General features: G+C 39.0%; 4 protein-coding genes across 5 annotated transcripts; 3 read left to right on the forward strand and 1 right to left on the reverse strand.

Moving 5' to 3' along the window:
* Window positions 1–29,496: 29,496 nt before the first annotated feature.
* LOC149011324 (lysM domain receptor-like kinase 3) lies at window positions 29,497–45,418 on the forward strand. Of its 2 annotated transcripts, none has more exons than XM_089160746.1 (11): window positions 29,497–30,522; window positions 32,925–32,999; window positions 35,716–36,015; window positions 36,472–36,617; window positions 36,704–36,793; window positions 36,908–37,013; window positions 40,837–40,988; window positions 41,074–41,171; window positions 41,264–41,411; window positions 44,321–44,428; window positions 44,984–45,418. In XM_089160746.1, exons 1-11 carry the CDS (start codon window positions 29,934–29,936, stop codon window positions 45,146–45,148), a joined length of 1,977 nt encoding a protein of 658 aa, XP_089016872.1. In that variant the 5' UTR covers window positions 29,497–29,933; the 3' UTR covers window positions 45,149–45,418. The 2 variants fall into 2 exon arrangements, with proteins under 2 accessions (XP_089016872.1, XP_089016873.1); XM_089160747.1 differs by lacking the exon at window positions 44,984–45,418 and adding an exon at window positions 44,549–44,953.
* Window positions 45,419–52,947: 7,529 nt separating this feature from the next.
* On the forward strand, window positions 52,948–80,245 carry LOC149011325 (uncharacterized). Its single transcript, XM_089162623.1, has 8 exons — window positions 52,948–53,127; window positions 53,255–53,786; window positions 56,746–56,776; window positions 58,023–58,314; window positions 78,347–78,441; window positions 78,550–78,677; window positions 78,924–79,028; window positions 79,512–80,245. The coding sequence occupies exons 1-8, from the start codon at window positions 52,948–52,950 to the stop codon at window positions 80,243–80,245; spliced, it is 2,097 nt and encodes a 698-aa protein (XP_089018749.1).
* A 3,067-nt stretch (window positions 80,246–83,312) lies between these two features.
* Window positions 83,313–85,857, forward strand: LOC149011326 (senescence/dehydration-associated protein At4g35985, chloroplastic-like). Its single transcript, XM_089163167.1, has 5 exons — window positions 83,313–84,045; window positions 84,274–84,407; window positions 84,576–84,742; window positions 84,903–84,987; window positions 85,448–85,857. The coding sequence occupies exons 1-5, from the start codon at window positions 83,473–83,475 to the stop codon at window positions 85,608–85,610; spliced, it is 1,122 nt and encodes a 373-aa protein (XP_089019293.1). The 5' UTR covers window positions 83,313–83,472; the 3' UTR covers window positions 85,611–85,857.
* Window positions 85,858–85,892: 35 nt separating this feature from the next.
* On the reverse strand, window positions 85,893–88,504 carry LOC149011327 (clavaminate synthase-like protein At3g21360). Its single transcript, XM_089163168.1, has 3 exons — window positions 88,007–88,504; window positions 87,667–87,920; window positions 85,893–86,425 (listed from the first exon to the last, which is right to left on the reverse strand). The coding sequence occupies exons 1-3, from the start codon at window positions 88,358–88,360 to the stop codon at window positions 86,065–86,067; spliced, it is 969 nt and encodes a 322-aa protein (XP_089019294.1). The 5' UTR covers window positions 88,361–88,504; the 3' UTR covers window positions 85,893–86,064.
* Between the last annotated feature and the right edge of the window lie 55,675 nt (window positions 88,505–144,179).

Raw genomic sequence — 144,179 nt, forward strand, 5'->3', positions numbered from 1 at the left:
TCCAAGATATCTTAAATGGTTGAGGATGTGAGTGGACTTTCCTAAAGAAGTACGGTGCTATGACTTAAAGCATGTCCGCTAATAGAGACCAGCATACTTAGAGTTAGATTCATTCATTCATTGTTTGTCTCATATCATATTGCATTTATGATTGTTCGGAATCCCGCCATTTATGTTATTATGGATTTTAATCGCCTTTACCGAGTTTCTTTGAAACTCATTCCTTTATTGTACAATGTTGTTAGACTATCCTGCAGGTACGGAATACTATGACGGTCCCTATGAGGAAGCGCAAGGCGAAGAGACATATCTCCAGGAAGGTGATTGCGGTTACCACAATTACTCTAAAGATCCCACGGGTGGTTATGCTCCGTACGATGTTTAGTCCGACCATTGAGTGGAAGCGTCCTTGTGCTATTTATGAGATCTACACCTACAAGGATGTCGTCTACAAAGTGGAGAATAATTTAGTTACCCAATGTACTGCTCTCGGGATTAGCTTTTATCTAGTTTATTCTTTAGAGCTACTTTTCCCCTGGATGTAAAGTGGGATTTTTGCTTCACTTTACTTATCTGTTTGACACTCTGATTATATCTATTATTCCGTTTCGTTTATGATTCATTCTTTCATTATTGGATCTATGATTTATCTTCCGCACTCTTGTTATGGTTGTTCATGATTATGTTATTGTTTATGTGGGAGGTTGATCACTCGATACCTGATCTTCGGGCTGTGGATCACACTCTCGGGTATGCCAGATAGGGTACCGGCTGGGAGGGCGTGACATCTACTTAGTCATATCAACTCAATTCCAGATATGTCCATTCCTCGCCCCTGGCGATCCTTTTCGGTATCCTTCACACTAGAGTCAGCATAGTCCCTAATTACGGACTCGTTAACCCTATTGATCATCCACACATAATAGACAGGAAGCTCTCATGTCCCCTCATGGGTTGGTTACCAGTCTTGAGCGCCCATGAACCCAAGTCTACTATATGCAACCCTACCAACAAATGGCCCCCACAATGTGATTCATGTCCTCTCACGGGTTAGTTACCGGTCTTGAGCGCCCATGAATCCCCATTGCTGCCACGGGTCGTTCGGTCTCAATACCCTTCCGAATCGAGTATTATATAACGGGGACATCCTAGCCAAACATTGCTATACAGCCCTAGGTATGACATCCAATAATCCGGGAAAGCGTCGATGGGCATCTTCGGGGAACATCCCATACTATTCCCTCCGATGTCCAAGGACAGAAGTGTCAAAAGGACACCTCCCAATCCCAAATCATACCTAATCAATCATATTCTCAGATCATTCACATCATACATAACCGACATCTCATCATATAAGAGAATATGTAAAAGCATGATCAATTCATTAAACAACATACATGAGTAAGCATGCATATATACTTGAATAATTAGAAAGAATACACAAGTAAAGTACTACTGTACTTACAACAGTGCATCATAAGTAGAAAGTACAATATGAGTAGCGTATCTAAAAGTTTCCGAAATCAGAAACTAACATACACGCAATCTATGTCATTATGTAGATAACTGTCCTTACCTTAATTATCGTTGATGATTATCCAAAGATCAAAGAGAGAGGTTCCAAACCTAGCAAATAAACCCCTAACAATCATAGATACAACATTAGGAAAGAAGCCTAAAAGATTGGAGAGCAAACGAAACTGAGCGAAAAACAGAGCTTCTAACTTGATTGGTCGATTGGTTGGTCTACTGACCCAGTTGACCAACCAGTCGACCAACTGAGTCAGTACGAAGCAAATACGAAAATTTTGATCCGAAACTCAATCTACAAGATTCGAAACTTCACGAAACTTGGAGGAAACCTTTAGAACAGTATTCTAACACTAAAGGAGTATAGAATAGGCCTTAATAATGATTAAAAACACTACCTTCCAATTTGAAATCATGGTTTCCCCAATTGGGTGAAAACCCTAGAATTCAATGAAAAATATACTATAAAATCACGGAAAAAGACTAGGGATGATCAGATCTCATCCTAGAAGAAGGTAATTAAAATCAAACACAAGTACGTCATGAGAATTGGATTCAATCATGTTAAGAAAGTGAATCAAAAAGGGAGTTTTAGGGTTTCAAAAGGGTCTTACAAGGATTACGGTTGAGATCCTTATGTTGATCATAAACCCTTAAGAAAAGAATGAGATCATGGAAGAGATGGTTGCAAGGATGCAGCATCTTCTTCCCAATCTCAACCAAGAATAAGATCGTAAAGGAATAAATCACAACACAGAAGACATTACTAACCTTAGACTGACAGATCAGAGATAAGAGACTTCAGATCTTGCGAAAATCCTTCAAAATCACCGAAGAGAGCTTCGAAAGAGTCTTCCCACGTTCTTTGAGTTTTTTGGAGGCAGAGGATACTGAGAAACACGAAGTTTGCTTAAATAGAAAGTGAAAAACCCTAAAATTGCATTTTCTCGGATTTGACACACTGTTGGTCGGCTGCTTGGTCGATTGGCCTAGTCGACCAACAAATCGACCAAGCTGGTCAGCAAGGCCCAAGTAGGGAATTGGAGGCCCAACTCAAGTCCAAACCTCATGGGCTTCTCCCAACACAACATAAGACTTATCTAGTATAGAAAAATGCCTTCAAATCATATCTAACTATACTTCAAGTCCATCAATTAGACTCACCTTTGCCAAGCTGCAACTTTCTTTCCAGATTTGCATAGACTTCCAAGTATGGAACTCCATCATCAATCTCCATGGGTTTTGGGTCAAACACCATGTCTTCTACTGAGATGGCCCATAGTTGGCTACTTCCTTTACTCCGAGTCTTCAGACCGACAAACAACCGGGTTTCCGGGTCAAGGTTAGGGTTAGGATAGGGCTGGATTTCACATCCCCCCCCCCTTAAAAAAAATTTCGTCCACAAAATTGAAAACGTACCTGTGCTTCCAAAAAGATGAGGAAACTTCTCCTTCATGTCTTCTTCCTTCTCCCAAGAAGCTTCTTCAAGGGTGTGGTTCTTCCACCGAATCTTCACCAAAGGAATGGAGCGATTCCGCAATTGTTTGTCCTTCTTATCTAGGATTTCGGCTGGCTCTTCATCATAGGTAAGATCAGCACTAAGTCCTTCGGAAGCTTGTTGTAGTATGTGTTCCGGATTCTCTACGTACTTTTGAAGCATCGAAACATGAAACACATTATGAACTCCAGCAAGAGATGGAGGCAAGGCCAAACGATATGCGACAGGTCCAACCTTCTCAAGAATCTCGAAAGGTCTAATGAAACGAGGGCTAAGCTTTCCCTTAACATTGAATCTCATCACACCTTTCATAGGTGAAACCTTCAAGAAAACTTTCTCTTCAACTTGGAATTCCAAATCAGTCCTTCTCTTATCAGCATAAGATTTACGTCTTGAGTGAGCAGACTTGATCCTTTCTCTAATCATATCAACCATCGTGCTTGTAGCTTCAATCATTTCCGGACCTAAGACTTTTCTTTCACCGGTCTTAGTCCAGTACATGGGCACTCTACAAGTATTACCATACAAAGCCTTGAATGGAGCCATGCCTATTGTTGCTTGATAACTGTTGTTATAGGCAAACTCAACCAAAACTAGGTGTTCATCCCAATTGCCCCCCATATCAACAACACAATATCTGAGCATATCTTCCAAAATTTGAATTGTCCGCTCAGATTGTCCATCAGACTATGGGTGACGAGCAGTACTCAAATTCAATTGGGTTCCCAAGGCTTTCTGCAAACTGTTCCAAAACCTTGAGGTGAACCTAGGATCACGATCAAAAACAATACTCACTGGCACTCCGTGTAGACGAACTACTTTGTCCACATAAAGCCTACCTATCTTATCCAAAATGAGTGATCTTTATAGGAATGAAATGGGCTGATTTGGTCAACCTATCAACAATTACCCATACAGTGTCATTACCTTTACCTGTCCGAGGCAAGCTAGTCACGAAGTCCATAGAGATATCTTTCCACTTCCAACTAGGAATAGGAAGGGGTTGAAGTAATCCAGATGGGGGTTGACGAACGGCTTTCACATGCTGACAAGTCTCACACTTGGCCACAAAATCTTCTACATCAACTTTCAAACCAATCCACCAAAAATGTTCTCTTAAGTCTTTGTACATCTTGGTGCTTCCAGGGTGTACTGTGAAAATAGATTGGTGTGTTTCCTTCAAAATCTCCTTCTTGATTTCAACATCCGAAGGCACACAAAGTCTACCTTTAAACAGTAGGGCACCATCCATAGATATACTAGTCAGGATCCGAATCAGGATTCAAAGAAATCTTCTCAATCTTCTCTTTCAATTCCCTGATCGAAGCTTGCAGAGCAACAATTCTATCTCTGAGGGTGGATCTTGCCGTCATAGCAGACATAAAAACTTCAGAACCTTCAGGGACAACTTGCAAACCAAGATTCGAAATTGAAGACAACAATGGTTGACTCAAAGCATTCAAATCAAATTCTTTTCTTTTACTTTTCTTGCTAAGAGCATCAACAACCACATTCGCCTTACCAGGGTGATATTGAATGTCACAGTCATATAGAATACAAAATTAGCATTGCTTTGAGTAAGCCCCACAGACATGAACACCTATTAGTACATCATAGAAGAATTTCACTCCATCTCTGTTCAATCCTCTAATATCACCTCTCCACATGCCTTAATTATGAAGAACTCGACAACACTGTAATTACAATTCCTATTAATTCAAACTCTATAAACTAGTTGTTACAAAGATAGAGTTTAAAATAAGATCGATCAAACTCTCTATCAATGAGAGAACCATACGGTTAGACGGTGATCAGTGTTTTTAAAATTCAAGTGGATTATGGAGAATGTGAATAAATTAACTTTTTTTTTTAAAAAAAACCAATAGATTAACTTTTCTATCATAATAAGGAGTGTGACTTTGTTGGTTTTGGGGAAACTAATAGCTTTACATTAAGGGGTGGGACTATTATATTGTTATGTGCCTAATGGGGTCCATTCCGGTGTATAGGAACTATAAAAGGCCAACCTAGCATAATCATCCACAACAAGTGCATAAATTATGAAATCCCTCAAAACCCTAACTCGAAAATCCATATTGTAGGTTTGAAAATCCGGAGTGTCAGAAGAAGGCAACTGTGGGCCATCTGAATTGAAACCATTGGATTTGACTTTGAACCAATGGAAGTAGATGGAGATAATGTTAAGTTGGGAACTTTGTCAGATTATGGAAGAAAAACTAACTCGAACGTTGATGGACTTGGTAGATGGATCAAGAGTACAGTAATGACACAAGTAGAAGGTCCCGAAAGACCAGGTAAGACCCTTCTATAACCTAGAAAGGACCCAAGAAGAAAGTAGGGCTTTCGGAGCACCAAAAACCCTTTTTGATCAAAGGTACCCTGTGTTGGTAGCTTGCCTTGGTCGCCTGGGGCGACCAACCTATTTTGGGGCAAAAAGGGCATTTTGGGAAAATTAAGTTTTTGAAGGCCTAATTAATTATTTTCGTTCTAAAACGTGTCATTATGTTCTAAAGCCATTAGAGAACGTCAGAGACTCTCTTGAGAACACTTTCCAAGGTGAAGGAAGGTGTGGGAACATCCGTCAAGGTTTTCGTTATCATTTTTCTTTCTAAAAAGGTTAGCATTCATTCCCTTCATCCTAGTTCTTCTCTTTAGCTTGTTTCTACCTAATGTATAAACCTTCTACATGATCTATGCTTGTTGTTATGACCTATCTCTACTATTCTCTATGTTCTAGAGTAAACCTCCATTCACTTTAGCTCTTCTGTGAACTTCACGGAAAGATTTCGAAGAAGACATAGTATAAGATCTATTAGATTTTTATCCTCTTTGATTAGTCTAATCTCCAAACTATGTTAGACCATGATCTATGATGATTTCAGACCTTTATCTTCAACTCTCTTTACTCTAGGGTGAATCTCCATTCACTCTAGTCTATCCGTGTGTCACACCCCACCCGCCGGTATTGGTCCCGCCCGACAGTCACAAGATCCACAATTTACCCGTCAATGACAATAAATGCATGCAATAATAATCAAGAGCAAGAATAATTCAAATAATTAAATAAAAAGAATTATATGAGTCCAATACTCAAAAGGAATGAATCAATGAAAAATGAATAAAGTAATTATGTCTAAATATGATAGAGTTTTAGCAAAAGCAAAATAAATTAAGTTTGATTGTTTCTTTGAGCTCTTCATAAGCGGCGGTCTTTTCTTCTGGCTTTTCAATGAAAGAGGTCATCCAACCCTCCTTCATCGACCTCTCAAAATGTTGGGCCACCTGTACCCTCCTGCCATCAATGGGAGTTGTAAGCGCACTCCATGCATCCGCAGGTGGCTTCATAGTATACATCGCCACTTCCCACTGATGCCTCCACAACTTATTCACAGGAGTTATCCTAGTCCTGCGGAAGTTCTCTAGATCCAAAATACCTATCTGTATAGTATAACACAATCCACAAAAGGAATGAGTTCTTACGAACTCAATAAGGAAACACATCTCATATACATGTCAAGATCATATCATGGTAAACAATATATGTAAAAGATGGTTTGTAAATGTGTAGGTGCATCTAGAATCTAACTATGCAAGTCTCTAATACGGTAGACATGTTTTAAGATATAACACCAGCCCTCTTCTAGGTAGGTCTAGTCACTCTGATCCCTCACGAACTAGTTACCTCTATTGGGATCCTAAGCAAGAGATTTAGTCCTTGTCAATCAACCATGGCTAGGGTTTAGGTCCACATGCTCTCACCATGACCATTGGCATGAGTACTGGCGCATGTCGGGGTTTCTAATCCAATGCGAGGTCATACGGTAACATACTAGATGTAGTCCAAATACTTCCCCTATGGCACCAACCAACTCGGTTCAGTATCCTTCTCTACCTAGGAATGAGAATCCTCATAGACTAGCTACCTCTGTTGGATTCCATTCCCTAATCCTATGGTCATCCACATATTGTTGGAGTGGATGCTCTCATGTCCCCTCACGACTCCCAGTTGCTCCTTGGATGCCCATGAGCCCAACCCTAACATATGCAACCCTACCAATACATGATTAATAGTGGACCACTGAATCTTCGCACGGACTAGCCACCGCTGTAGGATGAGACATAATCACATCACCGTCATCACGGGTCATTCGGCTTCAATACCCTTACCGAAAGGGTAGTAGCATGTATGGGTACCTAGCCATGCAATCTAGGCCTCCTAGGTTTGTCATCCAGCAACCATGATAGTGCTAGGGGCATCAGAAAGTAGTGTCCCATACCACTGCCCCTGATATCCCAAGCAATGTATACCTAATAAGGATACCCTCAATCATAGTTACATCACATCATCATCCAGTATTACATAACTAAGCATTCAACATCACATAATAATAATAATTTACATCTAATCACCATTCACAACATATAACTATCAATGAATCATTTAAACTACTGTTACAACAAGTTATAAGAATAGTAATGCATACAGAGTTATAAACAACTCATCATAGATCATATCACTACATATATACAAGGATGTAACTTTACCTGTAGAAGTGTAAAAGCTATTACAATTTTAATCAAACCTCATAAATAGAAAGTCAAGAGAACTTCACTAATTACCTAGAATAGGGTTATAAAGATGCATTAAGGACATGAGTCAAAACAGAGCAACATTCAGATTGATTGGGCTTTTGTGACCTAGCTGGTCGCTTATGGCGGTTGGTTGGCCCAATCAACTGCCCTGAGCGACCACCCCTATTTCAGGCAGAAACTCAAGTCTGAAATTTAGACTTTTGATCTCCCAATTTTAACCCAATTTTGAGATGATCTAAATCCAAATTTCATCATTACTAAGTTAACAAGTCATACACAATCCAAAACCTAGGAGAGTTAATGGTTTAGTAATCACATCATCTCCTTCAATTAAACCAATCCTTCATTCAAATATGAGAATCCATTTTCAGATATGATCTATTCGAGATCATTGATGGAATGATAATAACCATCACAATTAACCATCTACAGAAATAAGGAAGAAAGGATTCACACTATTTAAAGAGAAGAAATAGGTAAAAAGAGTGTGAGATCATCTTACCTCCAATTGACTCGCTAAACGGATCAAGGATTGAAGCTTCTTCAAGAATCAAGCGTCCTTCACCTTCAGACACGTGCTCTCTACTTCCTAACCGTCCACAGCAACCTCCACAAATATAATAATACGAAAATAAGACGTGGTTGGCTATTTATAGAGGTCTAGAGCAAAATAGGGTTTAATTCCTATAAGCAGACTTGGCTAGTCGTTTGGGGTTGTTGGCTGGGTCAATCAACCGCCTTAAGCAACCACCCCCTAGTACTTTTTAGTAGTTGGGTGCTTTGCTCATCCGGTCGATCCCCAACACTAAGCTAACCCTAATTAACATGAGGGTTTCTATTGGATCTCCTTCAGGTTCCCAGTATGGCAGGTTCTTCATCGGCGGAATCCAGATCCATGGGCTCAGGGAATGGATCTTGCTCTTCAATCTGGATAGTCCACAGCTTATTTCGGCTGGAACTCTGGGTACTCGGACTTGCAATACGGATCCCAGGTTAGAATTACGGGGGTTGTTACACCGTGAATCTTGCAGTTTGATTTTGGAGGAAACCTAATATGGGATTTGTTAGGTTTTCATTCCTTTTACTATGATTGATCCTTAAACCATGCTAGATAATGTCCTACCATGATTTCAGAATTTCTAATTAATTTCAGAGTTGTTTGGAACCCAAACGATGAGTTTTTTTTTTTTAATCAATTTAGGCATTTTCTATCTGTACACAGTAACCTTGGTCGCTTGCCTTGGCAGCCTTGGGCGACCAAGCCTGCTGCTGACAGACTAATGGCTGGATTTTGTCCTCTTTTCAACTCTAAACCATTAGGGTTTGTTTCTAACAATCATCATGTTGTTAGGACTCTTTGACAAAGTTAGAACTCATACTTTGACCTATTCTTCAAAGGTTTCGAATCGATAACAAGGTGAGGACGTTCACTTACATATAACCCTAGTTACAATCTATTTGTAATAGGACTTGAATGCATGTTCTATATTATTGTTATATGATTTAGACATGATTACTATAATTTCAGAATATAGTTTACTGATGATGTTATTAATATATGATCTATATGTGACTGCTTTGAATTTGGAATGAATTATGATATGATAATGTGATTAGAATCATATTGTACTGCGTATGTTAAGTTAAGGTTGTGAATTGGGGAATGCCATTTGGGTGTTTCTGTCTTAGGACATCAGTGGAAGTGGTATGAGACACAATCCTATGATGCTCCTTGGCACTTTTTATGATCATTAGATGTCATAACTAGGAAGTCTAAAAGTGTTTGGTTAAAAACCCCCCATCATATCACACCCTATAGGCGTGGGAATTGATTCCGAGTGACCCATGGCAGCAATGTGGATTGTGGGCACTCAAGACCGATAGCCAAACCAAGAGAAGACACAATCACATTGTGGGGGCCATTCATTAGTAGGGTCGCATCATAATAGACTTGGGCTCATGGGCACTCAAGACTAGTAGACAACCTGTGAGAGGACATGAGAGCTTCCCGTCTATTATATGTGGATAATAGGGTTAAGAGTTCGTAGTTTGAGCTGGTTGGTGCCATAGGATACGATGAATCCAGTGGGAAAGAATATCGAACCAATTGTGAGAGGCATGAGGGGAAGTATCTGACCTTAGGTTAATGTGACTCAGTAGATGACTTGCACTAGGCTAGGTATAACCCTGACTGTCACATCCCGCAAAATCCACCCAGGGGGTACCCTATCTGGAATACCCAGAGGAGTGAACCACGGCCCCGACGATCCAGTTTAGGAACAATCATATCCACTTAGCACAATAATATAATCAAAAGCAAGAACAAATCATTGTTTTCAAGAAATTTTAATAATAGAAGTCAAGAAAGGATCTCAGAAGGATCACAAAGAGCATCAGAGTGCGGAAAAAGATACCAATAAGATAAATAGTCAAAATGCGGAATGAGGCGGAAACCCACTCTACAATAACAACGGAAAGTAGATCTAATAAGTAAAGGTTACAACCGGTTCCCAAATGAAGGGGAACAAACTAAACTACAGTCTCGATGAATCAAATAAAAGGTCAAAAAGAGAATGGGATGATATCCCATTGCTAGCCCACAAGTGCAAATGCCGAACTGCTCCTAATAAGTATCAATCTCGTACTGATAGTCTTCACCGGCGTAGTCGCCGTAACCAGTATTGTATGAGTCACCAACTTGGTCTTTAAAGTGTTGACCATTATAGTCAATAGTAGTAGTACCTGCAGTAAAGTCTAACAAAAGATGTTGCAAAAAATGAGTGAGTTCAAAAGAACTCAACAAGGTAGTTATTCCATAATAACACATAATAGTTGCATCATTTGTTTCATATCATCTTACATAACCATTTGATAACTCTATGTATGCTAGTCTCTATGGTAGACATGCTTTAAGTCATAACACCATACTTTTCTTGGGTAGGGCAGGTCACTCGACTCCGGTAGGCTGTGGGTCCTGCATCCATCTCGGACAATCCATGGCTGGGGTTTAAGTCACCACTCTCTTACATAACCATTTGGTGTAAGTATTGGCGCATGTCACAGTAAAGCCTAGCCCAATGCACGTCATCTACTCAGTCGTATCAAGTCAGATCCGGAAATGTCCATTCCTCCCCTCTCGGGATCCTTTCCGGTATCCTTCACGCTAGAGTTAGCGTATTCGACTCTCTCAAATACGGACTCACCAACCCTATTGGTCATCCACAAATAGTAGACAGGAAGCTCTCACATCCTCTCACAAATATAACTCACCGGTCTCGAGCGCCCGTGAGCCCAAGTCTAGCTATTTGCAACCCTACCAATAAATGGCCTCTAACGAGTATTCGCAATGTGATTTATGTCCTCTCACGGGTTGGTTACCGGTCTTGAGCGCCCATCAAACCACACTACTACCACGGGTCGTTCGGTTTCAATACCCTTCCGATTCGGGTATGATACAACAAGGACATCCTAGCCAACACCACTAGACAAGTCCTATATATGACATCCAATAATCTTGGAAAGCGTCCTTGGGCACCATCGAAAACATCCCATACTATTCCCTCCGATGTCCAAGGACAAAAATGTCAATAAGACATTCCCCAATCCCAAATCATACCTATTCAACCACATTCTCAATTTCATCATATCATACACCAATAATAATTCATCATATAGAAGGATATATAACATAACATGATCAATCATATATGTAATTAACAAAAATGAATAGTCATGATAATCAAAGAACATATAAACATGGTACTACTGTTTTAAAGTACATATAGCAGTCATGTGATACTAGAAATACCATAAAGAAGGTGATTCTTCCAAGTTCTAACATATAAGCATAATTCACATAATCCATGTAATTATGGTAATAATCGTCCTTACCTTAATTCGAATCGAAGATTGTCCAAAGATCAAAAGGGAATGGTCCTAAGGATAGTACTTGAACCCTAGGCAATCATAGATGCAATATTAGAAAAGAAATAAAGAAAATCAAAGGTCGAATGGATCAAATCAGACAATACGTCAATGCTGTAATCAATTGGTTGACTGACTTGGTTGACTGGCTCTGTCGACCAAGCTAGTCGACCAAGTGAACTGTGATATGGCTGAATAATGATTTTTTATCCGAAACCTAACTTCTAGGACTCGGATCACTCCGAAATTTTGAGGGATTGTTAGGAATAGTAAATGAACACTATCTAGCAAAGAATTAACATCAAACAATGGTCTAATTAGGAATCCCCAATTTGGAACCCTAGGTTCTAAATCCTAGAATCATAGTTTTCAATGAAATCAAATGCAAATGCAAAGAGAATTTAGGGATTCAGTTAGGGGAATGATAAGTACTAGATTAGAATCAAAGGCTAGCATAGAATCAGACTTAGCATACTTTACAAGTCAGTTTAGGACAAGAAAACAAGTTGCTATGAAGAGAATCATGGGAATGTATAGCTAATAATCAAAATGGGAGCATAGCATAGGTAGAAATGAAGGGGGCTTAAGCATTAGCAAAGAAAGAACACATGAAGTGGTGGTTGCAAGGTTGTAGCACCATCTTCATGGTTTCAACAACAAGTAAGAGAAGGGATTAGAGTATAATAGAGAGGGAGAGAGAGAATACATACCTTGGGGATGATCTTGGGAATGAGAGATAAGGATTTTTGAAGAAGATCTTCACCAACACCAAGGAATGGCCTAAGAGGAGCCTCTCCACTTTCCAAGAGAGTCCCAGCAATAGAATAGGGTTTAAGCTACGAAGACCACTTAAATAGAGCTAAAAAAGACTCAAAAATCAGATTTTCTTGGGCTTATTAATCCTTTGGTCTACTGGGTTGGTTGACTGGCTCAGTCGACCAAGCTAGTCGACCAAGCAATGACAGCAACTTGGGGGAGGGAATTGGAGGCCGAGATCAACTCGAATTCACTTGAGCTTTCTCCTACAAGTCAATCAACAAGTCTAGGTCAGAGAATTACCTTCAAATCATGTCCGGGAGTGCCTTAGGTATGTCAACTAAACTCCCCTTCTTCAAGGTGCAGCTTCTTAACAAACACTAACAATGTTTCCAAGTATGGAGCACCATCATCAAACTCCATGGGTTTCGCGTCAAACACCATGTCTTCTACAGAGAGGGCCCACAGAGACATCTTCCTTCACTTCAGGACATTGGATCTACCCCAAGGGAAATGTCTGACATGACTTCCTAAGACTTACAAAGATAGCAACACTAAAATCAAGGTCCAACATCAAGGTCTAACATTAAACAAGCCCTACTTCACCCAAAACAGATAGGGTGTCCTGGCTAGGTTTGGGCTGGATTTCACACTGACACACACCAGTACTGAGCGGTGACCTAAACCCCAGCCATGGTGATAGTCCGAGAGGGACGCCTTGACCCCCTACTTGGGATCTCAAGACTGGTAACCGACCCGTGAGTGATCAGAGTGACGATACCTTCCCAGAGGAGGCTGGTGTTCCTTCTTAATGCGTGTCCGCCATTAGAGACTAGCATCTGTTAGAGTTTAGTTGCATTACTACATATCATCTCATATTATATTGCATCATGCTATGTTCTTGAATTGGATTGTAATTGTTACTTGTATGTGAACTACTCGTTGAGTTCTTTTGAGCTCACCCTTCAGGGACATTGTTTGCTTTAGATGATTTTGCAAGTGAAGAAAGATCCCGAGCTCCTGTTTGGAGATCCTTCCCTTGTACCATACAGCTGAGGAACCAGTGGGAGTGGACGGTAGCTTGTGGTACGATCCATGTACCCTTGTGGAACACTATTACGGCTCCGATCAGCCATAATAGAAGACGCATTGCCACCGATGGGGCTACAAGCTGGACATTGATCCCAAGTTACAAGAGTACAAGCCATTGGAGACGAAGGCGAAATTAGAAGAGAGCGAACCTCTAGAAGACATAGATTAGTTTGATTGCTTTCTTTATTCATTCAGTTGTATAACTTAGAATTGACTACTCTTCCGCACTCAGTTTCTCTCGTTATTTGACATCACTTCTGCACTTTGATATTTGTTTTGAGATCCTTACTTTTGATTTAACTATTTAATTACATTAGTACATTGATTGATTCTTGCTCATGAGTGTACTATTGTGTGGAATTGTTGGATGATTGTCTGAAACTTGATCTTCGGGATTGTGGATCACACCTCCGGGTATTTAGGTAGGATACCAGCTGGGGGATGTAATAGTAATAGCAAAAATGCTAAATACTGGCAATAGGAACCTTCCCGCTAATTTTGTAAAGAATACCAGCTAGAGGTGCCAGAGAACAAGTGAATGAACTTATATGGGGGAGGTGGGTGCTCTTGCTCAGTTGACATCTTGACCGGAGATTTTTATTCTTACATGTTACAATAATGGAGCCATTAGCTTTTAGAAATTGTGGTATTCTAAAGTAAGGGCGCCCAAGCCTATGATGCGAGTCATCCTTTGGTACAACAGTAAATCAAGAGGCAAACGAACCCTCATCGATAGCAGGACATGAAGCTCCTTCGAAAACCTACACGCCACCTTGTCTACTCGATGCTAGTGCCTACTTCATTTGAACATCCTTGACAACAAAACTGCTGCTATAAATTCAATTAAACAGTTAATATCACTGGTAACTTGAGAATCTGAAAACAGATTGCACTTAAAACTTGTAAGCTTTTAACATTAAAAAGGAAAATGGAATTCTACAAGCTAGCGTTAGTGGGGTAGATGTCTTTGCACATATTTAAGTGCCTTCCATTTGCACATGTGATGTTGTTGATTTTCTCTCTCTAGTTTTCACTCTAAAATTGTATTTTCGTTTTATTAAACAATTGTTTTAATTTAAAAACAACAATCGAAAGCTTCACCGTTTTTAAGTTGTCATATTGTTATTTGTCACTTTTAATTTTCTCACTTAATTCAACAAGGCAGTGTCTTTTTCAGAGAAGAAAAAATATTGGAACATTTAGAAATACGGACGTAACTCCAACTATCACATTTTGCTACCGTTACCGAGGAAGGTTCTTTTTCTTAGCTACCAGTGCACAACCTATTATAAATAGCGTTCTCCGTTCCATCTCATTTTTCTAGTATCTCAACTAGTCTTGAAAGAATGAGTAGAGTGTGATTTGTAGAAATGGTTCTTCTTCTGATGAAACCCTTCATTTATCTTCAAAGCTATAATAGAATTCAATGGAGAATTGTAAATAGGATCTCATTGGTTGGGAAGAAAAATCCTCTTGGTGCAATTGTTTGTCTCTCCAGCTGAGTAACACCATCCACTACAACCAGAATCTTGTGTATTCTTGAATCTGTTTTTTTGTCTCTCCAGCGGAGTAGCACCGTCTACAACCACCAGAATCTTGTATCCAAGAACCATTCTTCGTCTCTCAAGCCGAGTAACACCGTCTACGACAACCAGAATCTCGTACATTGGGGCCATTCTTTGTCTCTCAAGCCAAGTAGCACCATGGACGACGACTAGATAATCTTGATTCATGGGGCCATTCTTTATCTCTTAAGCAGGGTAGAATAGTCGACACGACAAGAATCTCGTATCCTGGGGCCATTCTTTAGCAACAGTAAGAAAGTTTATAAAGTTTTAGGGAGATGAATAGATTCTGACAAAAAAAAAAAAATGAATATAGAAATCGAGATATTCAAATTTAGAAAAAGATTTTAAATAATAATAATAATAATAATAATAATAATTATTATTATTATTATTATTATTATAATAATAATTATTATTATTATTATTATTATTATTATTATTATTATTATTATTATTATTATTATTATTATTATTATTATTATTATTATTATTATTATTATTATTATTATTATTATTATTATTATTATTATTATTATTATTATTTTTATTATTATTATTATTAATATTATTATTATTATTATTATTATTATTAATAAAAAAAAAAAAAAAAAAAAAAAAAAAAAATATAAATAAAAAAAAAAAATAAAAAAAAAAAAAAAAAAAAAAAAAAAAAAAAAAAAAAAAAAAAAAAAAAAATAAAAAAAAAAAAAAATAAAAAAAAAAAAATAAAAAAAAAAAAAAATTTTATTATTTATTTTTTTTTTTTATTAATTTAAAAAAAATTAAAATATATTTTTATATTTTATTATTTATTTTTTTAATTTTTTAATATTTAAATAAAAATTAAAAAATATTTTATTTTTTTTTTTTTTTTTTTATTTATTAAAAATAAAAAATATTAAAAAATTCCTATCTCAAACTATATTCAAATAGTATGATATGATAGAATTTGATTTTTTTTTTATAGAATATTAGAGATTGGATGGATTGATAAAAAAAGATGGTGGAATTTAATCAAAAGTTTTTTTATTAGGGATTAAATTGCATTGGATTTAAAATAACAATATTTATGAGTTATTTTGTATAATATTTAATTTGAATAAAAAAATTTATTATATTTTTGTTACGAAATTAAAAAACTTCATTCATGAATTTGAAAGGAAATACAAACACATCAAAAGAAAGACAGAAATACAAAAGATAAATGCATAAAAACACAAAGTTCTATTTGAACCAAGGAATGGAAATTGACCAAATGTCATACATGCAATAGACAAGGTCATCCTTAGCAATTAAGCACAAGGAATATGACATACATATCTTAATTAAGGATTGATATAAGAGAACGAAATCAATAGGAGGAAATTATTTTTCCTAATTTTAATTTAATTTAATTTATAAATGAAAATAAATGAAGAATTACAAAGGGTACCAACAATTTGTTATATATATATATAAAGTCCTCTTATCAAATTAACTTTATACCACAAGAATTTCAATATAACTTTACTCCACAATTGCAAATTTGTAACTTTATTCAGCTAATTCATATAATAATACTAAAAAATATAGTTATTTTTTCTATTTTAGTTAAACTTCAAAGTTATAATTCATAATAAAAGAATATGCTAGATGCACCTAATATATATTGAAATACGTTACATTTTGTAATTGAAGAATTTGGAAAATCATTCAACTAATTAAAAATAAATAATATATTTAATCATATTGTTATGACATTAGAAATAAAAAATTTACCTAAAATTTTCTTCTTATTGGTTAGTAGTATTTCAATTTCCTTCCGTATGTCAATCATATTCTTCAAAAAAAGATAAATTGAAAATCATTGTGTTGAATTATGACTAAATACATAGAATAACTAAACATAATAGCCGCAAACATTTTGATTATTAATGTGACTTTTGTATGATTATTTATTACCCTCAATCATGCATAATCTATTTCTTAAATTTTTTTTTTTTAAAGAGACACCTCAAAACATTTCACAAAAATGATGGACACCCCAAAAAGATATAAACTTGACAAAGACAACCAAAGATGTCTCTTAAATTTGTACAATTATACACTCCCATTAGCAAATTTCGTTAAGTCATCTTTAAATAAATTCATAATTCATACATTACTATTAATCTCTTGTTACTTTACAATGTTACCCCTAAAAAGATTGAATCCTTAATTCCGTCTTGTTGATTTATCTTTAATTTTTCATTTTATATTATAAGATCTAGAACAATACAACTAAGGTATATTTGTCATAAAAAGGAAGTAATTGTCAATTTGGCATAGTTTTGAGGTATTATGTTTTTTGCCAATTATATCAGAGTGTACCTAAAGTTTTTCCAATAAATATCATGCATAATGTATGAACAAAGTAGTTCAAAATTACTAAGAGATAATAAAAAAGAAATGATATACTCTTAAAACGTCTCACGTGATTAGCATTATAATAAACACCACAATTTTAAACATTTTATTGTGTTCATTTAATTCACTATTTCACATTACATAGTTCAAAATATTATTTGCATTCATAATACATCCAACAACCTTATAACTAATATCATATATTACTATTTCTTGTAATTGATTTATTTGGTAGAGAGCTCATCCAATTTAGTTTTGACAAGTTTTATCGAATGTTTGAACTCTGTAGGCAGAGTATTATGAGATCAATTAGAAATTCTTTACATAATTACCATATATATATATATATATATAGACAGTTTTATAAAAATGAAATAAAAAAATTTGGTTACACTTTGCCCCCTCAAGAACAATAATTATCTAGAATGAGCCATGTTGTTTGTATCAGGGTGTAGGAAGGCTGCTTGCTATTATTTTGCATTAACTGTTGAATCTGTGAGGCAATTTGGCTAAGAGATGCTGGAAGTCAGACGCAATGTCTTGATTGAAAATTGTTGCAGTTCTAGCATTAGCAGTGTCCTTGTTGGAAATTGCACAAGTGAGGCTGCAATGCCCAACAACGCTCCTTGGAGTGACCATCCTTATCACAATGGTCACAGTGATTTTTATTTGTACAATTCTTTCATTTTCCTTTTCCTGCAAATAACCGATTAGCTTGGGCATTGTTGGCAACAACTTCAGTTAATTCTCTTGTGGGTTAAGAGTCAGGATTCATGGAAGGATGACGAGTTTCTTCCCTCTAAATGGTGGCACAAACAATAGAAGATGAGGGAAGAAGGCTGCTCATGAGAAACTGGCATTTGAGATCCTCATACTATGGTCGGATATTTGCCAAAAGTTGGAACATCCTACTTTGTTATTCATGCTGAATATAGGTCTCAATAGTTTCAGCAATAGGACAATATTGTCTTAATTTATCCCACTTCTTTCTTAATACTTCGAGATGATTAGAAAAGGATTTTAGCTTGAGAACAACGGTAAATGTTTTTTTGTAATTCAAAAATTCTAGAGGAATTATTTTCATTGCCATACATGGTCTTCAACAAATCATAAAGATCTTTCATCGTCTTTGAGTAAGCAAAAATCTCATAGATCGATGCATCCATGGAATTAAAAATCCAAGACATAACTTGATTATCAGTAGTCAATCAGTCAGCATATTGTGGCTGGAGCTTTGGTGGTGCCATCAATATGGCCTTGCTTAGAGTGCCTACGAAGCGCAATAAGAATTGCTCTAGACCAAGGCATATAATTTTGAGCATTCAACAAAGTGATATCAGCCAATTACTCCAATGATGAGTGTGATATGATGAGTGCATGTGCCGTATAGTTAAGGTTATGCTTTGCTCAAGGAATCATACGAACTGCAAGCAACTAAAACAATAATATGATAAAAAGGAAAAATCAGAAGAAAGGGAAAGAGAGGTAAAGAAATAAGAATAAAACAAACAAAGGAATCTATTAAGCAAGGGAAACAAAGTTCAATATCTCAACTAAAAAATAATGAAGTCAAATGTATTCAATATCAACGGTATTATGGTTTCAACAATCTAGCCCCATATACTTCATGCAAGATTTTCAAGCTAGTATTAACATAAAAACTGCATAAAACAGAACGGTATTAATAGTACCTTAGATATGATGAGTGTTTGTGCCGTATAATTAAGGTTACACTTTGCCCAAAGAATCATACAAACTGCGAGCAACTAAAACAATAATATGAAAGGGAAAGAGAGGCAAAGAAATAAGAACAAAACAAACAAAGGAATCTATTAAGCAAGGGAAACAAAGTTCAATATCAGAACTAAAAAAGAATGAAGTCAAAGGTATTCAATATCAATGGTATTAATAGTTGATAATTAGAAAAGAAAAAAAGGCTCACCATAAATTATAAAATTTAAGCTTTCATCACTCAAACTATTATTAGTCTCCTTCTCGTTTGACATGTAAACTAATCTCTATTAACCAAAAAACAAGAACCAAAAGATAAATAAAAAATTATAAAACTAATCTTATTTGTAGGCAGAACAAATCATCCATGAAAATCAGAATCAAATCTCATTAACAAATTATCTACCTGTTTGGCATCAGCTGCTTCATTAACATATTATAAAACCTTACATTTACTTTGGCTTCAGCTGCTTCAATATTCTCCACTACACAATAGAGTTGTAAGTTCTATTCAATGTGGGTAGGGACAACGACGTTTAATTTGATATATATTATCCATAAGAACCCAAATCTACAAATGGAGTAACACATATGATTAAGAACATTGCAATGCAAAATTCAATGAATCAAATCGAATCAAATAAAATTAGATGCAACAACAAAAATTTTATATATTAACTGTGTAAAAATCTAATGAAGACCTTCATAATGAAGGGGGGGGGATATAAAAAAGCATACCACATACTTGTACTGATTTTTTGTTTTAGTGAGTGCAGACTCTCCACATAGAAATAGAACTGTGGATATGGCATTTCTCTACTACTATGCATAAATTCCTTGAACCTTTTTCTTTGGAGACAGTAGTAGCCTACACCTATCATATGTGTCTCAATTAGTACCTTTGTGTCATCTATGTCTCTAGGTTCATAGTAGTGAAAAGGGCATGCCCCCAAATTATACCTAGGGGAGATCCACAAATTACCTTTATTTACAAATCAAAGGTAATTTTCATGCCTAAGCATATGTCTCATAAGATACACATCTCCATTACAGATCCACCATTTAGTTCTGGACAGGTCGCTTCACTTTCTCTTACCTTTTTCCCTAACTCCCTCTATTGTGAGACATTGAAATTATGAAGAAAACTGTCTATACACACTTCACTGGGGTAGGCTAATTCTCATTTAGTTTTTTTTCATTTTTCTTTTTGGGTAAAGAGGGTAGGTATAATTTACAACCAGCAAACATATCTACAGACCAGGTTCCCACTTAATCGAACTATAATCTCAATGCAAAATACTAAATTAAGCACCCAATTGAGTCAATTTTCACCACACGCTTGACCCAACCAACCCAAAGTGATCCTCTGCTGGTTGGTTGGGGAATTCAAACCCACTATCATGGTCGAGGTGACCTCAGGTCCTCAACCAATCAGCAAACCATCCAAATGATGTCATAAAGTCTAATTGAAATGGTTTCAAGGTTACTTACCATCTTCATTCAACTTTTTCAAGAGCTGCGCCTTTGTGGGCAGAGCATACATCCCAACAGCAACGGCTTTTCTGATGACCCAACCATGATGGGGAGAAAAAACCTGGGCATAAGCAATGGAGGCTGGATCATTCAGGGAGCTCCCCCTAGCAATGAATTATCCATTTTTAGTAAGTTCTAGGCAATTTGAATCAAAATATCTCAGCCTGTAAACATAGATCTTATCTACCATATGTCTTAGAGATATAAAATGAGGACATGCAGTCAACTTGTATTAGTTGAACTCTAAAAGCAGCTACCTATTTATAGCAATTAATCACAACTTTTAGGTATGTATGAAAGAAAACTCAACCAATCTGACCAAGTTCAGCCAAGTTATGATGACAATATCCACATCAATAGAACTAATTAGGGAATTGAAGACAGGAGCAAATTTAGAAACAGAGGAGAGACAGATTTTGTGTCTTAACACAGTGAAGGGAAAACATTGTAAATGGCATAAACAACCCTTAAATTATCAACACGGATGATGCATCGTTGGTTCAAATCTTTTGAGGACTCGAGTGTGAAAATTAAATCTCTATTGTGAGGGGCAGAATTTCAACAAAAAGCCTGGAACCATATGTTTAATTGCCGAATATCTCTTCCGTTATTACTTTGTTCTGAACCGCCAGTGAACATGCGCTAACAATAATATACCACAAGAAAAACTTGAATTGTGCAAGGGTTTACTTCAAGAAGCTCTTAACTTTGATTCAGCGGAAGGTGCAAAATATCTCTTCAGTTATTGCTTTGTTCTGAACCTCCGCAGAGGTAAATTCTACAATAATTGAAACTGGGAATTTGGAAAAATCAGATGAAAGAGAAAAATCAGATGAGAGAGATTTAGAGAGATCGAGAGATTGGGGGCATCGAGAGATCGAGAGACCGAGAGACTTTGAGAGAGATTGAGGGGATCGAGAGGTTCAAGAGAGATTGAGCGAGAGATTCAGAGAGATTTAGAGATAGTGCTGATTTAGAGAGAGATTCAGAGAGAGTTCGAGAGGGAGAGGGATATAGAGAGCGACAGACTTTGAGAGAGATTGAGAAAGGTCGAGAGATAAATCGAGAGAGAAATTAAGAGAGGGATTAAAGTTAATGATAAATTAAAAGTATTTATGACTCAAATGTCTAAATTGTCCTTGCAAAAATAAGTACAGAAATAGAAAATAGTACAACATTATCGGTATTTGGAACAATGATAAGGATAGAAAAGGTCAGAAAAAGATTTGCGAAAAAGGTAGAGTACATGCTTTTATATATATATACATACTATTATAAAAAGCATGTACTCTAGTTTCATCGCAAACCTTTTACTTGACTATTGTATCATTTGTTTTTGTTTTTACAACTAAAGAAAAGGAAAGTGACCGAGAAAAAGGGAAGCGCACCTCACATGAATGTAGAAGAACATTCGTGAAGATTTCTCCACTCCATCGTGTTGTCCTTTCTCCGCTTCGACGTGTTGTCTCCGTTCTAGGGTGTGATTTCTTCTCCTGTTTGGTGATCTAAAAACCAATTTCCTTGTGTGATTTGTTTGTCTACTAGTACTCTTGGTTCTTCTCATTCTTGAGAATGTCTTCACCTGGAAATCAACCAAATATTTAAGGAACTCTTATTTCGGTTGAGTCTCAGGGGGTAAGACCTGACTTTGCTCCATCCCCTTCTCCAAACATTGGTACGCCAAGACCTGATTATAGCTTTGAGGAGTCAGATGACGAGATTACACTTGATGCTGCAGATGAGTAAGAGTCGCTAAGTCCTAGGAAAATACTATAGTAGGGTATGTGTTGGAAGGCAAGGCTTTCAGGAAACAAGCTGTTGCGGAAGGGCTCCTGGGTGCCTGGAATACTTGTCATAAAGTAGAAATCACAGATTTGGATAATAGAAAATTCCTCTTTCTATTCCAACATCCATTAGACAAGGATAACGTGATTAAGGAAGGGCCATGGATAGTTGCAGGAAACTTGCTCATACTAGAACCTTGGAATGAAAGGAAATTTGGGAATTCAAATTCTATGAGTTTTGGGTCCAGATATGCTCGCTCCCTGCTGAACTTTTAGACCCGATTATCATTATGAAGCTGGTTAGAAAGATGGGGGAAACTAGCTCAATCATGCTGATAGAGGGTTTCTAGTTTGGTTCCAAAATTTCCTATCTCAGAGCTAGAGCTCAGATCAACATAACCAAACCCCTTCGTGTCTACATTAAAGTTAACAATTCTAAAGGACTTTTAGTCGATGCTCTAGTCAAATATGAGAGGCTGCCGTTGTATTGTGTATTTTGCGAAAGAATCGGACACGAGGAAGATCGATGTATTAAGAAATTCAAAGAGTTCCAATTTCACCGCATCAATCATGGTTGCAGTGAGTTTAGTCTTTGTAGGGAAAGGCCGAAACCAAAATGTGAAAAGGATATAAGAGGCATGATTACTGATTCTAGACTTCTCAAATCGGCTAAGATCATTTTCATAAAGAAATATTCGGTGGAGAACGAAGGATCTAACTATGAGGTGTCACCTCAAAGAGGGATTCTGGCATCCGGTGACTGTAGAGATGATCGTTTCCCAAGGGACAATTGTGAAGAATTAGAGAGAGAAGATCAAGGTACGACAGGTAACTGTCTGGTGTTCTCCTCGTCCAATGAAGGTAACCAGATGGCTGTAAGTGCGACCTCAAGGACGATTTCATAGTCTCTTTTCCACTTTGATGATAAAGTTGAAAAGGCAACCCCGGAAAGCTTCTCCTGTTCCTTACCTAATCCAGGTAATTCTGCACTAAGTCAACCTTCCCATGAGCCAAAAGCTGCCGTGATGTTGGCTGATAACTAGAATCAGCTCCCCTTACCCATTCAAAGTTACCTTCGCAGCTGTCCGAATCATTCTCCAGCGATCTTATCTCTTCTCAACCACCTGGCTAGTTGCAACCTAACCTAGCATAAAGATCTACCTCCTCAAATACCAACTTTACCCCCTAATGACGTGGCCCATCAGCTCCTTGATCCACTTCAAGTTACGATTCCCACTGCCCATTCCCGTATTATATCCCAAGCCCCTACCTTGTTTTGTGATGGGCCAGCCCTTCTCCAACCTATCTTAAGCCCATTTGTCCCCATAACTAATGAATTTAATCAGGCCAAGCCCATTAGCCCAGCAACTTTGGAATTATCCAAGCCTATGCCAAGCAATATAAACCTGCCTCCCCATTCTATTTCTAGAACCTCGGAGGTTCTTCCCATCTCTAAAAAACGGAATCAGCTGCACATTGTTGAACCATCCAGGGGGGTTTCTAAGGGTAGAAGAGGTCATCCAAGGAAGAAGTTGGTGGATGCTTCTAACCAGTCCATTATTCAGTTGGAGGAGAACTTGCATTTTTTAGAGTCTGGACCAGTGCCGACTGGGGTTTATCAGTCCCACGGGCCCAGATGAGGATCATCAGCTGGAATTGCCAAGGTCTGGGGAGTACCAGGGCAATTTGGGCTCTTAAAAACCTCTCCAACTCTGAGCATCCAGATATATTGTTCTTGGCTGAAACTAAGAGCCAACATAATAGATTGTTGATTGTGAAAAGGAAGTTCAAGTTTGATGAATGTATTTGTATCAATGCTATGGGCTCCTCAGGTGGGCTTGCTGTTTTTTGGAGGAATGGTATTCAAATGAAGTTAATTTCTGCAAACAACCATATTCTGGATTTGGAGGTGATGGCTGAAGGTAAATCCTTTTTTCTCTCTTATGTGTATGGAAATTCGATTAAACATCGTAGGCAAGAAGTGTGGGATCAATTGATAGATATTAGTACCCAAAGAATTGGTGCTTGGATATGCTTGGGGGAATTTAATAGTTATTTAAGCTGGCAAGAGAAATCAGGGGGTAATTTAAAAGTTGGTAGGGATTCAAAATAGTTTCAAGAGATGGTGTCTCGATGTGGTTTGTTGGATCTGGGATCAAATGGGCATTATTTTACTTGGAACAATAGGCGTAGAGGAATTGAGAATATTCGTATTAAATTGGATCGGGTATTGGCAAATGTTAGTTGGAATTTGTTATTTGAAGATGCGGCAGTTATCATCAATCCAGCTTTTTGTTCAGATCACAATCCAATTTTGCTAGATTCGGAGGGTGGTAAATCTAGGGGATCCAGACCCTTTTGATTTGAGGCGATGTGGTTGAGACATCCTCGGTGTAAGGATGTGGCTAAAAAAGGATGGAATTCTGTTGAAGGTAGGGACACTTCTCATCCTTTAGTCTAGAAAGCTGAAAATTGCAAGAAGGAATTCAAAAGTTGGAGCAAAAAGGACTTTGGAATTGTTCAGGAAAATATTATGAATTTAAAATTTCCAAATAGGGTTGATTCAAAAGAGAGCAGATTATGTGGATCACATGGAAGAAGAGAGTAAATTGAAGGAGCTCCTTGATGAGAAATTGGCTAGAGAAGAAATACTTTGGCATAAAAAATTGAGAATTGAATGGATTAAAGCCAGAGATAAGAATTCAGGTTTCTTTCATGCATCTACTATGCATAGGAGAAAGAAGAACAGAATCTCGAAACTCAAAAAAGCGGATGGGTCGTGGACTTCTAATGAGAGGCAGCTGGATGATCTATCGATGGACCACTTTAGAGATGCTGTTTCCTTTGAGGGTTATTCTCTAAATGCCCTTGACCAAGCTTTGGTTGGTGTGCATCCGGTGGTTGGAGATGAGGTGAATACGGAATTATGTAGGATTCCAAGTGATGATGAGTTTCTTATTACATTAAAGTCAATGGGGCCTTTGAAATCTCCTAGACCTAACGGGTTTCCTCCCATCTTTTACCAGAAATTTTGGGATATTACTAAAGAAGAGGTTTGTAGCTGTGTGAAGGAGTTCTTCATTATTGGAGTCATGCCAAAAGAACTCAACAGAACTTTCATCTGTCCTATCCCCAAGTGCCCTAATCCAGAGGTGCCTGAACAGTTTAGGCCGATCAGTCTTTGTGGAGTGGTAGTCAAGCTCATTTGAAAGATTTTTGCAGATAGGCTTATGGATTCTCTTGCAGGTCATCTCTCCCTCCCAATCGGCTTTTGTTCCTGATAGACTTATTTCAGATAATATCTTTATGGCTCATGAGATATTTCATTATGTGAAACATCGAAAAAAAAGGAAAGAAGAAGTTTCTCGCCATGAAATTGGATATGCGGAAAGCCTATGATAGACTCGAATGGCCTTTCATCAAAGCGTCCCTATTAAAATTGGGCTTTTCTTTGAGGTGGGTGAATGTGGTCATGGAATGTACCGCTTCGGTCTCATACACACACTTGGTTAATGGGGTGGAGAAAGGCTCTTTTTGCCCCTCTCGTGGTATTCGTCAAGGTGATCCTCTCTCCCCTTTCATTTTTATTCTTGGATCCTATATATTAAGTTCTATCCTGAATGAAGCAGAAGGTCAAGGATTAATCAAGGGTATCAGTGTTAAGAATAGGGCTCCTCGTATTTCCCATCTCTTGTTTGTTGACGACTGCCTAATGTTTTCAGAAGTGAATCTACATCATATCAGTCATCTTAAAGCCTGCATGGACCTTTATTGTCAAGCCAGTGGTCAAGCAATAAATGATAGCAAGTCTTCTTTTACATTCAGCCCGAATACTCCCATTCGGTTTCGAAGATGGTTTGCCAGGGTTCTTAAAATCAAATATGGTGAGGGTCCTTCTAAGTACTTGGGTTTGCCATCCGACTTTGGGGTCAAAAAGTCTATCATCTTTAAAGATGTGGGTGAGAAAGTTGGGAAGAGAACTCAAGGTTGGAAAGCCAAGCTACTCTCCCAGGCTGGGCGGGAAGTCCTTATCAAATCAGTTGCCTTTGCCATTCCCTCCTATGCAGGGTCTCACTTTCTTTTACTAGTGGATCTACATAATGATATAAGGAAATCAATCTCAAATTTTTATTGGAGACAAAAGGAAGATGAACACAAAGTTCACTGAATGTCATGGTCCAGGTTATGTAGATCAAAGGATAAAGGGGGACTGAGATTCCATGATCCTATTTTGCACAATAGGGCTTTGCTTGCCAAGGTGGCTTGATGTCTTTGGTCCTCTCCTCATTCTAATTGGGCTAATTTTATCAAAGCTGTTTATTTTCCTGATTGCAGCTTCATGGAAGCAAGGAAAGGCTCATCTTCCTCTTGGGCGTGGAAAAGTATAATTAAAGGTAGGGAAGTTCTCGAGATGGGGCTTATCTCTTTGATTGGTAATGGAGTTAACACTTTGATCTAGAACTGGATCCCATATCTTCCCTGCTTTAGAATTTCTTCAGAGAAACCACACGGTTGCTCACTTCAATGGGTCTCCGATCTTATTGAGCCCATTTCAAGATCATGGAACCGTAGTTTATTACAACAGTTATTTACAAATCAAGAGATGAATGCTATATTAAAAATTCAGCTTGGCCGAGTAGCAGGTGAAGACTCTGTAATATGGGGTGGAGCTGTTACTGGAGTGTTCTCTGTAAAAAGTGCTTACCACTTGCAATGTAATCACAGAGATTCCCTAGCCTTGCTCATTCCATCATCTTCTCGCTGCCACAGATGGGAGGAAGTATCTATGAAGTCATGGAAAAAGATCTAGAAGGCTCACTGTTATCCCAAAATTCGAACTTTCTTGTAGAAAGCTTTGAACCAAGCCTTGGCTACAAGGGAGAACCTTCAAATCAGGCAAATTAGAAGTGATCCTACCTGCAACAGGTGTGGGAAAGAAGTGGAATCGATTGATCACATTCTTTTCAGCTGCAATTTATCCCGCACGATCAGGTTTGGTACAGGGTTGTCCAGTTTGGTGGAAATGCAAAATCAGAAATCTTTAATTAATATCATCAACGATTGGGGCAAGCTTCGATTTCCAGATGCCAAGTCTAGCAGAGAGGCTTTCAGTCTTTTCTCCTTTACCTACTGGTTTGTTTGTTAGCAAGGAACGACCCGTGTTTTAATGGGGTGAAGTGGAATCTAGATCTAGTGGTGGAGAAAGCAGGGCATGCTTACCGTGAATTTTGGGAAATTTCTGCATCTGCGGCCAATGAAGCGATTGGCGATGTGAGATCTTGGATGCCTCCGATTGGCGATGAAACAAAGATCAACTCTGACTTCTCCTTGTCTGAACCTGATAATACTGCAAGCTTGGGGTTCATCCATAGAGATTCCAACGGCTCAGCTCTATTTGCAGTGTCAGTTCTGAGCTCAATTTCTTCCATTTTCACTGGCAAAGCTCTTGCCCTCTAGATGGGCAGAGGAAGAAGGGTTAAAAAACGTGATTTTTGAGAGTGATTCTAGCAACCTTATCCACTGCTTTAATGACCCTTTTTCCCTTATTGAATTAGGTGCCCTGCATGTGGTGGATGATATCTGGCATTTGCTTGATATTGAACCGTCTTGGTCTGTTCATTATGTCTCTAGGTGGGCTAATTGTATAGCCGATTCCCTAGCTAGGAAGGCCCAGTCCGTGGCAAGTAGGACTGTATGGCCTAGTTCCACTCCTTGGCTTCTTGAACTTTGTATTCAGGATGTCTTGGGCTTTTCTTGCCCTTCTTCTAATTAAATATCCGTCTACCCAAAATAAAAAGAACTAGAGGGCTTTGTGTCCTCTAGAAAATTTCCCCCCTTCGAAGAAAATGAGCTTCTACGAAATCCTGAAGTAGACCTACAACAAGTATCTTTCTTGCTTGATTGAGGCGCATAGAATGCTATACAAGGTTTTGAGGAATCAGAAGGACCACCTCTACTTTGCAGATCGTGACTCTATAGAAGTGGAACAAGCTCTCCATAGCTAGGTACAAGGGGTTTCAACATTGTGGTGGCAAAAGACTCATAAGCGGTGCCAAGATCCTTCAAGAGCAAGAACACCTTTCTTTGGTCAGGGACCGACTCCTCAATAGAAGCTAACAAAATCACAAATGGTTTTGAATTTTATCAAAAAATTGGAGACTGACCATCCTTCTTTTGGAGAAAGTGAGAATGAGAGAGGAGCTCGAATTCATACACTTCAGAATTTTGAGAAAAAGAATATGAAAGAATGCACCATAAATCTGCAACATACCAAGAACAGATTATGATAAGGTGCCAATGACATAGCTCGACTTTATTGACTCCTCTCATGCAACAGATTTGAAGAGATGATCTGGCGCATGCACTTGCCGATGATGAGACCTTCTAGATTCTAACTCTCAATGAGAGAAATGATTTGTCTCCCATAATAGATAATTGTTTGGAGTGACTCGAATAGCAACAAAATTATTCACATTTAGAGTATTAGGATAATTAAACAGTCACAAAGGTTGCAAAAGCCATCATGATCCAAGAAGCAAGAACTTCGCCCACGAGAAATCAACCGTGGAACAGTGGAAGAGGCCAGATAATCAAATATTACACACAATACATCCGGCCCTATATATAGGTTACATGAAACATTTACTTACAAGACACATGTTTCTTTATCATCGACACAATCTACAGGGGTAGAAGATTGTGTGCCTTTACACCCCCCTCAAACACATATTTAAGAAAAGACCCATGTGAGAGGAACAAATCCTCAGAAATTGCTTCAGTCTTATGCATTGTCAAGCAAAATTCTGGATCGTCGAATTTGAAATTTCAGTTGAGATGAAATCTCGATAGTTGAATATCAATGATCGATATCGACCAAGATTTCAATCTTGACACTCAAGAATATTTTGCTTTACTTTTAATCCGCACAATTGAAGTAAGGTGAAGTAAGGTCCAAAGTCCTCTTCCTGGCACATAGAAAATCCCAGCTCATACACTACACATGTCTAATGGGTAAAGGTAAAGGACATCCATTAGAGCAGGTGAAGAGGAGTGGGGGCGTTCATCAGCTTTAATAGCTGGGTTTGGTACTTCCCCATAAAAAAAGATTCATGGTCTTTCAACTCTTTTTCAGCCCGTCACTTTCTGTTTCCACTGTTCACTGTTCAGTGATAGGTTCTTTATAGGGATAAATTGGGGATAAAATGGAGAGTTTACAGTTCTCTCATGTCCTTCCTGCTCTTTTAGTAGCTGTTAGTGCTTCCACAACACACACTCATTACTCCCATTTTCACTGTAAAGCTTGTAAAGTCTCTTCTTTGAGTCTTTTCTACGCCCTTCTGCAAGCTTCACTCTGCAACTTCAGGGATTCTCTGTTCTCGCTTTACTTTGTTCTTAGTTTTTCCTCTGCAAGTTGATTTCTTCAATGCGATTCGCTGCAATGCTTTCCGTGCAGTTCAGTCTCAATTCTGCTAGCAGTTCTCCACTTCCACGCAAATTCCATCACTGAGAGAAGCTTCAATGAAGCTCTTAGAGATCCATCTCATGGCTATGCTGATGTTGCTTAACATGCAATGCTCGTTTTCAGATCCGACGCCTTTGAACTGCTCGGATTCCACTCGCATCTGCACTTCTTTTCTCGCTTTCAAGCCAAAGAGGAATCAGACCCTTGCTGTTATTCAGAGCATGTTTGATGTTTTGCCGAATGATATTACGGTCGAGGGGAACGATTTCGGGTACCTTTTCATCGAGAAAAACTGTTCGTGTAGTGGTTTGATCCTTAAGTATTTGACCGGCACAACTTTTACAGTGAGGCAAGACGACGGGTTGGTGTACGAAATGGTGAGTGAGGCGTACGGTGGTCTGGCCTTCATGCCCAATTCAACACGGCGGGCGCATTACGGTTCCGTGGTTCCCTTGCAGCTCTTGTGTGGATGTTCGAATGGGTTTTGGAATTACTTGATGAGCTATGTGATGCAAGATGGGGACACGGTTGAATCATTGGCGAGCAGGTTCGGGGTGAGCATGGATAACATTGAGACTGTAAATGGAATTGCAAACCCAGATAATGTTTCAGTTGGGGCCGTTTATTACATTCCACTGAATTCAGGTTATTTTGTTTTTCATTTCTTGTTTTCGCATTATGCTGTATCTTGTTAAGTTAGCTCTCATGAGTAGTAGGAATGATTTGGATCCCCCAGAATATGTTGCCGCTGCACTACTGTAGCAATCCTGCAAGTTGCTGACTAGTAACCAAGATAGCAGATTAGGCTGTTCCGTTTCATTTAATAAAAGTGGTAGTCGTGAACCAGTTGGATCAAATCGAACCGTGAATTGGATAACATAGTTCAACAGTCCCCAAGTAAACAAATTTTACAAACAACTGAAATTTCATGACAAATCCTAGAGCCATATGTCTGATTCATATTTCATCGACCTAGTATAACTAGTTCTTGTGGAACAAATATCAAACAAGGACATGTCTTGTATGCATGTTATAGAAGTTCCCAAGGACAATTTTGAAAAATTGTGTTGTGGCATTCCATGATCACGATTGTTGTTGAAACAATTCTTTGTTCCCATCAACTAATAGAGTTTCTCATCAGGGATGTATCATTTTCAAATGTTTCCCTCCTTGGGTCATCTACAATAGATTGAGGCTTGTGGGCGAGCTAAACTTGCAGAATCACTTAAAATATCTTGGAGTAGATTCTTCTCTCTGTTGCATGAATTCTTTAGTATTCTGTAGTGCTTGATGATCATGAAAAATAGCCTTAGGCTGGTTGGAAGTTGAAAATCTTTAAGGTTCATTATATACTGTTTTCGTTGGGACTAGCCTTCATCTTTTGTTAGTTTAGTTGGAAAGTCCTGAATTACCCACTAATTTATAATACTGAGAACTTATAGGAAATTATTATTCCCGACTGCTTGTGGATTTAGTTCTAAGTTAAAGCAGGTAATTGTTTAATTTTTTTTTCAATCTTTTTCTGGATGACAGCAGTAAAAGAGTTCAGGAAATTGAAATTGGGAAAAGTTCCAAATACTTGCTATTGTTGGGTTGAATGGTGGATGAAGAGAAGCATCTGATAACAGAAAGTGTGGTGATTATAAGTCAAAACTAGAGATATGTGAAGTATTGAAATGAAGATCCTGAGTAGCATCTAGAAGTGAAATATTATAGGTTGATGAATGTTAACAGTGATATCCAGTCACGTAGTTTGACAAGGTGCAGAATCTTCTGGCGTATATGAGTCAAGATTCTATTTTACTACTGTATGCCAACAAGGTACACTTACTTTCTATTTGAGAGGAAGACTAGGGAACTGAGGGCTTAGGATGAGAAATGGACGTTTGATTTCGTCGACTGAGTCAGATCATTTGTCATAGTAGGGTTTGATAAAGAAGAAGGGAAAGGTATTTATGTTTCTTATTTGAGAAATGACACTTTTAACCTCTGTTATGGGACTTATGAGCATATGAGTACATGCTCATTGAAGCTACTACAGAAATCATCTAAATGATTATGGGTTTCGAGGTTTTTTATTTCCCCCATTCTTTTAAACAAAAATAAGTTCCAATATGGATACCAAACACACGCACACACAGAATAAATAAAAAAATAATCGCAGAAATTATCAGAAAATGAGAATGAAAAATGACACCAAAAAGAGGCTAAATAGTCGTATTCCAAAATAATCAGATGAGACAGAAAAGGAAACTCTCACTTTGCCACAGATTTTCCAAAGGATAAAAGTATAGGCTTGTCCTTGGAAGGGGGTTTCCAAAGTAAATTCCTAACAGACTCATCGTCGAAGTGGAGGGAAAGGCCTGTTGCAGAGGATTCCTCTCTGTATAGCTGTATTTATGAATGACGAATCAGAACAAGATATGAAGCATCTTTTGTGAATCTTGAATATGTAAGAGCTAAGCCAAATTCCAGGTCTCCTCTGCAGTGGTATGAGGAAGCTATTGAACTAGGCCCATTTTAAACTCTTAGGATGTTTTAGTATTGCATTATTAGGGAGGTGAACATGACAAAACTCGCTTGTGGGCCCTGAAATATATGCTTACTTTTGATTCGGTGCCTGTGTATAAGGTAAACAAAGAGAGCCAAAAATTAGAGTTCAAGGAGAGAAAGAACAAAAATAACTTAGGCCAGCTTTGAGTGCCTTTTTGGCGTGAGGGGCGTATACTTTTCCTTATGTTTGATCTTATTTTAGCATTTTCTCAGAGTTGAATGACTCCTGATCCTGGGGTTGAGTCCCCTGGTTGGTTGATTTTTCACCCCCACCAAATATTATGCTGATTATCAGTCGGATTTGGTTTCTATTTGTTCTTGGAAATTTACTTTGATGATGCTACAAGGATGGAAAATTCAAAGTAATTACTTGATTCTGTATGGTATGACTTCTGTATTGTTCTTTTTGGTTTGTCAATTGTAAGCTGTGTGGTCTTCCCATTGCCTATCTATGCTTTGGGCCTTTATTTATTGTAAAATGTTGTCTTTTGTAGTTCCTGGTGAGCCATATCATCTGGAGGGAATTCCTCCTGCTCCTGTTCCAGCACCATCTGTCTACACTTTCTCAGGTATCTGTGATGTATATTTGTATGTGGTTTCTGTATGATTCTCTTGAAATATCTGTGGAACATTCTGTGATCATATAAAGTATGAAGAGGTAAGAATAAAGAAGACAATGATGTACTGACTCATGAGAATGAAGAGGATTGGATAGAGGAGCGTAATGTCCCACGGAGTTATATAAGGTTTGAAGGAGCAGAATGCCCTCTCCCCTCAGAGTTGTATAGAATGATTCAGTAGAACAAGATACCAATCTAAGAAGACAACAATGTCCTGAGAAAGAATAGGATTGGATAGAGAAGTGCAACCCCCTTCCCCTCAGAGTTATATGAAGTGGCTAGAATGAACAGAATACCCCTCTCCCATCAGAGTTATTTAGAGTAGTTAGATGGAACAAAATATCACTCTTCAAACAAAGGAAGCTACCCGAACACGGAGATCTTAATAGAGAGAAGTAGGCAAAACAGGGAAAAGATACTGGAGCCTTAACTGCCCAGGAAGACTTGTTAGTGTTGCAATGTCAAGCTGCTCCTCTTTCCCTCTTCAAAAGAAAATTGCAAGCTCCAAAATAGCAACCAGGAGCCCAAAGACTTACTGCATCTTACTGCATCTCCCTAACAGCGGAAAGGGAAGTCTAGAGACTAACTGAAAACAATGACCAGAAGTGAGGTATTGCCTCACTTGGAAAAGGAACTTGTCCCCTGGCAACATTCTAATTAATAGCCTGTTGCTTCACAAGCATAATTCATCGCCATCTGTTAACTTTGAGTAGAGATTACCAAGAGTTTGCTCATATTATATGACAAACTGGTTATGCCTTACATCTGTATAACAAACATTTATCCATGATGAGTGAAAATTCTTCACCTCCTTTTAATCCTTCTTACTTACATATTTTATATACCTCCTTTTTGTAGGAGATCATTGGTCAACCAACCTGACTTTGTGCAATCATGCTTCTAACTGTGATGTGGATGATTCCAGGTCAATCACTAGTCCAGTTGTAAAAATCTAAACTTTTGGGAAGAGGGTGACATACAATACATGAATCAAAATTACGGAATTGGGTCCATTCAAATTTTCTTTCACATCTCCAATATCATCAATTCAGTAATATAAAGCATGAATTTAAGAGTTCACATACCTAGAGAGCTCCAAGCATAGCTCCTCCTCCAGATATGTTCTTCCTCCAGTGAACATTACTGGTAGGACAAACAAAAACTTTTCTGGTGCAGTCCTTCTCCTGGGAAACTTTGGATCTTTGATCATTCTTAATCTCAAAACTGGATTTGTAATAATCCAAAGCACTAGCATGCTTGAGCACTCAAGAGAAGAGAGAAAGAAAGAGAAAATCACGCGATGGGGATAGCTCCAAAAATCTCAGAGCATTTTTACTCCCTACTTCCTGCCATTTTAACTCATAAGTGAGCCTATTCTTTTCTTACCTCACAAGTCTTAGTAAGAGTCTGACTTTCACTCTTTCATCGTTGGCTTTCTTTGTTCATGCTCTGTTCAAACTGGTGAAGAAGCAAAATCTTAAAGAGAAGGTAATTAGTTATTAATTATTTATTACTTTGCACTTATTTATCCACCAATCAATTATTTAATAAGAATTGGCAAATTCCTAGAGCACCCTTGTGACAAGTAGCGAATCAATAAACCAGCAACCAGAAAAGTAGAAGAAGAAGAAGATGAGGGAGAGTTGCGTAGCGTGCATTAAACTCTCCCCCCTCACAGAGGAATATATTCATACTATTATGCAGTTTGTAATAAAAATAAGAAGGAAATAATGTAAAATAGAAAAGCCAATGAGCCTATGGTAGACGGCTTGTAAGCCAAGAAACAGGGGCATAGATGGAATTATATAACTCCCATGTGTATGGAACTGTATATGACTCAATTATTACCCTTACATAGACATGGTGAACAACCCTTACATAATGACACTTATTATGTACCGGCACTCCACTAATCAACTTTGTTGTTATGAAATATAGGGCATGTATAATTAATACTGCCTAACCCCACCCAGTAGTAAATGCTCTTAATTAAATGTTCGTCTGCTTGATCAGTTTTGCAAACCATTTTCAAACATAAGTAACGCGATTCATGTGACAATAAGTTTGTAAACCTGTTGAACAGTTGGAGAACTTCCGACTTGTGTCAGCAAGACATAGTCAAAAAGAGTACAAAAATGACAGATATTCTCCATGTGAATATTACATATTGGGTGACTCACTCACGAAGTGTTTACACTTCCCTGGAGCACTGGCTTTGGTTCCCTTGAACCTTGGTTGCTAGTGGTCTAAAGAATGTGATTGCATAATGCAGTGACAACTCTTCAGTACTGTGCCCTGGTGACATATGGCATTCCCTTGAACTACATCTGGCGTTTGGTAAAGTAGCGTTTGGACAGGAATAGATTCTTTGCCAATATCAGATAGTATGTGTTGTTGCATTTGTACCTTGCTATCGTGATGTCTAGGCATACCGAATGCAACAACAGTGATAACAGAGTCCAGCCCAAGCCTTTATCATGACTAACATTTTAAGAGTATACTTATGGACTAACTCTGCTCAGAAGTTTCTATGACATGTGAGCATGTTATACCAAAATTTATTTAGAGTTCAATTACAAATAAACCAGGTTTGATGGAGACACCAATCCAACATTTTTTTTCCTTAATTGGGAATTATATGACTTATACACTTCCTGTTTTGCAGCAAATCAACCAAATAAGAAGACACATCTGTCACATGGATGGATTATAGGGAGCTTAGGAGGTGGGTTTGTTCTGATACTTGCAGCCATACTTATCTATGTCGCATTCAAGTCGCCCACCTGGTGTGCCTCTATCCCACAAAGTCGTGCAAATGATCCTGATGGAAAGACCTCCCATAAATTCCTCATTTTTCGACCTACAAGTTTCTGTTGTGCTTCAGGACAGTCCTTCAGCAGCGAATCAGATAACTGGAAGCCAACTAATGAGGAATCTAGTGATCGCCAAATAAATATTCCGAAAGGTGTAATTTCTAAAGCAAATGAGCTTACTACTTCTAAACACATTCTTATTAGTTGCTTTGAAGGGCAATCACATATTGTGTCTTGTGCATTCTCTTAAGGCCTTGAAGTTTCCTGCAATTTTTTTTTTCCCACTATCCTGAGTTATGTTTCTTGATGTTCTCTATTTTTTTCCGTAGATAATAAATTATTGTTTTTGGAGTTTGTATGTTGCAATCAGACGTAATATTTCAGTTCATCTACTATTACGATATCGATTTTAAGATGTACTGGATTTTCACAATAATTTAATTTGGTCACTGCCAGTTCTTTGCTGCAAGAAAACCTTTTTGTGCTACTTACAAGTTCTTTTGGTTTATATTGACTGCATTTTGCAGTTGTCTTGATTTTTAAAATGTTTTTCAAAGAATTTATGCTTAATTGTCCTGCATCTAATGCTAATTCCTTACTTCTTACAGCTGTGGAGACTGATGTATTCAACATGGAGAAACCTGCTGTTTTCACATATGAACAAATTTTTTCCTCAACTGATGGTTTCTCTGATTCAAATCTGCTTGGGCATGGAACCTATGGTTCTGTGTATTTTGGCGTTCTTCAAGACCAGGTATCCTGCAATAATCTTTTCAGAATTATGTGTTGTGATGTTCTTTATCAGGTTAATTACTAATATAAATTTTGGTATCCTTTCAGGAGGTTGCGGTCAAAAGGATGACAGCAACAAAGACTAAAGAATTCATTGCTGAAGTGAAAGTTTTATGCAAAGTCCATCATGCAAATTTGGTAGTTCTCCCGGTCCTTTTTAAGTTCTCCTATTTCTGACTTTATTTTCAGTTCTTTTTTTAGGCTGCTTTCACTTCAGGCTTTGACTTTGAGTTTGACTTCAATTCTGTCAAGGTAGAATTAATTGGATATGCAACTACTGAGGATGAGCTCTTCCTTATATATGAGTATGCACAAAAAGGCTCTCTAAGAAGCCATCTACATGATCCTCAGAACAAGGGTAGGTATACATTTACATGTTGGAGCAAACAAATTAATCAATTACTGCAGGAATTTCATTATTTGCTGCTTCAATAAATCGGAAAGTCCTTGTACCATAAAATTTGGCATCTTCTTTGTTACCTGATGGAATTATGGGTTAGAAAACTTAAGGATTGGAATAACAACTAAATTCAAGAGAAAGTCAATAACAGCCTGGAAAAACAGGTGCTTATATATAAACATGTTTGTCAAAGCATCTGCCTTGGTGCCTAGGCCCATTTTTGGGTCCAGGCCATTTGGTGTCTCCTTTGTTTCGATGCCTTCTATCACCTAGCCTCGCCTTGTCGCCTTCACAACCATAAATGGTTGAAAGGTCTCTTTGTCATGGTCAGCAACCCACTGAAGTTTGGTTGAAAATAGGTGGTCAGATCAGAGATAGGCACCTTTTTTGTTTCACTGAACACCAACCCAATCGGAAGGCAAGGTCCAGCCAGCTACCAACATTTCACAAGGAAGCCTAGTAAGAGGGGGGGGGGGTGCAGACTTGATCGACTGAGAGACAGGTGAGTCAATCAGTTAATTGGTGTTTTCAGTTCCAGGAAGCAGTGAATTGTGGTGGATGGGAACGAGGCATACAATATAGAGGCATGGTACATAGATAAGCTCAATCCAGTTGGTTCCTATCATTCATCTTATGGAGGAAGCAGGTAAACGGGATGTCAGATCAGTTGGACTATTCTTGAACTGACCTGGGTTAGGATCCAAATACTGAAAATATAATGGGGAGTAGAAATGTGAAAGAGGAGGAAAGGAAAAGATGAATGGGACTAGAGGGAAGCCTTGAAGAAGCAAAGTTTCAGGGGAAGAGAGAAGAAACTGCATAAGAAGAAACTGGGGAGAAGATCGCTCACCTACATGGCATCAAGCGTTTATTCCTTTTGTTCCATATTCAAGATGTGGTTACATAGTATACACATGCATACACATACACCCACCAACAAAAATAATCCTTGAATGGAATAATGATTCTCAGATTCTTAACTCGGTAAAACTATCCCAACATATCTTACTAACCACATACAAGATGAGATATCTTGGTGTATGCTATTCACTGATGATATTGTTTTGATCAGTGAGATAATTGAAGGGATTAATGCATGGTTGGAGTTATGGAGATCAACTTTGGAATCATGATGGTTTAAGATCAGTAGAATTAAGGCATAATATATGATGTGTAACTTCAGTCATAATGTGAGAAGCAATGAAGTAGTGAACTTTGAAGAGCAAGAGATATTGCAAAGTATATGTTTTAGATACCTGGGCTCTACCATTCATAGTGAAGGTGATATAGAAGATGACATTTCTTATAGAATTAAGGTTGGATGGATGAAGTGGAGAGGTGCTTGGGTGTTTTATGTGACAAACGTACGCTTATTAGCTTCAATAGGAAGATTGTATAAGATAGTTATCAGACCGACTATGATCTATGGGTAGAATGTTGAGCAACCAAGAGGAGTCAAACAAATGAGTGTAGCAACGATGAGGATGTGTTGCAAGATGAGAAGAGATAGAGCAAGGAATGATTGTATTACATCCGAATTAGGAATTGCACCAATTCAGGACATGCTAAGAGAAGCCAGTTGAGGTTAATGTGGTACTGTAATTGATTGATCAAAATAGTAGTCAAATAGGACCTTTCACAGGGAATAAAGTTCAGATTTGATAAACTTAAGATGAAACAGAATTAGATGTGAAAGAGGGCTGAAACTAGAGTGGTATTATAAGGATAATAACATAACAATATGGGTTGAATAGATCTTCAAAACAGGGGTAGAACTATGATGAAGAAATTGAAAGAACAATATGAGGGAATTGAGAATAACAATGTGACACCCGGGCTTCACACTGCAAGGTGGATCGATTGGATTGAACACCAACCTATCTTGATCAAACACAAGAAGTCTCCATAGAGAAGGAATGCTAACAAAGCAATTTGATTTCAATAGATGAATTGTGTCCTCACCCTCATACATAAGTCTGTTTATATAGCATTCTAAATAAACATAAACATTAATGGTAACATCCAACCACTAGCTAACACCACCTACCTATTAATAACTCAACTACTACCTAACTCTTTGACAAAGGAAAACTTCTTTGACAATGAGTTTTTTTTTTTCCAAACCACAGCCCCTTTTATTGACTTTTCAAAAACTAGACTCAAGCTTAGGTCTAGACTATGAAGTTCAACATATGTGGGCTGATCTTCTCCCACCAAAGTAATCCAAGCCTATGAAACCATGGGTTCATTTTAACCCATTAAAATAGTCCTAGCCCATGCAAACCATGGGTTGTTTTGGATAATATCCTTAGGCTTTGATGGGCTTGACCATTGGGCTTTTCTCTTCCTTATATATGCTATTGATTCTGAATCAGAGGTGATCCAACGGAGACCTTTAGAGGCACTTGTAAGGAAGAGTGATTGAATTCGGCTAGACAGAGTTAAAAGAGGTAGGAGCAGAGGCCTAAAATGACTACTGAAGCAGTAAGAAAATATATGCATGTGCTAGGACAAGATTCTATTATGACTGCTGATAGAGTTGTCTGGAAATCTAGGAATCGTGTAGTTGAGCCATGCAAAGGGACGTTACTGGGATGCTACTTTGACTCATCTCTTACTTATCTTCTTTTATGCTTAAATTTTCCCACTTGTTTCTTTGTTTAACCTTATAGGATCCATGTAGTCAATCCCATTGAGTTGGGATAACATAATTATCCCCATTAATTTATTAAATCATAAATATCTACTAGCATAGAATTGGTTATAAAAGAGTGAAGAAGAGGAAATGGTTAAGAGGGGAAGCCTGAGAAGAATTAGAGTTACAAGGCGAGAGAGAAGAAATAATATTAGCAGGATGGGAGAGGAAGAAGAATAAACATGCACAATAGCTCAAGCTTCAATTCATTCTGTTCCGTACTCAATACATGGTTACAAACATGTCTAGAAAAATAAAGTACTTCAAGAAAGAAAGAAATATTCTTGGACTCAATGACTTGATAAAACTAAACCTATCTATCCTACCTTAATTGAAGCTCCCCTTACATAATTATCCATGAATATAATAAAATCCTAAATATTTATTAGAATAAAATCCATATATGCATCCGGTTCTTTGTCTGGGTTCCCCAAATGTTTTTGGCATGGGCAAGATTCTTGCGTCAGTTTTTATTTTTTATTTTTTTATTACAGGATATTAATTTTATTCACCTTAACTGGTGGTTCATGTCCCCAAGGCAATTTTCATTTCCCATTATGTGTAGAAATGAGCTACTGAGCCATTGATCTGAGAAATATTCACTGAAGAATCAAAACAAGTCGAGTTACAGGAGTTATACCAGCAGTTTATAAATCAGATTTTAAATGTTGCATTTAGGAAGTTGGCCTCAGAAACCCATTCCAAATGTCTGTTCGAGTCAGTTTTGCTGTGACTAAACTTAATTCTTGAAGCCCTTATTTCAAGTCCCCATCATTAGATTGGGATCATGAAAAAGGCTCTATCCATATTGCAAGCAGTTTTGTTCAAGCTTAAGTTGATAAGAAGTTTCCTGTTGTGAAAACTACGACTGAAAAATTCATTCACTTTTCCAGATTATTTCTTTTCTTATTAATGCTAAACTCATCTGATTATTTTGTATCTATTATCACCCAACTGGTTGTTGGGGGGGTGGGGGTGGGGGGATGCAGGTGCTGGATTATTTATGCATGTTTGGTTGTGTAATTAATTAATAATATTTCATTTGTTTCTAACATAAATCAGCACTTCTTGTTCCTTGTTCTTCAGGTCATACATCTCTTTCATGGATTGTGCGGGTTCAGATTGCTCTGGATGCTGCTAGAGGTCTTGAATACATTCATGAGCATACTAAGACCCATTATGTACATCGTGATATCAAGACAAGTAACATCTTGCTTGATAGTGCTTTGAGGGCAAAGGTGCTGACCTATTTGGGGTCCTGGGTTTTCCAATTCCATTCTGATGTTTATTGGTGCATCCAATTGACTTTGTTCTTACATGTAGATTTCTGATTTTGGACTGGCAAAACTTGTTGGAAAATCTGTTGATGGAGAAGCTACTACAACTAGGGTTGTGGGAACATTTGGTTATTTGGCTCCAGAGTAAGCAAATCTAATCTTTGTCGGTGTATGTAACTGAGATTTCCTAGAGCTGCATTTCTATTTACCATTTCACTATTGTTTCTTTTTGCTAGGTACTTGAGGGACGGCCTTGCTACAGTCAAAAGTGATATTTTTGCATTTGGTGTTGTTCTTTTTGAGCTAATTTCTGGAAAAGAAGCAATCACAAGAACAGAAGGATTGGGTATGAAAAATCCTGAAAGGCGTTCATTGGCATCCATTGTAAGTTTGGTGCTGCACATTCTAATGCTCCCTACTGGTTGTTCAATTGATATGGGAATTAATATTTTTTTTTGAGTTCTCTACTCGTGACTCCCTTAAATGGGGTTGAAATTGATGTTGCCTCCCTTTAAGTGGGAAAAATTACTTGTGACTTACTCCAACATTACTAGTCACTCATACAAAATAGAGTCAGTCAGATTCTGTTAAGTCCCATAATGAAATGATCAAAATACCCTCCTAAATATCAATTTACTAAACTACTCTTGTGTCTTATCCCATACCCAACAATCCCTTCACCCATTTTTTTCCTACACCTTACTAACTATATGCTGCTTTAAAACTTAAATCAGTTTGTGATGGGAAGAAAAAGGAAATAGAAGATAGGGGAAAGAAGTGAAACCTGAGAAGAATCAGACTTGTAGCAGGGGAAGAGGGAGAAGGAGACTCATAAGAAGAAGAGAAAAGAAGGGGGGGGGGGTACAAACGCATGCACCAATACTTAATATTTAATTTATCTCTTCAAATAAATTTTTTATTAAGCTGAATGCAACCATTTAAATAATCAAAGAAACGTATTTCAATAAGTAGACTTTAAGGATTTACATTGACTAAAAAATTATTCCCATGTAACCAACCCAAACTAAAATTTTACTTAAATAATTATCCCAATATTTAAATAAATAAATATATAAAATCTACATTTTCATTTAAACTCTCATGCAGAACAGTGTCTCCAAATTTATCTCCTTACAAGCTAGACTTGGAGCCCACCTATACAAAGAATAATCTGATCTCCTAGGTTACTGTTCACATTACTGTAGCATGAGTAGTAATCTGTTGTGCTGTATCAATTTTTCATTCTTTTTGAAGAAACTCATCCTTGAGTTCCATCAAAAAGAAAATCTGCCTCCTCGGTCAGCACCATAAAAATAGGATTTGATGGGTTGCTGCAGCATTGTTTGGTCACAATCTCTGAGAAAAGAAATCAAAGGAAATAAAAAAGGAAGGAAGAGAGATAATAGATAGAAAGATCTCAGCGAGGAGAAGTAGGGAAGAATACTTAATCTTTAATTCATCTGTTCAAATATATTCTTTATTAAGCTGAATACAAGCATTTAAATAATAAAAGAAACATACTTCAATAAAACAAGGGCTCTTAACAATTTACATTGATTACAAATTATTCCTAGGTAACCTACCCAAACTAAATTTTTACTTACATAATTATCCCAACAAGTATATAAAAAAATCCTACATTATCTTTAAAACTCCCACACGGAACAACGTCTCCTAATTTATCTCCCTACAAGTTTGAGTATCTCTTATGTTACAATTCATGTTTACTGTAGCATGAACGGTAATCTGTTGTGCTGCGTCAGTTTGATTGCTTAGATTTTTAAGTATGTGATAGGAAAATCCCAGGTCTTGGCAATCTTAATTGTTACAAGTAGGTTTCTCTTCTTTTTTTTTTTTTTTTCCTTCTTCTCTTCTTTAAAGAAGTAAAGTAGAGATGCAATATGACTAAAAGGGGATAATGTGAAGAATTGGATTCTCAATGAATTCATGTTCTTTTATTACATTTCTCAAGAGGCACATCAAGATGCAGCAATAGACAATGTAACAGTGAATTTGAAGCCTATGACAAAATACTAAAGAATGATAATGAGTGAAATTTGGTACATAGTGTTCTTCATTTATTAAAAATAAATTAAGAGTGTTGAATTGATGCTGTGGCCCCATATTTGAAAATAAATAAACCTCTATACCCACAGGATGCTGTAAGCTTTTCAGAACACAGACACTCTGCAAAAGCATAAGCTGAACACCCAATCCTACAAATCCCTTACAATCAATAACCAATCAAAGTGGCATCCTATTATTCTTCCTCTTCTTTCACAATATTGTAGAAACTAGTTTACAAACTTAGTGTAGGTGCAAACAGTATCCACTTGAAAATAGGGGTAATGCCTTGTTAAAATATTTCATTAACCTTGAAACCCAGAATGTTTGCAAAGTTATTCGAACTGTTTAGAGAAGGCAATTGAGAGTCTATCTTACCCCCCACCTTATCGATTAGGTTTCTTGTGACACTGAAAAGATTCTGGCTGTGTTCGTCATGCAAAACACTCAGACCTGGCCCTACTTATCCTGGCAGACAGGTGGCAGACCCATGCATCCTTTTGCTTTGCATAAAGTGAGGAACCAGAGTAAATAAGGGAAGTATGAATTGCAGAGTTCAGGCTATATTTGGACACTCATGCTGGTGAACACATTTCAATAATTCAATGGATATCATACTCCATTGTTCTGATATGAATTCTAAGCTCTTTATGAAATCCTAAGACATCTGCAAATGATTCCAACTTGAGTAATTTAGTAATGTGTTTTTTCCATATGGATATTTGATGATTAATAGGGATTTTACTGGTCTAGCCCTTGAAAAGGTCAACAAACACCACATCTCTAATGTCATTTGGAACATTGTATGTGTTAGAAAATGGAAATACTGTTAACTGGATTAATATAATATCATGGTAGACCAAGCAAAATTCGGTGTGTCTTTATGAATGGTTTAAAATTCAATCTAGTTTCAGAAGCCGATCTGTGACCAAACAGATTCCTGCTGTGTTATTTGGTTTGTTAAGCTACATCAAAAACTGTTGTTTCTTCAACATGTCTCCAGAAAGTCTTATGTCTTTTCATTCTTTTGTGTAGTTTGGGTTTTCAAATGTTTGGTCCGTCACATAAAGCCTGATAGCTGCCAGTTTCTGAAGCTAGCAACTTGCACGCTAACTTCAAATTGTTCTTTTTGAAAGCTGTTTTAATTCTTATTCTTTGAACTTAATTATTGAGGTGCCAGCAACTATTGTTACATGATAATCTCTTTTCTAACTTTGTCAAATTTTCAGATGCTGGCAGCTCTGCAGAACTCCCCCCGCTCAATAAGCATGTCAAGCTTGAAGGACTACATTGATCCTAATTTAATGGATTTGTATCCCCATGATTGTGTATATAAGGTAAGAATAACCCTCAACTGGTCTGAATTGGATTTTATTTTCAGCCAACTAGTTACGATTATGACGGTTAACCATTAAAGTTGCTGTTCACCTCACAAAAATAGAACTAATTGTGTGAAGGAAAAAGAAATCACACGTCAGTATCTGAAGGCAAACAGAACTGCATGATAGTCATCAACTGGTATCTGCATGAAGAAATGACTTGTCTTCTGTGAAAATGCTTATGACTTCAGAAACAGATTGATATTGCTGTGGGGCATAAACCATGACACAGAGATGAGATAACACTACCAGACTTTAGGTTATTGCAGATTAGACCAATTGGCATCAACTGCAACTTATGTTTCAAAACTTAAATGTCTCTCGTGTGTATGTGCTAAAGAATACAGATAATTCAATGCCCAGAGGCAAAATTGACCCATATGCAGATAAAAACAATATTTTCTGTTACTTTGGTGGATACACTTGCGGAATAAATATTGAAGCATTTTTATTGATTCTATAATTCAGCAACTCACCTCTTCATCTCATTTTGTTCTGTATCTGTTTGCTCAGATGGCTATGCTGGCAAAGCAGTGTGTAGATGATGATCCCATATTAAGACCAGACATGAAGCAAGTGGTGATTCTCCTGTCACAGATCCTTCTTTCCTCTGTGGAATGGGAAGCAACTCTTGCCGGGAACAGCCAAGTCTTCAGTGGCCTTGTGCAAGGGAGATAGATGGTGGATGAGTTTCTGCCCTCAACCCTCCTTTGGCTTTGTATCCTTTGGTATGTATATGTATAGTCACATATAGATGATCCACTTAAAAGTTTGTGAGTGATGACTGCAACCTATCATCTTCTCCTTTTGTTTCACTAAATTAAATATCTTATATTCTTTTTTATGCTCGTACACTTTGTGAGAAAATTTTGTGATATGATATTTGCAGATAAGAAAAAAATTCGGATTCTTTCCACCCAAAGTAAGTTAAAATAGCTTGTTTCAACTAAAAAAAATAGCTTGTTTCAACTACTAGCCATTTTCCTTTACTTCATGGTCTGGTCTGTGACTACATTTTTCCTCTGATTCCTCATTTAGATTATGACTTCCATGTGAATGGTGAGATTTGATCTACATTTTTTTCAAAATGGTTTCTTGGCTTTAGCCTTCTTTTTCTTTGTTCTGTTCTTTATGAGTGGGCATCCAACTTTTGGTTTGGGGCCACCGATCTTCCAGCTGCATGTCATTAATTAGGGTTTCAAGATTGATTTCTTTTATGTCTTTTTCTACCATTCTTTTTTTGGGTGGCGGAAAAACAGAACCTACATGTGGATTTTTCTCATCTGCCTATTCACATCTTTAATTTACATGTTCTTTCTGAGTCAATAATGATGACCAAAGCGTGTTGAGAACAGTCAAACTGGCATAAACAGCTAGATTGGTACTTTGAGTCATGTCACTAAGATCTTATCACCCTGATTCATGCAACCGAGAGAAATCACACCAACTTCCGAGTAAATTATTCAATGGCATCTGAAACGATTTCTGCTGCATATAAGATTCTCGAGGTGCGTGAAAATTAACGTGAACACCTTAATTCGGGGAAAGAAAATTATATTGAGAAAATAACCTTGAAAGGAAATTGAAACAATAAAAATCTTAAATAATACTTTGTTGCTGGGATATACTAGAAAATGGAGAGAGGGAAATTATCCATCTAATATGAAGAATGTATTGAGAGCCACCAAGAGAGGAATTTACAAGTTCACTTTCACCCCTGCTATAAGATGACCCTACAGCTCAGTTGCAGGAAAAAAGGTAAACCACTGGCTCAGACCCGTTCAGTTTAAACCATGGTAAAAAATTCGAGGGAAACTCAAGTTTCGACCGGGTGAAAACGGGAAACTTAGGTGGAAACTTGAGAAATTTCGAGAAAACCGAGGACTTTTCCGTACAAGTTTCGACAGGTTTTAGAGACTATTTTGGGGTGGGATTCTGTATTTAAGCTAATTAGTGTATAAAGAACACATTGACACATGCATTTTAGTAAAAAAATCAATGTAAATATGTCATTCAAATTACATAACATTAATGTAAAGATGACCGAGAAGTACACAATAAAGTTAACTGTACTTAAGCAAATAAGCATAACATTCAACATGAACATATTAACTTCTAAGTTCTAACTTTTAAGTTCAATTGAAAATATCAAATAAACTCTTAAACATCAGATACAATGTAACTAGTAATAAAAATAAAATGGGAAGTACAACTCACTAAGTCAGTGCCAATAGGAGTGCCTCGGCGGATCCATCTTGTGACTTGAGTAGTATTGTGCCTGTGACATCCTCTCCTCTGATCAATAGACATAGACATCCCATGACACGTGATGCCTATGGTTGTCGAGGTAATCGACAACTGCAGTTCTATAGGTCTGGTCATCAACATGCATAAGATATCCGATCTGAGGGAATGCACAATAAGGATAGGGAAGTCCTTCTTGATGAATCTCAGGGGGTATGGGTTGGGGTTGCATGCCGAAGATCTGCTCCACAAACATCTGTGCCCCCGAATCAGCATCCGTATAAGTTGCACCCCTATGCACATATACCATCCTCCCATCAGACGCTGGATAATACATCCTACCCTGTTCCACTTCCACTACTCTATGTCCCCTATAATCCTGAGGAAACCCCTGACCATAAGATGCACTACAATAAGCCCCAGAAGAAGATGCAGCACCGCTCTCGTACAAGTGGGGATCAACTGTTGCCGGTATCCGGCATCCAACAGTGGAGCCTCTTGACTCATCTAGACTCATAGATCCTATGGAGCCTGCCAAGCTATTCACATCAGTGGGATTGTAAGACTCGTACGATGAAGTATCATCCTCATACCCATGTCCATGGTGCTTCCCTTTCCCTTTCCCCTTCCGACTGCAAGTGGAACTACGACCTGCATTGTGGTCCACATCCTGGGTAGCGTGGGTGAACTGACTCTCCCCCGTGAACCTTAATGGCCCCCCATGTCCCTGACTCTCAATTGCTGGCTCTGGTGGTGGTGGTGGTGGTCTCTCCCGTGGTTCAGCTGAATCCTGATTAGCTGGCCCGTCACCATCATCATCACCACCACCACCACCACATCATCATCATCATCATCATCATCATCATCATCATCATCACTCCCACTGTCATCCCCACTACCAAGTCCATCATCATCATCATCGCCTTCATCATCCTGTGCCTGACTAGCTGGTGGCTGAGTAATATCATCATCATCATCTGACCATATAATATTATCCTCACTGACACTAGATGCACCGGGGTGTGGTACAAAGGGACGGTTAGGCTCGGTGTGCACTCTCCCCTCTGTGGCCAAGAACTCATTCACATCAGCTCCCATCTCTCGTGCAATTTGACTGCGTCGACCTCCTGCCTCATCCAACAATGGCTCTTTGACCCACTCAAATAGGGGGTACTCCTCCTCCTCATCATCTATGGCAAAGATGTCAGCCAACTCAATCTTGTCCCCATTACCTTGCTCTTGACCTAACCTAATGTGCTCCTCTCTCAACCTCATATTATAGTGAACATATACAAGATCCTCCAGCTGCTTCACCCCCAAACGATTTCACCTCTTAGAATGTATCAGATTGAATGTGCTCTAGTTACGCTCACAGCCGGTGGCTGAAGATGCCTGGGATAGCACTCTAACTGCAATCTTAATCAAGTACTCCGAGTCTAACCCGTACTGCAGCCACCACTCAGCTGCAAGAAACATAACCAACCAAATTAATAATAGTAAAAGTAAATTGAGTATCTAAAACTTAGACTAACTGAATAAGTGACTAACCAGTTGTGGTGTTCTCCCTAGCCTGAATAGCGACTAAGCGACCATAACTACCAGTAGCATCTCTAAAAGCCTTTAACTGCAATAAATAATTACGAAGTTAGTAATAAAAAACAAGTATTTATTTTAATTCTTTAGTACTAGACTACTAGTCATCTCATAAGTCACAACTCACTATCTTACCTCATTATTAATTAATGCTTGTTTTGTCGCATCTGGTTCCAACCTTTCGACTACTTCATGGACTACCCGGATCAAATCTGTCCTCATCCCAAGTTCTTTACTGTAGTGGTACATGGGGTTCAAATAATAGGCTATCAAACAAGCCAACAAATGAGATGGTAAGAAACTATAAAACTACATAATAAGTATTACGTTATTAACAATTAAGTATTTAAGTAATAACTTGAAAATTCTAATAACTTTCAACTGACCAGCCAAATGCAATGGATGTTTCAACTGCCTTTCCCACATTTCTTGGATGATGTTAAGGAATTTCTGGTTGCCCCTAGGATAGACTTTCCTGACCATCTCCTTCATCAACTCAATTGCAGCCCATATATGTGGTAAAATTGGTTTCCTTTGTTGATCTACCAACTTCAAGACTGTCACCACAGGGTCTAGAAGCTTTATAACAACTCTTAGATTTGCCTAGAAGGTATTCGCTGGATATGGTAGCCCGTGCTGCTCTCTCTGCCGGTGATTCTGATTGGGGCCAAGCAAACCAGTCTTCAGATGCAAACATAGCACGTAGTTGGGCTTTCTTCTTCTGAAAACTCTTCAAGGAAATCCAATTTGTAGCAAATCTTGTGACCCCAAGCCTCACCAAGTCACCACCACATGTCCTCCTCAACATATCCAAAGCAAATCCATGGTAATATACGAATGTGGTCACATTTCGAGCCCGCTGAACCATGTTCTTCACAAATTTGACTTGCCCCATGTCTTTTAGCATCAAATCAATACAATGTGCCGCACAAGGAGTCCAAAAGAGCCTATATCTGGGATCCTCCGTCAACTTCATCCCAGCCTTCTTGAAATTGGCGCCATTATCAGTCACAACTTGCACCACGTGCTCGACTTCAACCTCTTTCACCACATTCTTCAACAACCCATATATGTATTTGCATCCTTCTTGTGACCAGATGCATCAACAGACTTGAGGAACACCGTCCTCCCATCACAATTCAACATAAAATTGATGATAGACTGTCTAGTGGGACCAGTCCAACCATCACACATCACTGTCACCCCATAGTGCATCCACATTGGCTTAAGGCCATCAATGTAGGCTTTCAAGTCTTCCTTATGCCGTGGGAGATATACATTATATATCTCATATGGGGTTGGCCCAACCACCCCACGTCCAGCACCACTGATCTCATCCACCATGGCCGTATAATAAGGCCCCTGTGCAGCATTTGCAGGAACACTATGATATAATGCTCACTTAGAAAAGGCCATCCCCACCTTCTCCTTCACATTACCCCACATATGCTTTAATTTCTTCTGTTTTGACTGTGGCCTCGCAAACAAGTCAGGATCAGTGTGTAGTATCTGCACATCAGGATCGGCCTCAATGGGTCTAGAAGCAGTAGATGTGGCACTAGGTCGTGATCTTGGGGCCCATGGTAATGGAACTGACTCTCTGGTACTCTGGCTCCTCCTCATACTGGAGCTGCCTCCACTTGCCCTCCCAACATCTGGATCTCCAGATGACCCTGCACCCACGGCTTTCTGTGTCCTCCTGATCTCATCAAGTCTATAAGACTCCCTACTCATCCTGAGTACTCTCTCCATCTTTGCCTCTGGGGATGATGCATCACCTGGATCTGGATCCACATTTGTCTCTCCCACCTCCACCTCCTCTACGCATGCCGCCTCGAACTGATCCCTCTTTGCTTTCTTTTGTGCCCTCTTCTCTTGCCCTCCTTTCACATATTTTGCCATTGCCACTTTAACTTCATAAGGGACATTGGGGCATCCAACCACATTGCGGTCCCCTCCCGCTAGATGGATCTTTAGTCTAGTGGCCCCACCTGATCCAATCTTTTTCAAACAATATTTACACTCTGACTTTTTCCTATCATCTGTCAGAGGCTTACCATGCTGCCAAGCTATGTCGGACATCGTGTTTCTATCTGAATCTCCAACTCAAAACTCAAAAGCTTGTGCCTGAATCTGAATTCCTGATACAAACATACATAATAATTACCGTTAAAATAGAAACCCAACACTTTAATTTTAATCAAAGCATTAATACTTTAACATCTAAATACAAAAACTAAGAAAAATTCTTCAATTTAAGCTTGCGCTATAATGGAACAACAATAGAGAAGAGAGAACAAGAGAGATCTATTTTGGAAAATGTAGGTATAATCATAGCTTCTAGCCACATCCAAGAAAGGTATTTAAGGGAAAAAAAAGTGAACTTTCTATCTTTTATATTGGTTTTTGTTTAAATAAGTAAGCTACTGTGGTATAGGATCCTAGTTGAAAGAAATAAAAGCTTACTAAAACAGAATATTATGTTACTGGGCTACTGCAAGTGTAATTTTGTAATCTGAAATACTTTAATGGCATTTTTAATATGCTTGTATCAGTGCTTCTTCAAGGCTTAAAGGGCAATGGCATATTTCATTAACAAGTTCTGTACCAAAATTTCTGGATCAAAATTTTGACATCCAACTTGAACATATTCCCTCTATTAAGCATGCTAAAGATTTAATTTTTTGAAAGCTGTAAATGGAATACATGAGCCAAGCAGCTTGAACATATTCCCTCTATTAAGCATGCTAAAGATTTAATTTTTTGAAAGTTGTAAATAGAATACATGAGCCAAGCAGCTTGAACATATTCCCTCTATTAAGCATGCTAAAGATTTAATTTTTTGAAAGCTGTAAATGGAATACATGAACCAAGCAGCTTGCAAGACTCGATGCTGAAAACACAAGAGTTTCAAGGGGAAAGAAGAGAAGCAAGGGAAAAGAAGATAAGCAACGAAATGAAGCTAAAAACCCAAGGAAATGAAGCTAAAAGCCCACCAAGTAACCAACGAAACTACTGTTCACTAAACCATTCAAAGCTAGGTTACCTTCCAATAGAGCTTCAAACTTTGAAATAATCCACCAAGTGCCGATTTCACCAAAGGAGTGCTTGAATCAACTTGAAATCATGCAAAACCATGGAAAATGGTCAAAAAAAGGTCGAAAAAAGAAGATCGAAACTCCCTGCTCCGTCTGCATTTCCCGATTGAAACTCTGGTTAAGATGGAGACTTTTTATAACATTGAACCGGCTGGGTCAGCCAGTTCACTTAAACAAAAAAACCAGGTTTCGAGCTTCGATCGAAACTTCGCAAATTTCGATCGAAACCCTCGAATTTTCGCAAGTTTCCCCAGCCGGTTCAGACTGGCTCACCCATATTTTGACCCATTAGGGAATTTCGACGGTTTCGACCGAAACCTAGGACTTTTTTTCGGTACCCACTAGTTTTGTTTCGATTTTTCAAAAGTGGTCGAAATTTCGCAAGTTTTGACCGAATTTTTTTTCCATGGTTTAAACCATTTAATGGCCTGTTTGGTTATGAGTTTGGAGATTTCAAATCTAGGGAGTCATAATTCATAAAATTTAACTGTCTGGTTAACTTGAATCTATGAATTTATCATGAAAAACTATTTGGTCGATGTGATTTTTGTGAATGAACAAATGTTTACTGCTTTTATAGTAGGCAGCCCATACCCACAAGTCTAAAGATTCACGTTTTTAGTGTAAAAAGATGAATTTCTAGATTTCATGAATCCAAGGATTTTCACAATCAAACGGGTATAATCTCGCATTTATGAGTCCACAGATTTGAAATCTCTGGATTCATGTAATATCAAGAAAACCATTTTAAAAATAAAAGATGAAGAGATTAATAGAAGTTATGGAACTTAGAGTGAAACTTGTGCATTTGAATATGTGAATTGGGCCAACGCAGAGCTGGTCTAGTGGTTGAGACCAACACCTCTTAGTGAAGAGGTCGTGGTTTCGACTCTCGCTGAGGCATATTAATATCCTAATCCCCTGGCTTAATAAAGCCCCTTTGTATGAAAAAAAGAGAGGGTGAATTGGGAGCTGAGACTCTCAATCAACATATTGAGAGCTAATATCAACGTTGGAGATTTTTGGAGATTATGGTGGATTGAATTTCAAGTTGGTAGTGATTGTTACAAACTATATATGCTAGGATTGAAATTCAAATATTCATCCCATGCATGTTTTCTCTTTATGTATTATCCCATGTAATTTATTTCCTTATGTACAACGTGCCACATTTGTTTTATTCTTTACTTGATTGTATTATATATACACATGAAGAGGTAATACAAAGTCACTTATGCACAAAATATTCTTAACATGGTATCAGTTTAGGACTATTCAAACCTTTTCAAGTGAAGCTAATTCCTATTTTCAATAGTAGTAAACGATCTACACATTGTTGTTTTCTTTCCGTTGCCTTTACAATGACAGATCCATCTCTCAATGCTCTTGCTACAGCTGCTGTTACTTCCAATAATGTTGTTTCATTCCACTTTTATGGTTCTTCTCCATATTTTCTACATCATTCGGATAATCCTGGTGCTATACTCATAATGCAGCTCTTACACGGCGACAATTATCCCACTTGGAGTGGTGCGATTGCAAATGGCTATTGAGGTCAAACATAAGCTTGCCTTTATCGATGGCTCCTTGCCTAAACCTGTCGCTGATTCTTTGGAGCTTCAAGTATGGACACGCTGTAATAGCATAATGCTCTCTTGGTTGCTAAATGCTCTCTCACCTGATATTGCTAATAGCATTCTCTACACCTCTAATGCCCACGAGGTTTGGGATGATCTTCATGATCATTTTTTCTCAAAAAAATGCTCCTCAAATTTTTGAGATTCGGTGTAGCATTTCTAATCATTGTCAAAGAACATCTTCTTTGGTATCTTATTATATTATTCTCAAGGGTTTTCGGGACGAAGTCAACTCATACAACTCGTTGCCACCCTCTACTTTTGGTCTCTTGTCAAAACACATTGATCTTCAACAACAAGATCTCTTATATGAATTTTTAATGGGCCTCAATGATTGTTATTCTTCTATTCGGAGTCAACTCCTTTTAATGCAACCCTTGCCTTACATCAATCGTGCCTATTCTCTTCTATTGCAAGAGGAGCGTCATTGCTCCCTCCATGAGTTACCGAATCCGTCATTACATCAATCTGCCCTTCCGGCCACTGCTCCTCGTACACGTTCTGAAAATGGTAAGAAGCCTATGTATCACTGTGATTTTTGTGGCATGGATGACCATGCAGATTCTCGTTATAATAAGAGCAACAATACACACATTAAATCAACATCACCTAGACTATTTGCTCGATCCTTTGCAGCCACCAACCCAGGAACAAATGTTGCCCCCTCCTTTACTTTAGCTCAGTATCATCAATTATTGGCATTGATCAAATCGGGTAATCCCACTCCTTTAGCAAATGCTGCAGGTAATTCCCCTTTCCCATGGGTTATTGATTCTAGGGAAAACTTTCATATGGCGTCTAAGTTACATTTTTTTGATACTGATACATTGATTCCTTATACATCTCCGATTACATTACCTAATGGTAAAACAAACTCTGTCCCATTTAGGGACTTGCACCCCCCACCTCTTATATGTCACACCCACCCGCCGGTCTTGGTTACTAGCTCGACAACCCGTGGGAGTGATCCATCATAGGATCCATGGTTTTAGTCTATCAATAATGATAAATGCAAGTAAAGACAATCATGAGTAAGAATAAGTTCAATAATTAAATAAAATGATTACAGGAGTCCAAATACTCCAATAAAATAATCAAGGAAATAATAAATAATCAAAATGAATATGAGTTCAGCGGAAGCAATTCAAAAATAATCAAATGATTTTCTTTCCGGTTTCTTTTTCAAAAGCTAAACACTTAGACTCAAGTTTATCAAGGTGAGGGGTTCTCCAATTCTTCTCCAGACGATGACCAAACAGCCTGACAACTTGTCTTTTACGCCCATCAATGGATGCTATAAGCGCACTCCATGCACTCGCAGGAGCTCCCGCACAGGCTATCTCCATTTCCTATTACCGATGCCACATCTTCTTCATACGAGAAGGTTCCTTCATAGGAAACCAATCCATCTTCCGGCGTATATCCTCCATCTGTACAAGGTAATAAAACATAGACAAATAAATGAATGAGTTATTTTGAACTCAGTAAGAACAACAACAATTCCCATCCATATGTCAAACCAATCAGAAATGCATATATGATATATGTATGAGTACAAAGTATGAATACCGCTAAGATCTAACTATGCAAGTCTTTACAGTTGACATGTTTTAAGATATAATACCAGCCCTCCTTTGGGGAGGTCTAGTCACTCTGATCTAGCAAGGATTGTTACCTCTATAGGGATCCTGGGTAAAATGGAAAGTCCACACCTAGCTCTTAAACCATGGCTGGGGTTAAGTCAACACTCTCTCACAACGACCATTGGCATGAGTACTGGCGCATGTCGGGTTTTCTAATCCAATGCAAGTCATAATGGTAACATACTACATGAAGTCCAGATACATCCCCTATGGCACCAACCAACTCGGTTCAGTATCCTTCACAACCTAGGAATGAGAACCCTCATGGATTGGTTACCGCTATTGGACTCCATTCCATAACCCTATGGTCATCCACAGGGCGGAATGCTCTCATGACTCCTCACGACACCCGATCCATTCCTTGGACGTCCATGAGCCCAACCCTAACATATGCAACCCTACCATTGTATGACCAACAGTGGACCGTCATCACATCACTGCCATCACGGGTCATCCGGCTTCAATTCCCCTACCGAAAGGGTAGTAGCATGTGAGGTACCTAGCCATGCAACTCTAGACTCTACCTAGGTATGTCATCCAATAGTTATGACAGTGCTTGAGACATTAATGAGCATGTGTCCCATACCACAACCCTCTGATATCTCAAGCCAAGATATCCCAATGGAATACTCCTTTCATCAGAACCACAAACCATCAACCATCAGCATATCACATTCATAATTGACAAAGTATATATAAAGACAGTACAAACAACAAGCATATAATAAGATCAACATGCTAAACAAGGTTACAGCAGCATATGAAATGAAAGAACAGTAATAACAGACACTGGACTAGCATGTTCAAGTCAATACATAAAGATAGGTTGTATGTCCTTACCGGTAAATAAGTAGAATTCCTCTGAATTGCAAACCAGAAACAATTATAACACTTTTATTTGAAACAGAGAACACCTATATTCAGGGTTACAATAAGGTATAAGTCAAATGAATCAAATTAGTCAAAATCCAAAAGTCATTTGGTTACTGGAAACTAGCCGGTCGCTTGGGCCGGTCGCTTAGGCTGAGCGATCGCTACTAGTGACCGCCTCAAAAACAGAGAGTTTCAATCCGAAACTTAGGCTTCTGATCATCCGATTTCAATCCGAATCTTGGATGATCATAGTCTGAATTTCAAATCTATCACTCCCATAACCAAGGGTGATACTAAACCTAACAATTGACACCAAATTGGTTACTCAGAATCTTCCTCTTGATTAGATTAGCCCTTTTCAAGAAAGCAGGGTTTTGTTTTCGGATCTAATCTCACCAAGATCATTAAAAATGTAGGTACTGTAATAGAAGGATCATGAACAACCAAAGAGGAATACTAATCTACTTTTATCATAGCTAAAGGTAGAGTATGAGTGAACATGGAATCACTTACCTCAACCAGATCAGCTATAAAGGACAGTAGAACCTTCTGGAACACTAATAGCACTTCAGATCACCTTCCAGCACGTCTCCACTGCCGTCTAACCTACAAAAACAGCAATCCCGAATATAATATTCGTAAAATAAACGAGGGTTTCTATTTATAGAAGTCTGAGGGAAAAATAAGGCAAAACCCCGCAACCAGGACCAGGCGGTCGCTTGGGGTGGTCGCTTGGGCTAATCAACTGCCACTAGCAACCGCCCCCAAGTATATTGCTATACAAGGGTGCTTTGCTCAGGGGGTTGATGTCTAAGTACAACCTAACCTTAATGAACATATGGGAGAGGTCTTACCTTCAATCTGGACATCTCCAAACATCACTTGCCTTCCAGAAGTCCAAATACCAAGCAAGGCAGGCTCTTCATCAAGAGAATCCAGATCCATGAGTTTAGGGTATGGATCATGGACTTCTATTCGGACACTCCACAAATTTACCAGGTTAGACCTTCAAGGTTCTCGGACTGCAATACGGATCCCGGGTTAGAAATACGAGGGTTGTTACATCACATCTCTCTTATAATGTCTTATATGTTCTTTCATTCTATTTTAATCTATTATTTATTAGTCAAATCACTAAAGCTCTCAATTGTTTAGTAACATTTTTTCTTCATCATTGTATCTTTCAGGACTTTCCAATGAAGAAGATGATTGGATTGGGTAAAGACCATAATGGCTTATATTATTTGAAGTTCCTTCCCTCCGTTATTGCGGCCTCATCCACTCATTCCCACTCTTTTGCTGTGTGGCATTGGCACTTAGGCCACCCATCTCGCAACAATACTAATTCTTTATCACATTTTAATTCTTGCATTTCAATTTCTAATAAATGTGTTTGCACTATTTGCCCTTTGCCAAAACAAATCCGGTTACCTTTCCCATCTAGCTCCATATCCACTTCATTGTGATATTTGGGGTTCTTATTATATTCCTTCTATATTTGGTGCTAAATATATTTTGACTATTATGGATGACTACTCTAGCTATACTTGGGTTTTTCTAGTGAACTTCAAATCTGACGCTTGGTCTTATTTGCTAATTTATTTGCAATGGTCAAAACTCAATTCAATTGTCAAATAAATAAAAATTCACATTGATAATGCTCGTGAATTTTTTAATCATCCCATCACCTTTTTTTTTTCCACCCAACCATGGAGTTATTCATGAACATAGTTGTGTTAACACCCCAAAACAAAATGGGGTTGTTGAACACAAACACCGGCACCTACTCAATGTTGGTCGGGTCCTTTTATTTCAAGCCAATCTTCAACAAGATTTTTGGGGTGATTGCATTCTTACTACCACACACATTATTAATAGGTTGCCTATCAAACTATTAAAAGAGAAAACTCATTTGAACTTCGTTTTAATAAAACCCCCACATATGTTCATCTTCGTACTGTTGGTTGTTTGTGCTATGGACACAACCATTCCACCATCAAAGACAAATTTGACCCCCGTGCTTCTCCAGGAATTTTCGTTGGTACCCTTTTGCTCAAAAAGGTTATAAATTTTTTGATCTCACTTCTCACAAGGTTTACACTAGTAGGGACGTTGTTTTCATTAAACATATTTTTCCTTACCACCTAAAGACTTCCACTTCATTTATTAACCATACCCTTCCTATTCCAGTTCCTAATTCTGAATCCTCCTCCATCCCAACAAACGCAGTTTTCCCATCTCCACCACTGGACCGGCCAACCCCACCATGCAATCCTTCCCCACCTCCAGTTGTGTTGTTTCCACGTCGCTCCAGCCGGTCGCATCATCCCCCTCGACATTTGAAGGACTACATATGCTAGGCTATTTACGCCACATCATCTTCTTCGGATGCCAATAAACTCCTTCCTCTTGATTCTTCTATATCTTATAAAAATGTCTCACCTTCTCATCTTAAGTTTATCAGGTCTCTTTCCTCTTCTGAAGAACCCACTAGCTTTGCCAAAGTGATGTTGTCACCTGACTGGAAAGATGCCATGCAGTCAGAGATTGAGGCTCTTGAAACCAATAACACTTGGTCACTTGTTCCTTTACCGCCTCAAAAGAAAGCCATTGGTTGTAAATGGGTCTACAAAATTAAACAACAATCTATTGGTTCTATTGAATGGTACAAAGTAGGTTTGGTGGCTGAAGGGTATACCCAAAGTGAAGGTGTTGATTTTCATGAGATTTATGCTCTTGTGATCAAACTAGTTACTGTATGCGTCTTGCTTGCTCTTGCCTCAATTTAAAATTGGTCATTTCACCAACTTGACATCAATAACGCCTTCTTACATGGCAATCTTGACGAAGAAGTATATATGACTCTACCTCCAAATTATCATCGTAAGGGGGAGAATGTTGTTTGCCGCCTCCACAAATCTCTCTATGGTTTAAAGCAAGCTTCTCGTAATTGGTTTGCCAAATTTTCTACTGCTTTAATGAGTGTGGGCTTCATTCAGTCGACTGCAAATTATTCCCTTTCTTCTAAGGGCCGCGGGGATTCAACCATCTTTGTATTAGTGTATGTGGATGACATCCTTATTGCTGGTTCTAACACTTTAGTGATTTCCACCTTAAAGGGTTTCCTTCACCAACAATTTCATATCAAGGATCTTGGGCCCATGAAATATTTTGTTGGTCTTGAACTGTCTCGCTCACAAAAGGGTATTCTCCTCAATCAACGAAAATACACTTTGGATATATTATCTGATGTCGGCCTCACCGGTGCTCGTCTAACTTCATTTTCAATGGAATAAAGTCTCAAGCTTACAGACTTCGATGGTGATATCCTTCCTGAACCTGCATCTTATCGTCGTTTGATTGGACGACTGATTTATCTCATCATCACTCGTCCCGATATTGTGCAAATTGTCAACATTCTCAGCTAGTTTATGCACCAACCTCACAAACCACATATGGACGTTGCAACTTGCCTTCTCCGATACCTTCATAGCTCACCTGGCTAGGATATTTTATGTCTAGTTAATAGCACCTTATCACTTTGTGCTTTTTGCGACTCTGATTGGGCCATTTGTCCCATGACTCATCGCTCCACCACCGGTTACTGTGTTTTTTCAGTTCTATCCCTATCTCTTGGAAGACCAAGAAACAACATACAATTTCTCGATCCTCTGCTGATGCGGAATATCGAGCCATGACAATGGTCACTTGCGAGCTAATTTGGTTAACTTTGCTCCTTCAAGATTTTGGTGTTCATTTGAAGTAGTCATTCCTTCTTTTTTTGTGACAATCAAGCAGCCATCCACATTGCCACCAATCCTATGTTTCACGAGCGCACCAAACATATTGAAATTGATTGTTATGTCATCCGTGATAAGATATGCTTTGGCCTCATCCACACCATCCTCACTTCTAGTTCTACCCAAATTGTTGACATTTTAACTAAATTCCTTGGCAAAGATTCTTTTATATTTCTCAAGGACAAGTTGGGAGTTCTTAATATTTACTCACCAACTTGAGGGGGAGTATTAGACATAATATGACTGTTGGAGATCTTTGGAGATTATGGTGGATTGAATTTCAAGTTGGCAGTGACTTTTGCAAACTATATATGCTAGGATTGAAATTCAAATCCTCATCCCATGCATGTTTTCTCTTTATGTATCATCCCATATAATTTCTTTCCTTATGTATAGCATGCCACATTTATTTTACTCTTTACTTGATTGTATTATATGTACACATGAAGATGTAATACAAAATCACTTCTGCACAAAATCCTCTTAACACCTTTCCCATCTTTTTCTTCTTTAGATTTTTTTAGGGTTCAATATTCTTGGCAACTTAGTGGATGTATTGTATGTATGGACATTTTTTCACATTTCAAGGGTTTCTATCAAGTTTTAGTCAAGAGCTCAATTGTGTAAATTTGAAATTGGAGAAACCTTTGAATGTAGCCAAAAAAAAAAAAAAAAAATTATATATACAAGTATACCTCAAGTTTTTTATTGAAATCGTTGGGTTGAAATATGTTTATCTTGTGCTAATCTTTGGGATTGAAGTATGTATATCTCATGCTAATCTAACGGACAATCATTGGTGATTTAAAAAACAAAGGATTAAAAACGTATAAAGGTATTTGGTCATGAAAAAAACTAATATGTTCTTAATTGAGATTTTTTGAAAACCACAATGGAGGCAAACCCAAAATTTTATTTTTTACAGACTAAAAGTAACTTGGATCAAACTTTAGGGGTCGTGAAAATTACCCGAAAATTAATTAGAATAGCTTTACTTAAATTTCCAATGTATTTAATACTTTATTAATTTTTTGGGTTCATAAAGTTTTATATTTAATTTTAATTTAGTTTCTTGAGAATTATATTAATTATAAAATAAATTTTCATAACTAGTGCTCTCTCTTTCCTTCTCTAAATAGCAAGACATGACCAACGGGGGTTGGTCCAAATGGTAAGCAGCTTGGTTCGCTTAAGCAAGGTTCCGGTATCGAATCCTTGTGGATGCAAAAAATCCCCGCTGGGAGACTCACCCACCACAACCAGGTGTGCGACGCGGGTCGAACCACCGGTTTATAAAACTGGGGTTGACAAACCAAATAAAAAATAAAAAAATAGCAAGACATGTATCTCCACGTGCTGGTTCCAACTAGTCTTTGTATAATTTATTTTTTGCCAAAAAATTAATAGTTTGTTTACCAGTTAGTTAAATTTGGTGATGACTATATAGAAGTTGACAACATTTGATGTTTTTTACTTTGGGTTTCAAGAAGCCATGTCATTCCTTATATAATTTTGATGGTAACAAACAGGTAATCACCAACACTTATAATCAAGTGCTACATGGTCAAAGAAAGTTGGAAAATTATCAGGACCATATCCCTTGGATTACCTTCTGTTAGAGTATCAATTGCACATGGACTTCTTACCAAACGAATGAATAATTTGAATTCGAATTCATCAAGAAAACTCAAGACAAGAAAAGTGTAAGGATCATAATTGTTTAGACCTCAGCAACTGAATCAGTAATTCGAATTCTAATTCATCAAGAGTCTGACATCAAGAAAATTCAACATAGGAAAAAGATAAGGATAAGAATGTTTCGAACTTCAAATTCAAGAGAGTTGTGTACCAACTATATCTTGTTGTGATAAGGATTGAGTAAATTCAAATGTAAGACAAATCCTAGATCTAGAGGCTGATAAGTTTATGACTCTCTGTAAAACTTCTATAAGAGGTATACCACCTCCATCAATGAACAACTGAGAGAATCCATTCAACAGTAGACGTAGCTTGCATATTGCGTCCAGACCACTCTAAATCTGTGTTGTCTTCCTCATCTTTTTCTCTTCTATCTTCTTATCAAATCCAAAACTTAACATGTCATTAGAGGCCTAGATTTCGGCCCCCACCTACTCCTTCCTTAACCTCAATACCTTCATCTATATCAAGCTTAAAGAGACTAATGTCTTGATGTGGAAATCCAACTTGTGCCTCTCCTGAAGAGCCAAGGTTTATATGGCTATTTTGATGGATCTAAACCATATCTAGATTCGATAGTCCTAGCTACATCCAACAACACTAACGAATCTCAATAATACATTCCCAGTCCTGTATATGTCGAATGGGAGAAACAAGATCAGCTTCTCATGTGCTGGATCATAGCTTCCCTTACTAAGCCAGTTCATGCTCAAGTCGTCGAATGCAACACTACTCGAGAAGTTTGGGAGCAACTATGTCGTCTTTACTTGACAGCATCTACAACCAGCCTCATGCAACTCAGTTTGCAGCTCTAGAATATCAAAAGAGGAGCTACAATTCATGAATATCTACTGAAAAATTATGGTAAAGCAGATCAATTAGTAGCAATTCGTAGAAGGGTAAGTGATGAAGATATTTGCCTACATGCACTTAATGGAATCGATCCTTATTGTGAAATCCAGCCCTAAACCTAGCTTAGACACCCTATTTGTTTTGGATGGAGAAGAACTTGTCTGATGTTTGACCTTGAAGTTGGACCTTGAATATAGTGTTGATATGTTAGAAGATCCTAGAAAGTCAGGTCGGACCTGTAGATCCGAAGACCCGAAGTGAAGGAATAAGGCTTGTGGGCCATCTCAGTTGAAGACATGGTGTTTGAACCCAAACCCATAGAAAATTGATGATGGAATTCCCTATTTGAAAACCTTGTTTGATTTGGAGATGAAATGCACCTTGATGAAGAGAAGATTGGTTGATGACCTTAGAGCTTGGTTAGACATGATTTGAAAGCATTTCTCCATGCTAGGTAAGTTATAGTTTATGTGTTTAAAATTTCATTTGATTCCGATAAGAGAAAGGCCCTCAAATCCCTGACTTAGGCTTTGTTGACTGCCTCGGTCGACTGGGTCTGTCTACCCAGCCATCAACCCAAGGATACTGAATTCGGGCAGAATATTCTAAATAGGGTTATATTGCTATATATACCATAGGACTTCGTATTTTTAGTATCTCTAACCTCCAGAACACCTAGAGAACGAAAGGAACTCCTCTCCAAGCCTCCAAGAGTGTTGAAGAAGATCAAACCTTGCAACATTCAAGTTCTCTCTCTTTTTCTTCAATTAAAGGTTAGTAATCTCACTTGTATTGCATTGATCTATTCTTACTATGATCATCCTATTTTCTAAACTGAGATTATGAAGAAGATGTTGCATTCATGCAATCATATCTTCTACAATCTCCATTCATTCTCTTATGCTATGATCTTCATATTCATTCTTAACCATGATTCTTATGTTTTCTACATGCATCTATGATCATATTCTTATTATGATTTCTCTAGCATTATAGATGCATCTCCATGATCATTCATACTCTTGATTTACTGTATTAGTCTACTAGAATGAGATCTCATCATCTCTAGTCTTTCTCTTTCATTCATAGCATGTTTTCTACCAAATTAGAAAGTATGATTCCAAATTAGGAATTCGTTTTGATCAGTGTTTGATGTCTAAACTATGCTAAATAGTCTTATATTACTATCTTAGAGATTCCATCCAAGTTTCGTAGCATTCCGGATCATGTAGAATAGGTTTTGGACCAAAAATCTGATTTTGGATTCGTACTGTTCACTGGGCAGACTGTGAAACCCAGCCCTAACCTTGACCCGGAAAAACCCTGTTGTTTGTAGGACCGACAACTCGAAGTAAAGCAAGAAGTCAGCTTTGGGCCATCCCAGTGGAGGACTTGGTGTCTGGCTTTGAATCCATGAGTGTTGATGACAATGTGCTATTTATGGAAACTGAATCTTGATGAAGATCGGATTAGTTGATGGACTTGGAGTGTTCTCTATCATGGTTTGAAGGCATTTCTACCTATTAGGTAAGTCACTTGGTATGTGTGCAAAACCCCTTTATGTTTGGATTTGTTTTGAGCCTTCAATTCCCTGTTTTGAACTTGCTGAACTAATTGGTCGACTCATTGGTCGACTGGACCAGTCGACCAATCCACTCGATCAATGGGTTCTGTCTTTGGTAATTAGGTCTTGCTTGCTCTATTTAAGTCCAATCTCAAGTCTACTTCGTATTTTCTGCCTCCAAACTCTTTGGAACGAACCAAAGACCTCTGCAAGTCATCTCCCTTGCACTCTTGGTGTTTATCTTGACGGATCTTTGTCAAAACTTGTGTTCTTATACAAAAAGGTATGTTTACACTCTCTTCTTCTTCTTCATCCTTGTTTTCTTTCCTTTTTGAGTTGAGACAGATGAGGAGATGTTGCATTCTCTGTTGCAAACATCTCTGAACTTATCTCTCATGATCTTCCTAAGGATTAATGGCTAAAGCAATGTCCGTAATGATGATCATTGCAAGCTTTTGAAGGAATCATGACCTAAATCATGATCTTGTCTTCGTTTGTCTTTGATTTAAATTCTGATCTTCTTAGATCTATTTTACTGACCATATTAGTAGTCAATCGATGTGTTTTCCTTACATGATCCATGATCTATCAATCTCTAGTTGTTTCTCCTCTATCATACCATGCTTTCTTCAAGTATCATGACTGATACATCTATGGTAAGTTTTGTTTCCTTATTTAGATTCAGGTTCTTAGATCTATTTCTTGAAGACCTATGTATGCCTTCTATGATATCTTTATCAAAATCAATGATTCATTCTCCTATTGTTCGTGTCTATGATTTGTATTTTTAATTCTTCAAGAACCATGATTAATCTAATTATGGTAACTTTTATTTCCTAATTTGTAACTCTAAAACTTGATTCGATTGATGTTTTGAAGTCCTCTTTATGTTAGGATACTACCAATGTAGTTTACCCCTTGTTTAGTACCCTTTTGAACCACCAAATTCGGTTCTTTATTCTTAAAACTCTGATTTTGTAGGCCACTGTCTTTGTTGGTCGACTGATTGGTCGACTGGGACAGTAGACCAATCCAATCGAATGAGTACAACAATTCCAGATTTGGTCTGTTTTGGATGTTTTGATATCTTTTCTTTTAGGGATCTTTCCTAATATGTTGTATACACTTGTCTAGGACCTTCTTCTCAAGTTTGTCAAGGTCTTACTTGAATTCTTAAGATTCCTTTGCAAGTTATAAAAGGTAAGGATGGTTACTTCCTTAACAACATAAATTGTATATCTTAGTTTCTATATTTGAATCTTGTTAGTTTATTTCCTTAATTAGATTCTTACAATGTTATACTACTGTTGTACTGTCTTGATATCAGTAGCATTACTTGTTTATATTAAATAGACTGATGTATGATTTACTTACCAGTTTTATACAAGTTGAATGTTATTGTTGATTTCTTTCCATATATGAAGTTACCATAGATGTGAGGTTATGGATTGATGCTTGTGTATGCTTAAGTATGGTTTGGAAAGGGGAGGTGTCCTCTTGACACTTCTGTCCTAGGACTACTACGGGAATATTATAGGATGTTTCCAGAGATGCCCTTTGGACACCTTCCTAAACTGTTGGATGATATATTTAGGACTGTCTAGTAGTGTTTGGCTAGGATGTCCCGTTATGTCAGACCCTAATCGGAGGGGTATTGAGACCGAACGACCCGTGGTAGCAATGGGGATTCATGGACGCTCAAGACCGGTAACCAACCCGTGAGAGGACAGGAATCACATTGTGGGGACCATTTATCGGTAGGGTTGCATATGGTTAGACTTGGGCTCACGGGCGCTTAAGACCGGTAACCAACCCGTGAGAGGACGTGAGAGCTTCCTGTTTACCATATGTGGATAACCAATAGGGTTGATGAGTTCGTAGTCAGGAACTATGAGGACTCTAGTGTGAAGGGTACCGGAAAGGATCGCCAGGGGCGAGGAATGGATGTATCTGGATCTGACTTGATATAACTAAGTAGAAGACTTGCATTTGGCTAGGCTTTACCCTGATATACGCCAGTACTTAGACCAATGGTGATGTGAGAGAGCGGTGACCTATACCCCCAGCCATGGAATGTCCCAAGGGATGCCGGACCCACTACCAAAAGGCGTTGTGTGATGAGACCTTCCCAAAGAAGTATGGTGCTATGACTTAAAGCATGTCTGCCAATAGAGACCAGCATACATAGAGTTAGATTCATACATTCATTGTTTGTCTCATACCATATTGCATTTATGTTTGCTTTGAAATCCTGCCATTTATGTTATTACGGTTTAACTGCCTTACTGAGTTTCTTTGAAACTCATTCCTTTTGTACAATGTTTTGTTAGATTATTCTACAGGGTTCGAGTATCATGACTGTTCGTATGAAGAAGCACAAGGAGAAGAGGCATATCTCCAGGAAAGTGATTGCGGTTATGACAATTACACTGAAGATTCCGCGGGTGGTTATGCTCCGTACGATGCTTAGTCTGACCATAGAATGGAAGCACCCTTGTGCCATTTATGAGATTTATACTTATAGAGACGTTGTCTATAAGATTGAGAACAATTTAGTTACCTATTGTACCTGCTATTGAGATTAGATTTTATCTTGTTCCTTTTCTTTTAGAACTACTTTTCCGCTGGTTGTATAGTGGGATTCCGCCTCACTTTACTTATTGATTTAGACATTCTGATTATCTTTCGTACTCTGATCATATACATGGTGTATTCTTTCCTTATTTGGATCTTTGGTTTATCTGTTGCACATCGATTATTATTGTTCATGATTATGTTATTGTTTATGTGGGAGGTTGATTACTCGATACCTGATCTTCGGGGCTGTGGATCATACTCTCGGGTATGCCAGTTAGGGTACCGGCTGAGAGGATGTGACACAGACTGCCTGGGTTGATTGGACCAATAAAAGCAGCCAATCTACCTGCAGTGACAACAACTCCGTTTTTTATCCGTTTCGACTCCAATCTTTTGGAATTGCTTCCTATGACCCATACATGTTTTGTCAAGCTTGTTTAGGTGATTTTGGATCTATTCTCTGATATCTTACTTGAAGACTATAAGTTCGGATTACAAGGTGAGTATTCAAACTCAGAATATGCCTATTTACATGTCTTTATGTATTATGACATGAATGCATGATTTAACTACTGTTGTTTAGTTTCTTTTACATCATGATACTTTTGCAACTACAGTAGCTTGTCCACATTGTAAATTTCATATTAGAATTGATTATTGATTATGAGAATGTGTTATGGACTATGATGTGAATATGGATGTGAATATGACTTGTATGGAATCATGATGTGATGTGGATGCCTAGGTCGTAGTTGTGGAATGGGGAATGCCCTATTGGCGTTTCTGTCTTCGGACATCAGTGGAAGTGGTATGGGACACTTTCCTATGGTGCGCCTTAACTCTTTCCCTGACTACTTGTTGACATACCTAGGATTGGTCTAATAGTGTTTGGCTAGGAATACCCCTGTTATATCAGACCCGATTCGGAAGGGTATTGAGACCGAACGACCCGTGGCAGCAATGGGGATTCATGGGCGTTCAAGACCGGTAACCAACCTGTGAGGGGACATGAATCACATTGTGGGAGCCATTTATTGGTAGGGTTGCAAATAGTAGACTTGGGCTCATGGACATTTAAGATTGGTAACCAATCCGTGAGAGGACATGAGAGCTTTTAGTTTATTATTTGTGGATGACCAATAGGGTCGATGTGTTCGTAGTCCGTGACTATGCTAACTCTAGTGGAAAGAATACCGGAAAGAATCGCCTGGGGCGAGGAATGGACTTATCTGGACCTGAGTTGATATAACTAAGTAGAAGACTCGCATTTGGCTAGGCTTTGCCCTGACATGTGCCAATACTTAGACCAAACGGTTATGTGAGAGAGTGTTGACCTAAACCCTAGCCAAGGTTGTCCGTAAGGTTTTCCGACCCATTACCAACCGATGATGTGTGATTTGAGACCTTCCCAAAGAAGTATGGTGCTATGACTTAAGCATGTCTGCCAATAGAGACTAGCATACATATATAGAGTTAGAAGCATACTTACATATATTGTTTCATATCATTGCATATATAGTTGTTTGTGTTTGCATGTGAAGATACTTATTGTGTTTGGATTACTTGCTAAGTTCTTTTGAGCTTATCCTTTGGGGGACTTGTTTTTAGATGACATTGCAGGACTAAAAGAGAACTCGTGCCCTAGCACAAAGGACCTTTCCATATATGGTACAGCTCCGGATGTCCTTGGACAAGGTAATGAATAGTGAGGCAGCCAACACTTGGATTTGAACTGCGTTGATGGCTCCTATTGACGGCAGCCGGCATCTTCTTATTCGCCGATGGGATCGTGCGCTAGATGCTGATCTGAAGCTTTAAGAGCATAACCCAAAGGTGAAGAAGATGAAGACTGAAGAAGAAGAAGAGCCGACTGAAGATGTTGATTAGACTTCTCTTGTTTCTTCTATACTTTTATTTTACTTGCATTAGCTTAAGGCTTGCTTTAGATTTTGATATACCTTCCGCATATGTTTGTGGAGTATATTTCTGCTATACTCTACAGTTGTCTTTTGATTTGGTATCTTTTTTATTTCGCACTATGATATTGTTTTGTGATCTTTCTGAGATCCTTTCTTGACTTTTATTAATAGATTACTTGAATATAATGATTTGTTCTTGCTTTTGATTATGTTATTGTGCTAAATGGATATGATCGTTCCTAAACTTGATCTTCGGGGCGGTGGATCACACACTTGGGTATTCCAGATAGGGTACCGGCTGGGTGGATGTGACATTTATTATAAGTCTTTTCTTACCTCTATCCCTACATGAAGCAATCTGGTAAAGTACACCAAATTCCTCGTTATGTTACTTAAGAAATTCACAAGAAACATGCTTCAACTATTGAATCTTTTACTCCTATTGCAAATGTTGTCATGTCAAATAATTACAATTCTAATGGCAACTGTTATATCAGAAATCAATATGCACAACGAGGCCGTACTAGAAATCGTGATCATTACAATCCAAATTGGCCTAACCATGCTTCCCATAATGGTAATGGTATTGGAAATCTTAATAACTCTACTCTAGAGTGTCAGATATGTAATCGTAAGGGACGCAAGGCTTTTAATTGTTGCTAGATATGTAACCATGTTTTTTTAGATTGGATCTAATGCTTTCCCTTTCATAATTTTTTCAGAATATCATGTTTCTTCTATTGGAGATAACAATTGGTACCCAAATTCAGGAGCCAACAACCATATGATGGCTAATTATTAGCGTCTCCACACTCCTCAACCATATTAGGAGTAGACTGATAATGGATCAGCCCTATCCATCAGTCACACTAATAATGTTCCCTTACACTGCTCTTCCAATTGATTAATGCTTAAAGATGTTCTACATGTGCCTAGTCTCATTAAGAATTTGTTATCAGTTTCTCAATTTATACGTGATCATAATGCCTTATTTGAATTTCATCTTGATGTATTTTTTTATGTAAAGATCGAACAATGGCAACATGCCTTTTTATAGGAAACAAATAAGAATGGATTATATCAATTGAATTTGAACAAAGGAAAAGTAGCAAATTCTTCTTCTCAAGCTTTGATTGGAGAAAGAACCTCTCTTACCTAGTGGCACAGATTGGGTCATCCTACATTTTGTGCTGTTAAAATTTTAGTCCTTGCATTTAGTTTCATTTGAAAAAGATCTTTTTATTTTCATAGCATGTCAATGATGGAAGAGCCATCAACTACTCTTTAGATCTTCATTTTTAGTTTCACAAGGACCTTTGGACTTGCTTTACTCTAATGTTTGCGGACCATCATTTATTATTGTTTTTGAAGGATTTAAATATTATGTGATATTTGTTGATATTTCAATTTTTTTTGGATTTATGTTTTTACTCTTAAAGCTGTAATACTTGGTACTCTTCAGAAATTAAAAATTTTAGTAGAAAATCTTGTTTGATCGACTCGAACAATTTCACAATGATTGGGGTGGAGAAAACAGGTTAGTTTCGAAATTTTTATCTGACTTGGAATTGTTCATTGTAGATCATGTTCTCATAACCATGAACAAAATAGGGCAGCTGAAAGAAGTCATAGACAAATGGTCTATCCCTACTTGCTCATTTTAGTTTACCTAAAAAATATTGGCATTATGCATTTGAGACTACAATTTTTCTGACCAATCAACTACCAACAGAAGTCATTGGAAACTTATCTACATTATTTAAGGGCCTGTTTGGTTACATGAGTCTGGAAATTTCAAATATCTAGAGATTTCAAATCTATAAATTTCAAATCTATAGAATTATAATTTATAAAATTAGATGTTTGGTTGTGGAATGAAATCTGTGGATTCATCTTAAAAAAACTATTTGATCGACGTGATTTTTGTGAATGTGCAAATGTATAGCTTTTTTGAAATCTCTGGATTTCACCCCTTACCCATAAATCTATAGATTCACATTTTTAGTGTAAAAAGGTGAATCTCTAGATTTCATGAATCTAGAGATTTTTACAACCAAATGGGTATAATTCTCAGATTCATGAATCTAGAGATTTGAAATCTCTGGATTCATGTAACCAAACAGGCCCTAAATTGTTTGGAAAATAGCCTGAGTATGATTTGTTGCATGTTTTTGGATGTGCAGTCTTGGATATGTGGCAAGTGCACTACTTTTTAGGGATGCTTGTAACTCGATTATTTGATGGCCTCCATCTCAATCAAGTCAGATATATTAGGGACCTCATTGCAAAGGCCAAAATGGGTGTTCGCAAATCGGTTCTTACTCCAATCTCCACCACAACAAATCTCAGAAAATATGGAGGAGAACCAATGATAGGTCCAAACCATACCAAAGCAGTATTAGAGCCTTGCAATATGCAATTTTAACCTGACATGATATTTAGTATGCAATAAATAAAGTCTGTATGTTCATGCATAGTCCCACAAAGATCACTGAGCTGTTGCCAAACGAATTCTTCGCTATCTCCAAGGCACAATAACTCATGGGCTTGTTAAATGCAAACACTCTACACTCACCCTCTTTGCATATTCTAATGCAGAATGGGCTGGGTGTTCATATGTTAGGAAATCTACAGGAGGATATGCAATTTTTATGGGCCCAAATTTGGTCTCTTGGAATTCAAAGAAACAGGCAACGGTGACCTGATCCAGCACATAATCCAAATATAGAGCTCTAGTTAATGCAGTACAGAGTTGTCCTAGATTCAATCCCTTCTTCAAGAACTAGATGTGTTTTTCCACAAGCTCCAATGCGACAATGTCGGTGCAACATATCTTGTCACACCCCGCCGGCCGGCCTCGGTTACCCTCCAGACAACCCGTGGGTGCGATCCGTCACAGGATCCATGGTTTTAGTCTATCAATAATAATAAATACAAATACATGTAATCAAGAGCAAGAATAGAACAATAATTAATAAAAAGGTTACAGGAGTCCAAATACTCCAATAAATATCCAACAAATAGCCAAAGGAAAGAATCAAGAATCAAATGTAATATCAAGTTCAGCGGAAGCAAAATAAATAAACTAAATAATCTTCTCTTTGGTATACTTAAATTCACACTTCCAACATGTTTAATATACTTAACTCAACTTCACAGGCGATTGAAAATCCAAACAAAGCTTCAAAAATCAAATTTTCTCAAAAATTGCCAAAACAACAAAATTTGCCTTGCTCGAAAAACAGTTGTAAAGGGCCCACTTTCTCTAATCCAAACTCATCTTTATCTTTACCAACTTCGAGTTTGGCTCTGGGAAAAAGGGTTCTAGGGCTTCCTAAGGCTTCCAAGACTCTCAATAGGCTTCAACAACATCACACAACTTCCTTTGATCATCAAACACAAGGTAGTCTTCATTCTCACTTCTCTTTCTTTTCAATTTCCATTTACCTACTACATGATTTTCTTCAAAAATGAGAAATGCTTGCTGTTCTTGATTAGAAGTATGATTAGGGATGTTTAGAAACATGCTCCAACAAATTTCCAAACAAAATCATGCTCCCATCAACAAGATCTCCCACACTTCGCATCAATTTCACTATTCACCTTAATAAAAATCCAACTTTGCAAACACTTGTCTCATTCTCAAATCAAATGGAATTTTGACACCAAACCACTTCCTACATGACTGATTTACTATGAGGAAAGTGCCTCCACACTTTGTTCGGCCAAATTTCAACTTTTGAAAAATCACAAACCCTAGCCCAAAAGAGGGTTTCTTCTTCCAAAGTTGCTGAATTTTCACGTCCACACTGCGATTTTGATGGATTTTCTTCAAACAAACCATCCCAGCATGTTTATCCAAGTCTTGTTCACATGCTAGTATGTTCGAATCCCAATTTCGCCAAAATTGAAAAAAAAAATTCAAAAATTACCAAAATGCCCTTCTTCACCAAATATTGCATTGCTTAACTTCCTTTGCTCATGCAATGCAAAACTCAACTTATCTCTTTAGATTTCCAACAAACCACCATGAGGAAAACGCTAGGGGCTAGGAGAGGTAGGCAAAGTGCTAATGCTGTGTCACAAGCAGAGATTATACAAGGATAAGGAGACAACAGTCCAAACTCCATATGAGGTTCAGGATCAAGATGAAGATGATGATGAAGAGGATCAAGAAGTTCAGGAAGATGAGGAGGAAACTATTCCAGCTCGACAGTTTGAGGTTGGAGGTCTTTCGCATTCAACTTCCAAGGCACTGGGTGTGGTTTCTCAGTTGTTAGCGAAAACTTTCCCACAAGAGAGAATAGAGACACTCATATAAACTAAAGGAGATCAATTGACACGACTGGAGGAGGAGTCTCGAACTATGAAAGATCAGCTCGATTCTAAGAAACGATTACCTAGACAGACAGTTCTAGGAATTCCTTTTATGTCATCACAGATGCATTCACTTTCAGACTTGTAAACCAAAGTGATTAGTGAAGTTAAATTTGTATCACTTGTGTTATTGTATATTATACTTTTCTTTTGTTGCATTAATAATTGTTCAATGTTTAGTTATGACTCATAACTCATAACGACCACTCGCAACCATTACTCCCAATGACAACATAAAACAACTCTCGACTCAGACTCAGACTCGTACGACAACACGACTCAAACTCATATGACGACTTACTCCGAACAACATCTCACAACAAAAACTTACTTACAAAGACAACTCATGACTCGACACATATACACAATAACTAAACTGACAACTTAACTTTAACCCATGACTACAACCCAAGTACAAGTCATAAATTTTAATTATTGTGCATTATTCAAACTTGGTGTATTATGCTTTATTTATTCAAGTTTCTAGTCCAAGGTTCTCTATTATTCACCTCTAAGAGAAATTGAGTCACTTCTGGATCTATGACTCAGATTGCTCCTCTAATACTTGTATTAACTATTATTGACTTCGTAAAACTAGGGCTCTGATACCGCTTTGTCACACCCCACCGGCCAGCCTCGGTTACTCGTCCGACAACCCGTGGGTGCAATCCGTCACGGGATCCATGGTTTTAGTCTATCAATAATAATAAATACAAATACATGTAATCAAGAGCAAGAATAGAGCAATAATTAATAAAAAGGTTACAGGAGTCCAAATACTTCAATAAATATCCAAGAAATAACCAAAGGAAAGAATCAAGAATCAAATATAATATTGAGTTCAGCAGAAGCAAAATAAATAAACTAAATAATCTTCTCTTTGGTTTTCTTTTCTAAATCTAAAAACTAGTTTTCTAAATTAGCAAGTAAAGATGTCCTCCAATCTTTCTCCACACGATCAACAAAATCCTGGGAATCTGCCTCCGTCGGCCATCAATGGGTGCTAAAGGTGCACACAAGCATCGAACTCAGTAAGGAACATACAATTCTCATATATATATATATATATATATATATATATATATATATATATATATATATATATATATATATATATCAATACAATCCACGAATGCACATATGAAATGATATGGATGGTATGCAGAAATATGAATGCTACTAAGATCTAACTATGCAAGTCTCTAATAGCTGACATGCTTTAAGATATACACCAGCCCTCCTCTGGGTAGGTCTAGTCTCTCTGATCCGGAAAGGACTGGTTACCTCTGTAGGGATCCTGGGTAAAGGGGTAAGTCCACACCTGGATCTCAAACCATGGCTGGGGATAAGTCAACACTCTCTCACCACGACCATTGGTAATGAGTACTGCGCACGTCAGGGTTTCTAATCCAATGCAAGTCATAATGGTAACATACTATATGGAGTCCAGATACTTCCCCTATGGCACCAACCAACTCGGTTCAGTATCCTTCGCAACCTAGGAGTGAGAACCCTCACGGACTGGCTACCACTGTTGGACTCCACTCCTTAACCCTATTGTTGGGGTGGATGCTCTCATGACTCCTCACGACACCCGGTCCGTTCCTTGGACGTCCATGAGCCCAACCCTAACATATGCAACCCTACCATTGCATGACCAACAATGGACCACTGAGTCTCCGCACGAACTGGTTACCGCTATAGGATAAAACAGAGTCACGTCACCATTGTCACGGGTCACCTGACTTCAATTCCCCTGCCGAAAGGGTAATAGCATGTGGGGTACCTAGCCATGCGATTCTAGACTCTCCTAAGTATGTCATCCAATAATCATGATAGTGCTAAAGGCATCAGTGAGCATGCGTCCCATACCACAACTCTCTGATATCTCTAGTCAAGATATCCTAATGGAATACCCCTTCCATCACAACTACACTACACCACTCTTTATCATACCATGAACAGTTGTGCAATATCATAAAAGATGAAGTACATCAAGGAACACCACAAACAACAATTATACAATAAGATTCACATGCTTTATACAATTACAGCAAGATACATGATCAAAGAATAGTAAATAGAACAGCTGAATCATCATGTATATGTAATTGCATATAAATAAGAATGCATGTCCTTACCTGTAATTTAGTAGAAGTCCTCTAACTTGCAATCCAAAAACTATTATAAGACTTTTATTTGAAATAGAGAACACCTAGGCATAGGGTTACAAGAGTGTATAAGAGTCAAGAGTCAAAACAATTTAAAAATCAAACCTACACAGTTACTGGAAACCAGCCGGTTGCTTGTGGCGGTTGCTTAGGTTAAGCGACCTCCACAAGCGACGGCCCCCTGTTTCAGCAGTTTTCAACTCTGAAAATCAGACTTTTTATCATCCGATTTCAATCCGTTTTGGGATGATCTTAGTCTGGATTTCAAGCTTAATAGGTCTAGAACAAAGGGGTAACAAGAAACCCTAAAATTAACAAAGATTTATTACCCAAATCATTCCCCTTGATGAGATCCATCCATTAAACAAATGCGGGGATTCGTTTCTGGATAGAATTTCATCAAGAACATTGAAAAGGGAGATACAACGAATCAATTGGGTAACCACTAACAAAATGGGGATGGGTTCATATCAATTAGAGGTTAAAAAGAAGAGAATCGATGATGGAGATTCATTACCTTAACCAGAATCACCAAGAATAGAAGAGAAGAGATTCTAGATCATTAACAGCACTTCGCCCACCTTCTAGCACATTTCCACTACCGCCTAATCGCCCAAAATAGCAATCCCGAACATAAAAATGCGTTAATAGGGCGAGGGATGCTATTTATAACGAATAGGGGGCAAAATAGGGCATTTTCCCGCAAGCAGAACCGGGTGGTCGCTTGGTTTAATCAACCGCCACTAGCAACCGCCCCCAAGTATATTGCTATAAAGGGTGCTTTGCTCAGGGGGTTGAAACCCAAACACAACCTAGTCCTAAACAACACATGGGGGATGCCTTACCTTCATTCCGGACATCTCCAAACACCACATGCCTTCTACCGGAGATCCAACTTCCCAGTAAGGCAGATTCTTCAACAAGAGAATCCAGATCCATGGGTTCTGGATATGGATCATGGACTCCTATCTGGACACTCCACAAAATTAATCCAACTAGACCTTCGAGTTCTACGACCTACAATACGGATTCCAGGTTAGAAAAACGGGGGTTGTTACATATCTCATTGCAAATCCAGTGTTTCATGCCTGAACAGAACACGTGGAAATTGATTTCCATTTTGTGTGTGACAAAGTTGCCAACAAGAAGCTTGAAGTTCAGTTTCTCTCCACTGAGGACCAATTGGCTGACATTTTTAGAAAGCTTTTATCGTACCATCATTTCAATACTCTTCTATGCAACCTCAATGTGTGCTCAGTCCCACTGAGTTTGCCGAGGGATGTTAGAATACTAGTAATAATTGAATTTAAGCTTCAAATTCATCAGAGTTTGACATCAAGAAAATTCAACATGGGAAAAGGATAAGGATAAGAGTTGTTTCGAATTTCAAATTCTAGAGAGTTGTGTACCAACTGTATTTTATTGTGACAATGATTTAGTAAATTCAAATGTAAAACAAATCCTAGATCTAGAGGCTAATACGTCAAGGACTCTCAGTAAAACTTCTATAAGAGGTATACCACCTCCATCAATAAACAACTCAAAGAATCCATTAAACAATCGACGTAGGTTGCACACTGCATCTGATCAACTCCAAATTTGTGTTGTCTTCCTCATCTTCTTCTCTTCTATCTTCTTCTCAAACCCAAAACTTAACACCTACTAATATTAATATCACCGTAGAACAAATCAAAATATCCGGCAGGCCAACCTATCAGTAAGTTATTTTTGAAGGAAATAGATATATCACTCCAGTAATGTGAAGTGTCTATTATGGACTTTTGTACACACCTACGTAGATATCCTTTGTGCTAGCTATAGTGTGGTAGGGGTGTAAATGGACCGGATTCTGATGGATAGTGGTAATACCATATCCGCATCCTATTATATTCGAACAGATTCGGATAATATCCTGTCGATTTTTGGACAGATTCAATCGGATTTGAATGATAATCGGATTTTTGGACGGATTCAATCGGATTCCTCTAAATAGGCATGAATACAAATTGAATACAAGTTTTTTACTACTTGTTTACATCTCTACTATTTTATTTGTGAGGATTAGGTTTGAAATCTAAGAATATAACAACTTTGGTAGCTATTTTAATAGAAAATCTAGAAAAATAATCACATATCACAGGTTAAAAATTTATAAAAATAAAAAATAAATCTAAATAAATAACTTAATCGGATAATTTTATCGGACGGATAATAATCAGTAAGAAAGAGGTACACCATATCCGCATTCTATTAGTAATCAGACGGATTCAGATACCCCTAAATGGATGCGGATGCGAATTTGGAAGTGGATTTTGGTTATCCATTTACACCCCTATAGTCTGGTGACATATGTCAAATATAAATCAAATGGTGATAAAAATGGGTTAATATTGTAATATACCCAATGTGTTTAAAAGAATGTTTTAAAATTTACAAAAATCACCATAGTAACTATCAAATTCGCAAAGTAAAACCAAAACCTAGCAACAAACGATATTTTGTGATTCAAAAACCCTAGCCAACTGCCATCATCTCCGGCAACCCAATCCACCTTATACTTCCAAGTTGCAGCGGTTATATCTTCAACCTTGCATGCTTCAACTACTCTGTGTTTAGTTTGACGATTGGTTATCCCTGAATTCACAATTTGCAAAGTAAATTTAAGTTCCTATACATTTCGTTATCAAGTCATCCTATTTATAAAATTCAGGAGGGATTATTAAAAAAATCAATGTGTGGACAAAATGTTCATGGACAATTTCAAAGTTGAATATAGAATTGGCAAACAGATTGATTGAATGGTTATGCATTGTTTTTTCCACAAAATCTTTAGCACTTCTTTTCGAATGAGGCTGTTGACCTTCAAATTGTTGGGTCCGGCCCATGGCCCATGATCCATGTGGGGCCCATGTGTTTAAGTGTCAAAGCAATAGGGTTTTTGAATTCAGTTGCTGCAGCCGCATAACACAGGAGAGAGAAAGGAAAAATCAAGAAATAGAGTGAGAGAGAGCTGAAGCAGGAGAAGAAAAGAAAGAGGGATATTTTTCTGGTTTCTTCGGCAAATCTGACAGTGATACATTGCCAGAGTGAAGTGAGATTTGAAGGGAATGGTCATGGCACCTAGCTCTTCATATCCAACGGTCATAATATCATTCTACCACAGTTCTCGGGAAGCTTCTCTGGTGACTTCTCTCCATTCTCACTGATTTTCATTTCTTTGATGATGTGGTTGTGACTTTGTGTTCCTCTAGTGTTACCTAGAGATGAAATATTGATTGTATGCCCATTATTAGTGATAGTGAAAGTTTGGGTGGACTTCGATATCGATCACGTGGTTTTTTCCTTGTGGGTTTTTCCATGTTAAAAATTCCTGTGTCTGTGGTGGTTTGTGTGTTGAATGTTTGATCCATTACAGCTGTATTTGTTTCTTTGATTTACACTAGCATATTGTTTAGCCCCATCAAAGTGGTATCAGGATTTGGTCAATAGTTGTGTAATTAAAATGGAAAGTACCTCAAGCACTATTATTAATCTTAATGGATCAAATTGGTTGATTTGGAAACCTATGATGGAAGATCTCTTATTTTGTAGAGATTTATATGAACCTGTTGAAGGTGATATTAATTGGCCATTAGAGATGTCTGAAACTGAGTGGACCAAATTAAATAAAAAACTATTGGCACGATCCGACAATGGTTGGACATTAGTGTTTTTCATTATGTTGCAAATGAGACATCGGCGGAAGAACTTTGGAAAAAGTTAGCGAGAGTCTATGAAAGGAAAACAGCTGGGAATAAAGCTTTTCTGATAAGAAAACTTGTTACATGAAGTTGAAGGAAAATATTTCAGTTACTGAACACTTGAATGCATATCAAAGCATGGTGAATCAGTTGAACTCAATGAGGTTGAAGCTTGAAGATGAGCTGTAAGCTTTATTATTATTGAGTTCCTTACCAGATTCTTGGGAGACTTTGGTTGTATCAGTTAGCAATTCTGCTCTAGGGGGTAAACTATCATTGAGCATGGTTACCAGTGCATTATTGAATGAAGAGACAAGAAGGAAGTCCATGGGTTCAAATGATGCACAAGCAGTTGTTATAGAGAACAGGGGGAGGAGCAAAGACAAGTTCAACAAATGTCGTGATAAAGCCAAGAGTCGTGGTAAATTAAAAGATAGATCAAAATCTAGAGAAAAATTCAAGTGTTTCCATTGTGGCAACGATGGGCATATGAAAAGAAATTGCAGAATTTGGAAAAGAGAGCAAAGTGAAGAGAGCAGTTAGAAGAAAGATGATGATAATAACACCGCCTCTATAGCATCTGATGATGCTCTAGTTCTTCTTCCTTTTGGTGAGGATCAATGTTTGCATGTGTCTGATCACCAAGGTGAGTGGATTATTGATACAGGAGCTTCTTATCATGCTACTCCTATTAGGGAGTCCTTCACTAAATACAAAGCAGGAGACTTTGGAACTGTGAAGATGGGGAGCACTAGTGCTTACAATATTGTGGGTATTGGTGGTGTTTGTATAGTGACAACATGGGCTATACACTTACTTTGGAAAATGTACGGCATGTTCGTGATTTGAGTCTCAATTTGATCTCAGGGATTGCCTTGGATAGAAAAGGATTTGAGAGTACCTTCAGTAATAAAAAATGAAAGCTCACCAAGGGGTCATTGGTGGTTGCTAGAGATGTCTGTTGCTCTTTGTAGAAGACAAGAGTGAGAATATGTGAAGGTGGATTGAATGCAGCATATGATGATTCTTTACTTGATCTATGGCATAGGAGACTTGGTCACATGAGTGACAAGGGGCTGTAGGTTCTGGTAAAGAAGTCATTGATTCCTCTTGCCTAAGGTATGTTTTTAAATCCTTGATTGTTTATTTGGTAAACAACATAGAGTTTCATTTCAAAAGTATCATGGTAGGAAGTCAAATTTATTAGAATTGGTACATTCTGATATTTGTGGTCCATTTGAGGTTCCATTATTAGGAGGTAATAGATATTTTATTACTTTCATTGATGATGCATCACGAAAGGTGTGGTTGTTTTTGTTGAAATCCAAAGACCAGGCACTCCATTATTTTCAGCAGTTTCGTGTCATAGCCGAAAGAGAAACAGAAAAATCTTTGAAGTGTCTCCGTACTGACAATGGAGGAAAGTACACATCAAAAGAGTTCAAGAGCTATTGTTCTAAGTATGGCATTAGACATGAGAAAACAGTTCCTGGAACCCTTCAACACAATGGGGTAGCAAAGAGATACAATCGGATCATTGTTGAGAAAGTGAGATGCATGTTGAAGATGACTATGTGGCCAAAACCATTTTGGGAAGAAGCAACCAACACTGCTTGTTATCTGATGAACATGTTTCTATCATCTCCTTTAGAGTCTGATATTCCAGAAAGGGAATGGAGAGGGAAGGATGCCTCCTACTCTCATCTGAAGGTGTTTGGTTGCAAGGTATTTGCACATATACTAAAGGAGCAAAGATCAAAGCTTGATGACAAGGTGGTTCCTTGCATATTCTTGGGATATCGAAATGAAGAATTTGGGTATAGATTATGGGATCCAGAAAAGAAGAAGACTTTCATAAGTAGAGATGTAATATTTCGTGAAGCTGAAAATATTACACAATTTGAGAAGTCTGAGAAGCCTACTCATGTTGAGAATGTTATGTTTGATCCCACATCTGTTCTAGGAGAAGAACCTACTCATGAAGAATAGGTTGACCTTAATGATCCAGAGATTGTGACAGATGATTCTATGGATCATGAGGATATTGAGCAGGGGGAGCAATCCCCACAAGAAGAGGTTGTAGAATCTCAAGTGAGACAGTCCACAAGAGAGCGTAGACCAACATAAAAGTATCCCAGTTCTGAGTATATTCTTCTTACGATGAGGGGGAGCCCGAAAGCTTTCACGAAGCAGTGATCCACAGTGATAAAATTAGTTGGATGAAAGCTATGCAAGAAGAGATGAGTTCCTTGCATAAGAACCATACTTATGAATTGGTAACACTACCTTAAGGCAGAAAAGCATTGAGGAACAAATGGGTATACAAGATAAAGAGAGATGCATCTGAGAAGCTAGTGAAGCACAAGGCTCGTTTGGTGGTGAAAGGGTTTGGAAGAAGAAGGGCATTGACTTTGATGAGATCTTCTCTCCAGTTTGTAAAATTGACATCTATTCGAGTCATTTTGGGTTTAGTAGCTAGCATGGAACTTGAGCTTGAGCAGTTAGATGTGAAAACTGCATTTCTTCATGGTGATTTAAATGAAGAAATTTATATGATGCAACCAGAAGGGTTTGAAGTCAAAGGGAAGGAGCACTTGGTATGCAAGTTAAAGAAGAGTCTTTATGGACTAAAGCAGGCACCAAGGCAGTGGTACAAGAAGTTTGACTCACTTATGGTGGCTATTGGGTATAAGAGGACTCAAGCAGATCATTGTGTATATTTCAGAAAATTTCTAGATGGTAAGTTCATTGTTCTTCTCCTTTATGTTGATGACATGTTGATCATTGGACAAGATGCAAATATGATTAAGAAGTTGAAAGAACAGTTGTTTAAGTCCTTTGATATGAAGGACTTAGGGTCAGCTAGACAAATATTGGGCATGCAGATTGTTCTTGACAGGAAGGCTAGGAAGCTATGGTTGTCACAAGAAAAATATGTTGAACGGGTGCTTAAAAATTTCAACATGCAGGGTGCTAAGCTTGTAAGCACACTTCTTGCCAGTCGCTTTAAACTAAGTAAGTAGTCATGTTCATATACCATTCAAGAAAGAGAAGCAATGTCAGGTATTCCTTACTCTTCTGCAGTTGGTAGTCTTATGTATGCCATGGTCTGCACTAGACCAGATATTGCACAAGCAGTTAGTGTTGTGAGCAGGTTTCTTGATAATCTAGGAAGAGAACATTGGGAAGCTGTGAAATGGATCTTCAGATATTTGAGAGGAAGTTCCAAATTGTGTTTATGTTATGGAGGTTCCGATCCAGTCTTGGAAGGGTATACTGATTTTGACATGGCGGGTGACCTTGATTGTAGAAAGTCAACTTCAGGGTATTTGTTTACTTTTGCAAGGGGAGCTGTCTCTTGGCAGTCCAAACTACAGAAATGTGTGGCTTTGTCTACAACTAAGGCTGAATACACATCGCTGGCAGAAGCAGGGAAAGAAATGTTGTGGTTGAAAAGATTTCTCCAAGAATTGGGTTTGAAGCAAGACAATTATGTGGTATCCTTGTGATAGTCGAGTTCTATTGACTTGAGCAAGAACTCTACATGTCACTCTCGCACAAAGCACATTGATGTGAGATATCATTGGTTGTGTGATGTGGTGGAAGATGAGTTGTTGAAGATTGTGAAAATTCACACTGATAAGAATGCTTCTGATATGTTAACAAAGATTGTTACTCGAGAGAAATTTGACTTGTGCAAGGAGCTTGCGCACATGGATTCTAAGTAAGGAGTCAAGTTGTGGTTTCCTCCCTCATGGGCACGGAGGGGGAGATTTGTTAGGTCCGGCCCATGGCCCATGAGGGCCAATGTGTTTAAGTGTAAAAGCAATAGGGTTTTTGAATTCAGTTGTTGCAGCTGCATAACATAGGAGAGAGAAAGGAAAAATCGAGAAACAAAGTGAGAGAGAGCCAAAGCGGGAGAAGAAAAGAAAGAGGGATATTTTCTAGTTTCTTCGGCAAATCTGATGATGATATGTTGCCGAAATGAAGTGAGATTTGAACAGAATGGTCGTGACACCTAGCTCTTCATATCCAACGGTCAGAATATCATTCTACAACAGTTCTCGGGAAGCCTTTCTAGTGACTTCTCTCCATTCTCACTGATTTTCATTTCTTTGATGATGTAGTTGTGACTTTGTGTTCCTTTAGTGTTACTTAGAGATGAAATATTGATTGTATGCCCATCATTAGTGATAGTGGAAGTTTGGGTGGACTCCGATATCGGTCCCGTGGTTTTTTCCCTTGCGGGTTTTTCCACGTAAAAAATTCCTGTGTATCTGTGGTGGTTTGTGTGTTGAATGTTTGGTCCATTATAACTGTGTTTGTTTAATTTACACTAGCATATTGTTTAGCCCCATCACAAATTCCCAGAAATAGCTGAACAAGAACTAAAACAAAAAAAAAACCTAAAACCTGAAATAAAAAGAAGGTTACAAGTTCGATGCCACCAATTTGCAACCTGTGTTGCATTACGTAGAAGATAGGCACAAGAAACCCCCGATCAACCTCTCTATCCCCTTAATTAAAAGAACCAATTAAACGAACGTAAAATCAACTATTTTGGAGATTGATCAAGGATTAATAATTGCCATAATGTAACTTGATTTTAGGTTTAATACTACTTACATTTGTGAAATCTTCTTGGTTCAAGGAATTCGTTCGTCGAATTAAAAAGGTATAATAGATATTTCACACTTTTAAGAGGGGTATCCAATCAAAAATCGGAGGCAGATGCTTAGCCAGATTTTACTCCAAACTCAAATTCAAGTTTCCAATTGCCCCAAGCTTTCCGGCTTGAAAACACAATCTCAAGCACTTATCTGTTTTGGAGTGCTTTATTCTTTTCCCATTTTCCAAATGGATAGAGCTAGAATTGCTTTGGTAGACTTTAACAAAGACTTCTAAACGCAATTTTGTATCACAGAAAAGCACCCTTCCAACTCTTTACAGGAAATTATTCTCAGGAATCGTATAAAGGTTGCAAAATTATGGAATCAATCAATTGAAGAATCACTTTCAAGCAGTCGCTTGGACATGGGATCAAACACACAGCATAACTTGCACACGCTCTGTTAAATCATTGTAATTCCATTCATGTATTTCTTCTGCTTTGTTATTACGCTTCTCTTGAGTAAACTTTCTTTCTCCATCAGCTCTTTCTCTTTCGAGAACTCTTCTTCAAAGTTTCAAGTACAAAGAACAACCGAGTGGACGAAATGGGTTGTTTTGGAACTCATCGCCGCAAAAACATCAATTCCACTGATATGGCTTCATCAAAACAAGAAAACCCAGAAAGCAGGAAACGCAGACAAGAAGTTTTGCTCCAGATACCAGGATGTTCAGTTCATCTCATGGAAGAAGGTGAGACAGCAGAACTGATCCGAAATGGATATTTCACATTGATCAGGCTAACTGAAGAGGATGTTGGGCTTGCTACAATTATCCAAATTGGTGATGAGCTTCAATGGCCTCTAACTAAAGATGAGCCAGTGGTGAAGCTTGATGCTCTCCACTATCTTTTCTCATTGCCCGTGAAAGATGGTGATCCTCTGAGCTATGGAGTTTCTTTCTCTGAACAATCCCGTAATGAACTCGGTGCACTGGATTCATTTCTGAAACAGAATTCATGCTTTGCTAGCAGCTCTTCTCCTAAAACTGGAGTCCTTGATTGGAGGGATTTTGCTCCAAAGGTCGATGACTACAATAATGCCTTAGCGAAGGCAATTGCAGGAGGGACAGGGCAAATCGTCAAGGGAATTTTCGCATGCAGCAATGTTTACGCCAAGAAGGTATTCACTATACACTATGGATACATGCTGTGAAACTTTTACCACTCACTCTTAAGCCTCACCTACCATCCCAAGATTCACAAACCCCTACAGGGTCTTTTAGTAGTTACATGGTAATGAGAGAATCTCTTCAACAAGAGATCTGATTATTCAATTTGACCAAGGACATCTCAGACCTTTTCCAAAAGCATATATATGCGTATCCTAACACTATGATCTAAAATGCAGGTTCAACAGGGAGGAGAGATGATTCTAAGCCAAGTTGCAGAGAAGAATGGTGGTGGTGGTCCAACAAAGGAAAACAAAAGCAACAAAAGTGCTTTAAAGAACAAAAATGGTGGACTTGAGAAAAATTTAAAACGGTAGTAACTATTAAAGAAGGGGACCTAGGAAGTAAACCTTGGCTTCCAACTTGTTTATATTGTCTTAATGCAACTAAGATATGCGTATCATCAAATCCCTGCTTTTTCACTAACTGAACAATCATTTCCAAAAAACTGAAGTATCCATTGTTCTCATCATCTTTACAGGGTGAGGAAGGTGTCAAAGACGACAGAGAAGATGAGTAAAGCTCTACTAGATGGAATCACGGTTACCACTGGATCCATAGCAGGACCTTTGGTTCGGTCCCAGGCTGGAAAGGGATTCCTAAATATGGTTCCTGGAGAGGTCCTCTTGGCTTCACTTGATGCCCTCAGTAAGTGTAGCCACCTCTCTTCATGGTTTCAAAATGCACAGGACTTGTTTGCTTCATGCATTTATGATCATATCCATAGTCATTTGGACGTACTGACAAAAAAACTTTTCTGTGATTTAAGAGAGATGAAGTAACTGTAGATTAAATCTCGTAACTGCAGACCAGGTTTTGGATGCGGTTGAAGCTGCTGAGAGACAAGCTCTTTCTGCCACATCTGCTACAGCAACAAGAGTGGTCACCCAGAGGTAAAGAACTGAAGAACTAAGCACCACTTTGTCTCACCTTCATTCAAGTATGTTTATGAATCAAGACCTATAGTATAACTAATAAACCTTGTGAAACCTATGGACTTTTTTCTTGCTTCGATTCCCATAATTGAAGAGGCCAAGCAGATTTGATCCTTGTTTTTATCTTATTACAACTTATGGGAATTTAAAGAGAGTGATTACCCGAGACCTTTTGGAAGGTGACCTAAACAGTTTCATGTATGACAAGTAGTTCATACTGTTTTACCCTTTACAAGCCGGATCGATTGTGTTTCACACTTATGAAGAGTTTCACGTCGAGCCACAATGAGTTCACAAGCACTTAACTATCTAGCTTTCTCTTTTCTAGCCTTAAACATGGAGAATGTTGATATTTTCACAAATTTGTCTAATTGTTTTTCTTGGGCTACCCCCTCTATGATAATTGTTTCTATGCCAGGTATGGAGAGGGTGCAGGGGAGGTGACAAAAGATGTCTTTGCAACTGCAGGGCACTGTGCTGGTACTGCTTGGAATATTTTTAAGATTCGGAAGGCCATCAATCCAGCCTCATCTGTCCCTTCAGCAATAATGAAAAATGCAGTGAAAAATAACAGAAAGTAAAACTTAACAGACCACCTGAGGGCAATGATTGATAAAAAAAATAACCCAAAAAAGGGAAAGGATCTTAACTATTCTTACTGCCCCAGCCATAGAATTTCATCTGTTTTAGTATTTTCATTGGCTACTGATAAATTGATAAAGATGATATTGTGTTTTTAAATTGTGTACATGCAATAGTGATGCACTTGCAATCATTTTCTGAAAGAAGCTCATAAGTTTCATATCCATGATGTCCATGAAGTAACACATTGTGTCAGCTTCTTCTGAGATCAATAAAGATTATTAAGATGAAAACAGAACAAAATATGTATTATAAAAATAAATATGAAGCATGTATGAACAAAAATGGATCACAAACTTTTGCAATTTATTTTATGAGTGATGGTGTTTGGGAGGTAATTAATTGCAGACAATGGTAGTGTTGAACAGGCAAAAGTGTAACCACACCTATACACTACTTGCAGAGTGAAGCCAGTATACGACGAGGTGGTTTGAATGATCGTCGAGCATGAAGGGTGGCCAAATTGTCTATTAGTAGGATGTCACCCTTCTGCCAAGGAATGACAACGGATTCATTATCCAGGATTTCTAAGCAGTCATAGATAACATCAGACGGCAATGGTGTCCCATCTCCAAAAGTGACTGCTTTAAGAGGATCATTTCGTGCATCCTTCCAGCCTGTATAAGCAGCTACCATGCTATTAAACCATGTTTTGCGCCCCCTTGTCGGATCAACTTTAATAGCCGGGATTGGACCCATAACTGTTTTCACTCCATCTTCAATCCATTCCAGCTTCATACCTAGCCGGGCAGCCCTGTCACATTTTGATTTGTAGAGTGAGTGGTGAATTCATTATTACACACTATGGCTTTTCTCTCTGAGGGATTAACTTCTCCCCCAAATGACAAATTCATGCAAGCAGGAAAAAAAACAGACAGACAGAGAGAGATGATAGGGACAGTTTACAAACTGCAATCAAATAAAACCAATATAGTATGATACAATAATATTAACAGACCATATAGCACTTTACAAACTGCAATGAGAAACCACAAAGACATACAAATTACATTGTTTCAATCAAAATTGCTCCCTGAAGCAGATGTATTTTACAGAACAAGCGATCTTTTCATCCATCTCACTTTGATGAAGGATCTTTTGAACCCAGTAACTGCTGACGAGTCCCAGAAAAAAAGCATAAGGACCCTTTAGTAAGGGTTGCGAATTACTTGGATACTAAGATAGACAAGAATTTCAAGGATATCTGAAAATAAATATTATCATGGACAATGTATTTTCACAAGAAAACTATGATGGCTCTATCAAATATGACAGTTTCTGGGTCATGTTTTCATCATCTACTTCAGAAAAGCACTAACTTATCAGACAGTTTAGTTGCAGCAGCAGAATTCTCTGTAAAGGCAGAGAGGCATCAATGCATTATGACATGAGGAATTGGGTCCACAGAGTGAACCTTGCTATTTAATTTATGTTGTACTATTGAAAATTTTAAATGAAAAAAGACTTGCCAACATTTGGGAGCTTAAATCGTTCAAGAGAATACAATGGAAAATAGCAAGCCTGATGGCCTTGGCAGCTTCTACATTGCACTGAAGCTTTGTAAACGACAACAATAAGCTCCTACAGAAGATCAAGTTAATTTCGATAGATGCCCTAGGATTTCCATTTCCTAAAGAAGAAATCATAGAATTGTTGTATAAACTACATAGTATATAATATAGATCTTCTTGGTCAAGATTAACTTCCGACCCACTAATTAATAAAATTCCAACAGCACACACATTGATGGTAACAATAATTTAAAAACACACAGAGAAGCAGAGCAATCATGAAAAACCTTATCTTTTGGCATAATACTTGGTGATAGGTGATGTAGGACATGACAACCGTTACAGCCATTCATCCAATGCATGAACAAAATGGAAATACTAAGAACTTGGTACTACAGTAGCATTTTTAATTCTCAAATTATCAAATGATCAACGAAATTTAGAAAAATAATAATGAAAAACAGAGAGGTAGAAGAAGCCCAACCTTTCCTCTGCAATCTTTTTATCGGTGGTTAAGAAAGTGGACTGCCAACCACGGCCAATGGCAGAGGAAGGATCGTCTCCAACCCCTAAAACCCTAGTATAAATCAAACCCAACTCGTCCAGCTTCTCAACAAATTCCGGGTACTTCTCCTTCATTCTGTTGTAAACAATATGGCTGAGAACTATGGGAGTTTCACCACCACTGGCTGGTTCTTCCTCACAAAAGAAAAATAGCTTGGATGGGAACTCAGGAACCTGTTCCAAAAGCCCAACAAGAAGGTCAAGAAAAACGCTAATCAGGAACTCAATAGAATACAATTTCTCCAAGTGAAAAATCCAACCTGAGCCATCTCATGGTGAAAGGGGATTTTCTGGTCTGGAGGGGATTCATTGGCAGTGAAGACTCGACCAACAACGTTGGTGCGTGGAGCAGCTCCTCCAACATACGGCAATTCGTCGTAGCCGAAAGCTTGGACAACACGATCGAAATCTGAAGCTGTAATGGCTGGGAAACCTCTGAGAAGAAGAGCACCGCTAGAATGGATCAGATTTTCTAGCCATGACTTATGTTGGGTTATAGCATCGAGTAATCGAGAGAGATCGAAAACGAAAGCAGGGTTTGGAGAGACGACTGCTGGGAAGGAAATCCCATCGTAGGATTTCCGCTGAGGTATACTAACTTCAACAAACTCCATATCAGAACAACCTCCTCCTCCTCCTGGTCTTTGTAGATTCTTTTGCTTCAACCATTAACGTCCACCTGCGAAAAATTTCGTTGCAGGCTCTATGCTAAAGGATTCGAAGAGATCATTTTAATAGATGAAAACAAAACAGATGAGGCTGAAATCTTACCATAAAACAAAAAACAAAAATAGAAAACAGACGAGGCAAAATACTTGTTGCTAGTCTCATACTCCCCTTACCCGGATTTGCGTCCAGGTTCGATTGATGTGCTTGATTAATATTCTCCCGAGAGAGGACAACACCATGCCAACGTTGGAGTTTTATCACCTATCTACGTGGAATTCATATCCTGATTTAAATAGCATTGGGTATGAGCATAATATAGTTGTATCGCATACCTACGTGGAATTCATATCCTGATTTAAATACGATTGGGTATGAGTATGATTTAGTTGGATCGCTTAATAAATGGTACCATAATTTACCAAAAAAAAGAGAGTAGCATAATGGTATGGAAAATTATTGCCAAAAAAAAATAATGGTATGGAAAAACGATTATAATTTGAATTATACGGGGGCCCCCCCCCCTTTTTTTTTTTTTTTTTTTAAGTCTTAATCTTAATCGTTAACAATTTAATTTCATAGTTTTATGATTCTAGCATTTTAAAGTGGTGGCAATTTGTTATACAGAGGGAGTAAGGTCATGGGTTTGAACTTTAGCCATCACCATTGGAATTCATGCTATCTAGATCGAAGCATAGAGGTTTAGAGTCCGACAACTAGATTAGGATTTCAAATCTAGGGGGAGCAAATTAGGGTGGGAGAGTAGAGCAGTGGCTATGGCTTCTTCTTCCCCCCCCCCTTTTTTTGTGAGATGGTTTCCAGCAATGGCTTCCACAAGGCGAAAGGCTATATGGTTGATAACAATAGGGTATGGGGAATTTTTTTTTTTTTTTTTTTTTGTTATATCATAGTTATAAACCAACTTGGGGGCATTTTAGTCCCTTTTCTTTGGTAATAGGGGCATTTTTGTCCCTCCAGATTTGAAATTTGAATGTGTTAATGATAGGAGACGGTGTTAGTTGGTTTGGAATATAAAGTAATTTTTTGCAATAAGGGGACCAACCATAGTTTAGGTCTCAGTAAGAGAATCCATGCGCAAATTAATTTAATAAGTTAGGATAAAGTATATGCATGACAATTAATGAGTCCATGTATCAATATTATGTTTAAATATTCTTTTTGGGTAATTTTCAATTAGACCCCCTAAGGTTTGATCTAAATTATTTCTAAAGAGAATTTCATTTTACATTTGTCTCTCATATGATAAATAAATAAATAAAGAAGAAGAATCAATTAAAGACACCATCATTTTTATAACCAAAATGTCCTTAGATCTTTTTTATGTATTCTCTTTAGTTTACTTAGATCTTGAATAGAGGTATGAGGTAATTTGGTATTGGAGTAAACTTTTAATTGACTATGCTACGAGTTGAAGAAATGAATCCACTATTATAAGGGTATTTTGGCTGTTAAAATGACAATATGCCCTTAATTAGTTTTTTTGGATACCATATGGGAAGGCAAATGTAAATTATCAATTTCTTTGGACAAAAAATGACTTAGACCAAACATCAGCAGGTCCAAATGAAAATTACCCCTTTTAGTGGTAGAAATTACATTTTTTATATTACAAAATAGTTGCATACAACAATGGTACCCATTTAATTCTTGTTTTAATATAAGAGTACAAAAATGAAGGTTGTCTACTACAAACTAATAGTATGAGTGTGAAATCCAGCCCAAACTCTAACCCGGAAATCTATTTGTTTGTAGGTCCGAAGACCTGAAGTGAAGGTAGAAGGCAATTGTGGGTCATCTCTGTGAAATCCAGCCCAAACCTAACTAGGACACCCTATCTGTTTTGGGTGAAGAAGGGCTTGTTTAATGTTTGACATTGAAGTTGGACCTTGAATACAGTGTTGCTATCCTTGGAAGGTCCCAGGAAGTCAAGTCAGACCTCTCCCTTAGTATAGATCCAAAGACCCAAAATGAAGGAAGAAGTCTTTGTGGGCCATCTCAGTAGAAGACATGGTGTTTGACCCGAAACCCATGGATATTGATGATGGTGCTTCCTTATTGAAATCTTACTTGATTTGGAGTTGGACTACTCATTTGTGAAGAAAAACTTGGTTGATGGGCCTAAAGCCTAGTTGGACCTGGTTTGAAGACATCCCTTAATACTAGGTAAGTTGTTTGAGGTGTGGTATGAAGCCCATCCAAAGATATTGAAGTTAGGCCCATTAAATCCCTGTTTTGGGTTTACTGACATGGTTGGTCGACTGGCCAATCGACCAACCAATTGACCAACAGGGTTATAATGGTCAATTTTGGAAATCCTGGTGATTTTACGACTTTTTATGCTATTTGAAAGGGGGAACTCCGTGTTTTTCACTCACAATCAGTTCTAAGCCTCTTGAGAACGTGGAAAGAGCCCTAGAACCTCTCCTCCAAAGCCAAGGATGATCTTCAAACATCCGTTCAAGTTTCTCCATCGGTTCTTCTTCTAAAAGGTTAGTAATCGATTTGTTTCTTCTTTGTTTCATTCTTTCTTCTATACTTCTGATCTTCTCATTATGAGAAAGGTATTACACTACTATAATGGCCTCTTCTCTGATTCTATTAGCCCTAAGAGTGAATCCCCCAATTCACTCTATGTTCTTGAAGCCATGTGGCGATGGTTCTTGAAATTGACTTTACCTAAGATCTTGATTACTACCTCTTTGTTTTCTATTGATCTTGGTGATTAGGGGAAAGGATTCACATCAATGCTACAACCTTTCCTTCTATCCCCATGATTGTTAGGTTGATTCCCTCTTTCCCCCATCCTCTGTGAACCATATTGGGTCATTTTGTGAGAGTTGATTTTGGGTAACTCTCATGAGAGGTATCCAAATTGGGGAATCCAAATCCACTTTTAATTCATTGGATCCTCCCAAAACCTTTCTTGATTATGTATTTCTACTCTTGTTTTCCCTAGGGTAAATCTTTATTCTCCCTAGTCTTTCCATGTGATACACAGGTTCTTGTTAGTAAAACTCTAATTGTATGATTAGAATTTGTTTCCATTCACATTATGTGAAACCTTGTTTTCTCTCATTGCCCTACCCAATGCCATTGTCACATCCACCCAGCCGGTACCCTACCTGGCATACCCGAGTGTGTGATCCACAGCCCCGAAGATCAAGTATCGAGGTAATCAACCTCCCACATAGACAATAACATAATCATGAACATAAATAATCAATGTGCAAAGTATAAATGAGAGATCCAAATAAGGAAGGAATAAAATCAAATATCATCAGAATACGAAAGGTAACAATAATGTCAAAATCATGAAGTAAAGCGAGGCGGAAATCTCACTCTACCAACAGCGGAAAGTATTCCCAAAAAGAAAGGAAAAGAGATCAAAACTAATCCCAATAACAAGTACAATGAATAACTAAATCGTTCTCAATCTTATAGAGGACATCTCTATAAGTATAAATCTTAAAAATGGCACAAGGGCGCTTCCACTCTATTGTCAGACTAAGCATCGTACGCAGGATAACCACCCGCGGAATCTTCAATGTAACAATCACCTTCTTGGAGATATGTCTCCTCTCCCTGCACTTTTTCATACGAGCAGTCATGATACTCAGAACCTGTAGAGGAATCTAACAATACATAGCACAAAAGGAGTGAGTTTCAAAAGAAACCCATTAAGGCAGTTAAATCCATAATAACATAAATAGCAAGATTTCCAAACAAAGTATGATGCAATGTGATATGAAACATCTGATGCATCATGATTCTAACTCTATGTATGCTAGTCTCTACTGGCAGACATGCTTTAAGTCATAGCACCGTATTTCTTTGGGAAGGTCTCATCACACAACACCTTTTGGTAGTGGGTCCGGCATCCCTCGGGACATTCCATGGCTGGGGTTTAGGTCACCGCTCTCTCACATCACCATTGGTCTAAGTACTGGTGCATGTCAGTGTTCAAGCCTAGCCAAATGCAAGTCTTCTACTTAGTTACATCAACTCAGATCCAGATATGTCCATTCCTCGCCCCTGGCGACCCTTTCCGGTATCCTTCACACTAGAGTCCTCATAGTCCCTGACTAGGGACTCATCAACCCTACTGGTTATCCACATATGGTAAACGGGAAGCTCTCATGTCCCCTCATGGGTTGGTTACCGGTCTTGTGCGCCCATGAGCCCAAGTCTATCCATATGCAACCCTACCAATGAATGGCCTCTTTCGAGTATCCACAATGTGATCCATGTCCTCTCACGGATTGGTTACCGGTCTTGAGCGCCCATGAGTCTCCATTGCTACCACGGGTCGTTCGGTCTCAATACCCTTCCGACTAGATATAACGGGACATCCTAGCCAAACACTTCTAGACATCCCTAGGTATGACAATAGTTTAGGAAGGTGTCAAGGGGCATCTCCGGAAACATCCCATAATATTCCCGTTAATGTCCAAGGACAGAAGTGTCAAAAGGACACCTCCCCTTTCCAAACCATACCTAATCATTTACATCCAGAAGTCAATCATATCACAAATATAGTAACTTCTTATATGGAAAGAAATCAATAACAATATCCAACTTGTATATAATTGGCAAGTAAATCATACATGAACTAACTAACATAAACAAGTAATGCTATTGTAATTAGAGTAGTTGCATCAGTAGAACATCAATATAAGAATCTAATTATGGAAACAATTCAGAGATTCAAATATGGAAAATAAATCATGCAATCTATGTAATTAAAGAAATTACTATCCTTACCTTAACTACATCGCAAAGGATCTTGGGGATCAAGGAAGATCTTGTCTAAACTTGGAAAGAAAATCCTAAACAAGTATATATGTCATATTAGGAAAGAAACCTAGAAGGTAAGAGATCAAATCATCCAAAACAAACCAAATATGAAGTTACTGTCCTCATTGGTCGATTGATTGGTCTCTTGACTCAGTCCACCAATCAGTTGACCAACAGAGTCAGTGACTGACAAAATCAGAGATTTCTGATTAAAAATCCGAATTTTGTGATTCAAAAGGACTCCAAACAAGAGGGAAAATGCAAGGATAGTATATTGGTCTATAGAGGCCTTCAAAACCCTAATAATATCAAGTCTTCATGTCACAAAATAGGAACAAAAACTTACCATAATTAGATCAATCATGGTTCTTGGAGAAATTATGGCAAATTCATGGACGAGAAACTATAGAGTGATGGATTACTAATTTGATAAAGACTTCATGAAAAACATGTATACATCTTCTAGAAAAACAGATCTAAGGTTGAAGAACATTGAATCTAAAAAAGGAAAGAAGACGAATACATGGTTTCCTTCAAAAGCGAGTGATGATCTTGATGAAGATCATCCATCAAGCTTTAAATCCTTAGGAAAAGTGAGAAGATGTGTAGAGTGATGGTTGCAACAGAGATGCAACATCATCTCTACTGTTCTTAAATAGAAAAGGAAAGAAAACTATGGAGAATTAAAGATAAAGAAGAAAAGAGGATGATCACATACCTTTTGATGCAAATGCAAGAGATTTGGTGAAGATCCGACAAGAAAATCACCAAGGATGTAGAGGAGATGACTTGAGGAGAGCTCTGGTTTGTTCCATGAAGTTTGGAGGCACAAAAGACGAATTAGACTCAAAGTTGGGCTTAAATAGAGAAGCCAAGACCTAATTCAACAAAACAGATCCCATTGGTCGATTGATTGGTCGATTGGCCCAGTCGACCAAGCAGTCGACCAAGCAGGACAACAAGTCCAAAACAGGGATTTGAAGGCTTAGATCAAATCCAAACTTGAAGGGGTTTTGCATACACACCAAGTGGCTTACCTAGTATGTAGAAATGCCTTTGAACCAAGTCAGAGAGTACTCCAAGTCCATCAACTAAATCCATCATCATCAAGGTGCAGTTTCCATAAATGAAACACTGTCATCAACACTCATGGATTCTAAGCCATCCACCAAGTCTTCCACTGAGATGGCCCATAGTTGACTTCTTGCCTTACTTCGGGTTGTCGGACCTGCAAACAACATGGTTTCCGGGTCAAGGTTAGGGCTGGGTTTCACAGCCATTCTTGATTTTGAAATACTAATTCTATGATCCCTCACCCTCTGTGAACTTACCTTGGGTTATTTTGAGAACCAATCTAGGGGAACCTTTATGAGATGATATTCAATTGAGAACCTTAATCCTTTATTAATTATTGGATCATCCCCAAAGTTTTCTTGGGTGTGGTTTTGTATTCTTTATTTTCCCTAGGGTGAATCTTTATTCTCCCTGACCTTTCCATGAGAGCCATGGTTAGTATATGTTAAGACCCTAAATCTTTATGGCTCAATCAAGAACCTATCTATTGACCATGACTTGATGCTTTGACCTTCTTGGATAGTCCTAATATGTTCTAGGAAGCCCCCCTTTGAATTTCGGGCCAATCGGACTTCAAACGAAGAAGTTATGATTAAATTAGGGTTTGCAGCTCCGTACTGTTCCATTGGTCGACTGGGCCAATAGACCAACCAATCGACCAACACAGAAAGTAGCCTCAAATCTGCTCTGTTTGCTTTTGTTTGACTTCTAAACTTCTAGGTTTTATTCCTAATCATTATTATATGCTTCTTTAGGTTTTAATTGCTAGTCTTGGACCTCTTCCTCATTAATTCTACGGAATCCTTTAAAGATTACTTAAGGTAAGGATGGTTGACCCCTAATAACCTAATATGCATGTCTACTGGTATTTGTTTTAGAATTACATGATCATATCACTACTGTCACATCCACCCAGCCGGTACCCTACCTGGCATACCCGAGTGTGTGATCCACAGCCCCGAAGACCAAGTATCGAGGTAATCAGCCTCCCACATAGACAATAACATAATCATGAACAATAATAATCAATGTGCAAAAGATAAACCAAGGATCCAAATAAGGAAAGAGTAAATCATATATAATCAGAGTACGAAAGATAATCAGAATGTCAAATCAATAAAGTAAAGTGACGCGGAATCCCAGTCTACAACCAGCGGAAAAGTAGTACTAAAAAGGAATAAAACTAATCCCAATAGCAGGTACAATAGGTAACTAAATTGTTCTCAGAAAATCAAAAGAAGCGGCTGGGCGAGAACAAGAAGCGGTCGTCGTTCGACGGCCGGTAGCTCTACGTTGCGAAGAACCGCTCGCTGCCTTTTCTTCGCACATCTTATAGACAACATCTCTATAAGTATAAACCTCAAAAATGGCGCAAGGGCGCTTCCACTCTATGGTCAGACTAAGCATTGTACGCAGCATAACCACCCGCGCAATCTTCAGTGTAATTGTCGTAACCGCAATCACCTTCCTGGAGATATGCCTCTTCTCCTTGCGCTTCTTCATACGAGCAGTCATGATACTCAGAACCTGTAGAGTAGTCTAACAAAACATTGTACAAAAGGAATGAGTCTCAAAGAAACTCAGTAAGGTAGTTAATCCATAACAACATAAATAGCAGAGTTTCAAAAGCAAAGTAAAATGCTATATGATATGAAACACATGATGCAATATGAATCTAACTCTATGTATGCTGGTCTCTATTGGCAGACATGCTTTAAGTCATAACACCGTACTTCTTTAGGAAGGTCTCATCACACAACGCCTTTTGGTAGTGGGTCCTGCATCCCTCGGGACATTCCATGGTTGGGGGTATAGGTCACCACTCTCTCACATCACCATTGGTCTAAGTACTGGCGCATGTCAGGGTCAACGCCTAGCCAAATGCAAGTCTCCTACTCAGTTACATCAAGTTAGATCTAGATACGTCCAATCCTCGCCCCTGGCGATCCTTTCCGGTATCCTTCACACTAGAGTCCTCATAGTCCCTGACTACGGACTCATCAACCCTATAGGTCATCCACATATGGTAAACGGGAAGCTCTCACGTCCCTCACGGTTTGCTTACCGGTCTTGAGCGCCCGTGAGCCCAAGTCTAATCATATGCAACCCTACCGATAAATGGTCCCCACAATGTGATTCCTATCCTCTCACGGATTGGTTACCGGTCTTGAGCGCCCATGAATCCCCATTGCTACCACGGGTCGTTCGGTCTCAATACCCCTCCGATTAGGGTCTGACATAACGGGACATCCTAGCCAAACACCACTAGACAGTCCTAAATATGTCATCCAACAGTTTAGGAAGGTGTCCAAAAGGGCATCTCCGGAAACATCCCATAATATTCCCGTAGTAGTCCAAGGACAGAAGTGTCAAAAGGACACCTCCCCTTTCCAAACCATACTTAAGCATACACAAGCATCAATCCATAATCATCACATATATGGCAACTTCATATATGGAAAGAAATCAATAATAATATATAACTCGCATATATTTGGTAAGTAAATCATACATGAATCATAAACAAGTAATGCTACTGAAATCAAGATAGTACAACATTGCAAGAATCTAATTAAAGAAATAAACTAACAAGATTCAAATATGGAAACTAAGATATGCAATCTATGTAGTTAAGGAAGTAACCATCCTTACCTTTTATTTCTCGCAAAGGAATCTTAAGAAATCAAGTGAGATCTTGACAAAACTTGAGAAGAAGGTCCTAAACAAGTGTATACAACATATTAGGAAAGATTCCTAGAAGGGAAGATATCAAAACATCCAAAACAGACCAAATATGGAGTCGCTGTACTCATTGGTCGATTGACTTGGTCTACTGCCTCAGTCGACCAATGAGTCAACCAACCGAGACAGTGGCCTTCAAAAATCAGAATTTTGAGAATAAAGAACCGAATTTGGTGGTTCAAAAGGGTACTAAACAAGGGGTAACCTACAATGGCAGTATCCTAGTATATAGAGAACTTCAAAACACTAATCGAATCAAGTTTTCAAGTTACAAATTAGGAAACAAAAGTTACCATAATTAGATCAATCATGGTTCTTGAAGAATTCATAGGAAAAATCATGGACAAGAACAATAGGATGATGGATCACTAATTGTGCTAAAGGAATCATGAATAGCATGCATGGATTCTCAAAAGAAATAGAGCTAAGGCTGAAGAACATCAATCTAAATAAGGAAAGAGAATGAATACAAGCTTTCCTTCAAAAGCGAGTGATGATCTTGATGAAGATCATCCACCAAGCTTTAGATCCTTAGGAAAAGAGAGGGAATGAGTAAAGAGATAGTTGCAACAGAGGTACAACATCTTCTCTACTGTCCTCAATCAGAAAAGGAAAGAAAATAACTAAGAATCAAAGATGAAACACAGAAGAGGATGATCACATACCTTTTTGTGTAGAAGCATGAATTTCGACAAAGATCCATCAAGAGAATCACCAAGGACGCGAGGGAGATGACTTGCAGAGGTCTCTGGTACGTTCCAAAGAGTTTGGAGGCAGAAAATACAAAGTAGACTCGAGATTGGACTTAAATAGAGCAGGCAAGACCTAATTAGCAAAAACAAAACCCATTGGTCGATTGGATTGGTCAACTGGTCCAATCGACCAATGAGTTGACCAATCAGAACAGCAAGACCAAAACAGGGAAATGAAGGCTCAGATCAAATCCAAACATCAAGGGGTTTTGCACACACACCAAGTGACTTACCTAGTAGGTAGAAATGCCTTCGAACCATGACAGAGAGCACTCCAAGTCCATCAACTAATCCGATCTTCATCAGGATACAGTTTCCATAAATGGAACACTGACATCAACACTCATGGATTCAAAGCCAGTCACCAAGTCTTCCACTAGGATGGCCCATAGCTGACTTCTTGCTTTACTTCGGGTTGTCGGACCTACAAACAATAGGGTTTCCGGGTCAAGATTAGGGCTGGGTTTCACAACTACTGTAATTAGTTTCTTATAATTATATGGCTGCTGTAGTTCTTCAACTATAGTAGTACTTGTTCTTATTATTAAATTGTTATTTTAGTTATGAATGATTATATGTTGTATTATCAGTTGTGCTTGTGAACGATTGATTGGGAATGTGATTGCCTAGGTTGTGATTTGGGATTGGGGAATGCCCTTTTGGCATTTCTGTCTTTGGACACCAATGGAGGTGGTATGAGACATTTCCTATGGTGCCCCTTGACGCTTTCCCTGATTACTGGTTGACATACCTAGGGCATGTCTAGAAGTGTTTGGCTAGGATGTCCCTGTTATATCTGACCTGATCGGAAGGGAATTGAGTCTGAGCAACCCGTGGTTGCAATGGTGATTTGTGGATACTTAATAGCGGTGCGTAATATCCATGAGGAGGACATAAATCACATTGTGGACAATCAATATCGGTGCGTAATATCCGTGAGAGGCCATTCATTGGTACAGTTGCAGAAGTGGAACATGGGCCCTTGAAATCAAGACCGGTGAAATGATATGTGAGAGGAAACGGGAACTACCTGTTAGCTTGATGTAATTGACCAATAGGGTTGATGAGTCCATAGTCCGACTTGATGGCTACCATAAAGATACGCTGACTCTAGGGAGAAGGATACCAGAAAGGATCCCGGGATGGGAGGAATGGAAGTATCTAGATCTAAGTTGATATAACTAAGTAGAAGACTTGCATTTGGCTAGGCTTAACCTTGACATGCGCTAGTACTCATAAGAATGGAGGCATGAGAGAGTGTTGACCTAAATCCCAGCCATGGAATATCCGTGAGGGATGCCTTAACCCAATTACCGCGGAGAACCCAACAGACGTGCATCAGAGCCGTGAGGGAAGAGTGACTGAGACTACCCAGAGGAGTATGGTGTTCTATCTTAATGCGTGTCTACCAATAGAGACCAGCATACATAGAGTTAGAAACATATCTGCATTGTCCATTTCATATCATTTTGCATTATGTATGATTTGCTTCCATGTGTTATTATGTTATTATGGATTGAACTGCCTTGCTGAGTTCTTTTGAACTCACTCCTTTTTGCAACATCTTTTGTTAGACTTTCCTACAGGTAATACTACTACTGTTGACTATGATAGTTAGTATTATGAAGACCAAGTTGATGACTCATAAAATACTGGTTATGGTGACTACGTTGGTGAAGACTATCAGTACAAGACTGATACTTATCAGGAGTAGTTCGGCTTTAGCACTTGTGTGCCAGCGATGGGATATCGGTCCATCATCTTTTTGACTTTTATTAGCTTCGTTGAGACCTTATTTGTTCGTTCCCCTTTTTATTTTGGGAACCAGTTGTAATCTACCTTTTTGACCTACTTTTCTGCTGTTGCTGTGGAGTGAGTTTCCGCCTCATTCTACATTTTGATTTATTCTACTGGTAACATTTTCCACACTCTAACATTTTTTTGTGATCCTTTTGAGATCATTTCTTGACTTCTATTATTAATTTACTTGAATACAATGATTTGTTCTTGCTTTTGATTATATTATTGTGCTAAGTGGATATGATCGTTCCTAAACTTGATCTCGGGGCTATGGATCACTCCTCAGGTATTCCAGATAGGGTACCGGCTAGGTGGATGTGACAAAAATAACCCTTAACAAATATGTATTGAACATAAGGAACAAATCCTAATGATCAAAGACAAAACGGAAGCAAAACATAGCAAATTTGGTGTCATTGACTCTGTTGGTCGCTCAAATTGGTCTGTCAGGTCTGATCGACTAGGTGATTGACCAACAAGATTCTGTACAGACAAAAAACCCTAAATTGGTCATAAGTTCGATTGGTCCAAAATTTGAAGGGGAGTTGCACAAAAGCATACTAAGACTATCTATGATGATCTAAGCATCAAACATGGTCAATGGGGAAATCGATCATTGGATTTCACGGAGAGACTAGTGAGAAAGGGGTTTCACTCTAGGAAAGAATGAATAGTATTTCAAAATCAAGAATTAGCATTTGGGAGGGGTCTAACATGAAATAGAAATCAAAGTCTTCGAATGGATTCCAATTCTTGAAGGTTACCCTAAAATTGCCCCTCAAAATCAATCCACAGTAGATTCACAAAGTGATAGAGGGAAAAGGGATTCACCCTAAAATTATGGGGATAGAAGGAAAGGTCATAATTGTAATATCCAGCCCTATTCTAACCCTGACCCTAACCCGGATCCACTGTTGTATTCAGGTCCGAAGACCCGAAGCGGTGGTAGAAGAGACCTATGGACCATTCTGATTGATGATCATGATTCGGAGACCGAGCCTATGGACATTGATGATGATACCCCTTGCTTAAATGCATTATCAGTGTTTAATGAAAGTCTGCGCATCAGAGAAGAATAATCTAGTTGATGTACCTAATGACCTCCTGTGCATAATCCGAAGGTATTCCCCGAAACTAGACTTCTTGATTGAATTGTGGAAAAAAACCTCACTCAAATTGACCTTGTATAGCCTTTCAAATCCCTACTTGAAGTTGCTGAACTAAACTTGTTTTTCTGCTGAGAAACATTTTGGTCGATCAACCAAAGTTTCCCAGTCTGCCAAGTTAAAGATTCCATGGAATATTCATATTCTATTTATTATGACCTTGAGCCTTGAGCCCTTGTGCAATCATTTTCTCACCTGAAATCGTGGGGAGAGCTTCCTAAGGCATCTCCTTGGCTAATGTGAAGGGCACCTCATCAAAAACTCATTGTTTACTATTGATTCTTGTCTACATCTTCCACACCAAGGTATGAATCACCATTCCACTCTCTATCCTACCATTTTCTATTCTTTTCTATTCCTTTCTTGCTGGTGAGACATTGGAAATGGTGCTGCAACCTTGCAACCACCACTCCAAGTGTCTACACATGATTAACCTATGAGTTTCTTAGCCATCCATTGATGCTATGCCTCCACCTCATGCCTAGCATATGTATTCTTCTATTTTTCTATTAACATCATGTCATTTTGTACCAAATTGAATTGTAGGGCATGCTATGTTCATGTTTATCACTTCTATATGATTCCAATCGAAATTCTATTAGTTCCCCTAGCTATTACATGCCATTTCCATGACAATGCAATCAATCCCAACTCATGCCATGATGTTTGTCACTTGAACTTGTTAGCTCAATTTGGGGCTTTTTGTTTGGACCATTGGATTGGGTAAATTTATTGACTTATAGTGTCCTACTACTGTTGTTAAGTGTTCCTCCAAGTTTCAGATTGATCCGAACACCGGAAAACCAATTTAGGATGAAAACACCCAAAATCCATCATTCTGTCCCGAAGGAAATTTTGGTCGATACCATCGACCAAAACCATCGACCTAAGTTGCTGTTGATAACAACCTTGGCCAGTTTTGATCCGATTGATATCCAATCTTCCTAATTTGTTCTCTAACTTATTATTGATATTTGTTTAGGGCATTAACAATTATTTTGGATTATTTCTTGGTACTCTCAATTCATCATCAATTCAACCCAAGGTAAGGATGGGTATCTCCATAAACATATAGATCACCAACTTATGATTTATGTTCTTGTTTATGAATAGAACCTTTTGATTACTTTTAAATCTTTATAAAATTGTTATATATGTGTTAGAACAGTAGTATTGACATCTTTATACTCTTGTCATGTTACATTACTATTCTTGTTCACTTATGTCTATGATGATTCATTTCAATATCATGTTTTAACTTTTATGATAAGATGTATTGGATGCATGAAAGATGATGAACTTGATTATGTGATTGTTTACGTACAACTTGGGATTGGGGAGTGTTCTATTGACACTTCTGTCCTTAGGCATTGGAGGGAATAGTATGGGATGTTCTCCGATGGTGCCTATAGACACCTTTCCGGGTTATTGGATGACATACATAGGACTGTCTAGTTGGTTGGCTAGGTTTATCTTTGTCATGTCAAACCCGAATCGGAAGGGCATTGAGACCGAACAACCCGTGGTAGTGTATGGTTGGATGGGCACTCTAGGTCGGTAACCAATCCGGTAGGGGACATAAACCATGCTACGAATACCCGAAAGGGGACATTTATTGGTAGGGTTGCAAATGCCTAGACTTGGGCTCACGGGCGCTCAAGACTAGTAACCAATCCGTGAGAGGACGTGAGAGCTTCCCGTTTACTATTTGTGGATGACCAATAGGGTTGATGAGTCCGAAATCTGGGATTTCGCTAACTCTAGCGTGAAGGATATCGGAAAGGATCGCCGGGGGCGAGGAATGGACGTATCTGGATCTGATTTGACCGACTGAGTAGATGACTTGCATTGGGCTAGGCTTTACTGTGACATGCGCTAGTACTTATACCAAATGGAGATGTGAGAGAGTGGTGACCTATTCCCTTACCATGGTTTTTGAGATGACTTTATCGAACTTCCCTTGCAGACCCAAGATATCTTGTATGATTGAGGGGGAGTGACTGACCACCCAAAGAAGTATGGTGCTATGACTTAAAGCATGTCTACCCTAGAGACTAGCATTCATAGAGTTAGAATCATACTGCATCATATGTTCCATATCATATTGCATTATGTATGTTCTGTATGTGTATAATTTCTAATTATGGAATAACTACCTTGCTGAGTTCTTCGAACTCATTCCTTTTGTACAAATGTTTTTTGATTATCCTACAGGTACCGAAGACTACGATGGCATCCCCTTCGAGACGGACTATGATTCCACATACTACCCTTCGGGTAGTGGCATCTGTGAAGATCCGAGTGTTGGTGCCGAGGAGGATTACTATCCGCACCAGGGTTAGCCCTACGATTGTGAGGGAGCGGCAAAGCTGGGTTTACTTCATCTGTACCATTGAGGAGACTGTTATTAGAGTAGAGGAAACCCTAGCTTAGTGCCCCATTCCCTGGTGTATTTTTGAAGTACTTGGACCTGTAATTAATTAACTTTTTGGATTATCTTTAATACCTGGACATGTAATTAACATTATCACACTTCTTTTCCGCTGCTTTGAGAGAATGGTTATCATACCTTCTCTCACTTTTATGATTATGTTCACACTTTATTGTTATCTGTCTTCCGCACTCTGATTTATTTAATCTTATCTTATTCATGATACTTAGTATTAATTGTTTTTACTTTGATTACCTTTGTTCATGATTATGTCATTGTGTATGTGGGAGGCATGGACCTATGAATCTTGATCCTTGGACTGTGGATCACATTCCCGGGTATTCCAAATGGGGTACCGGCTGGGTGGATGTGACAGATTGGTATCCAGCAACAATGGAAATGAGGAAACCCCTACTGGGGGCTTCGATCAGCAGACACAGGATGATAGCCACACCACGAATGGCATCCCTAGTGCCCCCGATATCGGAAGCTTTAGAGATATCGCCAGCGTCATGACCAACATGATGCATCAGCAAGTTGCCCAATTTGATCAAATGATGGCTGGTTTTGCTACCCTTCGCAATGAGAACTGTGCCGGAGTTGGAACTTCTGAAGCCGCAACCCCTCTTGTGGAAAGATTCACCGGGACACCCCACACCCGTTTGATGGAAAGTTTCTTAAAGTTACAAGTACCTTCTTTTACTAGAGTAACAAAGGACACCCTCTTTCCGAACAAGTGGCTTCGAGAATTGGAGAAGGCCTTCAGACATTTGCAATGTTCTGATGCTCAGAAAGTGTTGTTTGCCGAGCAGAAGCTTCAGCAAGAAGCGATGCATGGTGGGCTTCCACTAGGCCTATCCTGGAGACCTTGAATGCTGGTGTTGTCACCTGGGAGAAGTTTAAGGAAGCTTTTTGCAAGAACTACTTTCTGGAAGCTGTAAAAGATGCTAAGGAGGCCGAGTTCATGGCTTTAGTACAGGGTACCTTGTCTGTGCTTGAGTATCAGCAAAAATTTGAAGAACTCTTTTTCTTCGGCCCCGAATCCTTTAAGTCTGATGAAGCCAAAGCGAAGAAGTTTTTCAAGGGTTTGCGGCCTTCTATCAAGGCATGCTTCACTGTCTTGCCTCTTGAAGGAAATGCTCAGGTGGTTCAAAACTCGAAGAAGCTTGAAGAAAATGAGAAGGAAAATGCACGAGTTCAAGAAACCCGGCAGTCTAGGCCCCCTAGCTTTGTAGACCGCACTGATCGGCATTTTGCTAGACCTGCTCCTTACCCTGCTCCCACCTTTCAGCCGAGAAACTTTGGCCAGAATCCTAATTCTCTTCTTGTGAGCTATCATGGTTAGTCCAGTGGAGTCAAACCTCAGGGAGCTACTTATCCTCCTAGACCTGGGATGGTGAATCCTAGGCCAGCATATCAGAGACCTCCCCCTGCTGCAGCTCCTATTGGACCGAGAGACTCCCCTTGCTTCCTCTGCAAGCAAGCATGCCATTTTGCTCATTTCTGCCCCAAGAAGTCAGTGCAACCTCAAGCTCCTATCGTGAAGAGTACTCCTGCTGCTACTTTTGCCCCTCCCTATGGCAGAGTGTTTAGCATATCTGGCGTCGAGCAAGATCCTTGTCACGATGTTGTCACAGGTACTCTGTTGTTGCTTCTCTTCCCGCATTTGTATTATTTGATACGGGTGCATCACATTCATTCATATCATCTACTTTTGCCTTGAAGACTAACTTGACACCTCGATGTTTATCTAGTTATCTATCTATTTGTACCCCTGTTGGGTCTGCTGTTAAACTAGATAAAGTGTTAGAAGATTGTTCTGTTTTGATTTGTGGAAGGAATCTGAAGGCAAATCTTGTATTGTTTTGACATGAGAGATTTTGATGTAATCTTGGGAATCGACTGGTTGACCTTCTACAATGCCATGATCTTATGCTCCTCGAAGAAGATCCAGTTTTGTGTCGAAGAGAATTCGGTTTTCGAATTTCAAGGGGAGAAGGGAAGATTTAGCAAGAAGACCTTGTCGACTCTAATGCAAGTCCATGCCTTTTTGGAAGATGCTTCATTTGGAAGCAAGGTCAAAGGGAAGAAGAGACTTAAAGAAGTCAAAGTTGTTAGTGAGTTTGCTGATGTTTTCCCGGATGACTTGTCAGGTTTGCCTCTTGATAGGGAAGTTGAGTTTTCTATAGACTTAATTCCTGGAGCGGCTCCTGTATCCAAGGCCCCTTACAGAATGGCACCTACCGAACTCGAAGAGTTGCAAACTCAGTTGAATGAACTCTTAGAGAGAGGTTTCGTGCAGCCAAGTGTATCGCCTTGGGGAGCTCCGGTCTTGTTCGTAAAGAAGAAAGATTGTAGTATGCATCTGTGCATTGACTAATGGGAATTGAACAAGCTAACAATCAAGAATAGATACCCTTTGCCTCGAATTGATGACCTTTTTGACCAGTTGAAGGGTGCTGCTGTCTTCTCAAAGATTGATTTGAGATCGGGATATCACCAGTTGAAAGTGAAGTCAAGTGACATCTTTAAGACGGCGTTCAGAACAAGGTACGGACATTATGAAGTTAAAGTGATGCCTTTCGGCTTAACTAATATCCCTGCCGTGTTCATGGACCTCATGAACCGAGTATTTCACGATGTGCTCGATAAGTTTGTAATCGTTTTCATTGATGACATCTTGATTTACTAAAAGAATGAAGAAGAGCATGTGGAGCACCTGAGCTTCACATTGCAAAGGTTGAGAGAAAAGAAACTCTATGTTAAGTTTAGCAAGTGTGACTTTTGGCTCTCAAGTGTAGTATTTCTTGGCCATGTTGTTTCAGCCGAGGGTATTTGTGTTGACCCAGAGAAAGTTCAAACTGTTACTGATTGGGAAAGACCAAAGACCGTGACTGAGATAAGAAGTTTCCTTGGATTGGTAGGATACTACCGGAGATTTATTGAAAACTTTTCTAGGTTGGCTGCCCCTATGACTAGGCTAACTAGGAAAGAAGAGAAGTTTGTTTGGACCAATTCTTGTGAGAAGAATTTTGAACAGCTGAAAGTTAGATTGACAAGCGCTCCGGTTTTGACTATACCTGATAGTTCCGGTGGATTGACAGTCTACACTGATGCTTCTAAAATTGGTTTGGGTTGCGTGTTGATCTAACACGGTAAGGTAGTGGCTTATGCCTCTCGGCAACTAAAGGATTATGAGCGGAACTACCCCACTAATGACTTAGAGCTTGCAGCTGTTGTATTTGCTTTGAAAATTTGGAGACACTATCTATATGGTGAGAAGATTGCCATCTTTACGGATCATAAAAGTTTGAAATACTTCTTCACCCAGAAGGAGTTGAATATGAGACAAAGAAGATGGTTGGAATTGGTCTCTGACTATGATTGTGACATCCAGTACCACCCGGGTAAAGCAAATGTAGTGGCGGATGCTCTTAGTAGAAAGAGTCAAAGAAAAGAATTGGATTTAAATGCTTTGAGTCGGCCTTTGTTGTCCTCGATAGAAAGATTTGGTTTGGAAGTGGTCCCTAAGGGTTCGGATTGTATTCTTTATGCCATGACTGCGAGATCCTCCCTTAGAGATAAAATTGTTGCCTTGCAAAGTTCTGATCTAGAGTTGAAAGAGAAGATTGATAAAATTGCATTGAATTCAGAAATGGACCCTGCTTTTAGTACATCTATGGATGGTACCTTATTGTTTAGAGGTAGACTCTGTGTACCTGCTGTTGATGAAATCAAGAAGGATCAAGATTCATAGGTCAATTCGTGGTGTGGCTATCATCCTGGCATTTTGAATGCGGGAGGTTTAGCTGGAACTCCTCATACTTGTCTGATGGAGAGTTTCCTGAAACTGCAAGTGCCCACCTTCACTGGAGTGTCCAAAGACCCCTTGTTTCCTAACAAGTGGCTTCGTGAGTTGGAAAAGGCTTTTCGACATCTGCAATGTTCTGAAGCCCAAAAGGTTCTGTTTGCTGAACTGAAGTTGCAACATGAAGCTGACGCTTGGTGGACCTCCACTTGGCCTGTGTTGGAAGGTTTGCATGCAGGTGTTGTAACTTGGGACTTGTTCAAAGAAGCTTTCTGCATGAACTACTTCCTTGAAGCGGTGAAAGATGCGAAAGAAGCTGAATTTATGGTTCTTACGCAGGGATCCTTGTCTGTGTTGGAGTACCAACAGAAGTTCGAGGAGCTTCATTTCTTTGCTCCAGACTCTTTGAAGCTTGACCTCACCAAAGCAAAGAAGTTCTTTAAAGGACTGCGCCCGCCATTAAAGCTTACCTTCACTGTCCAACCTATAGTGAGCTATGCCTAAGTGGTGTAGAACTCAAAGAAGTTGGAAGAAACTGAGAAGGAGAGTGCTCATGTGCAAAGGCCCTGGCAGCCCAGGAACCCTGGTTTGGTGGATCGTAATGATCGACGCTTTGTGAGACCTACATCCTACCCTAGATTATAGTAGAAATAAACCCCATGACAAACGCGGAAGGTAGATAAAAAATCTAAAGTAAGTCTAAAGCTATTACAAATAAAAAGTAAAGGTTTAGAAGAAATAAGAGAAAAGTAATCAACATCTTCCGTCGGCTCTTCTTCTTCTTCAGTCTTCATCTTCTTCACCTTAGGGTTGTGCTCTTGTAACTTTGGGTCAGCATCTAGTTCATGATCCCATCGGCATATAAGAAGATGTTGGCTACCATCAATAGGAGCCGTCAGTGTAGTCGAAACCTGTCTGCTGGTCACACCACTGGTCATGATCTTCTCCATTGATTTCTAAAGCTGTAACATGTAAGGAAGGGTCCTCTTTACCAAAGCACGAGTTCTCTCTGTCACATCCACCCAGTCGGTACCCTATCTGGCATACCCAAGTGTGTGATCCACAGCCCCAAAGATCAGGTATCTAGGAAATCATCCTCCCACATATGCAATAACATAATCATGAACTGAATATAATCAATGCATAATGATATAAATAAGATATCCAAATAAGGAAAGAAATGACAGTATAATCAGAGTGCGGAAAATGATACTAGATGCATATAAAATCAAAAAGGAGTAGAGTGAGGCGGAATCTCACTTCATAGTTACAGCGGAATGTAGCTCATAAATCTAAAAAGAATCACAACTATTCTCAAAGGAAAGTAAAGAAAAGAAAGTCAAACTAAACTAAGGGTCTTCTACTTTATAAAGAACGTCTTCATAGATGTAGACTTCATCAATCAAACTCGGACGTTCCCACTCCACATTAGGGCTAATCATGGTACGTGTTGTCACATCCCCCCAGCCGGTACCCTAATTGGCATACCCGGGAGTGTGATCCACAGCCCCGAAGATCAAGTATCGAGGAAATCATCCTCCCACATATACAATAACATAATCATAAACAGGAAATAATCAAGGTTTAAATATTACAAACAAAAGATTAAAGTCAAGAAATGAATAATCAATATAATCAGAGTGCGGAAAAAGATACCAGATGTAATCACATCAAAAGAAGTAGAGTGAGGCGGAAACTCACTCCACAAAATACAGCGAAACGTAGTATAAGTCTAAAAGGAATAACCACTGAAACAAAAGAAAATAAAAAAGATAACTAAACTAAGAGTCCTCTATCCTATAGATGACATCTTCAAAATAGTGGACTTCATCAATCCAACTGAGATGTTCCAATTTCACGTTGCCTCTAATCGTAGTACGAAATATGATCGCCTGAGGGATCATCAGAGTAATCTTGATTGTCGCCAACACCTTGCGTGTAGTACGCTTCATGGGCTTGCGCTTCATTGTATTGTTCTTCATAGTAGTCAGTACCTGTAGAATAGTCTAACAAAACAATGTACAAAAAGGAATGAGTATCGAAGAAACTCAGTAAGGTAGTTAATCCATTAACAACATAAATAACATGTGGTAGAACATAACAAGATGCAATGCAATATGAAACAGATAATGTATGTATGCACCTAACTCTATGTATGCTGGTCTCTATTGGCAGACATGCTTTAAGTCATAGCACCATACTTCTTTGGGTAGGTCATGCATACGGCTCCTGTTGGTAGTGGGTCCGGCATCCCTCGGGACAATCCATGGCTGGGGGTTAAGTCATCTCTCTCTCACATCACCATTTGGTCTAAGTACTGGCGCATGTCAGGGTAAAAGCCTAGCCCAATGCAAGTCATCTACTCAGTTACATCAACTCAGATCCAGATATTTCCATTCCTCCCCTCTCGGGATCCTTTCCGGTATCCTTCACACTAGAGTCAGCGTATCCGACTCTCTCAAATACGGACTCATCAACCCTATTGGTTATCCACATATGGTAAACGGGAAGCTCTCATGTCCTCTCATGGATATAACTCACCGGTCTTGAGCGCCCATGAGCCCAAGTCTAACCATATGCAACCCTCCAATAAATGGCCCCCACAATATGATTCCCGTCCTCTCACGGGTTGGATACTGGTCTTAAGCGCCCGTGAATCACATTGCTACCACGGGTCGTTCGGTCTCAATACCCTTCCGATTCGGGTCTGATATAATAGGGACATCCTAGCCAAACACTGCTAGACAGCCCTAGGTATGATAACCAATGATTCGGGAAAGCGTTGATGGGCAACCCCGGAAACATCCCATACTATTTCCGATAATGTTCAAGGACAGAAGTGTCAAAAGGACACTTCCCAATCCCAAACCATACCTAGTCAAACACATTCTCAAATCAGTCATGACATACACAACCGACAATTCATTTTATAAAAGAGAATGTAAAAGCATAAACTAATTGTTAACCAATATAGAATAAGCAATTCATATAAGCTTAAATAATAAAAAGGAAAACATAAGTGAAGTGTTACTGTAGTTACAGTAGTACATCAGAGATATAAACTATAAGAACATAAAACAATTCATAGTTTCATAAGGTAGAAACTAGAGAGTATGTGATCTATGTCATTAAGGAAATAACTGTCCTTACCTTATAACTTGCAAAGGAAACTTAGGGAATCAAGTAAGACCTTGACTAAACCTGAGAAGAAAGTCTTAAACAAGTGTATACAACATGTTAGGAAAGATACCTAGAAGGAAATATATCAAAATAATCAAAACAGACCAAGAATGAGGTTGCTGTACTCATTGGTCGATTGGATTGGTCTACTACCCCAGTCGACCAATGAGTCAACCAACCGAGACAGTAGCTTACAAGAATCCGAATTTTGGTAAAATAGAACCGAATTTGGTGGTTCAAAAGGGTACAAAATAAGGGGGAAACTATAATGGCAGCATACTAGTATATAGAGGACATCAAGACACTAGTTGAATCAAGTTTTCAAGTTACAGATTAGGAACCAAAAAGTTACCCTAATTAGGTAAATCATGGATCATGGAGAAAACATGGGTATGATCAAGGATAAAGAACTAGAGGATGATAGGTTACAAATCTTGTACAGAAAACACATTGATTGTATATTAACATGATCAAAATATGGGTTCTTGATTTGACTCAAGAAACTAGGGTTTCAACCTTTATGGCTCCCATGAAAAGGTTGAGATCACAGGATGAAAGGGAAAATAATGATTGGCCAAAAACAACAAGAAAACCATGGAAAGATCAAATTTAGATTAACATAAATATTACCCATGAGGTTTCCCTCGCATGGGAGGTTACCAAAGGTTTCCAAAAAGATCATACAAGGGTTAGGGTTTCAAGAATCAATTTGGTTAGGGTTGAGATCATGACGATGATCATAGATCTCAAAGAATAGAATGAGATCATGGAATAGATGGTTGCAAGAATGCAGCATCTTCTTCCTGATCTCAATCAAGAACAATATTAAAGAAAAGAAATTCAGAGATAGAGAAGAGAAAGAGAGTATAGACATACCTTTGATGCAGGAGGATGAAGATTACTTCAGTTCTTGCGAGATATCAACCAAGGATGCAAGGGAATTGATTAGAATGGAGTTCTAACTCGTTCCAGAGGCTTAGGAGGCAGATGAGGCGGAGAAATCCCGAGATTAGATTTAAATAGAGTAGCCATGACCTAATTAGCAAAAACAGAACCAATTGGTCGATGAATTGGTCGACTGGTCCAGTCGACCAATGAGTCGACTAATCAAGACAGCAAGATCAAAACAGGGAATTGAAGGCTCAGATCAAGTCCAAACATAACGGGGTTTTGCACACACCTAAAGTGACTTACCTAGTAGGTAGAAATGCCTTCGAACCAACACAGAGAGCACTCCAAGTCCATCAACTGATCCGATCTTCATCAGGGTGCAGTTTCCATAAATGGAACACTGACATCAATACTCATGGAATTCAATCCAGCCACCAAGTCTTCTACAGAAATGGCCCAAAGCTGACTTCTTGCCTTACTTTGGGTTGTCGGACCTATAGAAAACAGGGTTTCCAGGTCAAGGTTAGGGCTGGGTTTCACACGTGTCATGATCACACGAGGAATCAGCAATGTAATCTTCATTGTTGCCAACACCTTGCGTGTAGTACTCTTCTTTAGCTTGCGCTTCCTCGTATTGGCCCTCATAATACTTAGTACCTGTAGAGTAGTCTAACAAAAGAGATTGCACAAAAAGGAGTGAGTTCGAAAGAACTCAGCAAGGCAAGTTAATCCACAACAACATAAATAACATGATTGCAAAACATAACATGATGCAATGCAATATGAAACAGACAATGTATGTATGAATCTAACTCTATGTATGCTGGTCTCTATAGGCAGACATGCTTTAAGTCATAGTACCATACTTCTTTGGGAAAAGTCTCATCTCACTCATCATCGGTTGGCAAAGGGTCCTTCATCCCTCAGGACTATCCATGGCTGGGGTATAGGTCACCGCTCTCTCACATCACCATTGGTCTATGTATTGGCACATGTCAAGGTAAAACCTAGCCCAATGCGAGTCATCTACTTAGTCATATCAACTCAAATCCAGATACTTCCATTCCTCGCCCCTGGCAATCCTTTCCATGATCCTTCACACTAGAGTCAGCATAGTCCCCGACTATGGACTCATCAACCCTATCGGTCATCCACAAATAATAGACGAGAAGCTCTCATGTCCCCTCACGGATTGGTTACCGGTCTTGAGTGCCCATGAGCCCAAGTCTACTATTTGCAACCCTACCAATAAATGGCCTCTCACTAGTATCCACAATGTGATTCATGTCCTCTCATGGGTTGGTTACCGGTCTTGAGCGCCCATGAATCCCCATTGCTACCACGGGTCGTTCGGTCTCAATACCCTTTCGAATTGGGTCTGATATAATGGGGGTATTCCTAGCCAAACACTGCTAGACAGCCCTAGGTATGACAATCATTCGGGAAAGTGTCAAAGGGCATCATTGGAAACATCCCATACTATTCCCACTGATGTCCAAGGACAGAAATGTTGAAAGGACACTTCTCAATCCCAAATCATACCTATTCAATCACATTCTCAGATCAGTCACAACATACACAACCGATATCTCATCATATAAAAAGATATGCATAAACATAATCTATCGCATATGTAACCGATAAGAATAAGTATTCATAATCAAAAGAATATATAGACATGATGCTACTGTAGTCAACATACTTAAATCAATAATAGAATAATAAGAAAATACATTTATGAAAGTGAATCTAAATGAATCCAAAAATAGAAACTAAGATTCACGCAATGTATGTAATTATGGAAATAATTGTCCTTACCTTAAATAGCGTTGATGAATATCCAAAGATCAAAGAGAGAGGTTCTAGACTTAGTAAATAAACCCTAAACAATCATAGATACAACATTAGGAAAGAGGCTTAAAAGATTGGAGATCAAACGAATCAAATCGAGCGAAAAACAGAGCTACTGCCTTGCTTGGTTGATTGGGTGGTAGCTTGGTCCAGTCGACCAAACAATCGACCACCTGAAACAGTACGAAGCAAAAATGTGATTTTTGCTCCGAAACTCAATCTACAAGATCCAAAACACTACGAAACTTGGAGGAAACATCTAGAACAGTATTCTAACACTAAAGTGGTATAGATTAGCCACTAACAATGATCAAAAACACAACTTACTAATTTGGAATCATGGCTTTCTAATTTAGTAACCTTCATAGTTTTCGATGAAAATATACTATGAATCCAAAGGAAAGACTAGAGATGATCAGATCTCATTATAGTAGAAGATAATCAGAAGTCATACACAAGTCCATCATGAAAAACAGATCTAATCATGCTAAGAAATTGAAACAAAAGGGAGATCATGGTTTCATGAAGAATTTACAGGGTTAGGGTTAAGATCATTATGATGATCATAAAAACCATAAGAATGGAAGGAGATCAATGAAGTGATGGTTGCTAACAGAGAATGCAACATCATCTTCATAGTCTCATCACAGAGATTAAGACGTAGTCAGAACAAATCACAACACATAAGAGATCATTAACCTTTGATTGAAGAATCGGAGTTGAGAAGCTTGAGATCTTGCAAAAGTTCTTCGAATTCACCAAGGAAAGCTTTGAGAGAGTCTTCCCATGTTCTTTGAGAGTTTTGGAGGCAGAGGATACTAAGAAATACGAAGTTCACTTAAATAGAGAGCTAAAAACCCTAAACAGAGGATTTTCTCGGATTTCTGGCTCTGTTGGTCGATTGGCCAATCGACCACCCAGTCGACCAAGCCAGTCAGCAAGGCCAAACACAAGGAATTGAAGGCCCAACTCAAGTCCAACCCTAATGAGCTTTTCTCAACACAACATATGACTTACCTAGTATAGAGAAATGCCTTTGAATCATGTCTAACTATACTTTAAGTCCATCAACTAGACTCATCTTCATCTAGCTGTAGTTTCCTTTCTAATTCTGAACAAGCTTCCAAGTATGGAACACCATCATCAACTTCCATGGGTTCTGGGTCAAACACCATGTCTTCCACTGAGATGGCCCATAGTTGGCTTCTTCTTTTACTCCGGGTCTTTGGACCTACAAACAATAGGGTTTCCGGGTCAAGGTTAGGGTTAGGATAGGGCTGGATTTCACACTTCCATTCCTGCAAAAGCATCTAAAAACATGTCCCCCTAAGGGTAAGCTCAAAAAGAACTTAGCAAGTATGTTTGATCACAATAAACATTTACACACAATCCAAAGCAAACATATATGCAATGATATGAGACAATGAATGCAAGTATGCTTCTAACTCTACATATGCTCGTCTCTAGTGGCAGACATGCTTTAAGATAAATCACCATACTCCTCTAGGTAGGTCTCAAATCACTCTCCCTCAACCATTTCGTTATCTTAGGTTCTCCGGTGGTAATTGGGTCTTGCATCCCTCTTGAACATTCCGAAAATGTGCAGTTTCTTCTCCAACTCAGACAACGTTTCTAAGTATGGAACATCATCATCAATTTCCATGGGTTTTGGGTCAAACACCATGTCTTCCATTGAGATGGCCTATAGTTGCCTTCTTCCAATACTTTGGGTCTTTGGACCTAAAAACAACAGGGTTTCCAAGTTAGGGTTAGGGCTGGATTTCACACATGAGCCCAAGTCTACTACTACAACCCTACCAATGAATGGTGCCCACAATGTGATCCATGTCCTCTCACGGGTTGGTTACCTGTCTTGAGCACCCACAAATCCCCATTGCTACTACGGTCACTCAGTCTCAATTCCCTTCTGAATCGGGTCTGATATAACAGGGTAATCCTAGCCAAACACTACTAGACAAGTCCTAGGTATGTCAACCAATAATCAAGGGGCACCATAGGAAAGCGTCCCATACCACCGCCATTGGTGTCCAAAGACAGAAATGTCGAAAGGACATTCTCCATTCCCCAATTACACTTAGGCAATGACATTCCAATTAGTCATTAATAAGCACAACTATTGAATCGTTTGCATAGGGAAATAACCAATCATTCATAATCAAAATAATAATTGAATCACATGAGGAAGTCCCAACGTAGTTACAGTAATTACAGCAGCAATGTAACTACCAGAAAGTTATAAAAACAATAGTATGATCATGCAATTCGAATTAAATACAAGCAATCATGTATTTTAGGTTAATTGAGAACAAATGTCCTTACCTTAGTTGTCACATCCCGCCCCGAATCCACTCAGGGGGTACCCGATCTGGGTTACTCGGGAGTGATCCACAGCCCAATAGATCCAGTTTAGGAACGATCATATCCACTTATCACAATAATATAATCAAAAGCAAGAACAATATATAGTATTCAAGTAATCTAATAATAAAGGTTAAGAAATGATCACAGAAGGATCACAAAGAACATCAGAGTGCGAAAATGATTCAAATAGGGTAAACATTCAAGTATGAAAAGGAGGGAGGAAACCCATCATATAATATTAGCGGAAGATGAAACGACTAAAATTAAGGGTTACAACCGGTTCCCAACATGACAAGGGAACAGACTAAACTACGGTCTCAACAAATTAACTAAAAGGTTAAAAAGAAAATGGGACGATATCCCAATACTATCACACAAGTGCAAAGGCCGAACTGCTCCAGATAAGTCCCAATCTCGGACTACTAGTCTTTATCAACTTGTACACCGTGACCAGTGGGGTACGGGTCATCAACTTGGTCTTCAGAGTATTGACCATCATAGTCAACAGTGGTGGTACCTGTAGTAGAGTCTAACAAAAATGTTGCAAAAAGAAGTGAGTTCAAAAGAACTCAGCAAGGCAGGTTATTCCACAATAACATAGATACATGATACAAAACATAGCATGATGCAATATGATATGAAACACATGATGCAATTATGATTCTAACTCTATGTATGCTAGTCTCTAGAGTAGACATGCTTTAAGTCATAGCACCATACTTCTTTGGGTTGTCAGTCACTCCCCCTCAATCATACAAGATATCTTGGGTCTGCCCGAGGAAGTTCGGTAAAGTCATCTAAAAAAGAACATGGCAGGGGAATCGGTCACCGCTCTCTCACATCACCGTTTGGTATAAGTACTAGCGCATGTCACAGTAAAGCCTAGCCCAATGCAAGTCATCTACTCAGTTGTATCAACTTAGTTCCAGATACGTCCATTCCTCGCCCCCGGCGATCCTTTCCGGTATCCTTCACACTAGAGTCAGCGTAATCCCGGATTACGAACTCATCAACCCTATTGGTCATCCACAAATAGTAAACGGGAAGCTCTCACGTCCTCTCACGGGTTGGTTACTGGTCTTGAGCGCCCGTGAGCCCAAGTCTAGCCATTTGCAACCCTACCAATAAATGGCCCCTTTCAGGTATCCGTAGCATGGTTTATGTCCCCTATCAGATTGGTTATTGGCCTAGAGCGCCCATCAAACCATACACTACCACGGGTCGTTCGGTCTCAATGCCCTTTCGATTTGGGTCTGATACGACAGGGATATCCTAGCCATACATCTAGACAAGTCCTATGTATGTCATCCAATGATCCAGGAGAGCGTCGATGGACATCTTCGGAGAACATCCCATACTATTCCCTCCGATGTCCAAGGACAGAAGTACCAGTAGGGCACTCCCCAATCCCAAATCATACCTAAGCAATCACATGCTTATTTCCATCCATTACATATCAACAATACATTATCATATTGAAAACATGTCATAACATCTCATAATACAATGTATAAATAAATGATAAGGATAAGTAAACATGATAAACCAAGTAATTAAGCATGGTGCTACTGTCATAAGGTAACTACAGTAGTCATATGATGTCTAAAATCAATTAATAAGTTAAGTCTACTAAGTTACCAACAGCAGTGTAAAAGTCATACAATCTATGTTATATGGCGATAACCGTCCTTACCTTAAGTCACGATGATGATAATCCAACAATCTCAAAAGAATGATCCAAAGATGGTAATAAGACCCTAGACAAACATAAATGAAAGGTTAGAAAAGAAATCGGGAAAATCGGAGGTCGAACGGATCAAAACGGAGCAAGGTTGCTGTCAGCAACAAGTTTGGTCGATGGTCTTGGTCGATGGTGTCGACCAAAAGGATCGACCAAAATTGTCTTCGGGACAAAATAGTTGATTTTGGGGATTTTGGTCCGAAATGGGTCTTCCGGGGCTCGGATCGATCTGAAACTTGGAGGGATGATTAATAACAATGTACGAACACTACCTAGCAAGTATTATCACAATCCAATGGTCCAAATGAAAACCCCCAAATTGAGGTCCTATGTTCTAAAGACAAGAATCCTAGCATTCATGAGAAATTGATGAAATTGAAAGGGAAGCTAGAGAATTAGTTGGGGAATAGGTTAGGAACAATAGCAGGAGACTATGTAGCAAGAATCAACATGATCCAATGGTCAAATTGAAAACCCCCAATTTGAAGCCTTAGGTTCAAACTTGCAAGAATCATGTTCATCAATGAAATTGATTGCAATTGCAAAAGAACTTAGGAATTCAATTAAGGGAATGATGGGTAGTAGATTCGAGATACATACTAACATATAATCAGACCTAATTGAAAGAGAAATCAGATTAAGAGATGAATTCATGTTGTAAAGAAGAGAAAAATCAAAATAAGAAAGCAAGAACATCATGTATGAGAATCATAGCATGGAAAGGGTGAAGAGAGGTTTAATCAAAGCAAAAGAGCTTGTAGAAGAGGTGGTTGCAAGGTTGCAGCACCTTCTTCACGAACTCAGTAGCAAGAACAAGATGAGGTCGAAGTAGATTAGAGAGAGAGTGAGAGATTACATACCTTGGAGAAGAGATTAGAGAAGAGAGACAATGATTTTTGTAGAAGATCATCACCCAAGCCAAGGAGGAGCCTAAGAGGAGCTTTCCCACGTTCTCAGATGTTGAAATGAGTAAAATATCGTTCTAGGTTCGAGGTTTCACTTAAATAGATGAAGGAATATCCAAAAAGCATCTTTTTCTTGATTCTGGGCAACTTTGGTCGATGGTTTTGGTTGATGGCATCGACCAAAAGGATCGACCAAAACAGGTAACAGGTTTCAGCAGAAAATCCAGAAATAGTTCAGCAACTTCAAACAGGGATTCGGAGGGCTATATTGGGTCAAATGGAGTGGGGCTTTCTCCTACAAGTCCATCAAGAAGTCTAGTTTCAGGAAATATATTTGGATTGAGCACAGGAGTTCATTTGGTATTTCAACTAATTCACCCCTCTTCGGTGCGCAGATTCAAAACTAACACTGACAATGCCCTCAAGTGAGGGGCATCATCGTCAATGTCCAAGGGCTTGGCTCCGACACCAAATCAACAACCAAAAGGGTCCACAAGTATCTTTTCCCCCACTTTGGGTCTTCGGACCCACAAACATAACAGACTCCGGGCCGGGTCAAGGTTAGGATAAGGCCAGATATTACAGGTCTACCCTAAGGGAAAGGTCTGGCATGACTTCTTAAGGCTTTCAAAGATAATAACACTGAAATCAAGGTTCAACTTTAAGGTCTAATATCAAACAAGTCTTTCTTCACCCAAAACAAATAGGGTGCCCCGGGCTAGGTTTGGGCTGGATGTCACATTAATTAACTTCAAAAGAATTCCATAGAAAAGAATGAGGATAGGTTTAAAGTATTCAAATAAACCCTAAACAAACATAGGTTAAGCATTAAGAACAAACCCTTGAAGATTGGAAGTGAAATGGACCAAAACAGGGCAAACCTTGTTGTCAGTGACTCTATTGGTCGGTCAGCTTGGTCTGTCAGGCTAATCGACCTAGGTGATCGACCAACAATGTTCTATACGGACATAATCCCTAATTTTTTATCCGAAACTCAACTTCTGGGATTCGAAACACTCCGAAATTTTAAGGGAAACTCTAGAATAGTAAACTAAGACTATCTAGCATAGATTAGGCATCAATAATGATCATTAAAGTAGAATTCTAATTTAATCAAAACTAGGCTTATTCTGAAATCAATCCGTGAATTCTATGAAAAGGCTAGAGAGAATGAGAATTCACTCTAGGGAGAAAAGAACAGTAGATCATAGTCAAGAGTAATCATGGGAATGAATCTAGCATGCTTTAGAAATAAAAAACCTAGAATGGTTATTCTGTGAAACCCGGCTCTAACCTTGACCCGGATACTCTTTTGTCTATAGGTCCGAAGACCCGAAGTAGAAGTGAAAGTCAACTATGGGCCATATTAGTAGAAGACATAGTGTTCGACTACGAACCTATGGAGATTGAAGATGATGCCCCATACTTGAAGACAGTGTTGGATATAGAAAAGAGACTACGCCTTGATGAAGAGAAGATTGGTTGATGACCATTGAGCTTGGTGGGATATGATTTAAAGCCATTTTTCCATGCTAGGTAAGTTATAGAATATGTGTTTAAAGTTTCGTTTGATTCCGAGTAGTGGAAGGCCCTCAATTCCAAGAGATGCTGAACTCGAGCATAATCTTCTATTTAGGTTATGTTGCTATATATACCCCATGACTTTGTGATTTTAGTTTCCCTAGCCTCCAAAGCACTTAGAGAACGAAGGGAAACCATCTCCAAGCCTCCAAAAGTGTAGAAGAAGATCTAATCTTGCAATCTTGCTAGTTCTCTCTCTCTTGTTCTTCAATCAAAGGTTAGTATTCAATCTTTTGTGTTCTTGATTTATTCTTTCCATGATCACTCTCATCTCTGAACTGAGATTATGATGAAGATGCTGCAACCTTGTAGTCATATCTTTACAATCTCTTTTCATTCTCTTGTGCCATGATCATCTTATTCATTCTTTATATGATTTTTATGATTTCTTCTTAAACTATGATCATATTCTTATTTTGATTTATTCTAGCATTGTAGATGCCTCTCCATGATTATTCATATCTCTGATCTACTGTGTTCTTGTACTAGAATGAGACCTTATTATCTCTAGTTCATCTCTTTTGTTCATAGCATGTTTCCAATGAAAACCATGATTTTTACCAAAATAGAAACTATGATTTCAAATTAGTAAGTAATGGTTTTAATCGTTGTTTGATGTCTAAATTATGCTTTTTAGTCTTAGACTACTGTGTTAGACATTCTCTCCAAGTTTCGTCGCATTCCGGATTGTGTAGCATAGGTTTCGGATCAAGATTCTCTTTTTAATTTCAGATTTGCTCTTGGGCAGACTGCCTGGGTCAACTGACTAAGTCAACCCAGCCAATCAACCCGCAAGAACAGAATTGGATTTCTTCGTCTGTTTCAATTCGATTGATGCTCATTCTTTTAGGACTACTTCCTAATGATTGTGTGATGCTATTCTAGGGTTTATTTGCTAACTTTGGATTCATCCTCTTGTCCGTCCGGAATATATTCGAATCTATTTAAGGTAAAGACAGTTGTTACCATATTAACATAGATTGCATAGATTTAGTTTCTAATTTGGGAACTACTTAGATTTGCTATTGTTATGTTAGTTTCTATTATGATATGAATGCTGTAAGTACAGTAGGATCTTATTTCCTTATTTACTTTATGTACTTGGATCATGTATGAATACTTATTCATGTATGTTGCTTATTTATTTAATCCTGTCTTATTAAACTCTTTCATATGATGAGATATCTGTCGTGGATGATATGACTGAATTATGATTGTGATTGTTTAGGTATGATTTTGGATTGGGGAATGTCCTTTTGACATTTCTGTCCTTGGACTTCATTGGGGATAGTATGGGATATTTCCAATGTTGCCCTTTGACACTTTCCCGGATTATTGGTTGTCATACCTAGGACTTGTCTAGCAGTGTTTGGTTAGGATATTCCCTGTTATATCAAAGCCGATTCGGAAGGGTATTGAGACCGAATGACCCATGGTAGAAATGGGGAATCATGGGCGCTCAAGACCGGTAACCAACCCGTGAGGGGACATGAATCACATTGTGGTGGCCATGTATGGGTAGAGTTGCATATGGATAGACTTGGGCTCATGGGCGTTCAAGACCGGTAACCAACCCGTGAGAGGACATGAGAGCTTCCCGTTTACTATATGTGGATGACCTATAAGGTTGATGAGTCCGTAGTTTGGGACTATGCTGACTCTAGTGGAAAGGATACCGGAAAGGATCGCCCGGGGCGAGGAATGGACGTATCTGGACCTGAGTTGATATGACTAAGTAGAAGACTTGCATTGGGCTAGGCTTTACCCTGACATGCGCCAATACTTAGACCAATGGTGATGTGAGAGAGAGGTGACCTAAACCCCTAACCAAGGAATGTCCAAGAGGGATGCAAGACCCAACTACCACCGGCAGACCCAAGATGGCTGAGGGGGAGTGATTGACCTTCCTAAAGAAGTATGGTGCTATTACTTAAAGCATGTCTACCTATAGGGACCAGCATACATAGAGTTAGACTCATACATGCATTGTCTGTCTCATATCATATCACATTATGCTTTGTTTATGCGATCATGTTATTTATGCTATTATGGAATTACTTGCCTTACTGGGTTTCATTTGAAACTCACTCCTTTTGTACAACATCTTTTGTTAGATTATTCTGCAGGCCTTGATGACTATGAAGTGCAATATGAAGAAGCACAAGATGAAGAAGCGTACAATACGCAAAGTGTTGGCAACTATGAAGATTACATTAAGGATTCCTCGAGTGGTCTCACTTGTTACCAAGATTAGCCCTACTGTGGAGTGGGAGCATCTGAGCTTGATTGATGAAGTCTATGTTTACGAAGACGTTCTTTACAAATTAGAATAGACTTTAGCTTAGTTAGATTATATCTTTCTTTCTTGTCTTAGAATCAATTGTAATCTCCTTTGACTTTCGATCTACATTCCGTTGTACTCGTGGAGTGAGATTCCGCCTCACTCTATATTTGATTTTATATATTTATTGGTATCATTTCCGCACTCTGATGATTATCTCGTTACTTTACTTTGATTCATTTGAATAATATTGTTAACCTTGATTTAGTCATGTTCTTGAGTATATTATTGTTAATGTGGGAGGTTGATTTACTAGATACTGGATCTTGTGGACTGTGGATCACACACTCGGGTATGCCAGATAGGGTACTGACTGGGTGGATGTGACATATTCAATCATGAAAATCACACTTGATTTCCCTTCGAAACCATCATGTGGAGATTCACAGAGTTATAGAGTGTATGGAGATCCACTCTAGAACAATAGAGATTGAAGGATCAATCATGGGAATGACAATAGATCATCCTTCTAATCATAGAGAATAGAAGAATTCAAAAGGATAATAGATCAAGTGAGAGTGTGGGAGTGAATACCAACCTTAAGGAAGAAGATTCACCGAAGAGCTTTGAGGATTTGATGAGGATCTTCCAAAACTCCATTGTGAGTGCTTGAAGAGGTTTCCATGTTCTCCAGAGGCTTAGGAACATAATGGGGTTGATTACCACAAAGTTCTAATATAAAAAGCATAAAAAAAAAACCTAAAAATCAAAGATTTACAACAGCCCATGTCTCTGTTGGTCGCTCAGCTTGGTCTGTTAGGCTGATCGACTAAGGTGATCGACCAGTACTGACAACAAGCCCAAAAACAAGGTTTTCAAGCTCCAAACCTCAAAATTCCAAAGGGGCTTCTCCAAACTCAAACAAGTGAATAACCTAGCATTGACGGACCTTCTAAAATATGTCAAACTAGGTCTCAAGTCCATCAATCAAGTTCTTCGTCTCCAAGATGCAGTTTCTTCTCCAAGTTAGGCAAGGTTTCCATATAGGGAACTCCATCATCAATCTCCATGGGTTCCGGGAAACACCATGTCTTCCACTGAGATGGCTCACAATTGCCTTCTACCTTCACTTTGGGTCTTCGGACCTACAAACAAATGGATTTCCAAATTAGGGTTTGGGTTGGATTTCACAACCTCCACTAGTGTCCAATGATAGAAATGCCAAAAGGGCAGTCCCCATTCCACAACCACAACCTAGGCAATCGCATCATATCATGATTCCATAATCATCATATAGAACTCCATTCACAATTCCATCATTCATATTCAATTCAAGTATGTAAATCACATCATGAATAGCCTACTGTAATTAGAGAAGTAAACATATATAGAAAAGAGTTCTAAACAGTAACTATCATATGCAAACACAATCTAACAAAGTATAGAATGTAATTATGTCAATTGTGAGTGAACGTACTCACCTTATATTCAACTTCCTAAACTCCAAGTAAGAGATCAAAGAGCAAGTCAGAAATCACCAAAGCAACCCAAAACAAATATGTATAGAACATAAGGAACAAACCCTAAAGATCAGAGACAAAACGAAGTTAAAACGGAGAAAAGTTGTTGTCAAGCATGTGAAATCCCCCGGATTTCTAACCCGTTAACCCATGCATGTTTTTAGGACCGTGAACCCGGGCCTCAAGTCGACAATAACTGTGGCCATCCGAGTCGAGCCCGAAGGTTTAGGAATGGACCGGTTGAATGGCCGGTCGACCGCCCCCAGCCCAATTCGGGGCAGAATCGGGTTTTACCCTTTAAAACCCTATTTTTAAGCTCTCTTTCATTGATACTCGACTTTTATGTTCCTAGTACGAGACTAAAGCTCAAAAAGGAGGAGAAACGAAGGGAGAGGAAGGTTCCTAACCATTCGGAAGCGTGCCGGCACCCGAATCATTGCAGAATCGTTAGGAAATGTAAGAATCATCAAACCCTCTTCTTTGGGCTTGGTTTTTGAGTATTTCTTGGCAATAAATGATGGATTTCGGTAGTTGAAGCATGATAGGCGTAATGAATGCTTGCAAATAGTCTTATTTATGTTTCCCTTTAGTTTGTGAGTGGTTTGTGTGAATCATTGCAAACAATTTGCGTTTTGGCTCTCAAACTCGCCCGGGAGCACTCGCGAGAGCCAAAATTTGGGCCTTTTTGATTTTGATGGAATTGGGTCAAATTGAAGGTACCATTACAACCCTATCGCTTCCATTTAGGCTTTCCCAAAGTTTCATTTCGATTCGACTTCGAATCGATAACAAAATATTGAATTTTCACCGAAACTAGGTTTAAAACGGTGGGTTTGAGCATAATTGTCAGACTGGGTGATGCGTCCAAAATCTGCTCAGCCCTTAGATCTCCTATGGATGACCTGCAAAAACGAACGTCAGATGTGGCCCAACCGCTGGGATCGGGAGTCTACCTCCGAAGGCTAAGTCAGTTGATGAACTTAATCACAAACGGCTTTGCTTGAGTACGGAGCTAAGGAATGTGTCTTTCTACCTTGTGGGTAGGTGATGTCTTATATAGAGTGTACATTTGAATCTCCTTCATTGCATGTATTTGAGCCTTCTTCGGATATCCGTCAGATCTTAACGGATAGATCCGTTGAGTGATAGATCCCTACTAGGTTGGACTAGTAGATGACTCCTTTGATAATACGATCGTTATATGGTAGTTATCCATATAATAGCGATAAGCATTAGCCGCAAATGCTGCTACCCGTCTCTTTGACGATTAGTCCATTCCGATCGTAGCGGATTAGAGCGTGCTTGTGACTAAGTTAGTTTTCTTCCTTAGCAAGCTACCTTTTAGACCCGGCCCGCTTGGAAGCGAGTCGATTCCTTTCGTCCCAACCGGGGTCGAGGATCGAACCAAGGTTGAACTGGGTTCAGTTATATTTTCTCCATATCACGAGCCCCCCAGACCAAGCGTTCGGGCAATTCCGAGGGCTTGGTTTTGAACTGGGTAATCTGTCGAACAATAGTTTTGCATAATCCTCAGCCCATTAAATGTCGTATCATATTTAATGCAGCTGTATTGCTTTTTCCTCGAGCCTCGTGAATATTTTCACTTTTTATGGGAGTGATGCCACGCATCCATTGTAGTTGAAATCATCCTCGCTCACGAAATCGAAACGAGAGTTTCTGAACGCCTGTTTTTGATTCGTGAGTTCAAACTTTCAAACCGTCTCCAAATCTCGATCGTTGATGTTGAATCCATCTCAATTGTACACGTCCTCGATCACTCGTGCAAGTGCTTAAAAGCGGTTCGTTGTCTTCTTAGGTTTCATTCTCTTTGTCTAGAATTTTGAAACCTCCTCGTCTTCTTCGCACTCTAACGATCTTCTCACTCTCGAGCATTTTGCTTTGGGGATTCAGTAAGTCTACTGACTCCTTTGTAACCTTTACTTTCGTCTCTAGGTTTCTTTCTTTGTTAAAAACCACAACCAGACTTTTTCAGTAATGGAAGGCGGTAGGGTTTCTTCTGAAATTCCTCCTAAACTTAGCGCCGGTAAGGGCAACTCTAGTGATGAGGCCTTTGCTTCTGTCCTTCCTGAGCAGTCAGATAGTGACCAGAAAACCTTAACTGCCCTTTGGCGTGACTTCGAAGAAGTTAGCCAACAGAAAAGAGCAGAAGAAAGTATTGAGGCTCCTTCTGCGCTTCTTGAATCTGGACCATCCAGAACTCCAAAGGTAACTACCGAATCCTCTGGGCAGTCCAAACAACCTATCAAGTCCACCGATGGACCTAGTTCTTTTCCCTCCTCTTTTACCGAGGAGAACCTTTGTCACATCCACTCAGCCGGTACCCTATCTAGCATACCCGGGAATGTGATCCACAGTCCAAGGATCAAGAATCGAGGGACCATGCCTCCCACATACACGATAACACAATCATGAACAATAATAATCAAGGTAAAAGCAACAGATAATAGATATCATGAATAAGATAAGATTCAATTAATCAGAGTGCGGAAATAGATAATATCAATGTATAAGTATAATCATAAAGATGAGAGGATAAGTGAAAATCACTCTCTCAAAGCAGCGGAAAGAGTAGCAATAATCAAGTTAGTTACAATCCATGTTTCAAAAGTAATCCAGAGAAAGTTAATTACATAACCAATTGTTCCATAATAAACCAGGGAAATGGGGCACTAGACTATTGTTTCTTCTATCCTAATGATCATCTCTTCATAGGTGTGGATGAAGAAAGCCCAGCTCTGCCGCTCCCACACTATTGTGGGGCTAACCCTGGTACGAAGAGTAATCCTCTTCGGCACCAAAACTCTGATCTTCACTAAAGCTACCACCCGGAGGGTAGTATGCGGGATCAAAGTCTGTCTCGAAGAATGTGCCATCAAAATCTTCGGTACCTGCAGAATAATCTAAAAACATTTGCACAAAAGGAATGAGTTCAAAGAACTCAGCAAGGCAGTTATTCCATAATTTAACATCATACAAATTCAACACATAACATAATGCAATATGATATGAGACATGTGATGCAAATATGATTCTAACTCTATGAATGCTAGTCTCTATGGTAGACATGCTTTAACTCATAGCACCATACTTCTTTGGGAGTCAGTCACTCTCCCTCAACCCATTTCGTATCTTGGGAATGCCGTGGTAATTGGGTAAAGTCCTCTCAAACCATGGTAGGGGAATCGGTCACCGCTCTCTCACATCACCGTTTGGTATAAGTACTGGCTCATGTCAATAAAGCCTAGCTCAATGCAAGTCATCTACTCAGTCGTATCAAGTCAGATCCAAATAGGTCCATTCCTCGCCCCTGGCGATCCTTTCCGGTATCCTTCACACTAGAGTCAGCAAAATCCCAGATTTCGGACTCATCAACCCTATTGGTCATCCACAAATAGTAAACGGGAAGCTCTCACGTCCTCTCACGGGTTGGTTACCGGTCTTGAGTTCCCGTGAGCCCAAGTCTAGCTATTTGCAACCCTACCAATAAATGGCCCCTTTCGGGTATCCGTAGCATGGTTTATGTCCTCTCCCGGGTTGGTTACCAGTCTTGAGTGCCCATCAAACCATACACTACCACAGGTCGTTTGGTCTCAATGCCCTTTCGATTCGGGTCTAACACGACAAGGACAATCCTAGCCACACAACTAGACAATCCTATGTATGTCATCCAATAACCTGGGAAAGTGTCGATAGGCACCTTCGAAGAACTTCCCATACTATTCCCTCTGGTGCCCAAGGACAGAAGAGTCAATAGGACACTCCCCAATCCCAAGTTATACTTAGGCAATCACATGATCGATCCGGTGTGTGTGGATACCTGCAGGAGCAGATTTGGACAGCTATCTGATGCCGTACGAGCTACGCGAGATATGCTCTACACTATGGGATAGTCGTCGATGCTTCACTCCATGGACCAGCGAACGGATGACGGATTCTGCACGGATTATCGGTCGCATAGTCGGCCGAAACATTATGCCGAAGGCCGGACATCACCATCGGGTCACAGTGATGGAGGCCTTAGTCATCTACCGCATCTACATGGGCTTCGAGATCGATCTCTCCTACATCATTCAGCAGGTCATGTTGGACTTGGTTCTGCGGCCTAGCATGCGGAACCTTTGCTATGGGAGGCTACTGACCTTGATCTTCGGGCATTTCGGGGTGAGTTTCGAGGATACACCGGTGGACACCGGTTCACGGGGATACATCATCGGGACTCGGACCATTCGTCGAGATGAGACTGCAGCGATCGAGAGATCTCCCTGGTCCGGAGGGTGAGGATGATGAGGAGTCAAAGGATGAGGATCAGGAGTCAGAGGATGGAGGAGAGGATATCGGTCCTGATAGTGATGATCAGGCCGGAGACGATACAAAGATGCACGAGGCTGAGCCAGTGCATCACGAGTTTTATTCATCACACTTCGAGGCGGTGGCCCTTCTCATGCGGTTCCGGGAGACTTCGGATCTTGGGGCACGAGATGAGATCGATGACTTCCATGCTAGAAAGGATGGAGGTCGGACGGAGAGCAGATGTATGAGAGGATGGAGTCACGACAGGATAGGATAGAGCATCGGGTGACTAAGCTAGCGGAGGAGTTCGAGCATACGAGAGATCGGGAGAAGATCACCTAGATAGACTGTGCCCTAGGATTTTCATTTATGCATTTCGGATGTAATCGTTGTAAAAGCTTTTGAAATTAATGAAGTTCATTTTGTTTCACTTAATTATTGTATATTATGCACCTTTCTTTTATTTGCATTAGTCACATTTGTTTAAGTATAATTATGGTATGTTATTCGGAAATGTTCTGTTATGCTTCATAGGTTAAGTTTCTAATCCAAGTGTTCTATTATTCACTTCTAAGAGTAGAGGAGTCATTTCAGATCAATGACTCGAGAATGTTCGGATTATTGTCTTTTGTGGTTAGGATTTCCTCGAACCTTGGGCTCGATACCAATCTGTCACATCCTCCCAGCCGGTACCCTATCTGGCATACCCGAGAGTGTGATCCACAGCCTGAAGATCAGGTATCGAGTAATCAACCTCCCACATAAACAATAACATAATCATGAACAATAATAATAAAAGTGTGAAAGATAAACCATAGATCCAAATAAGAAAAGGATGAATCATATATAAATCAGAGTACTAGATATAATCAGAGTGCCTAAATCAGATAAGTAAAGTGAGGCGAAATCCCACTCTACAACTAGCGGAAAAGTAGTTCTAAAAGAGAATAAGCAAGATAGAATCTAATCCCAATAGCAGGTACAATAGGTAACTAAATTGTTCTCAATCTTATAGACAATATCCCTATAAGTATAAATCTCATAAATGGCACAAGGGCGCTTCCACTCTATGGTCGGACTAAGCATCGTACGGAGCATAACCACTCGCGGGATCTTCAGTGTAATTGTCGTAACCGCAATCACCTTCCTGGAGATATGCCTCTTCTCCTTGCGCTTCTTCATACGGGCCGTCATGATATTCAGAACCTGTAGAATTTCTAACAAACATTGTACAATAAAGGAATGAGTTTCAAAGAGACTCAGTAAGGCAGTTAAATCCATAATAACATAAATGGCAGGATTTCTGAACAAACATAAATGCAATATGGTATGAAACAAACAATGAATGTATGAATCTAACTCTACATATGCTGGTCTCTATTGGCAGACATGCTTTAAGTCATAGCACCGTACTTCTTTAGGAAGGTCTCAATCACTCATCATTAGTTGGTAATGGGTCCGGCATCCCTCGAGACATTCCATGGCTGGGGGTATAGGTCACCACTCTCTCACATCACCATTGGTCTAAGTACCGGCGCATGTCAAGGTAAAGCCTAGCCAAATGCAAGTCTTCTACTTAGTTACATCAAGTCAGATCCAGATACGTCCATTCCTCGTCCCTGACGATCCTTTCCGGTATCCTTCACACTAGAGTCCTCATAGTCCCTGACTACGGACTCCTCAACCCTATTGGTCATCCACATATGGTAAAAGGGAAGCTCTCACGTCCCCTCACGGGTTGGTTACCAGTCTTGAGCGCTCGTGAGCCCAAGTCTATCCATATGCAACCCTCCAATAAATGGCCCCCACAATGTGATTCCTGTCCTCTCACGGGTTGGTTACCGGTCTTGAGTGCCCATGAATCCCCATTGCTACCACGGGTCGTTCGGTCTCAATACCCCTCCGATTAGGGTCTGACATAACGGGACATCCTAGCCCAACACTACTAGACAGTCCTAGATATGTCATCCAACAGTTTAGGAAGGTGTCCAGAGGGCATCTCCGGAAACATCCCATAATATTCCCGTAGTTGTCCAAGGACAGAAGTGTCAAAAGGACACCTCTCCTTTCCCAACCATACTTAAGCATACACAAGCATCAATTCATAACATCACATATATGGTAACTTCATATATGGAAAGAAATCAATAATTACAATTAACTTGTATATAACTGGTAAGTAAATCATACATGAGTCAATTCAATATAAATAAGTAATGCTACTGATATCAAGACAATACCACAGTAGTATAACATTATAAGAATCTATTTAAAGAAATAAATTAACAAGATTCATATATAGAAACTAAGATATGCAATTTATGTTGTTAAAGAAGTAACCATCCTTACCTTTTATAACTTGCAAGGGAATCCTAAGAAATCAAGTAAGATCTTGACAAACTTCAGAAGAAGGTCCTAAACAAGTGTATACAACATATTAGGAAAGATCCCTAACAGAAAAGATACCAAACATCCAAAACAGACCAATTCTGGAGTTGCTGTACTCATTGGTCGATTGGATTGGTCTACTGCCTCAGTCGACCAATCAGTTGACCAATGCAGACAGTAGCCTATAAAATCAGAGTTTTAAGATATAAAATCCGAATTTGGTGGTTCAAAAGGGTACTAATCAAGGGGTAAACTACATTAGTAGTATCCTAACATATAGGGGATCTCAAAACACTAATCAAATCAAGTCATCAAGATACAAATTAGGAAACAAAAAGTTACCATAATTAGATCAATCATGGTTCTTGAAGAATTCAAGATAGAAATCAAAGACAAGAACAATAGGAGAATGAATCATTGATTCAGATAAAGGTATCATGAAAGGCATACTTAGATCTTCAAGAAAATAGACCTAAGAGCATAAATCTAAACAAGGAAACAAAACCTACCATATATGTAACTATCATGATTCATGAAGAAAACATGGTATGGTAGAAGAGAAACAACTAGAGATTGATAGATCATGGATCATGAAAAGAAAACACAGCAATTGACTACTAACATGATCAATATAGTAGATCTAAGGAGATCAGAATTCAAATCAAAAGATAAACAAAGACAAGATCATGATTTGATCATGATTCCTTCAAAAGCTTGCAATGATCATGGTTAAGATCATTGCATTAGCCATTAATCCTTAGGAAGATCATGAGAGACAAGTCCAGAGATGTTTGCAACAGAGAATGCAGCATCTCCTCTACTGTCTCAACTCAAAAAGGAAAGAAAAACAGAGATGGAGGAGAAGAAGAGAGTGTAGACATACCTTTGATGCAAAAGGAAGAGTTTTGACGAAGATCCGTCAAGAAAAACACCAAGGATGCAAGGGAGATGACTTGCAGAGGTCTTTGGTTCGTTCCAAAGAGTTTGGAGGCAGAAAATACGAAGTAGACTCGAGATTGGACTTAAATAGAGCAAGCAAGACCTAATTGCCAAAGACAGCACCCATTGGTCGAGTGGATTGGTCGACTGGTCCAGTCGACTCAATCAGTTCAGCAACTCCTAAACAGGGAATTGAAGACCCAGATCAAATCCAATCCTAAAGGGGTTTTGCACACATATCAAGTGACTTACCCAATAGGTAGAAATGCCTTCAAACCATGATAGAGAGCACTCCAAGTCCATCAACTAATCCGATCTTCATCAAGATTCAGTTTCCATAAATAGAACCTCATCATCAACTCTCATGGATTCAAAGCCAGACACCAAGTCCTCCACTGGGATGGCCCAAAGCTGACTTCTTACTTTACTTCGGGTCACTGGACCTACAAATAATAAGGTTTCCGGGTCAAGGTTAGGGCTGGGTTTTACAGACAACCCCGGAAACATCCCATACTATTTCCGATAAAGTCCAAGGACAGAAGTGTCAAAAGGACACCTCTCAATCCCAAATCATACCTAATCAGATACAATCTCAGATCAGTCATGACATACACAGTCAACAGTTCATCATATACCAAAGAGAATATAAAGTCATGATCTAATCATTAACAACATGATAATAACCAATTCATATAAGTATGAATAATGAAAAGATAACCTAAACAAGTGCTACTGTTCTCACAGTAGTATATCAGAAGTAAAAGTATACAAACAGTAGTTAATCTCATAGTTTCATAAAGAAAAAAACTAGAGAGTATGTGATCTATGTAGTTAAGGAGATAACTGTCCTTACCTTCTACCTCTTAAAGGTACTTAGAGAATCAAGTAAGACCTTGACTAAACCTGAGAAAAGAGTCTTAAACAAGTGTAAACAATAAGTTAGGAAAGATACATAGAAGGAAAGATCACAATTCAATCAAAACAGACCAAGAATGGGGTTGCTGTACCCATTGTTCGACTGATTGGTCTACTGCCCCAGTCGACCAATGAGTCGACCAACAGAGACAATAGCCTTCAAAAATCAGAATTTTTAGAATATGAATCCGAATTTGGTGGTTCAAAAGGGTACAAAATAAGGGGGAAACTCTAATGGAAGCATCTAAGTCTGTAGAGGACATCAAACCATTAGTCAATTCAAGTTTCCAGGTTACAACTTAGGAACCAGAAAGTTAACCAAATTAGGTTAAACATAGATCATGAAGGGAAAATATAGTATGATCAAGGGTAAGGAATTAAAGATTGATAGGCTACAATTTTAGTAAAGAAAATAAAGTGAGTGTCTTCTAACATGATCAAAATAGGGGTTCTTGATTTTACCCAAGAAATTAGGGTTTCACCCTTTTTGGCTCCCATGAAAAGGTTGAGAGCACCGGATGAAGGGAGGTAAATTGCTAGGTCAAATACAACAAGAAGAATTAAAGAATATTGAATTTAGATCAACCTCCACATTACCCATGAGGTTTCCCTCACATGGGGGGTTTACCAAAAGGTTCTCCTGATGACCACACAAGGTTAGGGTTTCAAGGGTTAGGGTTTCCAAGATTCAACTGGCAAGGGTTGAGATCATGATGATGATCATAGATCTCAAAGAACATGATGAGATCATGGAATAGATGGTTGCAAGAATGCAGCATCATCTTCCTGATCTCAATCAAGAACAAATTAAAGGAAAGAAAATCAGAGATAGAGAGGAAAGAGATCATAAACATACCTTTGACGCAGGAGGATGAAGATTACTTGAGTTCTTGCGAGATATCAACCAAGGATGCAAAGGAATCGATTAGAATAGGGTTCTAACTCATTCCAGAGGCTTAGGAGGTAGATGAGGCGGAGTATTCTTGAGACTAAACTTAAATAGAGTAGCCACGACCTAAATTTCAAAAATAGAATCAATTGGTTGATTGATTGGTCGACTGGTCCAGTCGACCAATCAGAACAGCAACTTCAAAACAGGGAATTGAAGGCTCAGATCAAGTCCAAACATCAAGGGGTTTTGCACACACCTAAAGTGACATACCTAGTAGGTAGAAATGCCTTCGAATCAATACAGAGAGCACTCCAAATCCATCAACTAATCCAATCTTCATCAGGGTGCAGTTTCCATAGAAGGGACACTGACATCCACACTCAAGGATTCCACTCCAGCCATCAAGTCTTCTACTGAAATGGCCCAAAGCTGACTTCTTGCCTTACTTTGGGTTACTGGACCTACAAACAACAGGGTTTCCGGGTCAGGGTTAGGGCTGGGTTTCACAATTTTGGTTCGAAATTGGTCTTCCGGGGTTCGGATCGATCTGGAACTTGGAGGAATGCTTAAGAACAGTATGAGGACACTACAGATCAAGGAATTAACATAATCCAATGGTCTAAATGGAAAGCCCCAAATTGAGCTACTAAGTTCAAGAGACAAGCATCATAGCATGAATTGAAATTGATTGCATTGACATTGAAAATGCATGCATTAGCTAGGGAAACTCATAGAAATTCGATTAGGATCATATGCTAGTGATAAACATGTACATAGCATACTATATATCTCAGTTTTGTACAAGATGGCATGATGTTAAGAAGAAAATCAAAGAATGCATATGCTAGGCTTGAAATGGGGGCATAGCATCAATAGATAGGTAAGAGGATCATAGGTTAAGCAAGAGTTGACACTTGGAGTGATGGTTGCAAGGTTGCAGCACCACCTCCAAGGTCTCAACAGCAAGAGGGATAGAAAAGAATAGAAAAAGATAGAATAGAGAGTGAAATGATGAATCATACGTTGTAGTTGTAGATGGAGACAAGAAACAATGACTAACAATGAGTTTTGGTAGAGTATCCTTCACAAATGCCTAGGAGTTGCTTTGGAAAGCTCCCTCCACGTTCTCAGGAGTGAAAATGATTGCAATAGGGCTCAAAACACGAGGCTAGTATAAATAGATTAGGGAATATTCCAAAGAATCATTAACTTTTCTGACTGGGAAACTTTGGTCGATGGTCCTTGGTCGATGGCATCGACCAAAGAGGATCGACCAAAATGTTTCTCAGCAGAAAATCAGGTTTAGTTTAGCAACTTCAGGCAAGGACTTGGAGGGCTATACGAGGTCAAATTGAATGGGGTTTTCTTCTACAATTCAATCAAGAAGTCTAGTTTCGGGGAATACCTTCGGATTGTGCACGGGAGTTCATTTGGTACTTCAACTAAATCCTTCTTCTCTGATGCGCAGACTTTCATTAAACATCGACAATGTACTCAAGTAAGGGGTATCATCGTCAATGTCCATGGGCTCGGTCTCCAACTGTCACATCCACCCAGCCGGTACCCTAACTGGCATACCCGAGAGTGTGATCCATAGCCCCGAAGATCAAGTATCGAGGAAATCATCCTCCCACATATTCAATAACATAATCATAAACAGGAAATAATCAAGGTTTAATATTATAAACAAGGTTCAAAACAAGAAATGAATAAAAAATATAGTCAGAGTGCGGAAAATGATACCAGACATCAAAAGAAGTAAAGTGAGGCAGAAACTCACTCCACAAATACAGCGAAACGTAGTATGTAAGTCTAAAAGGAATAACAACTAAATCAAAGGAACTAAGAAAGATAAACTAAACATAAGTCTTCTATTCTATAGATGACATCTTCAAAATAGTGGACTTCATCAATCCAACTGAGATGTTCCAATTCCACGTTGCCTTTAATCGTGGTACGAAACTTGATCAACTGAGGGATCATTAGAGTAATCTTGATTGTCGCCAACACCTTGCATGTAGTACGCTTCATCGGCTTGCGCTTCAGTGTATGGTTCTTCATAGTAGTCAGTACCTGTAGAATAGTCTAACAAAACAATGTACAAAAAGGAATGAGTTTCGAAGAAACTCAGTAAGGTAGTTAATCCATAACAACATAAATAACATGTGGCAAAACATAACAAGATGCAATGCAGTATGAAAAAGATAATGCATGTATGCATCTAAACTCTATATATGCTGGTCTCTATTGGCAGACATGCTTTAAGTCATAGCACCATACTTCTTTGGGTAGGTCACACGTACGGCTCCTGTTGGTAGTGGGTCCGGCATCCCTCTTGGACATTCCATGGCTGGGGGTTAAGTCATCTCTCTCTCACATCACCATTTGGTCTAAGTACTGGCACATGTCAGGGTAAAGCCTAGCCCAATGCAAGTCATCTACTCAGTTACATCAACTCAGGTCCAGATACTTCCATTCCTCCCCTCTCAGGATCCTTTCCGGTATCCTTTCCACTAGAGTCCTAATAGTCCCGGACTACGGACTCATCAACCCTATTGGTTATCCACATATGGTAAACGGGAAGCTCTCATGTCCCCTCACAGATATAACTCACCGGTCTTAAGCACCCATGAGCCCAAGTCTAGCCATATGCAACCCTCCAATACATGGCCCCCACAATATGATTCCCGTCCTCTCACGGGTTGGTTACCGGTCTTGAGCGCCCGTGAATCCCCATTGCTGCCACGGGTCGTTCGGTCTCAATACCGTTCCGATTTGGGTCTGATATAACGGGGACATCCTAGCCAAACACTGCTAAACAGTCCTAGGTATGACAATCAATAATTCGGGAAAGCGTCGATGGGCAACCTCGGAAACATCCCATACTATTTCCGATAATGTCCAAGGACAGAAGTGTCAAAAGGACACCTCTCAATCCCCAAATCATACCTAATCAGACACAATCTCAGATCAGACATGACATACACAATCAACAGGTCATCATATACAAGAGAGTATACAGTCATGATCTAATCGTTAAACAGTATAGTAATAAGCTATTCACATAAGCTTACATAATAAAAAGAAAACATAAGCAAGTGCTACTGTTCTTACAGTAGTAAATCAGAAATATAAAGTATAACAATAGTAGGTAAACTCATAGTTTCATAAGGTAGAAACCAGAGAGTATGCGATCTATGTAATTAAAGAATAACTGTCCTTAACTTCTAACTCGTAAAGGAACTTAGGGAATCAAGTAAGACCTTGACTAAACCTGAGAAGAAAGTCTTAAACAAGTGTATACAACATGTTAGGAAAGATACATAGAAGGAAAGATATCAAATCAATCAAAACAGACCAAGAATGAGGTTGCTGTACTCATTGGTCGATTGATTGGTCTACTGCCCTAGTCGACCAATGAGTCGACCAACAGAGACAGTGGCCTTCAAGAATCCAAATTTTTAGAAAAAGAAACCGAATTTGGTGGTTCAAAAGGGTACCAAATAAGGGGGAAACTACAATGGCAGCATCCTAGTATATAGAGGACATCAAACCACCAACCAAATCAAGTTTCCAAGTCACAACTCAGGAACCAAAAAGTTAGCCTAATTAGGTTAAATCATGGATCATGAAGAAAACATAGTATAATCAAGGATAAAGAATTAGAGGACGATAGGTTACCATTCTTGTAAGGAAAACACATTAATTGGCTATTAACAGGCTCAATAACATATATCCAAGAAGTTAGGGTTTCACCCTTTTTGGCTCCCATGAAAAGGTTGAGATCACAAGATGAAAGGGAAGTAAATTTTTGGCCAATAATAACAAGAAAAACATAGAAGGTCAAATTTAGATTAACCTAAATATTGCCCATGAGGTTTCCCTCACATGGGAGGTTACCAAAAGGTTTCCAGAAAGATCATACAAGGGTTAGGGTTTCAAGGGTTAATTCGGCTAGGGTTGAGATCATGACGATGATCATAAATCTCAAGGAATCGAATGAGATCATGGAATAGATGGTTGCAAGAATGCAACATCATCTTCCTGATCTCAATCAAGAACAGATCAAAGAAAAGAAAATCAGAGATGGAGGAAAAGTAGATCATAAACATACCTTTGTTGCAGGAGGAAGGAGATCACTTAAGTTATTGCGAGATGTCAACCAAGGATGCAAGGGAATTGATTAGAATGAAGTTCTAACTCGTTCCAGAGGCTTAGGAGGTAGATGAGGTGGAGTATTCCCGAGATTAGACTTAAATAGAGTAGCCACGACCTAATTTACAAAAAATAGAATCAATTGGTTTTCAACAATTGAAGGTACACACCTAAAGTGACATACCTAGTAGGTAGAAATGCCTTCGAACCAATACAGAGAGCACTCCAAGTCCATCAACTAATCCGATCTTCAACAGGGTGCAGTTTCCATAAATGGAACACTGACATCAACACTCATGGATTTCAATCCAGCCACCAAGTCTTCCACTGAAATTGTGAAACCCGGCCCTAACCTTAACCCGGATACTCTTTGATTGTAGGTCCGAAGACCCGAAGTAGAAGTGAAAGTCAACTATGGGCCATATTGGTAGATGATATAGTGTTCGACTCCGAACCTATGGAGATTGAAGATGATGCCTCATACTTGAAGTCAGTGTTGGATATAGAGAAGAGACTGCACCTTGATGAAGAGAAGATTAGTTGATGACCTTAGAGTTTGGTGGGATATGATTTAAAGCCATTTTTCCATGCTAGGTATGTTATAGAATATGTGTTTAAAGTTTCGTTTGATTCCGAGTAGTGGAAGACCCTCAAATCCCTATTTTTGGCTTTGCTGTCAGCCTGGGTCGAGTGCTTGGGTCGAGTGCTCAATGCTACCCAGCCAATCGACCCAGTGTTGCTGAACTCGAACAGAATCTTCTGTTTTGAGAATCTTGCTATATATACCCCCATGACTTCGTGATTTTAGTATCCCTAGCCTCCATAACACCTAGAGAACGAAGGGAAACCATCTCCAAGCCTCCAAGAGTGAAGAAGAAGACCTAATCTTGGAATCTTGCAATCTTGCAATCTTGCAAACTCTCTCTCTCTCTCTCTCTCTCTCTCTCTTGTTCTTCAATTAAAGGTTAGTAATCTATCTATTATGTTAATGATTTATTCTTTCTATGATCACTCTCATCTCTGAACTGAGATTATGATGAAGATGCTGCAACCATGTAGTCATATCTTTACAATCTCTTTTCATTCTCTTGTACTATGATCATCTCATTCATTCTTAACATGATTCTTATGATTTCTTCTTAAACTATGATAATATTTCCTATTTTAATTCATTCTAGCATTATAGATGCTTCTCTATGATTATTCATACCTCTGATCTACTGTGTTCTTGTACTAGAATGAGATCTAATCATCTCTAGTTCATCTCTTTCATTCATAGCATGTTTCCAATGAAAATTATGATTTTTACCAAAATAGAAACTATGGTTCTAAATTAGGAAGTAATGTTTTAATGGTGGTTTGATGTCTAAATTATGCTTTCTAGGCTTAGACTACTGTGTTAGACAATCCCTCCAAGTTTCGTCGCATTCCGATTTGTGTAGCATAGGTTTCGGATCAAGATTCCCTTTTTATTTTCGGATTTGCCCTTGGGCAGACTGCCTGGGTCGACTGGCCAATGCTACCCAGCCAATCAACCCGCAACAGCAGAATCTGTTTTCTTCGTCCGATTTGATTCGAATCATGCTTATTCTTTTAGGACTACTTCCTAATGATTGTGTGATGCTATTTTAGGGTTTATTTGCTAACTTTGGATTCATCCTCTTGTTCGTCCGGAATATTCTCGGATCTATTTAAGGTAAGGAAAGTTGTTACCATATTAACATAGATTTGCATAGATTTAGTTTCTAATTTGGGAACTACTTAGATTTGCTATTGTTATGTTAGTTTCTATTATGATATGAATGCTGCAAGTACATTAGGATCTTATTTCCTTATTTACTTTATGTACTTTATTATGTATGAATACTTACTCTGTATGTTTCCTTATTTATTTAATCTTGTCTTATTATACTCTTTCATATGATGTGATATTTGTCGTGGCTGATATGACTGAATTATGATTGTGATTGCTTAGGTATGATTTGGGATTGGGGAATGTCCTTTTGACATTTCTGTCCTTGGACCTCATTGGGAGTAGTATGGGATATTTCCAATGTTGCCCTTTGACGCTTTCCCGGATTATTGGTTTTCATACCTAGGACTTGTCTAGCAGTGTTTGGCTAGGTTATACCCCTGTTATATCAGACCCGAATCGGAAGGGTATTGAGACTGAACGACCCGTGGTAGCAATGGGGATTCATGGGTGCTCAAGACCGATGAGTTATATCCGTGAGGGGACATGAATCACATTGTGGGGACCATTTGTGGGTAGAGTTGCATATGGATAGACTCGGGCTCATGGGCGTTCAAGATCGGTAACCAACCCATGAGAAGACATAAGAGCTTCCCGTTTACTATATGTGGATGATCTATAGGGTTGATGAGTCAGTAGTCTGGGACTATGTTGACTGTAGTGTGAAGGATACCAGAAAGGATCGCCAGTGGCGAGGAATGGACGTATCTAGATCTGAGTTGATGTAACTAAGTAGAAGACTTGCATTGGGCTAGGCTTTACCTTGACATGCGCCAATACTTAGACCAAACGGCGATGTGAGAGAGAGGTGACTTAACCCCTAACCATGGATTGTCCAAGATGGATGAAGGACCCACTACCAACCGGCGTTGTGTGATGAGACCTACCCAAAGAAGTATGGTGCTATGACTTAAAGCATGTCTGCCTATAGAGACCAGCATACATAGAGTTAGACTCATACATGCATTATTGTCTCATATCATATCACTTATGCTTTGTTTGTGATACTATGTTATTTATGCTATTATGGAATAACTTGCCTTGCTGAGTTTCTTTGAAACTCACTCCTTTTTGTACAATATCCTTTGTTAGACTATTCTACAGGATTTGATGTCTATGAAACGCAATATGAGGAAGCGTACCATACGCAAAGTGCTGGTGACTACGAAGATTACTGTGAGGATCCCTCGAGTGATCTCTCTTGTTACCAGGATTAGCCCTACTGTGGAGTGGGAGCGTTTGAGCATCATTGATGAAGTCTATGTCTATGAGGACATCCTTTATAAAGTAGAAAGACTCTAGTTTAGCTTATATCTTTCTTTCTTGTCTTTAGAATCGGTTGTAATCCCATTTGATTTTCAAACTACATTCCGCTGTACTCGTGGAGTGAGATTCCACCTCACTCTACTTTTGATTTATATATCTATTGGTATCTTTTCCGCACTCTGATGAATATCTCGTTACATTACCTTGATTCATTTGAATAATATTGTTAACATTGATTTAGTCTTGTTCTTGATTATATTGTTGTGAATGTGAGGTTGATTTCTCTAACTACTGGATCTTGTGGACTGTGGATCACACACTCGGGTATGCCAGATAGGGTACCGGCTGGGTGGATGTGACAGAAATGGCCCAAAGCTGACTTCTTGCCTTACTTCGGGTTATTGGACCTACAAACAACAGGGTTTCCGGGTCAAGGTTAGGGCTGGGTTTCACACCGACTCATAATTAGCAATCAAAAGGGTCCATAAGTCTCTTCTACCACCGCTTCGGGTCTTCAGACCTAAAAGCAACAGTTGATCCGGGTTAGGGTCAGGGTTAGAATAGGGTTGGATATTACAACCTTCCTTCGACCATCAAATGCTTCGACTTTCCTTCTGAGTATCATCTTAGAGCCCCCACTCCTGATGAGAGGGTTAATTTGATTCTCCCTGGCAAATTTCCCTATATATAGATACTTTGGAATGCGGAGTTCGCTTTCCTTTCTTCAATACTTTGTTTTCTGCAGTTCTAAATCACTGGGAGATTTGTCCTGGCATGCTCCTCCTCAATAGCTGGCATCTTATTGTTGGCTTTCTCGGTTTATGTTTTGAACTTGGCATCACACCTTCTCTTCCTCTCTTTGTACATTTTCATGTTCTTTCTCTTTCCCATCCTCCTGGCTGGGTTGTTCTTTCCAAGCGCAACAAAGTTGAGCTTGACTGGTCGGGCAGCATTCTTGCCGGGGGGACCTGTCCTTCCAACCATAAGGGGTGGCGCAAGTGGTATTTCTTCTGACGAGCGCCTCAATCAGATTTGAACTTCCCAACCACCTGGAAACTATACACTTCATATTCTGAGGGCAACCTAGTCCCTCAACTATTCAAGGAAGATAGAGCAGCTGTCAGGAAGATCAAGTCAATTCCATGGTATCAAGAGATACATAAATATGAGATGGAATACACCTCCATTCTTCAATACTGGGGGCTGGCTCAATGTGAGCTTTCTAACCATCATGTTTTGCTTTCTTGAATGTACTGCAAACTTATTTCAATTTTCTGATCTTTGTCCTTCTTTGCAGTGGCTCCAAGAATTAATCCAGACAACCTTCGGGTAAAGGCTGCCAAGGCCGTTGTGACTGCAGAGCAATGGTCTCCTCGAGCATTCACTGCAGAACAGATGGCCTCTATGCCTCCTCTAGACCCTTCTTATAAGGGTATAAGAAACTTGAAGCCAGTGGTTGAGGCTTCGGGGAGAGGGAAAAGACCGATGGTGGAAGAGGTTGAAGTCCCCTCTCCCGTCCGAACTAAAAGGAAGCATGACTCAGTCGATGCTTCTACCCCGAAGAAATCCAAAAAGAATAAAGATTTCGAGGATATCTTCATCCCTCAATGGTCATTAGCGGTGACAGACCGAGTCACGCAGGACCATGAGAAGGCTGCCAAGTGGAGCTCTCTTATGCCTGCCGATCGACAGGCCTTTGAAACCCTGCAAGACGACGCTCTCGTTCGTCTCTCCATGAGGTATTATTTTTCTTGGTTTTTTGCTACTTGTTTTGTAATCTCTCTTGGGATTTTTGATAATTCTCCTACTTTCCTAGGAATGTCGTGTTGAGCTTCTACCAACACATGGAGGCCTTGAGCCGAGTTGGTCGTAGCAGCTCCTTGCTGCAGACTTTCGAAGAGAATTTGGTGAAGGCCAATTCTGAGGTGGACCGGTTGAAGAAAGCAGCCGAAGAGTCAAAAGAGGAGAATGACCAGGTCATCAACTCTTTGAAAAAAGATCTGGACTTGTCAATCAGTCGTGCTGCTGCTGCCGAACGCGAAGCAGAAAAATCTTGCTACTACGAGCATTGACAGCCTCGAGCTTCAAGCCATGGAGAACGAACGTCTGAAGAAGATGGCAGTTCCCAGCAAACCTGAACATCTTTCACAAGATCTTCGGAGGGATTGCATTCGGAAGTATCTGAACAACGTTCCCTTCAGCAATCTAATGACTCAATTTAACCTTCAAGCTTACCGAGTGGGGCAGAAAGATATTTGGAAAGATATTCTTGAAGTTAACCCTTCCTTTGACACAACTCCCTTCCGGAGCGTATGCCACAAGGAAATCTTTGAGAAGCTTGAGCTACCTTTTTCCGACTGGGTTTGGGAGGAAGAGGACCCTATTCCAGCAGATCCAGATATCGAGAAGTTTCTTCATGATTCGCCGCCTCTTCCTGAAGAACCTCCAAAGTCTGCCTCAGACAAGGATCCTTCAGACGAAAATGTTAAAGAACGATAGGAAGCTATCTTTTTTTTTCTTTTTTTTTTTTTTTTTTTTTTTTGTAATGGTTGGCCCCTCATGGCCTATTGATAATGAAACAGACATTTGCCTCCTTCCTTCTCGAACTCTCTCAATGATTGCCATAAAGCTCTAATAATACTTGCGCAAAGAATTTTCTTTGTTCCCTTTCGTAAAAATGATGTTTTAGGAAAGAGACAAGCTATTATGTAGAGAAACTTGTACCTTAATTGAAGATGGCGCTCGAGAAATCAAAAGAATACGCTCGGGAGCGTTAATTTGGTTCTTACCGAACCCTTTATGACGCTTGACAACTTTATCTCCCGACTGCTCCTTCTTTATGACGAAGCCCAAACGTTTCCTCGTATTTGCTAACAAATTGTTCTTCCCAAGAAATTGGGAATACTCTCTTATTGAATACTGGTGCGATGGTTGGTATTTGGCAGTATCATCGTATCAGGTGCACATTGCTCCACGTGGAAACTTAGGATAGCCTTTAAGTTTCGAATTTGAAGCGCCGTTATCTCCTAACCATTGATCTTGCATTTTTTGGAATTCGAAACGTCTCTTCCATCCTAACCCTTGATTAACTTGGGCTTTCAACCGTCGCGTTACTTCCTGTGGCTATTTAAGTTCCTCAAGGGTGCTTCATCTTTGTCCTCGCTATCTGCAAGTCATTCTTGTCTACTAAATTTGCAAAGTAGTGTTTTGCCTTTGCTGCCTCTGTACTCTTATCCTCCAATGATATCTCGATCAGAACCTGAACAAGTGAGTTTTCTCCTCTGTCATTCAGTTTTATCATGAACTTCTTCTTCTCCCTGAGTAATCTCCACAGTAGTCATACTTGGGGTTTACTCATTCTGGAAGTTCCTTGTTGGATACTCCCTGCATCGTCTGTTCTTCGGAAATCTAGGGTTTTCCCTTTCTGCTATATTTTTGGTTAATTTCTTGTACTGACGATGCTTGCTTTTCCTTCGTAGTGTCTCCAAGAATTAACTTGGATAATATTAGGGCGAAATCTTCTAAGAAGACTACACCAGTGCTGACGAAGGTTGTTCCCTCTAAGGTGATTGTTGTTGGTGAATCTTCTAAACGCGGGGAGATTGCTGTTGGTGCATCTTCTAAAGTTCAGATTCCCACAACTTCCGCTGATGCCTCTCTCGCGTCTCCTTCGCTAAGGGAGACCGTTCGGTCTTCCAAATAGGATGTGGCTCCCTCCGTCGCTGTTCTCACTGCCGAAACCCTTGCTAGCGTTACGCTGGAATTTTTCTTCCATGATGAAGACTGTTCGGTCTTCTAAGGAAGATATGGTTCCTTTGGTCATCGTTCGAGCCTCCGAACCTGACTCTAGTGCTTGTTTGGCATACTCCTCCAATCCTTCAACTGCGGAGGTTTTCGAGGAGGTCGAGGTTACCACTTCTAGGAAGCGCCCTCGGTTAAATGATGATGTGTTCCAACCTTCCTAGTCTCTGAAGAGATCGACTTGGTGACCAGGCGATTTTGACAAGGCACTAAAATGCTGCACTTCTGTCCAAATGCCTGCCGAGAGCAAAGCCTTCTCTATGGTCCCAGATAGGGAATTTATAAAATCCCTGGTGATGTAAGTTTCTCTTCATTACCTTTTGTTCTGAAGATTTTTCTTTTGCTCTTGACTAACTCTTGAGTTGTTGCAGGAGTCTTGCTGGTAATTTCCACAATCAAGTGGAAGCAGCCTTTAGACTCAGTAGAT

This window comes from Hakea prostrata, chromosome 7 (assembly GCF_041222555.1).
Source record: "Hakea prostrata isolate BN-2017 chromosome 7, UWA_Hpros_2, whole genome shotgun sequence".
Taxonomy (NCBI): Eukaryota; Viridiplantae; Streptophyta; class Magnoliopsida; order Proteales; family Proteaceae; genus Hakea; species Hakea prostrata.

Excerpts from the sequence above, each read along its gene's own strand:
- LOC149011327 (XM_089163168.1), bottom strand. The coding sequence starts at position 88,360 with ATGGAGTTTGTTGAAGTTAGTATACCTCAGCGGAAATCCTACGATGGG. Across the intron at positions 87,921-88,006 it reads TTCACCATGAGATGGCTCAG|GTTCCTGAGTTCCCATCCAA; the intron begins GTTGGATTTTTC and ends CTTTTGGAACAG. Across the intron at positions 86,426-87,666 it reads AAAAAGATTGCAGAGGAAAG|GGCTGCCCGGCTAGGTATGA; the intron begins GTTGGGCTTCTT and ends AAAATGTGACAG.
- LOC149011324 (XM_089160746.1), top strand. The coding sequence starts at position 29,934 with ATGAAGCTCTTAGAGATCCATCTCATGGCTATGCTGATGTTGCTTAAC. Across the intron at positions 36,016-36,471 it reads CCAAATAAATATTCCGAAAG|CTGTGGAGACTGATGTATTC; the intron begins GTGTAATTTCTA and ends TACTTCTTACAG. Across the intron at positions 36,618-36,703 it reads TTGGCGTTCTTCAAGACCAG|GAGGTTGCGGTCAAAAGGAT; the intron begins GTATCCTGCAAT and ends GTATCCTTTCAG.
- LOC149011326 (XM_089163167.1), top strand. The coding sequence starts at position 83,473 with ATGGGTTGTTTTGGAACTCATCGCCGCAAAAACATCAATTCCACTGAT. Across the intron at positions 84,743-84,902 it reads GGCTTCACTTGATGCCCTCA|ACCAGGTTTTGGATGCGGTT; the intron begins GTAAGTGTAGCC and ends TCGTAACTGCAG. Across the intron at positions 84,988-85,447 it reads ACAAGAGTGGTCACCCAGAG|GTATGGAGAGGGTGCAGGGG; the intron begins GTAAAGAACTGA and ends TTTCTATGCCAG.
- LOC149011325 (XM_089162623.1), top strand. The coding sequence starts at position 52,948 with ATGGCTATTGAGGTCAAACATAAGCTTGCCTTTATCGATGGCTCCTTG. Across the intron at positions 53,128-53,254 it reads ACACCTCTAATGCCCACGAG|GGTTTTCGGGACGAAGTCAA; the intron begins GTTTGGGATGAT and ends ATTATTCTCAAG. Across the intron at positions 58,315-78,346 it reads TTGTGATCAAACTAGTTACT|TTGAAGGAAAATATTTCAGT; the intron begins GTATGCGTCTTG and ends TGTTACATGAAG.